Genomic DNA, 144,179 nt, shown 5'->3' on the forward strand with positions numbered 1-144,179 from the left:
TGTTTACATGTTGTTTCTGGGGATATGTTTAATTTATTCACTCTGGTACCACCTAGACTCCAAATTGCTTCATTTCTTTTTAGTAAGTATTTTTCTACCACTATAAAGTTTTAGAACATAAGGCAAAAATAAAACAACTTGCAGTTAGGATAAAAGAAAAAAAATAGGGGTCATTTGAGGGTGTTTCTGTTTTCTTGTTTTGATTTTTTTAAAAAGAGATAAGCAACCTTGCATGAAGTCCATTTTTCACAAAATAAATTAGTAGCAGTGGATTTGTATTATAACATGGAAGTTTGGGTTTATATACACACAAAAAACTTTTGTTGACAAAAAGTGATCAATCATACTTGAGACAGGCTGCTAATGAAGGCTATATTTCCTCTAATTGGGGTTAGAATGAGTCAGCTACTTTAGATATCCTAAGGAGATTTCATTCAAAAGTCAAATCCCACAAGAACTCATTATATGGCAGATTTAATGGAAAAAATAATTAACTATATGCTATCTTTTCTGTTATATCTTGACACAAATTAAAAACCTTAATTCTGGAAAGCAGTGCCATTAGAACATTGACTGGCTTGGTTTTAGCTCCCTTTCTACAATCAAAATATTAAACACAAAATAGCAAACAAGCTTCTCTATCCATCAAAGAGATCCAAGAAGTTTTTGAGAATGGGGCATGCATTCAAGTGTCTTGGCACCTGAAAGTTTGGAATAAGAATGTACACAATTAATACATTTTTATTTTCATGATTCTTCACCAACCAGAGACAGAATGAACTAGAACAGTTAAGTACCCTGAATACAACTGACTTCATTAACTGAAGATGTGCCCCTAGTCTAACAACGTATCTTAGGATACATTCTTCTCCAGATCTATGTGGCTGACTTCCGGCAGCAATACCTCTTTCTGGGCTCTGCAATGAACAGGGCCTTTTTTTGCCAAACAGAAGATGGCTCTTGGTGCTGTAGGGTACATCCACAAAACACTTTTACTCGCCTAGCATACATTAAGAGGCCCAAAGTGTGTCCAAGCCTGGGAGTTAGAAATGCCCCCAGCAATAGCCTCCTGGTGGAATCACCACAGGTACCAACCTGCTTGCAAAGATATCTAAAGGGAAAAGCCTTAAAATTTGTCCCAGTTTTGCGACTCCTTAGATACACAAATGAAAGTTACAGCTGTCGGTGTCGTTAATACCAAGAGTTCAGGATCAAAAGTGTTTCATGGCGGCCTGGAATCTGGAAACATAAGTGAATGCATTTACATAATAAATGGTTTATTAGTATTACGTTCTAGTAAATTATATAATCATAGCATAGCATGATATCTTCAATATGTTGTCTCTTTTTAGCATTCCATAGCTCAGTGTTTTGTGCAAAACTGCAATGAACCTGGTGCATTCACGCAGCATATTTATCAGTCCCAGCATGTGCATCTGGGATGCAATGCCTCAGTAATTTGTGTCCCTAACGCTCCCTCCCTGATTAAACTTGTGCCTTTTACTCCTGCTACCAAGGAGACAACTGCAACTCCCCAATGCCCCCAAAACATGCCTGGAAGCAGCTACCTTACCATGGGGCAGGTAAGATAAAGCCAGTAGGAGCCCACCAAGGGCTCAGGCTGCCAGTCTCATCCAGGCCAGCAGCAGTCATACGACCGTAGCAACTACGGCCCTTCGCAAGGCAAGCAGAAAGTCTACAGTCACCCCCAAGACAACTACCTCTCCCACTCCAACTCCTACAGCTCCCTCGGAGGGGGTGGCGGAGCTGACTACAGCTGCCAGAGCAAATTCAACTATAGTGGTAGTGGAGGGAACAGCAGTGTCTCAGGCTGGTCATCCTACAACCCAGGGTCCCATGAGGGCTACGGAGGAGGTCCTGGGGGTGGCTCCTCCTACTAAGGCAAACGGTCCAACTACAACTCCCCCCAGGTCCAACCAGCATTATAGCGGCCCCCCAGCACCTACCAGTCATCACAGGGAGGATACGGCAGGAACACAGACCACAGAACCACTATCAATATGGACAAGGCCCTGAGGGCAAATATTTGTCCCTTCTGCACTTACCCCTGCTCATTTAAGATTCAGTTTTATGCATCACAGTTAACATGTCTGTGGTCCCTCTGGGCCCCCTCGCCTCACTCGTCCACGTCGTTGTGTTGTGAGGTGCAGCTGGGCACTCTTGTGACCCAGCCTGTGACCCATATTTAGCTGTCCATGGGACTCCGCGTCTTCAATGGTTGTTAGTTGCCTTTACAACTTTGTCAGAGTAGAGTTTTCTGAGTTCTTGCAGTTCAATAGCCCTCTGTCCACTTACAATTGGCGTTAATGTTAACTCAGTTTGTCTTGATATAGTTACAGAAGGGAAACCTCATTTATGGATGCTTTTGTGAAGTGAGTTAAAGGAGTTTTGTGTAGCTAAAACCAACCAAACAAAAAAATACAAAACAACAAAAAAACCCCTGTGTCTTAACATACCCCAGAATAAGTAATCAAAGGGGTTCAGATCTAGTGAGCATGCAGCCTGCTTCACAGGAAGATATGGCCCCGTCCAGTTTTGGAAATCATGCTCCACCCAGTCTCTTACCACGCTGCCGGATGTGGATGGTGCAGCGTCTTAGTGGCACCACCCTGGAGAATGCACCTAGACTGTCAACCTAGAAGTTAGACATTTTCCTCTACTTTGCAAGAGTGGAAGTGACTATTTTCCCATACAGGAATTTTGTCTAACGAACCATGTGGTTATGTTTCCAAAACCAGAACATAACCTGTGTTTCTTCTTTAGATTCATTTATTCCACAAATATCCATTGAATATCTACAATAGGCTAGATGCCTGAGCTACACATGCAAACAAAATAAAATCCTGGCTTTTGCTAAGCTTACATTCTAGCAAGGTGATAAAGGCAATGCACAATGAGTGTGACAAACAAGTATATAACACAGTACATTAGAAGGTCACAAGCAATGGGAAGAAAAAGTAAAGTGGGGTAAGGGGGATTCATTGGTATTTAGATATAGCATATATTTCACACTTTTATCCTCAGAAGTACCATGAGGAAAAATATCAAAACGTAGATAAAGTTATTATTTCTGTTAATCCATAATACTATTTGTGTATGGTTGAATTTCAAGAGAAGCTGTAGTTTGAAAAATAAACTTCCATTGGGAAACTAGAGAAAACATCAATTTATATATATATATATATATATATGTATATATATATATATATATATATATATATATATATATATATGTCTCTGCTTTTATTACACAGAAAATTCACATGTGGAAAATTAAAGTAGATTTAGATCTCTCACTGCAGTTGGATTCCAGTCATCTGAGTAAACAAACAGCAATCTACTTAGCCAACTTTCACTTTTGACTTGAAATATTGGAACAATCAAGACACCTTAGATTTCCTGACACCTACTTGATGCTACAAGGTACCTAAGCCAACAGTTCTAGCAAGATTCAAGTGAAGGTTTAGAAGAATTCAGTTCAATGATTTGCCATTACTTGTACATTGATTCCCAGAAAGAGCTAGCAGGCTCTTGGCTGGCTGTTTGGTGAAGCATGCTTATGAAAAACAAGGACCCAATTCTAGCTTCTAATTATCTGAGGAAAGGCTGTTTGAATATAACATATTTCCTGGGATATCTCTGTGTATATCATCATCCATCTTCCCCAACCACAAACTGTCACACCCTGACACCCTCCATCCTCAAATCCATAATCCGTGACTCCTAGTGACCCAGGAACAATGGGGGTACTCCCTTGGAAGAAGGCATGGGATGTGGAGTGACCGTTGAGTATATTCTGATTTTTTAAAAAACTGTCATATGGTGAGATAGTAGTAGATTTCAATGCCGTCACCTATTCAGTCAGTCCAGATGAACTAGAATCACCATTTCAGTTATATCATAGCTCCAGGCAAGAACATGTCACCCTCTTTATTTCCAGCTTCCAACAAGCTGCTTAGGCAGATGCTAAATGTGGTCCTCCCTGCCACGTTCAGTAGAGTGGCCTTTGTGTGGGTTAATTGAGCCCCCACTCCATTTAATAGGCTGTTGAAGTCTTATTGAAACAGAGCTAGTGCCGCAGGTTAAATACATTGCAGTGCTCTTGCTAATCCTCTCATTAGCAGGGCTGGAAAGCTTGTTGGGAGCTGTGAGTTTGCATATATTAACAGGGAGCTCTTCACTCTAGTGCTATCAATAAAATGACAAAGCCAGTTTGCAAATAGTGAGATCAACAGTGACACGAAGCTAGATACCTTTCAAAAATAAACAGCTTAATAACTGATAAATCTTATAGTCACAGTTGAGAGAAGAAAAAGATAAGCTGGGAAAAGATGTCTTTTATTGGGTCAGACTTAAGACAGAGATGAGACTGAAGTCAAACCACCACTGAGACTAGCAGATGAAGCTGACCTGAGAAAAGATGTTAATGAGCCATAGAGGCTAGGCCCACATCTAGAAGTACCCAAGATGGCAAAATATGTTGTTGTCTTTTTTATAAGGGGATAAAAAAACAAAATAAAATCCTGGCAATGACTGAAATAGGTAAAATGGAAGAGTGTAGAGCTGCCGGTTCCCCTAGGAAAACATAACCATTTCACCTAATGCCAACATAACCATTTCAGAAAGCATGTAGCATCGGGCAGGGACTCCTGAAGCTGAGACTGCTCTGTGCCAGCAGGGGAAGTGGGGGCAAGAGGAATTGTGAACAAGGGGGAGGGTGGAAGTATATCCATCACCAGTCTGTATGTCATATGAGAAAATGGAAAGAGGATTTGGGGAGGAGGTTATCAATAGAAGGAGACAGTGTAAAAAGGGCTAAGAAGTATGGCACAAAGACAAGAATCTTTGTGAAATGATCTGATATGTTAGCCAATGTGATGCTCAATGAAAACAGAAAGCAATGCTCCATGATGGCAAACAACAAAGTGGGGCTCTTGGGGCTGAATGGATTCTGAGAATATTGGGTAAAATGGCGTCTACATTTTAGGGAAAAAAGATTTTCCCCATGCCAACTGGTCAAGAGTTTATATCCTCTACTAAAATTATTTTTAAAAAAGTAAATAAAAGCTGATGAGGGAAATATGATTAGTGATAATTTTCCTAGAACTGCTAAATCATAGGGTTGTTTTGCTGTTCCCCACTTTTACCCACCCACTTGCTCTGTTTGTATGGAAAGGAGAAACACCCAGGTTTCAAAGTAAATCAAGTATCATTGATCTGAGAGTTCCTAATCTTTAGGAAGTGTGCAACTTTAGAGTTATTTTGTTTTAAGAAATGTACTTTGGCCCAGGAATCCAAAATATCCAAAATTCTGCTAAAATGAGCCAAGTTTACAATGCTATGTTGGATAATTCTTTTTCAGTTACCAGCATCATTCTATCGTTAGCTATCCACATGATCCTAGGCAAATCATTTATGGTGTCAGGACCTAAATATCCTGGCATATAATATGGATGAATAACACTGGAGGAAGTCTAAGATCCTTCCTAATTTCCAAGTTTCATGACTGAAATAAATAACCATAAAGAAAATAGTAGGTAAATCCTTTTTCTGAAAAACAAATGGTCAACATAACTGACCATGTTAATGGAGAAAAAGTAAACAGTCTTTAGTAATTGTCTCATGTTTGATCTATTTAATTATCAATTCCTAGAGAAATGGGCTGGGCCTTATGTTTCCAAAAACCTGTATAGGGCCTCAGACAAATTGGGCTTCAAAAGTTTATTTGTCATTTCAGGACTATTTTTAATGATTTGTCATTTCAGGACTATTTTTAATCATTTTTAATGATTTTAATGCGTGCCAACATTTAAAATGGAAATTCCCATCCTCTCCAATTTCTAGCTTATCAGTTGATTTATGATTGTCTTATGTGTCTATATGAAATCAGTTGTCAATCTTTTCAAATTATACCAAAAAGGAATTTCAAATCACTCCTTGCTTTCTTTTCCTATTGCCACCGCCCTCCCTGTTATTCTCTCTCTTGGCCTCCTTCCCAATACATCTTCTATATAATAGCAAGGTTAATTTTCCTAATGCCAACATTCAAATATATTATTTATCTACTTGTAACCTTTTATGAACTGCCATCGTGTGGCAGATTAATTACACACCCTTCACTTGCCACCCAAAGCTTTTCACAACCTGGCTCTTGTTTACCATTGCACTCTTATTCTTCCTTACTAAACTCGAAAACATGTGCCTTATGCTGGCCAAAGAAGGCGAGCTGCTGAGCTTCCCTTTTCTTTCCCATTCTTGACCTTTCCCATCCCTAATGGCTTTTACCTTGGACTCCTGTTGAAATCTTCCTTCTTCTTTTGGGTCTATGTAAAACATCACCTTCTCCATGGAGTCTCAGATGGTTTTGCACCAAAACATAAACTCCATTGACAACTATAACAATTTGTTTTTCTTTTCTGGCATTTCTCTTTCTCTACCTTTATTTACCAGGTCGGATTTGTTGGCATTAGAGCTAAAAAAATTGCAGAAATGTAGTATAGTTCCCTTCTCTATAGATTCTTCCTAAGTAGGAAAGCAAGGAAGGACCCCCCAGGGCTTGTGTGTGTTGGTTAGCTTCCAGAGCTCTGCAGAAGACTGCCTGTTTTCCTGTCTATAATTGTTGACATGAGGAGACACTGCTGTATGAAAAAGCAACAATTCATAAGCATAGTCCTGAAATTTTTAGCATAGCTCACATAGGCTGGTATTTTACTTTTCTTTTGTTTGTAGACTGGCAAAAAAATAAAGAACAAGTTCCTAAGATTTGTCATAAAAACCTCACTTAGAATGTCACCCTCTTCATGGTAATTTTTTTATCCTTACATGAGATTTTCCTGAGATATTAGATAATGAATTTTATTCAATACTCCTAATACTTCCAAGTTTACAAATTTCAATAGATCAGGAACATCATTATTTTTGGTTGACCTGAGGATATCTTGCAAAAAGTCTTCTTCTAAAAGGGGATCAATAAAGATTTGTTGAATTAAATGAGATGATTTGCAAAAATACTCTTAAATATTCCCTTGTGAGTTGTAAGCTGCTATTTAAATAAATCTTTTTAAAATGAGGATAACTAGCTGGGATTCATCCTCCGATACCTTGGAATTCCCATATTAGATTTCGTTGTTGTTGTTGTGGTTGTTAAAAAGGGTCCACATAGGGCCAGCCCGGTGGCTCAGGCGGTTAGAGCTCCGTGCTCCTAACTCCGAAGGCTGCCAGTTCGATTCCCACATGGGCCACTGGGCTCAACCACAAGGTTGCCGGTTCAACTCCTCGAGTCCCACAAGGGATGGTGGGCTCTGCCCCCTGCAACTAAGATTGAACACGGCACCTTGAGCTGAGCTGCCGCTGAGCTCCCGCTGAGCTCCCGAATGGCTCAGTTGGTTGGAGTGTGTCCTCTCAACCACAAGGTTGCCGGTTCGACTCCCACAGGGATGGTGGGCCGCACCCCCTGCAACTAGCGACGGCAACTGGACCTGGAGCTGAGCTGCGCCCTCCACAACTAAGACTGAAAAGACAACAACTTGAAGCTGAACAGCACCCTCCACAACTAAGATTGAAAGGACAACTTGACTTAGAAAAAAGTCCTGGAAGTACACACTGTTCCCCAGTAAAATCCTGTACCCCTTCCCCAATAAAAAAAACTTTAAAAAAAATTAAATTAATTTCTTGTTAAAAAAAAAAAAAAGTGTAAGGTAAGCAATAACCTTACATTGAAAAACAGGAAATCCAGGTTCTCAAGATGATTGGTAATATATTCAAGATCACACACAGCTTCTTACTGACAGATCTAGGATGAGAAGGGTTGGGTTATCCTGATCTAGTTCAAGTGTGGTTCATGGGGCAGGATCACCTGGTATTTTATTAATAATGCAGAATCCCATGCCGAATCTCAGACCAATGGAGTCAGAATCTGCATTTTAATAAGATCCTCAGGTGAATGTTGTACACGTTAAAGTTTGAGAAACACTACTCATAGACTATCCTGTTAGAAAAGAGATAATGCATTGAAAGCTTTCAGGGATCAAAATGATTGTTTTAATCAAATCAGATAAGTATATTTTCATCAACCCATACTTGTCATAGAGGTTGTCTAGGACAAAACATACAAAGCAAAAGAATGGCATTGTTAGCATCCATTCTTATCTGTTCAGGACTAATAGTTACTTCTTGGGATCAAAAACAAAACCTCCTTCCACCATCTCACATTGGCAACATCACCAGTGAAGTCAAAGGAATAAATACAATTACGTGTTCTCACTACTCTGTCTAAACAGTTATTCTAGTTTAGCAAAGCAGTTTCAAGACTGCAATAAAAACCTTTGGGCCACTCTAAAACTGCAGTTATGAGAATCAAGCACTCCACATTTCCAATCCAGTTCTCTATCAGGTATAAAAATTATAAAGTCTCTTTAGGAAAGTCAGGGTTTATTTTGGTCTATAATCATATTGTCAGATTTATAAAACATTGTTTATACCAGTTGTGGTAGAAAATGAAATACATGGGGAATCTCATAGCCAAACAGTCAACATGACCAACTGAATGGAAGTAGAAGATTATGAATTTCAAGCTGTTCCCTCCTCTCTTCCCTTCTCCTCACCTCTCCTCTCCTTTTCTTTAGAAAACAAGATTTGTCAGGGAGTTTCCTTGGAGAAGCACCTTGTCATTTCACCACTTTTAAGACAACTGTGGAATCCAAGAGGGAAATTCTACCTTAAGAATTCCCCAGCATCATGTTGCCCCAAGTTGAAACTGATCACATTTATCAAACACTGTAGAAGTGCTAATTGTATGCATTGTTATCTACAGTTAATGCAATCAAGGGAACACCTTCTGTACTCTAGTGTGTGTGTGTGTGTGTGTGTGTGTGCAAGAGCTATTCTTTGTGTGAAGAGGGCAGAAGAAATTATAGACTAGGCTATTGTGAGCTTTTTTTCTTTTTAAAGAAGGATATCAGTAGTTCTGTGTCAATTTGATGGGATGTTAACAGTTCCTCATAAATTCTCTCAATGTTCAATGAGAATGTGTAGGAAAATGCAAGAGAGAGAAAGAGACTAAAACAGTTCCTGAGGTGGAAAATGACAAGGCTATGTGCTATAGTGAGGTGAGAATCTCTATTAACTATAGCTTTAACGGAGTTGTTCAGATAAATATAATCCTGAAATATACACATTGTATTTCTAAAGCAAAAGCAAAATATCATGTATGGGCTGGAGGAAGGGATGGTGGGGGTTAAATAAATCTGCCTGCCTTTATTTAGCTCAAGGGTGTAAATGCAACACTGAACTGAATCTTAGGCACAGTCCTCTTTCCTTCACCAATAACATGGCAGTTATTTTCTTCCTTTATCAAACCCTCCCTTCTCCCACAAACCATAGTCTTTATAAAAGATCTGGGCCCAGTTTTTCAGGAAAACTTTTATCTTAAAGTTTAAAATATAGAAAAATTCCCTTCATAATAATCTAGCCATGGTTTAAAAAAAATAAAAAAATAAAAAACCTCATTCCATTTTTTCTCATAAAGACAACATGTGTACAAAAACTGTATGATCGCCATCCCCAACTCCAACTCCCACCAAGAATAGTACCCCCAATTCATTCTCAGCGAGGTCCACAGGGAGCTCTAAAGCTAGACTAGCCCCACATTTGCATAAATTAGTCCAGCCTTTTTACTTCCACTTCAATCAGCCCTTGGATGTGGACTATCCTGCAAAGGGGCATGACCTTGCATGAGGCATAGCTTACCTTCAAGTCTGGGAAAGAAGTCTCCTTCTTTACTCTAGATTTTTTGGGTTTGGTCTGCTGGTAACCACGTGTTTTGGCACATGGAGAGGGCCTGTCTATCCTAGTACAAAATGTGACTGACATCCAGAGGAAGAGAGAGAGATACTGAGAGAAACCTCTGGGATCAACGGGTTACTACTTGTAATTCCTAAGGCTTGATTCCTACAGCTTTTCTTTCTGAGATGTTCCGGTATCTTTCTCAGCTATGTGCTAGTGTAAAGCTATGCCCAACTTTCACTTAAGCTAGTGTGAGGTGAGTTTATTACCTGACTCAGGCACAATGTGAGGTTAACTCAGTTACTAAACCTAAGTAAAGAAAATGCGCGCGCGCACACACACACACACACACACACACACACAAAACTACAGGCTAACATTAAGTATGAATGAACAATAAAACATTCTAAAAATATTATGGAAAAAAAAACATTAAAGCTATGTATAAAAAGACTAACCTACCATAACCAAATAAGATGTACCCCAGAAATGCAAAGACAGTCTAATATTAGAAAAAAAGTTGTCAACATAGGCTATATAATCACCTCATATTCAAATAAGAAAAACACATGATCATCTTACCAGAATGGTATAGTAGGCTAAATAATAAGCGCCCTAAAAATGTGTTTGTCCTAATCCCTGGAAACTATGATTATGTACTTTATATGATAAAAGGGACTTTGCAGTTGTGATTAAATTAAAGAGTTTAAGATGAGGAAATTATTCCACATTATTTAGGTGGGCTCATTATAAACACAAGCTTCCTTATAAGAGATGGTAGGAGAGTTAGAGATTTCAAAAGCTATGTGAAAATGAAGCAGAGATTACAGCGATGTCCTTTGAGGAGGAGAAAGAGGCCACAAACAGGAATGCAGACAGCCTCTGGAAGTGAGAGGTTAACTTCAGCTCAGTGAGACTGATTTTGGACTCTGTCCTCCATATAGTTAAAAATTTGTATTGTCTGATGCCACCAAATTTGTGGTAATTTGTTACAGCAGCCACCAGAAACTGACACAAAGGGGAAAAGACAATAAAATTTCGTATTTTGTAACAATTTAGGAAAGGACATATTTTCAGCTTGACAAAAGTCAGTAATCTACTTTAAGTAGCCCACAACAGTGTCATGATTATTTTTTAAATGTTGTTTTGCAAGTTTTAGCGTTTGGCATTCTCATTTCATAAATACAAGGTCACTTGGGTTTGGGAGCATTACAATAGAAATAGCTACATGGTAAGACACCAATGGGACTAAAAGGTGATCATTTTTGCCAGATGATCATCACCTTTTAATTAATGCCAAGAAATAACTTAAATTTATAAAAAGAGTCTTTATATGCTTTATTTTAGAGACAATCTTATGTAGTAGAAAGCCTAGTGATCAGGGATTTGGTTATTTTTTAACACTAACCAGCAAGTCACTTAAAAACTCTAGATATCACTTGGCTTTATCTGTTATTTGGTAATAATAATCCCTGGAGGCTTTGTGTTGATATGCTTATGTGATCCCTTCCATTTCTAAAACTTATGATATGGTCTTAAAGACCATCTCATCCAGAGACAACAGAGGGAAGGACATTATAAAATGATCATTCAGAAGAGTTTCCCAGAACTGAAATTCTCAAGAAGAGAACAAGAACTACTATGAAGAAAGGAGAGAAGGAAATAAGTGAGTTTCTAAATTGAAAGAGCCCATTAAGTGCCCAGCAAGAAAAAGGAAAATAAATCCACACCCAGGCATATCATTAGGGCATTTCACAATACTTGGGATAAAGAAAAGACTCATCAGGAGACTGTACAGGCTTCTAGAATTAAAAGAAATTGTACATACAAAAATCAGAAGTCACAGTGGCTTTAGAATATTTAACAGCAACACTAGAAGGTACAAGGCATTGGAGCAATGCCTTCAAAATTCTTAAGAAAAATGATCTCCAACACAGAACCCTATATTTAGCCAAACTATCCCTCAAATATAAAATACAGATACCTTCAAACATAATTTCTCAAAAACTTACCTCTAATTTGTTTTGTTTAAGGAAGCAATGGGATAATATGCTCTACCAAAATGAGGGTGTAAATCAAGAAACAGAAAGACATGGGATCCAGGAAAGTGAGGATTCAGTGTAGAAGAGAGGTGAAGGAAAACACCAAGTTGTTAGCTGTGCAGGAGTAGAGATCAGCAAGCCCCCTGAAGTGGATCAGAAGGTTCCTCAATTTCCATATTTCTACTGAATGAGAAACGGATAAGTACCTGATATATCTAAACATCTTCAAAGAAGATTTAAAATATTAATGAATTGAATAAAAATTTGATTAGTGGTTTTTTTCAATCAAATAACAACAATTACAGCACTCTTACTGTTAGTAACAGTTAGTAAATGTTTACAGTCACATAAACATTGACTATTATATAACCAAGAGTACAACATAATAATGTAAGGAGATGAGTTCGGGAGTAGGGAAGGGTGAGTGGAGGGTGAAAAAGCACTCAATCTTTTTCTTCCATAGGGAAAGTCAATAGAGAATGCCTAAAACGAAAACATCAAGATGTAGTAATATAAGCATATTATGTAGAGATATGGAGTTAAAATAAAATAAAAACATACTCAGCTAAGTTTGGTTTCAAACTTTGTGTTCTTTTCACTACTACACACACAATCCCTAAGCACAGAATGTCAGGGACCCATGTGCTTCCCTGGGCAATGACAATGAGTAACCCAACATTCAAACAGTCTATTAGAGATGAGCCATCAGGACACTGACAGGTGTAACAGGGTGCATTGATGTGAGGAAGAGGAGAAAAATATTTACAGGGAGCTGTATATCACATACTTGGTTTTCTCATGTAATCCTGTTTGTTTGGAAAAATAAATAAATAACACTTCTCTTTCTGAACATCTTTCTCTGAAGATTAGAAAGATATTAACCAATTCCTGGTTTGTGAGTTTCAAAGTGGCATTTATGCAAGTTGCCCATTACTGAAACTACTGCACAAATTTTATATTATAAATATCTAAATGGTGTGTATGATTTTACTGGGATACTGTAGATTCCAGAAGTGTTAGAGGCCAGTGTTCACATTGATTCTTTCTAAACACGACTTTATTTATAAAATATTTTTTGTTTTATATATTTCATTTTTAGTTTATTCCAGTGGCTAAATTGTAGGAGGAGTGTTGATTAATTTGCAACAGTGTACAAGTCATAAAAGAGAGGAACCGTTTGGTTAGCTCAAAATGTTCCAGCTTTTGGATCTTACTTAAGGATGTAATACATAGAGTTATAGGCTTACAGGGAAATAGAATCCTTAGTTATATTTTATCTACTCATCAAATATTAGCATGTTTTTTGATCACTGGGTTTTGTATGCCAATCTAGGTTTCATAATCTTTAAAGCAACACCTCTAAGCAGAGTTAATCATAAGAAACAAAGAATATCAGTCAAATTGAAAATCGTAAGACACTTAAGGGGTGTGGATTTTCCCAACTTTAATGGGGGATGTTTAAAAATCTAGTTTCAATCATTTCACTGCATTTCAGTCTTGCTTTGAAGCCCACATTACTCCAACTAGTTCCTGTCACTATCTGAGAATCATAAAACATAGATGGTAAAAATTACAAAGTTGGGCTTCCGCCTTCTCAATATCCAAGGGCAGAAAATGAAATGTACTTCAACAATACAAAAACATGGACTAACACATATATACACACTTATCAACTGTTTCAAAACAAATTTCAAAATAAAAACAGAAAACTTATCCACCAGGGCCTTTAAAAAGTATTTTCTGTTAATATTAGGCACACACAAATCTAGAAAACCAAGTTTCATTATTTTTGGAAAATAACATTTTTGTAAATTTACAAAGACTTTAAAATCTTCATGTACCTGAAATCCATGTAACTTTACTAACAATTGTCACCCCAATAAACGTTAATTGAAGGAAAAAAAAGCCTTAGTTTTGAGATAAGAAAACTGAGGCATTGAGAGGTTGTACAATTTTCCCAAGGTCACCTACTAAAGAAATTGACTTTCAAGTCAACAAACACATGGTTTAGTGTTTTGTTGGTTTAATTGTGTTTGTTCATTCTCAAAAATATTGTTTGAACATCCACTAGAGGCCCAACACTGCAATTTAGCAATGAAAAAAAAATAAAATAAAATCTCTGCATCAAGAAGCTAATAGACTGGTGGGGAGGACAGAAAATCAAACAAGAATCATAACATTTAGCCAGAGAAAAGAAAACGAAGGAAGATAAAAAGCTAGAAAACCATAGATGGGGTTGGGGAATTGTGGTAGGAAATGAAGTTGGACATGCAGCGAGGGGCCAGTCCTGTAGGACTTTGTGGGCCATAGTAGGACTTCATATTTTAAGTATCATGGGACATAAAGAGGATTTTGAGCATGACGTAATCAGTTCCATTACATCATGTTTATTTATAGCACTAAATGGTTTGGTTTACTTAATCCTATGGTTATATTTTCCTTTGTTTTGTTTCAAAAACTTGTGTCTATTTTTTATTTTTAAAGAAATGGTAAATCATATCGCCAGCAGACACCACCCTAACTTCCATGAAGTCGAATCTGTGCTAGCAAACCAGGCCCATTTACTGAGTCTGAGGGTCAGATGATTTGTCTGCAGATGATTTGTTCCTTCCTTGAGATTTCTCTCTCCCACTAACCCAAGTCCCGATACCTTTAACCCATCATTTGTAGTTATATCTAAACAGCAGTAGTGATTTTTCCCATAATAGTTTGAAATTCATTGCACTTTAAAGATTCAGTAATAACAGTGCTATAGAAACCAAACTTAAAAAAAAAACAACATTAAAAACTATAGCTTCTCTTTTCCAAGAGTATACATCCTGGACTTTGTAGACTGGTCCTGTATTTTGTTTTTATTTCTCTAAAAAATTTTTATATTCATTGCCCCGTTATTTCTAGTTCTCAATAGATAACTGTACTTATTTCACATTGTACAGCCAAGTGAACTTTGATTTGCTCAAAACAGTTTTCAATTGACCTAATATAACTACATAGTCATTTTGGAAATACATATCAGTATGCAGTTCTTTTCGTATCTTAAAGAGAAAATGTCATGAAAATGCAATTATTGAGATATGGGTCAGGATCTTTTCTTTCTTAATTCTAAATCTGCAGATAGTATCAACTTTGGAAAAATATGTTTATCTTCAGTCTTTGGGCAATTAATAAGTTATTTCAGCTAACAAGCATTTTTCTTGAATATTGCTCTAATCAAAATTTCCAAAGAGAAGAACAGCTGGTGTGTGTGTGTGTGTGTGTGTGTGTGTGTGTGTGTGTGTGTGAGAGAGAGAGAGAGAGAGAGAGAGAGAGAGAGAGAGAGAGAGAGAGAGAGAGAGAAGAAAGGAAGGGAAGAAAACATTCTTTTTCCCAAACCTCCTGGAAAACACTAGATTTATTTTGTCTCAATACATCATAATTAACTTATTTCTGTTCAATAAGCACTCCAAACTGCAACTTTTTCTGCTTTTCATTTAAATCCACTTAGAACGCTTGTCTTTAAATTTATTTTGAATGTAAGATCTCCTCATCTCTTTACAGTAAAGTTCATATGCTGTTACATAAATATTTACTCAGCAGAATATGCAATAATTTAACCAGACTTAAAAAAAAGTTTATGGAGAACAATTTTGGCACAGATCAAAAATGTCTCTTTAACTTAAATCCTGCTATAGTTTCAGAGTCAATCACGGCAGTAATAAGACTTGTTAAATGTTATTGTTCACAAGATAGACACTTATTCATAAATAAATGTATCTAGTGTACACTTATGCACAGATGAATGTACATTTTATTCTGAATCTAAAAGGGACAAAGCAGAATAAAAAAGGGACCAAGCTAGGGGACACTGGGGCTAGCCTTTATTAGACCTGTGAGCTTGAGTAAGTTAATCTCGTTAAGCCCCTGTTTTTCCATCTATAAGTGGAAAGGAAATATCACACGTAGAGTGTTTAGCACAGTATCTGACACATAGTAAGTTCTCATCAATGTGAGCTATTTGTTGTAATTAAGTTGGCCCTTGAATTCTCCCCACCACCCTACTATCCAAAAGCAGCTGTGTATCAACTGTCAGGAGACCACAGTAATTGTCAGTTGGAAAGTACCTCAGAGGTCTTCAAGTTCAACCTCCCACATTTCACAGACGTGGAGATTGAGACCCAGGTCAGAGAAATATGGCTCAAGGACACAGGGTTAGCTATTGACAGAGAGTAGCGTATAGGTTTCCTGTCTGCCAGACCCATTATTATATCCTGTAGTTCAAGATGAATCAAATCTCCTCTTATAAGATGTTACATGAAGCAGATTGATGCTTCGCACCATGTAACTACTGCCTTATCTGAGGAGTTCCTTTGTGTTAGGGCTGGGGCTCCAGTTAACCTGAGTTCAGTCCACAGGGTAGGCTGCTGGCCTGAAGGCTGGAGTATAGTTTGTGAGCCGGAGCCTGGAGCTGTTCTCTAATGCTTCGACAGGGCAGCCAGAACTATCCTTCTAAGGCACGTATCAGATCTTGTCTCTCCATCAACATTTTCCAGTAGCTTCTCACCTCATGAGAAATAAAATCTCAAATTCTAACTGCCGCATGCAGAGCCCTGTAAAAACTGGCCCCACTTACCTCTTTGATGTCCCCTTTTACTGCTGTCCCCCAACTTGCTCTGCTTCGGGTCCCACACTGGCTACCTTGCTGTACGTGGAACATACCAGATGCATTTCACCACTGGACCTTGACTTGGCTTTCCCTGTGTCTAGATCGCAATCTCCCAGACATCCACATGGCTCTGATGTCACTTCATTCAAGTCTCAGATCAACTTCATTCAAGTCTTACTCCAGAGGCCTTCTGTGCCCTTCCCTGCATAGAATGGCACTTCTGTCCTTGCTAGTCTCCTTTCTTCTCAGCCTGCTTTGTTGTTTTTCACAACACTGATCCTTAATTATATTTTGATGGATATTAGTTTATTTGCTTATTGTGTGCTTCCCCACTAGACAATCAGCTCTACAAGATCAGGGAGTTTGACACGTCTGCTGTTGTATCTTCAGAGTGTAGAAGAGTGCCTGGTATACTATAGGCTCACTGAGTCTATATGAAATGAGTGGAGGAAGGGAAGCAGGAATGAAAGCTTAGAGGAGGGATCTGTAAGTTTAGAAGACTCTACTGAAGAATTCTGAGCTGAGATGGAAGCATCAAGATGGAAACTTTAATGCGGACAGCAGACATCCTCTCTCTTCATAAGTCCTTAAGCCACCCACTTGTTTAAATGTATGTGCTTATTTTATCTGCCTCTTCTCACTCTTTTACAAACTACATGACAGCAAGAATTTTGTCTGGTTCTCTGCTATGTCCCTAACACTAGACCAGTGCCTGGTATGGGGTTGGTGCTCAATAAATTAAATGAATGAATCAATAAGTAAAGTTTTATAAAGGGAAAGGGAGAAGAAAAATAACATGGATACAAATGCCTAGTACAGGCCCTGCATATGAGCCAGACCACAAAACAGGTAATTTACACCACACTTTGTCTCAGGTAATGCTCAAAAACCCCCCCAAAAAACCCAAAAAAACAAAACAAAATCAACAACAAAAAAACACACCACATTAATTTTCAGAAACTGAATTTACATATTTCTTTCTTTTTTTTTTTGCTATCTATGTATCCCATTGCTATCAATGGATAATCAATTGTTGGGCTAACAATTCTCTAACATTCTTTCTCTATTTAACAAATATCATTGGAGGACCAACTGTGTGTTGAACATTGCGTTAGATGCCACAAATATAATGGTGAGGAAAAGAGATACAATCTTTGCTTTTATTGGACTCACAATCATGTAGAGGGAAGAGATATTAAACAAATAAACACACAAGTAACTTAATCACATTGCTGATTGTGTAAATGTTTGAAAGAAAAAGAACAAGATGCAAGAAGGGAAAAACTAGATTTTTGTGAAACACGTTCTGGGAAATACAACTCAGAGCTGTCCCTCTCTCAAGCTCAAAACCATCACCTGATGTATGTCTTGTGGATCTAAGAGGTAGTTCTAGTACCACTCACCTGAACAGGGTTTTTTACTGGAGAATCAGGCTCAAAAGTGTCACCATAGAGTTAATTTGATATGAGATATTTATTGGAAACCTCTAAGGGCTAGCTGAAACTGCACTCCCATATCAAAGGCCCTCAACTTACAAAAATAATAATAGTAATTACACCAGACCCTTCTCTATCCCACACTCTGCATCAGGCAATATTCTCAGCTTTTTACATATACGCATTAACTCGTTTTTAGTTATAAAGCAGCTACTATTATCTTCATTTCACAAGTGGGGATCAGGCACGAAGTGATTAAGTGACATGTTCAGGCTCATGCAGCTCTTTCGTAGTAGAACTGGGTTTATTCATTGTTCTCAGTTATTCACCTTTTGTAGACTAATGACCCTGATGGCTCTGGAGTGTGTAAGAGAAAGGCAGAAGCTCCATTTTGTAATTTTATTATAAACTCAAATTCCAAGCAAGTTGGCATTGCCCAATGGATACTAAAGGTCTTTCCATCTTGTATTTGACACAAGGATGAAGGCTCTTGCTACAAATATTAGTTTTCTAAATGCCATTTCTAGATTTGACATTGAAATATGTACACTGAAATATAATTTTGCTCCTCTCATTTTCCTGGGTGAAGCATTTGGAGAGCACACGAGGCTAACACATTTCCCACCCACTACACTGCCACTCTGAACACACTCATTGACCTCATCAAGCCCTCAGAGGTCCTACAAGCAAGGAAAGTGCGAAGAGATGCAATATTCCAATCACTGAGACAATTTTCAAAGAGAAAGTCCTTCTTACACATTATTTTTCCCCCAAAAGGCCATATTATTAGCAGAGAGAAAAGCAATAGTGTAGAAGGCAGTATATCTAGCAAGCTAGGGTTTTAGTCAGTACTTAAAAGACAAACAGACAAAAATAAAAAAAACAACCCAGTATCTACGAGAAAAATTGGATGTGTGTGTCTATAGGATGGGTCCTCAAGCTGGGGTGAGTATGCCCTCAAGGAGACAGTGGGAAATGTGTGTAGATGTTTTTGAATCATAACTTGGGAGAGACAGAGGCATCCAGTGGGTAAAGGCCAGGGACAGTGCAAGGTATCTTACAAAGCACCCAACAGTTTCTTCTTGGCCCCACAACAAAAATTTTCTGGATCAAAACATCAGTAATGATGAAGCTGAGAAACCCTGGTCTATAATAAAATATTTGTTTTCGGTGTTTCTAAAATGAAATCAAATAAAAATGTATTTACTGAACATCCTCCCTGTGCAGAGTCCTGTGATAGGACTTATGACAGGTCCTTGATTGAAAACATCAAAAGAAGAGAAAAGACATAAAGCACATGACAGACTTCTATTTCTGGGATGTAAAATAGATGTAGTTTTCCTTATTCCTTGCTCAAAGTACAAGTAAAACCCCTGGACATTATCTATGAAATAAACATAAGATGACTTGAAAAGTGGAAATAAGGCGGCAGACTGGCTAGGGACCTTGAGACCCAAGGTACAACATGGTGGTGACTTCCCTGGATTTTCTTTTTGTCTCATGTGTCCCAGATCTGGGGCAGAAAAACCTGGGAAAACAGAAAGGCCAATAGCCAAAGCCAAAAAAAAAAGAAGAAAAAAGAAGAAAGAAAGAAAGAAAGAGAGAGAGAGAGAGGAGAGGAGAGGAGAGGAGAGGAGAGGAGAGGAGAGGAGAGGAGAGGAGAGAAAAAAGAAAAAAAAGAAAAAAAGAAAAGAAAAGAAAAGAAAAGAAAAGAAAAGAAAAGAAAAGAAAAGAAAAGATAAGATAAGAAAAGAAAAGAATCAAAGGCCCAACAAAAACCAAAGGACCGGGAAAGGGAGAGCCTGTCAAGAAAGAAAATTTTAGACAGTAACTTTTTCACTTCATCCAAACACCACAGAAAAAAACTCTAGCCTTACTCCACTCCATGCCAGCAAAGACCGAATGGGGAGCTTATCATTATCACCAGGCTGAAATGAAGTGCGCCAACATTGCTGAAGGGTGGTGTCAGAGAAGGCCACATAGGGTCCCAGAACTTTCATCCCTGCAAATTACAATGCCCCCTATCTGCCAGAGTGTCAGAGGACATCACCTCAGGAGCCTGAACCTCCACTCCACCCTGTGGTAATAAGGCATCTGTCTCCTCCCTCCTCTCTGGAGTGATGTCAGAGGAGGCTGAGCGGAGAGTCAAGACTCTCACCATTACCCAGCATTAACGAGGCCACTTCCACTGTGGCAGTAGTGGAGACCACGTAGGGAGATAGAACTCCCACTCCTGTCCAGCAGCAACGAGGAACACGACCCTTCAGGAGTCTGAGGCCAAGTGGGGAATCTGGACTTCTACCTACACTTGGTAGTAACAAAGTACTGCCTCCCATTTCCCTGGAGAGTGGTATATTAGGAAAAGCCACATAAACAGAAGGTTTCAATACATAATCTCGTCCATAAAACGTTAGAGGAGGGAACACGTCCCAATTCACTTTACGAAGCTAGTTATTACCCTTATATCAACACCAGAAACAGACAACACAAAGAAGGAAAAGATGTTTTTAAACACTGGAAAATAGAATTCATCAATCGATTAAAAGAATCATATACCTTAGAAAGCGGAACTTATTCCATGAATCAAAAGCTGGTTTAATATAGTCATGCATTGCTCAAAGACGGGGATACTCGTACATTGTTAGGCAATTTTGTTGTTGCACGAATATCACAGAGCAGACTTACACAAACTTAGATGATATAGCCCACCACACACCTAGGCTAAATGGTAGATAGCCCCTAGGCTCCACACCTGTACAGCATGTTCTATACTGAATGCTATAGGCGATTGTAGCACCATGGCAAGTATTCTTGTACCTACACATAGAAAAGATACAGTAGAAATGTGATACGAAAGATAAAACATGGCCCACCTGTATAAAACATCGTCCACTTACCATGATTGGAGCCTGCAGGACTGGCAGCTGCTCCGGGTGAGTCAGTGAGTGAGAGGGGAGTGAGTGTGAAGGCCGAGGACATGACTGTGCCCTACTGTGGGCTTTATACACACTGTCCACTTAGGCTATGTTAAATTTATTTTTAAAAAATTTCTTTCTTCAATAATAAATTAAACTTAGCTTGTAACTCTTTCACTTTATAAACTTCTGATTTTTTAAAAAACTTTTTGACTGATGTAATAACATTAAGGCTTAAAACACAAATAGTATAGCTGTACAAAAACATTTTTTTATATCCTTATAAGATTTTTTTGTCTATTTAAATTTATGTATGTATGTACGTATGTATGTATGTATGTATTTATTTTTACTGTTTAAACTTTTTGATTAAAAACTAAGACACAAGCACACACATTAACCTAAGCCCACACAGGGTCAAGATTATCATCACTGCCTTCCACCCCCACATCCTGTCCTACGGGAAGGTCTTCAGGGGCAGTAACACACATGGAGCTGTCACCTCCTATGATAAAAATGCCTTCTTCAGTGGCTTCTTTGAGGAGGTGTCACTCTTTTCAGAAATATGTCCATGGTGCTTTGCTTGGTTTCTTTCTTTCTTTCACCATAGATTTGCTCATAAGTAAATAATACACCATGAACATTCCTCTCTATTAGTGAAAACCTTTCAGTGTTGGGGGTCCATGTTTTGAAACTTTTAAAGGAGCTTCTTTAGGTCTGCAAAAGCTTCTGCTAAACCCTCAGTGTGCATTTTCTTCATGTTTCTCCTTTTCTTCTGCAGTTTCCTTTCTCTTGCTTCTTCTTCAGCTATGTATTTCTGCTCCAGTTCTAACACCTCCCCATTAGTCAGTTCCTCAGGACCCCCTCTAGGAACTCCTCAGTATCATCCCATTCACATCCAGATTAAAGTTGTTTGCCATCTCAACCACAGCCTTGTTGATTTTTGCAACCTCCTTATCCTTTGAAGTCATGAACAAACCTCTTGACTGTATTCTTCCAGATGCCATTCATACACTCCTTGGTGACATCACACCAAGTCCCAGCAAGGTTCTTGATGCAGTCATAGATGTTGTGAACCTTCCAGAATTGCATCAGTGTCTCCCTCAATTGTAGTAATAGTCTGGGCACAGGACCTCCTCAGAGAGTAGGCCGTAAGAGCTGCTGTAACTCCTTGATCCATTGGTTGGATCAAAGATGTGGTGTTTGGAGAGAGAAACACCACTTTGATATTGGGATGGCAATCAGTAATAAAAGGAAGATGTTTTGGAACATTATCAACAATAAGCAAAATCTTTAAAAGGTGTGTTATTTTCCAAACAGCATTGTACTTCTCCATGTCTCTGGCACAGCAATTTAGGAGGGCATCTTGGAAGAGGAGCTGGGTCATCCAGGACTTCTCATTGTTCCTATAGTACACTGGCAGGGTGTGCTTCTTGATATACTCAAAGGTACAGGGGTTCTCCCTGTGCCAGATCAAGGAGGGTTTCAGTTTGTAGCCTGCAACATTGCCTTCATGCAAGACTGTTATCTTGGTCTTAAAAGCTTTGAAACCTTCCATTGATTTGGTCTTCTTATGGATGAAATTCCTTTCAGCCATGCATTTCCAGAATAGTTAGGTTTCATCCATATCAAATATATGCTATGGCAAGTAATTTTTCTCCACAAACAGCTATCTAGAGTTTCCAAAAATTCTTTAGCTGCCTTCACATCAGCACTCCCAGACTCACCACTGACTTCCACATTACATAATGAATAACGATTCTTGAATTGTTTAAACTACCCAGAACTAGCAGTAAATGTAGCATTGTAGCTGGGTCCAGTGTTTTCTTTCAACACTGCAAACAAATTCTGCTTTGGCTGTGATTGTCATGGTGCTAAGAGGGACACACTTCTGTGTCATTAGATGTTTCCGCATATCTGATATATGCCCTTGTTGAATTTTTGTTAGTCTCATTGCCTTCAATGAAGATGCTTTAAGAGCTTTTGTCCCTTTGTTCTTGTTCTTCAAGATGGTAGATGTGGTGAAATGGGACATTCTTGACTGGTGAGCAATAACCATCACTGATATTTCAACTTTGTAGTTCTTAATAATTTTTAATTATTTTCCAGGTCAATAACTTAATGTGATATCTCGCTGGCAACATTAGCAATGGATTTTGTACACTTATGGGCCATGATAAACAAAACAACATGAAATATAATCAAACATTAGAGAAATGATGCAATGAAGAGACTTGGTACACACGAGATGCATGAGGCTGCAGCTGGCGCAATTAAGAGACCTGGTAAACATGTGATGAGGCTGTAGCTGGCATACCACAATATATTGTTTCACAGCATTTTTTTTTATAAGTAGAAAGAGTACATTCTAAAATAACGATAAAAAGTGTAGTATGGTAAATATATAAACCAGTATCATGGTCATTTATTGTCATTCCAAGTATTATATACTGTACATAATTGTGTGTGCTATACTTTTATATGACTGGCAGTGCAGGAGGTTTGTTTACACCAGCATCATCACAAACACATGAGTAATGCATTGTGCTACAATATTACCACACCTATAATGTCACTAGGCAATAGGAATTTTTCAGCTCCATTATAATCTAATGGGACCACCATTGTATATATGGCCCGTCACGGAAAAAAATGTTGTTATGCAGCACATGATTTTATTTGAATCCACCATATTAACAAGCTAAAGAAGACAAATTACACAAACTTATCAATCAACATAGGAAAACGCTTTTGAAAAACCCAACAGCCATTAATAATAAAAATAAATAAACTCGGAAAAATATGAATAAAGAGAAACTTCTTCAACAAAGAGCATTTACCAAAACCCTGCAGCTAACATTAAACCTACTGATGAATGTTTTTCTCCTAAAATCTAGAATAAGGCAAGAATGGCTGCTCTCACCACTCTTATTCAAAATAGTGCTGGTAGTTCTACCAGTGCAACAAGGCAATAAAGAGAAACAAAGGGCATACAGATCTGAAAGGAAGAAATAAAACTGTCTCTATTGTGCATGACATGATTGTCTATGTAGAAAGTCCCAAAGACTACAAAACACCTCCAAATTATTGAGTTCATCAAAGTCATAGGATATAAGATAAACATGCAAAAATTAATTCTATTTCCATTTACTAGCAATAAACAGAGGGATACTGAAATTAAAAATACGATATTATTTACAATTGCTTAAAAATGAAATACTTAAGTGTAAATCTAACAAAACATCTACAGGACTTGTATGTTGAAACCATACAACACTAATGGAAGAAAGCAAACACACCTGAATGGAGATATACTGTGTTTGTGGATTGGAAGGCTCAACATAGTAAAGATATCAATTCTCCTCAAACTAAAATATAGGTTTAATGCAATTCTTATCAATATCTCAGCAAGATATTTTTGTAGATTATAGACAGAATTATTCTAAAATTTATGTGAAAAATGAACTAGGATAGGTAAAAAACAATTTTAGCAAAAAAAGAATAAAGTGGGAAGGACAAATTTCAAGCCTTAGTGTATTCAAGCCTACATTTGTCAAGATTGTATGGTACTGGTAGAGGGATAGACACATAGATCAGTAAAATAAAGAATCCAGAAATAAACCCACCTAAATATCCACAAATAAGTTTTGAACAAGGAGCAAATGCAATTAATTGGAAGAAGGATAACATCTTCAACAAATGATAACAGAGAAATTGAACATCTACAGAAATAAATACATTTTTAAAATAAATAAAAATAACCACATTGTAAACATCACACCTTATACAAAATTTAACTCAAAATGAAGTGATGCAAGATGGCAGAGTAGATAAACACTGTGCCCGCTTCCTTCCATGAACAAACTAAAATTACAACTAAATTATAAAACAATCAACCTGAGAACCATCTGAAGTCTGGCTTAACAGAAATTTTATAACTAAGGATATAAAGAAGAAGCCCCATCGAGACTGGTAGGAAGAGTGGAGATGCAAAACAGACTAACCCAAATGTCTGTGAGGTGGTTGAGAACTGGGAGAAATATCTTGGCCATGGAGGTCGCCCTACAAGAGGAGCAAGGGACCCCAGCTCCACACTAGCTTCCCCAGCCCAGAGTACTGGTTCTGGGAAAAGGAGCCCATGCAACATCTAGCTGTGAAAAACAGTGGGGATTCCAACCATCCAGGTGGGACAGAAGGCAGTGGGAAATCCAGGCGTCCTCTTACAGGGCCCTCGCACAGACTTTCTTACACCCAGGCACTCACCTTGGGCTCCAGTGGAGACACAATGACTTGGGGGCTGGGGTTTGGAGACATATAGGGAGCAAATGGAGTTGTGTTGTTTCAGGTTGAGGGCTGGAGGACAGTCGCCATTTCCTTGTGCAGAGGTCCTCCTCCCATGCAGCTGGCAAGCAGGCACCATCTTTCCTGTGTTGAGTTTGCCCCCACAGAGCCAAATCTGAATCTGATTGGTTTGGTGAGCTCTGCAGCTCCTCTCTGCTGACTCACTGGGATCCCACCCTACTCAACTCTCCCAACACTAGAGGCACTTTCTCCACGAGCAGCCCGCCCCACCAGCATTGCACACTTTCTGGGAAAACTATCAGAGTCTGACAAAACCTAGGTGGGCAGTGACTGGCCATAGTGTGCTCTGAGACTTTTGCTGAGTAGCTTCAGGCTCAGCACTAACACCAAACCAGAATTTACATTACCCTGGTGACCACAACACTCCCCACTCTAGTGACTGCCTGAGACCGTGCCTCATCCAACCTGTGTACCACATAAAGCTTTATCTCTGGCTGAAACTTAAGGGAGCTAGCAGGTGGCACCAGGCTGTATGGTGTTCTGGCATTTTGCAGAGCTACACTAGGCCTGTTACTTGTGGCAGATGTCCTTTGTTAAAAGCATGGCCACTCCCATGCACCTCCAGAGTTAGCACAGGCAGCAGACAATCACAGATTGCTTTGTAGCTCTTACCAGGTAGTCTCTGCCTGGTCACAGGCAGCGAGTGACCTGGGCCTGCACCAGAGACCCTCCCAAGAGGCACCAGAACCAACATACTTGGACGTTGGCTTCAGACCACAGCAGAACATTACCTAATTAGACATGCAAGTGATATACCCAAAGGGCAGTCTTCAACAGGCACCAAAGACCACTGAGGTGAACCCCACTCAGTGGGGTAAGCCCCTTGCACAGCAGCCTGTAAGCTGTGGCCAAACCCCACAGCCAATCAGCCTGAGGGTCAACCCCACCCACTGATGTGCCAATAGCAATGAAGGCTCAACTATAACAGGAGGGCACACACACAACCCACACAAGGGACACTCCTGTAGCACCTGGTAAAAGTGACTGGGGAGACTGTGCCACTGAGCCCCATGGGGCACCTACTACAGAAGGCCATCCAGCCACTACTAGGGGATATAGCAGATCTACCTTATATATAGAAACAAGCACAGAGAGGTAGCCAAAATGAGGAAACAAAGAAATACATCCAAAATGAAAGAACAGGAGAAAACTCCAGAAAAAGAACTAAACAAAATGGAGGCAAATAACATACCAGATACAGAGTTCAAAACAATGGTTACAAGGATGCTCAAGGAACTTAGTGAGAACCTCAACAAACGGTTAGCAAGTATAAAGAAGGACATAGAAACCACAAAAAACAACCAGTCAGAAATGAAGAATACAATAACTGAAGTGATGAAGGCACAAGAAGGAATCACCAGCAGCATAGATGAAACAGAGGACTGAATCAGTGATTTGGAAGGCAAGGTAGCAGAAAACACTCAATTGGAACTGCAAAATGAAAAAAAAGAATAAAACAAATGAGGATAGTTTAAGAGACCTTTAGGACAACATCAAGTGAAGTGTAACAGCATTTACCTCATAGGGGTACCAGAAGGAAAAGAGAGAAAGCAAGCGATTGAGATCCTATTTGAAGAAATAATAACTGAACACTTTCCTAAACTGGAAAGGAAATAGATATACAGGTATAGGAAAGTGCAGGGAGTCCCAAACAATATGAACCCAAACAGATCCACACCAAGACACATTATAATTAGAAGGGCAAAGGTTAAAGACAAAGAGAGAATTCTAAAAGCAGCAAGAAAAAGGCAACTGGGAACTTGCCTTTTAAGAAGATTGTCAGCTGATTTCTCAATAGAAACTTTGCAGACCAGAATAGATTGGCACAAAATATTCAATGCGATGGAAAGCAACGTCCTACAACCAAGGGGTACTCTACCCAGCAAAGCTATCATTTAGAACTGAAGGACAGATAAAGCGCTTCCCAGACAAGAAAAAGCTAAAGGAGTTCCTCACCACCAAACCAGTATTACAAGGAATCTTAGAGGGACTTCTTTAAAATGGAAAAAAAAAAAGGATCAAAATGATGAATAATAAAATGGCAGTAACTACATATCTACCAACAATTTATTTCAATGTAAATGGATTAAACGCTCCATTAGAAAGATATAGGAGAGCTGAATGGATAAGAAAACAAGACCCTTACATATACTTCTATAAAAGACTCACTTCAGATTGAAAGACACACACAGAAGGAAAGTAAAGGGATAGAGAAAGATATTTCATGAAAATGGAAATGAAAAAAAAACAACAACAAAAAGCCGGGTAGCAATACATATACCAGACAAAATAGACTTTAAAATAAAGTCTATAACAAGAGACAAAGAAGGATTTGGTAATCCCACTTCAGGGTGTTTATCTGAAGAAACCCAAACGTTACTTCGTGGGGACATGCTCACCCATACGTTCACTGCAGCATTGTTTACAATGGCCAAGATGTGGAGTCAGCCTGGGTGTCCAGCGATGGAAGAATGGATAAAGAGGAGATGGTATACAATGAAATATTGATTAACCCTGAAGGCAATAATTTCTTGCCATCTCTGGTGGCATGGAGGGACCTGGAGTGTATTATGCTGAATGGAGTGTCAGACAGAGAAAGACAAATGCAATGTAATTTCACTTGTATGTGGAATCTAAAGAACAAAATAAACAAAACAGAAACAAACTCAGAAATACAGAGAACAAAATGATGGTTGCCAGATGGGAGGGGGTATGAGGGTGAGTGAAAAAAGGGAAGGGATTAAGAAGTACAAATTGGTTGTTAAACAGTAATCATGGGGATGTAGGATATAGCGTAAGGAATATAGTCAATAATATTGTAATAACTATGTATGGTTTCAGATTTGTTGGGGTGATAGATAGGAGGAGGTTGGGGGGCAGGGTGAAAAAGGTGAAGGGATTAAGAAGTATAAACTATAGCTCCAATATACTTATGGGGATGTAAAGTAAAGCATAGGGAATATAGTCAGTGATATGCTAATAACTATGTGTAGTGCCAGGTGGGTATTAGACTAGTAAGGAGGATCATTTCTTAAATTATACAAATGTCTAACCACTATGTTGTATACCTAAAATTAATATAAAACAATATTGAATGTCAACTGTAATTGAAAAATTAAAAAGGGGGTAAAGGTGAAGGGGAATAAGAGGTCCAAATTTATAGATATAAAACAAACAAGTCATGAGGATATAATGTACAGCACAGGGAATATAGTCAATAATATTGTGATAGTATGGTACAGTGTCAGATGGTTGCTGGACTTATGGTGATCACTTCTTTAGGCATATAAATGTTGAATAACTATGATGTACACCTGAAATTAATATAATACTGCACATTAGCTATATTTTAATAAAAACATCAAAAAATAAAATAAATTGAAAAAAAGATGGAATAAATATGAAAACTTCCAAACCCCACACACAAAATATTTAACTCAAAATGGATAATTGACATAAATATAAACTATGAAAAAGAAATAGTAGAACATCTTTAGGATTAAGGGCTAAGCAAAGAGATTTTAGATTTGTCACCAAATCTAAAAGATTTCTCACCAAATTATTGAGTAATAAATGAAAAATTAACACATTGGACTTCATCAAAATGTAAAACCTTTAATGCATGCGTTTGGGGAAAATCCACACTTTATAGACCAATGACAGTAACTGAGAGGTAGAACTGAAAGCCATACCTAATCATTCAATCTTGTATTCCCAGTATTAACTTAAACCATGCAAATAAATAAGTGTGAACTAAGTACTGGTTGAATGAATATATGAATATGTGTAAAGTATTTTTAAAAACTTAATCTGCTATATGTGATGTAATTCAATTCCGTGTTCATTGAACATCTACTATTGGAAAACACTGGATTAGATCCTGAAGCATTGAATTTTAGAGAAGGAAATGTAGTGAGCAAATTACAGTCAGGAAAAGTAAGCACGACTTGCCTTTCAGATAATAAACATCACCCTGTGGAAAATGACTCAGAGCAATTTCCTTAGATCCTAGCACTCTAACACTTTGGCATTTTGGATGGGTAAGCTTATCTCAGTCATCTCCACCAGGCCTTGGTTCTATAAACTAACTATAACCTTGAAATTGGCACTGCACGTGCTCCGCATGGGTGTACCTTCTTTCCCTTATTACCTTGGTGACAGACATCACTAATGAAGCTCAGCCCTATGTCGATCTGTGCCTGGATGTGGTCTTGGAATCCATCTCAGCACAGAGCTCCAGTCAGTGCTTACCAAATGATCAGAGCAAATTCTAGCGAAAAACCTACTATCCCCTCGGAGTCTGAAAGGTGACCTCGCCAAAGTGAAATGTGTGAGCAGCACTACCTGCTGCTGTGGAGAGTGGCCTTTCAGAGTTCTGGAGTTTAGCAGGAAGAGGCGACTGCAGATGTAAGGCTTCAACTGGGTCATCCTCCTTCAGAGGACTGGCTTTCTAACGGAGTATTTTTCCTAGTCCTCAATAGACACGTCAGCACTCTCCCTACCTGCTGTCTCTGGCAGAGAGAAAGGGAGAGACGGGGACAAAAGGCTGCCACGGATTCCAGGTGTCCCTTAATGCAGTCCAGCGTGGCCACCACAGGACCTCTCTTTGCCCGCAGATATCCTTTTGAGCGTTCAATTAAAAGGGACATTTGCTGACGTTGGTAGGTGGTGTGCGCGGTGCTGGCAGTTGCAACATGCTGGCTTCCAGCATGAATGTTTATAAGATTTGGGAGATTCTTTTTGCTTTTGTTTAAATGCAGACATTAATGTTTATAAGACCGGGGCTGTATTGCGTGTTTTTTTTTTTTAAAACCTCAGAAATAACAGGACTACTTTCTTTAACGACATGGATAATATTTTACAAAAGTTTTCCCTGCAATGGCCACCAGTGTGTTAGTATTAAAATTTGAAATTCAGAGCCAAAAACAAAAATAATCTTCACAAATCTCCCAGCAAAAAGTTTGCAAAGTGACACTGAGGAGAGGAATTCATTTTTCTCACTCTTTGTATTATCTACTGAGAAACTTTAGGCATGAAGGAGGCCGAGATCGGAATCCTGGATTTCTCTTTCCTCATCCATAAACAAAGGCCAACAATGCCTACATAGAATTGTTGAAACAATGACAATAATGAGTAAATTCCTTTATAACTTCAGAGTGGGGTAAGGCCTTTTAACAAGTACACAAAATCCAGGGGCCATTAAAAGAAAAACTGATATATTCAAATACATTTTAAAAATAAGTAAATCAAATAACGAAAGAAAAACTAGAAACAGTATCTGTGTCTGGTATCACAAAGAACGCATCTCTTTAATATATAAAGAGCTCCTAGAAACTGAGAAGAAAATGACCAAAAGGTTCACAAATAGACTCTGTATAGAAAAAATATATACAAATAGCCCTTCTACATATGAAAAGAGGCTCAATTCCACTCGTAGTAAGAGATAAAATCAAGGGAAACTACTCTGAAATAACAGTTCTCACCTATCAGATTGGCAGAACCCCAAAAGTTTAACAACACACTCTTTTTGGCAAGGTGGTAGAAAAATGGGCACTATCATATGTTGCTGGTGGGAGTGCAAAATGGTGCAATCCCTGCAGAAAACAAGTTGGCAATCATTATCAAAATTTCATATGTATTTACCCTTTGATCCAGCAATTCCTCTTCTGGGAATTTATCCTACAGATAAACTTCATAAATATGAAACAATGACTATACATTACTATGCAGCATTAATTAATAGCAAAATGTAAGAAACAATCCAATGGTCCATAAAGAAGGAAACTATGAAATCAACTATGGTGTATGCACACTGTGAAATATCATGCAGCTATAAAATAAAGAATGAGGGTGTTCTCTATACACTGATATGGAAAGTTCTCTGGCACTTCTTAGTGGAAAAGGCAGGAGCAGATACTGCATGTAAGAAAGGTGAGGAGCTGGAGGAGAAAATACAGTTGTTTCAATTTTCAAAAAGGAGTATTTGTAGTATCCAAAAGAAATTAATAGAAATATCAGTACCTATGGGACACAGAGCTGGAAATAAAATTGATGGGAACAGTGGCAGGAACAATAATTTTTGACATTTTTAAATAATATTTTGACTTTTAACCATGTGAATTTGTTACCCTTTAAAAAATAAAAATTTAGAGAAAACAGAATTAAGTTCAGTAACGGAACATAAAATATTTCACCCGTGTTCCAGATCCATTTGGATATAAATGTTAATAATTGATATAATTTTAAAAGGTACTCTCGTGGTTTTTTGAATTGGGCTCTGCATGTTTCTAGAGCTCTTTCTCACACTGTGGCCTTCAGTACACTAATATCAGAATTTTCTAGGTATGTATTAAAAAGAGAGATTCCTAGGCCCAATTCAGTACTTGCAAACATAATCAGAATCTGTGGGGCTGAGGCCCAGGGGTAGAGATTTTTATAAGCTCTCCAGAGGATTCTTATGAACCATGAAGTCTGAACACCACTGCAATCAACCTGCGGTACAGGTGGTGATGGAAGTAGCAAGCATGTTAGAGACCATTCTGGCTGTAACTTCAATACCATAGATAGGCTGCCAAGTTCAAATTATGTATCTCTAGCCTCGAGCTCCCGACTTGCATATGCAAGTGCCTATTAGCATCATCACTTGACTGTGTAATAGGGATCTCAAATACATCACATCAAAAACGGGATTTGGATTGGACAGGAAATGGTCTCCAGCACCCATCTGTTCTTTTACATGTTCTTCCTGTAGTCTTCTCCATCTCTGTAAACAATATCATAAACCACGCTAAAACTAAGAATTTAGACATCTTTGATTCTTACTTTTGTATTCTTCCTATATCTAATCCAGCAGTGAGTCCCTTTCTCAGCAGGGATTGTACAATTTGGCACTCCCACCAGCAATGCATGAGAGTCTCTCTTTATCTACTGCTTTGCCAAGAGACGTTGTGATTAGGCATCTTTCATATGCATAAAAACTGTTTGTATGCCCCTTCATTTTTTTTTCCCTTATCAAGAGTCTTCTCATGAACTTTGCATTGTTGGTTGTTTTCTAGGTATTCTTTATGTTTGTAGTGGCTTCTGTTGCACGCAAGATAAAAAAACCCCGTTTTCCTTACTATGACCTACCAATGCCTATATGACCTGCCCCTTCCTACCTTTTCTTATTTCATCCTGTGCAGCTCTATCTTGCTTTCTGTGTTGTAGCCACACAGCCCTTTTTCCTTTCTTTGAAATGCCACACTCATCTCTGCCTCAGTGTCTTTGTGTTTGTTAGGTCTTCTGCCTGGAACATTCTTTCTGAGTCTCTCTCCCAAGGCTCATCCCTTTGTGTCACTGAGGACTCAGCTCCAATCTCACTTCCTTAGAAAAAACTTCTCTGATTACACCAATCCAAAGTAGCCCCCTACACTGCCCACCCCTTGGTAGTCACTCTATCACTTCTCCCCATTTTGTTTTCTTTATAACACTCATCATGATCTAATATATATTTGTATTTGTTTAGCTCTTTGTTGCCTGAATGTCTGCCATAGAATGTAAATTCCATGAAGCAGAGGCTCTGCCTACTTTGTTCATGCCAAGTCGCCAGGGCCTAGAACTGTGTGTGGCACACAGTAAGTGCTCAATAAATGTATTTGCTAAAGGAACCAATGACCCTCTGCTTTCCATGACTCTTCATGGCATCTCTTCTACTTTCTCTACTTCAGCCCCACTCAGTCTCATAGTCTTGGCTTTAACTACCATTGTTAATGCCTGTTTCTTTTCACCAGTTTTTAATGTAATTCGTAGGGTAACATCTGATGGATCCAGCTCATCTCTTCTCTCTTATCATAGTTGGCTGTCTTAATTCAAACTTCCGCCTCTGATACAATCAAATGTGGCTATAGGTGGATGGGTGGTGGTAGAACCAGAGTCATGTGGTTTGCATAGGAGTCCATGAAGGGGACTGCTTCACTTAGAATGATATCTCTAGAAAAGCATTACAGTATTGAGTACCTATAACAAGTGGAGAGGGAGGGCCCTATCAAGACAGAAAGAGGAAACTGGGAACACACTCTGCCTACTTCACAATATTCAACAGGCTAAGCCTTCTTCTGAAGCTTTGTCTCCACTTTGTCCTACTTGGGTCCAGGTCATGTACTAGAAAAGCACATGAGGGACAAATATGACTGGGACTGGAGTGGAATTCACATCTTTTGTGAGCCTGATCACAGACTTGGGCCAGCCAAACACAGTGAACATGATGTGATTATAATCTGTTGCTCTGTGCTATCCACAACAGCTCTTCACTATAATTAACAAAGAAATCTGGACTCTCACAGAAGAAGCAATTCCCTCCTTAGTGGGTCATGAAAACAACTTAAACTCTGCTTTATTCTGGCTTCTCCGACTTTGGAGCAAAGGAGGCATTGCATTCCATTTTAAATCAACATCTTCTTTCCCCTTTGCAGCTCATCCTTTTATAAACTCCTGTAAAATAAAACCACCAGATTCCCAGAAGATAAAAAAAAAAATCCATTCTCTCCCTTCCGTTCACATAAGTGCATCCTCACATGTTCACAGGCTTCTGCAGATTTTAATAAGATCCCCTGTGTGGGTTTCTTCAAATATGAGCAAAATACTAAGAGTGAGAAAATGTCACATCTAATCAAGGGTGCTATAACTGCAGCACCGTGGCAGGCAGACGGCTCACAAGTGGCTTGAACCAAATCACAATCTTTGCCTGTTGGTAACCAAAATTGAAGCATCTCATTTTGGGTCTTCACATTGGCAATTTCAATTAAATACTTAGCATTAAAACAAAACAACAACTATAGTCGAATTGGACAAACCAGATAATAACATCAATGAGAATCTAATTTTTAAAAATTTAAAATTGGATGGCAAGATCCTTTGATGAAGTTTGAAATGTACTCATATACAAACCAATTGAAACATGTGTGGGCCAGCCAAGGGGACCAGAATGTGAGGTAAGATGATATAGGTATACACGAAAGCCTAGGTACTAGAAAATCACCTATGAATACAACTTAGTATAAACTAGTGTTTTAAGATATGTACTAAGTGCAATGGAAACAGAGAAAGAGAGATGACCTACAATGGTACTTAGATACCTTCATAGACGAGGCTCATCTCATCTGGTGGGCTGGGAAGATCTAACATGGTTTAGAAGAACGCGCTGTAATTTCTGTAGATACAATTCTTGGTCAATATTTGTGATTGCTTGTTTATTGACTAAAAAACACCAGTCCAAAAGGAATGCTCTATATATAAAAAAAAGAAAAACTATCTGAGGAATACTACTAAAAGGCAGACGGAGAGAAAACAGCATTTTTTCATTTTACATTTCTGGCCAATCTGAATTTCTACAATGATTATGAATAGTTTAATAATACAGTTCTACAAAAGACAGCAGATGAGTATTTTAAAAGACATGTATCGATGTGTTCGTTTTAATTTATTTCTGCTCCTCTCGTATTGAACCAGTGATATCTGGATTGTGATGATGATGTCCCACAGATGTAGTTAACAACTGTCAGACAGTCTTCATGTGGGTACTGTAGGACATATCGTCCAATAGATTGTTTGTCATATTTGTTGTTGATTATCCAGTTAGACTCCAAGGAATTTGCTCACACATTTTAGAAAATAGGATTGAGTGTTTTAGGCTTATTATTTCTTCAGTTTTAACATTAACACCTTTAGAGGAAATATGCAAATCCACACTCATTTTATTTTTGAAAGGTAAAATATAATCAGTTAAAAATTGAAGGTCCCAGTTTTTCTTCCTTGCATTTAGAGATGTAAGCAGGGGTAAGGAAGGATCATAAGGTATACCAGCAGATCACTTCATTAAACACATTTCCAGCTATGAAGCTGGATACACAGTTCAGAACTCTGGGGAAGACTGATATAATCACATGTGTAAAGCAGCAGGCTTTTTTTTTTCTTCTTCTTCAAAAAGACTTGAAAAAGAAAAAAGATTTATTTTGAAATTAGCAAGAAGGAAGGTGGGCAGGGAATGGCAAAGGTTACCCTGCTTGAGGTGTGACTAATCTTCAAACTAACATCTCTCATAAGGTAACGACCTTACCCTGGGACATGGGGGTTGCCACTTCTTTTATGTGTCTTTGAGTCACATGTTGTGGGTGAACCCATACTTCAAAGACAAAGATCAACGAGAGTGTGTTTCTGGGTGTAAGATTTCCTGCAAATGGGACTTACAAACTTTCATAGTACAGGGCTCATGGAAGAAAGGCTGCCTCCTCAGGGAGATCTTGGAGTGGGCCCCTTGAAAGGGACAGTTGAATTTTTCAGTAGATTTTAAAGACAGAAGCATTTGATTCCCTGTGTAGCTTCCAGAGTCTCATCGCCTTTCCCGTCCTTCAGGAACAGCCCAAGTCCTGGCCAACCTCCATGGCTTGCAGGACTTCGTATGTCTCAAAAGCAAAGTTTCATGTCTATAAATTGATGGCCTTGAAATGCATAACTTTTTTCTGAATTCTATTTTGCCCAGAGAACAGCATTTAGAAATTGCTCTATCTCCACATCTCAGACTTCCTTCTCCCAGAGAAAGCCACAGTGTGATCTCTTACCCATTATCACAGCTTCCCTCTCCCCTTTTTATTCAAGCCAATAGCTGTAGCAAATTTTAGCTGATTATCTATTAGCTAGAAGTAGGAAGGGATGGATGAATGAATGAATGAATGAATGAGTGAATGAATGAATATTGGCTGGCAGAAGCCCACAGTAAAGCACAAAACGGCATTCTCACACCTCCATTCAATAGCTTCACCAGGCATTATACTGGTGAGTTTATTGCCACTATTGTTGTCTACTTCCAGGCACTGGGCCTCACAAAAATTAAAAAGATTTTCTATTCCTGAAATATTGGAATTCATCATCTTAAATAATGTAGAGGGCCCTGATAAATTCATTATAGCTTCCAACTGCGAGTTTTTGATAACTTCTTTGGCATTTACAGAAAGCTTTGTATACTATGTGTGGTAATGCATTTTTCCTATTTTTGGTTCTTTTGATTTATTATAAAATATGTCCATTTGAGGGATCTGTACGTTTATACTATAGGAAGTTTGCATGATAAGTTCTATGCATGTTAGCTAAAACTATTTATTACAGTCAATGGAAAAGGAGAAAAGATATTTTTGTTCCTACTATTGTTCCTACTATTTTGTTCCTAAAACCTACACATGGGTTTTCTACATGAGTATTTCTCTCCCCTTCTCAGCACCATAGAAAATTGTGACACACTGCCCACAAAAGCAAGATGTATGGCCGCTAAGAATCTCTCGTGTGCTGTCCTTATGGACAATGTTTAAACTAGAAGAGGAAGTTTACCAGGAGCAGGAGTTCGCTTCACCTGCTGGGAGCCAAGCTTGGGACATGGAGGGCAGATTCTTCCCACCGGGGTGGGTGCCCCTCCTAGCACTGTGCATGCCACCACAGCTCTCTGCACAAGGCAATTGTGTTGACCTCGCAAGCAGTGCTTACTTAACGTTGAAACTCAAAACTCAACTTGAATGAAACCACAGCCCATCCACAACTGAGAAAAAAAGAATGAAGGAAACAAGGGAGTTCACGTGGAAACTGTCAAGTTTCCCATTGCTTGTATTTGCCAGCATCATATCAGAAGTCCCCACCCACTTACCGTTCCTCCCTTCTTCCCGAAGTGATGCTGAGGGAAACACGTGCAGAAGCACTGGGAACATGTACAGGGGAGAGCACTGAGAGACTTTGCCAGAATGGTTTGGACCACAGCAGATCATTTACCCAGCATTGGTTAATACAGCTAGTTCCCATAACTTATTCTCCTTAGAGTTAAGTTTCAGTACCTGGCAAGTGACATTTAAGTTTGCCTTCTTTGAAAGGGCACTTAGAGGACATTACTACCCAGTCCCCAAGCTGCTTTCAGGACTTGAACTTGTGTGCGAACAAAGGGCAAGCCACATAGTACTTTACCTACCCTACTCCCACACATGGAAACAGAGCTCCCTCTGGGCTGGTCTTTTGAGAGCACCTTACCGGGGAGTCTCGCTGCCAATGGTATTCCCCAGGACTCCAAAACAATAAAAGCACAGCAAAAGTTCATTGTGAGCATACCTAACATTTATAGGGCATTTACAATGTTCCAGACAATGTCCTAAATACTGGACAAAGATGGGCCATTTAATCCTGATGACAACCCTGTGATATAGAGGAAACTGAGGCACAGAGAGGTTAAGTGAGTTGGCCAAGTTCACTCAGCTGCTAAATGGAGGAACCAGATAATCTCACTCCTTAGCTTATGCTCTTAAGTACATTACACAGGCTCCATATAAATATTTGTGTGAGCTGTGTGTGTGTGTGTCCAATATGTACACTAGTGAGTTTTGGAGTGTAGGTGCTAAAGGTGACACAAGAGCAAAAAGAAGCAGAAAGAGAAGCGAGACATCATGGAGCTTTAGAACAACTCTTAATGGACATTCCTTCCATGTATACTCTAAAAGGGCCCTTTAAAACACAGCATCATCAGCAGGATGCTGGCAGGATGTATAACAATTTCTCACTCCATCCCAGTGACAATTTGAGAAGGCCAATTCAATAAACATCATTCACCAATTACTGGGGTTTCTAAGGAATATCCTCTGGAAAGGTGTGAATTGCATGCAGTAAAAAAGTAAATCTTGGCCTTTTCAGATGCCAAAGCTTCCTTTCTCCAGCTTTTTTTCTGAGCAGGGGCAGGAATGACAGGTGGGAGTGATGAGAAAGAGGGGCGAACAGAAGGGTGAAAATAAAAGCAAAACCCAGAAAGAATCTTTCCATCTCACACTGTCTTATAAAAAGTAACTTAACCAACCTGCTTTGATTTTTCTCCCCACAGTTATCATTGATATTGTCATTGAGATTTCACAGATAACAAAGGCAGACATCTATCTCATTATTAAAACATGAACCCTTCTTCAGAAGGTAGCTCATTTTTGACACCTTAGTAGGGAATGTCAGATATACCATCCAATAGCAACCTAGTGGATTGTAAGACTATTACTTTATAGGTCCAATTGCCATCTTTCTCCCTTTCTCTGCCTCCATAGAACTCCCTCTAACCTCAAGGAGAGTCCTTGGTGGGTGAAAATAAAAGAGGTGAAAACAGAATTTGATGTATTATATGTTTATTAACACAGGTCCAGTAAAATCACTGCTAGAAGACCTTACACATCATTTAGTGTTATCTTTTTATCTTTTGGGTGAAGAGAATGAGGCCCAGATATGAACCCTAAATATCCCCAAAGCCACATGTTCTATTATGGTTTGATCCCACTCTGAATCTCACTTCATTTTCCACTTTTACTGCATATTGTACATGTTCCCATTTGATTAACACAGCAGTACACCATTCAACATGAGAAAGGTGGTTCAGAAGGCTTCACTGAATCAATATACTAATGGTAGATTAGCATTCTTCACTCCAGCATCTTTCTAAAGAGACCTAAAATGATCGTAATTTTAAAAATGTGACCCTTTTGCCCAAACTTCACTGTTGGGGAAGTCCTACTTTTCTTTCATAATATAGTACTAGAGATAGTTTCCAAGTCGCTTAACTGCATTGATTAGTAGGGTCTCTTGCTGAAGAGAACTGAAATAAAAGAAGCAAAAGTAATAGTTAGGTACTGATGGCCGGCGTGAAGACACAGTAGTGACTACAGGCTCTATGAGGACAGAAAGCTTGCCTATTTTATGTACTACAGTGAACCTAGTATTCACACAATATATGGTAACTGGTAGGCACTCAATAGATTTTAATTAAATAAATTAACAAAAGGGTAATGAGAGGAGGGGCTTATACATTTTGATATGCTCTCGCTACCATGTTTGCCCAGATGCCCAGAGATGTGTTTTTGACAGATCATGGCACATCTCACATAGCTAGATCAGATCAGGTAAATAGCATCTTTTTAAAGAAGGAGACTGAGAAGAGAGTACCACTTGGTGCTTTAAAAGTGTGAAGATGCTCACATGTACAGGGATGGGAGAGGTAGAGCTGGCTCCCAAGAATGGTTTTCCCCCTGCCCTACTTTATCAATACTGTAAGCTACATGTTATCCCTGGATGATATCTCCTAGTTCTCAAGGTTGCCTTCTCTAAGCCTCAGATTCCTTGTCTGTCAATTGTCAGTAATCCTGGTTAAAGGTGGGAAATCAGGAAAGGTGCCATTGCTGGATCAGAAATTTGGGGAATATTTGGAAGACAGGAGAAGAAATAATTTATCGATGGAAAAAAATCAAAGCATGGACTGGCAATTCCAAATTGTGCCATGAGTTAGAGATGCTGTCTAAGGCAGTCCAACGCTTCTCAATGAAAACTCAGCACGGGCTGAGCCAAGTGATGATCTCTAACATAATCAATGAAAGGACAGCTGAATAGCTAGCTATGCCAATTGGTCTTCACTTCCATTCATCTCTCCATATTTTCAGATTCAGCAGTTGGCTGTGAATCTTTGCCTATGTTAAAACTACAAGAATGGTCTCTCAATAAATTAGGGGCCCTGTTGTGAGGATCAAAAAGTGTGCATTGGGACAGGAGAGAAAAGTAGACTGCAACTCTGATTTTGGATAAAAAATAGAAAGGCAGCTCCTCCCTGAAGTGCAAAGTATCATAGCAACTTGCCTCCTAAATTTGGCAACCAAGAATGGAAGTACTATGACCTTGGCCCACATCCTTAGAGAAGCCTAAATTCTGTCATTCTCTGTCCATTGGAGAGAACTTTCTCTGTGAGAACAGAGTCCCATTGCAGACACAATACTTCATATATCTTGAGAACAATCCATAGCAGATGCCTATGTTAATCACCCAGACTTCAGTTTATAAAATTAAATGGATAGGGAAGCATCACTAAACAGTGAAGAGACATAAATCATAAAAAAATTAAAAATTTAAAATCTGGAACTAAACTACTTCTAGGGAGAAAGGAAGAAATAAAAGTATGTCAAATACATCTGTTTGAAAGTTGTGGGTTTCATAAATATTGATTTATTCTGAACAATAGGAAAACATGAATAAATACATTAAAAATATATGGCTAAACATGACATAATTAGTAATAAGATATAGATTTTCCAAGAAATAAGACACAGCAAAACACAACACAAAAACAGAAAAAGGAATGAAGAAAATTCAGTCAATCCAGTGACAGGAATGAGAAGAAGACCATAGCAAATAGAAAAAAAATAGCAGAAATAAGATGGAATATATATATATATATATATATATATATATATATATATATATATATATATATATATGTAAGCACAATAAAAACAAATGGCTTGAATTTACTCATCAGAAGACAAAAACTTTCAGATTAGTTTTTAAAAGAAAAAAATGAGCATATGTGATTTTTAAGGGAAATAGTTTAAATTCGATTTGAGAAGATTAAAAATATTGAGATTTGTAAATGCATTAAGCAGAGAACAAAGGCAATTTATAAGGAAGAAATATAAATGGTCTATAAATTTATGAGAAAATAACCTCTAATAAGAATAAAACGATGAATTGAAATGACCATGAGATACTATTTTTCACCTGTAGTAACATAGGGAAAATTTTTAACAATTGATGGTAGCTAGGGTTGGTGATGATGTGGGGAAATAGGCAATGCTGAAGGAACTATAAATTGGTTAGGATTCTCAAAATTATGGTGAGCTACTGGAAGAGTAGAATGGTATGGTCCCACTGAGTCATACCCAGGATGAAGACTGAAAGACTGGATCTTAGGTACCCAGGTGACGAGTTGTGTCAACAAGTCATGTGATCTTAAAGGTAGAGTTCCAGACCCAGCTCTGATCCTTATTTTGTTCCCTAGTGCAAGTCTCACACAAGAGTGTCCTTCAATTTCTACACCTGCCTTACTGCTGTCCTCAGAGGAGATGAATTAGTATATGTAAAATGCTTTGCAGAATATAAAAAGCAACACAATGTTTAATATCATTTTTTATAATAAGAATACACTGTATTGACATGAGCCCACAAGAAGCATAGGAAAAATGAAATGTGTATAAGATTGGACAAAATCTGGCTACTACAACCTGAATGTTTTTATTCTGCCTCAAAATTTAAAAAAAACTTTCAAAAAGTACATTCAGCATCATTGGATAGATCCAAATATATAGTCAACTTGTTGTTTTTTTTATTATAAAAATGCAACAAGAGGTTCTCCTGCTCCCCTACAGCTGTGCCTGTCTAAAAGGTTCTCAATCACTGGGCTTCTTAGGGAACCCACTTAGGAGAAACAAAAGAAAGGGCTTTTAGCAGCTGGGTCCCAAACCCAGGCCACAGGTCTCAGTGTAGCTTGTCAACCCTGAAGTGGGAGGCAGGGACTAAGGACTTTGGTTATACCTTCCATTGTCTGCCTTTTACTGTCACAGCTACTGTCATGTTAAGGGTGACATCTAAACAGGCTTCTGACGCTAGGCAGAGAGAGACTTCCACAATCCAGGAATGACAGGATTTCTCAAAGGGAATGAAACTTCTCTAAGACCTTTGGTATCATCTTCAAAAGTCAGCTCTTTTATAGAAAATGTCCATTAACCCAAGACATTGTATCAGACAGATATCAATATATGTTAATAGTTAAGACACTAAATTGGAATGCGGGATCTACTTATTAGATCTGCAGCATTTGTACATATACGTTACTTCAATTCTTTCTTCTTTAGATTGTTTTTCCCTCTTAGCATCTTTCAAATATGAAATACAGTGTAATTATCTACAGTCACATTACATACCATGACCTATTTTATAACTGGAAGTTTGTATAATGTCTTTCGACTCCTTAACCCATTTCTCCCTACCCCCACTCCTCATCCCAGGCAACAACAAATCTGTTCTGTTTCTCTGAGCTTGGTGGGGTTAATTTTCGAGGGGAGGAGTTTAGATTCCACATATAAAGGAGATCATATGGTTTGTGTCTTTCTCTGACTTATTTCACTTACCATAATGCCCTCAATTTCCATCTATGTTGTCACAAATGGCAGGATTTCATTGTTTTTTCATGACTGAATAGTATTCCATTTTGTATCTATCTATCTATCTATCTATCTATCTATCTATCTATCTATCTATCTATCTATCTATAGCTATATCTATATAGCTATATATATCACATCTTTTCTATTCATTCATTCATCCATCAATGGACACTAAGGGTGTTTCCGTAATTTTGCTATTGTAAATAATGCTGCAATGAACATGTAGGTGCACATATCTTTTTGAATTAGTGTTTTTATTTCCTTTGAATAAATACTTAAAAGTAAAATCATTGGATCCCATAGTGGTTTTATTTTTAATTTTTTGAGGAACCTCCATACTGTTCTACATTGGCTGTGCCGATTTACATTCCCATCAACAGTGCACAAAGGTTACCTTTCTCCACATTTTTGCCAATACTTGTTATTACTTATCTTTTTCATTATCATCATTCCAACAATCTAAGATGAGGTGATATCTCATTATGGTTTTGTTTTGCATTTCTCTGATGATTAGTGATGTTGAGTATTTTTCATATACCTGTTGGCAATCTGTATGTCTTCTTTGGGAAAATATTTATTCAGATCCCCTGCCCATTTTTTAATGGATTTTTTTAAACTGAGTTGTACAAGTTCTTTATATATTTTTGTTATTAACCCCTTATTGGATATATGATTTGTAAATATTTTCTTTTTTTCAGTAGGTTGTCTTTTTATTTTGTTGATGGTTTCCTTTACTGTGTAGAAGCTTTATAATTTCATGAAGTCTAACTTCCTTATTTTCGTTTTGCAGTAAGATATTAAAAAAAGACTGAGGTCAAGGAGCTTACTACCTATGTTTTCTTCTAGGAGTTTTATGGTTTCAGAGCTTACATTTAAGTCTATTGCATTTTGAATTATTTTTTTTGTGTACAGTGTAAAATAGTAGTTTAGTGCTTTTTGCATGTGGCTGTTCAATTTCCCCAATATCATTGATTGAATTCATCTATTGATTTTTTTTACAATGGGATAATAATAGCCTTGTTATGAGAAAAGAGATAATGCAGTAAAGCACTTGCCACATACATGGCACAGGTATGTGGCAAATGCTTAAGAAACAGTAGCATTGTTTTTTGTTATTGTTTCATTCATACTTTATTCTCCTTTTACTTCCATTCAGCCAGAGTCATCATTTCATGAGCACACAGTGTTAGCAAATGAAAGCAATAGGCAAGATAACATTTGGTCACCCAGGAGGAAAAGACCATATGGTCTCGGTTACATTTACAGACACACACCAGAAAAAGCTGGGCTACTGTGGATAAAATAGTTTGCAAATGCACTACAGTATCAGGAATGAAAGGACAGGCTTAGTATCTACCACCAGTTGTAGGGTTACTCAGCTATGCCCCCAGCTGAGGTGACATAGCTAGGAATCAGATCCAAACTGGATTCAATCTAGCTTCCTAAGGCTTTTTAAAACTAATCTGGAAGTAAGAGAAGAACCCCTCCATTTCTGGCAGGCCAATTCAAGTTCAGATCCACAGCTCAAAATTACACAATCTGCTAGAAACATGACTTTGAATGAAGTCTTCTCATTTCCTTCCTGACCCATTCCCTCTCCCTCTCCCTTCTTTTTAATGGTTCTGAGTTCTACTGTGGTTTAGGATGTAGAAAATTAGAATATCCCTGTTAACCTAACAACAAGAAAGAGTTGAAGAGATTATCATAACTTTTTTTGAAACCTTCAGATTGCTGAGGTTGCAGGGCACACATGTAGCCTGAAATCTAAGGAAAGAGAAGCTCCTCCAAGGAAAGATGGAATAAGAGCTTTGGCTCACTTGCAGCAGAAGATTAAATGAAGGTGGTCATAAAAATTATAAAACCCAGACTCACCTCAATTATAGACTGATTTACTCAATCCAAACATTAATGGCCTAGCACTAACAAAAAAAAAAGGTCTTAAACCTGGTTTTGGATGATGAGGTCCCAGGAAAGAAACAGTTGAACAAAACCAACTGAATCAAAATTTTGCCTATATTGGCTTTTCTGAGTATACTTTATAGAATCATAAAATGGTGCATTAAAGGAAATGGGTGATTTCATAGGGTATCCCCCAGCAATTTGTGTTGATGGAAAATTTTTCTCATAGTTAGCTTCTTTATAGCAATCAAGGCAGGAAATCCCTTGTGGCAAGAGTTCTAAGTTCATGTTAGGTCAGAAAGTTTGGTGACATATTCTCTGGAGAATTTCAGAGTTGAGTCTTCCTCATTATGTAATAAACAATAGCCCCTTGGATTTCTATAGTAAGCTTCTTTAAAAGTTGTAAGTATTTTATATTTATTTTTCTTGTTAGTCTCTAAAACATTTGCTTCAAATTAGAAAAGCAATGAATACATCACAATTTACCACATATAAAAGCTAAACCAATGATGGGTTTAGCTGTTATGAGGTAGGTTCTTAATTGTTTCTCAAACCTAGTTAAAGAAAATGACCACATTTAGAAGAAAATATGATGGAGGCTTGGATTTTGTTGAAAATCCTATAGTAAGGATCAGCATCATGTACATGGTAGGAGTCAACAGAATTCAACTTTTGTTTTTTCCAGAAAGCCATTTGTTTTTTAACAGCCTCATTAATTTTTTCTTCTGAAAAGAACTTGGCCATCAAATTTATATCAAATACCAGAAATATGTCTTTTGGTTTGAAAGGTGTCTGAGTCATTTAAGAATCACCAAGATCTGTGCTTGGGGAAGACCTTCTTCGGTGTTGAAAGATGTCTGAGTCACTTAGGATATGTAGAAGGATGGCTCCCTGCCAACTCAAGAGTTATCTAACATCTGAGCAACCCAAAGTTCATGTTGGCTGTTTGCATTAATCACTATAATTTGACTAACAAGCCTGAAGTGACAGCTTGACATCAGTATGGCACCAGGGCCACAAAATGAACAAAGACGAGAGAGAGAGAGAGAGAGAGAGAGAGAGAGAGAGAGAGAGAGAGAGAGAGAGAGAGAGAGAGAGAGGTGAGGCAGAAATCCCCTGTTTCCCTCCATGGTGGTTGAGAGTTTCCAGAGTGTCAGTAAAGTCATCAACAATTCCAGCTAAAAAAAAGCTGTAAAAGGAAGCCCAGGTGAGAAGAGGACAGTTTTCCAACTTCATGCTCTCCTAGCTAAGTTTTTACCATTTTCTATAAATCTTAGCCAGTGTATCACTGACTCTTGGCTATGGCGCTATGTATGGTATCCAACTGCCTGGATGCCGTGGTACCTTGGTTTCCTCTACCATGGTGATCAAGATTTCAAGCCGGGCATGTTGATTTAAAAAATCAGATATTGTTATTTTCTGTTAAAAAAAAATGTAATCCTTCTATTTCCAAGACCTAGGTAAGATTAGAATTTTTCTTTTTAGAATTTTGGCAAAATAGAAATAAACACTTTATTTACAAGAAAGTTGAGGGCAGAGCTATATCCCTCACCCCCCATACCACCACCACCACCACCACCACCACCACTACCACCACTACATTGCATACTTATTTGTTAAGTACCTAATGTCAAGTAATTGATCGCCTTGCTTTCTGGGCAGGACTCTTCTCTTGCCCATAGATTTTCTACTCAATCTTTTCTCTTCCAGTAGGTTTCAAGTACATTATCTGGCTCAGTATTATAGCTGTACTTTTAATGAAGCACACATCTTTGCTTCTTTTTAGTGGGAAACTCAACCTACTGGTCAAATGACCACACTCTTCTCCACAATCAAGTACTTTCCCCCAAATTCTTTCCCATTTCCTGAACTAAATTCACAGAGTACTGGTTTGTGAGAATCCTTTACCAGAAACTTTAACAAGAAACAGGGATCCTCAGAACTTCTTGTATGTTTGGGTGCCATGTGCATCTCCACAAAAAAATATGGCATACATAGTTTCCCAAACCTATTTGAAAATGAAGCCCTTTCATTTCTCTCACCAGTAATATCTATTGCTCCATATAACATAGCTTGGGAATTTCTGCAACCTCATAAGTTAATTCTCCCCTCCCCCCGCCAATGACAGGAAAGACTAGTTCTTGTTCTAAAAACCCAACATCGTATTGTATTTCATCCTCTAGCTCTGAGCTTATTTGCTAAACAGATATAATTGACACAGCCTGAGTCCAATTTCTCTTGCCTGAGTTTACCAACATCTGCATTTCCCCATGTGCTAAAAAGGATACCTCTCTTTACAGAAAAGTGGACTTTCAGAATTGGATTCCTTACAGTTATACTTTATGATTATTTCTTACATATGGTTAACACCAAAAAGAGTATGTTCTCACATTCCCTCATGTTATGCCCAGAGACATATTATGTTATCTTTTCACCAGTCAGCTTACTTCCTTCTGCTTTGACTTAAACTATAATTTTTAAATCTGTGCCTTAGAGTGTAGCAATAACACATGCTTCATGAAAGACCCTGGATATTTTTAATAAGATAGAAATAGACATGCCCATACTTTTCTTTTAAGCCACAGCCAGTCTTCTTGTTCAAAACTTAAAGCCTGATTTAAAATAAAAACAGGTTCTCTTTACAACTCTAAATCTGCCTGATTGTGTTCTAATTTTTGATTTGCGAAAACAAGGAAACACAGTGATATACTCCTTTTTCCAATCGCCGATTGAAACTTATTTCAGTTTCTTTTGTTGTTGTTGTTGTTGTTGTTGTTTTAGTAGAAATGGTTCAAGTTTGGAGAAATATTTATTTCGATTAAGTCAGAAGATTCTGACTTAATATTTTGCAGTAATTTTTTTCTTTTTTTGTAAGTGTGGGTTCTTAGCATTTGGAAGAAAACAAAGATTGCTGCCGGGTGAGAGAGGTGTCTCCAATTTTCACAGAGATTTCAAAGCTTGACTCATGCTTGTCATTTTCAAACTCAACTGCCCAAAGCTGAGTCACAGGGGTGGAGTGAAGTGGGCGTTAAACTGAGTTTTGAAATCAGTCCAACAATTTTAATAGGTGGTCACCTGTGACATCATCCATGAAGGCTACTTCATTCATTGCTACCTCATAAACCTTTTGTGCTTCCTTTCCGTGGCTTCCCAGAAAAGGATACATCAGACTCTGTTTATTTCCCCCAAATGTCTCTTCCTCTTAGAGAAATATTTGGACTTGTATAAGTTAATACCCATATATCCTCAAGTTCTCAGTATGGAACAGTAATTAGCTTATTAAAAGATTGACCATGTTTTATTCTTACATCTCTTAGAGTTATAGCGAGGAATAAATGAATTGGTACATGTACAACAATTTGAATAGGGCCTAGCACAGAGGGAGTACTCCTTACTTACCAAATATAAGTAACAAATGTCAGCTATGCATGTTACTATTATTGCTACTTCTACCACGACTGCTGCTATCAGTGTCTCATTCAGTCTCAGAGTATTTCCTTGAAATTCCACCTCAGCATAAGTGAGATGTATTTTTAAATCCTTGTGGTCCATGTGGTCTGCAGACCAGCAACATGAGCATCACCAGGAAGCTTGTTAGAAATGTAGATTCTCAGGCCCCACCTCAGCCCCATGGAATCAGAGCCTGCAGTTTAACAAGAAACACAGGTGATTCTTGTGCACATTAAGGTTGGAGAAGCACTCAGATAACAGAATGTTCTGGTTAATGGGATTTGCCACCTACACCACATATAGATAGATAATCAATTATCAAAGATTTCAAACTAGAATCCAACCAAAGAAATTTGCTCTTTTAGATTGTTAGCGACAAACCTGAGACCACACAGGTCCGCGTAATGTGCCGTATTCTCAGTACACTAAGAAGGGAGAACTGAAAGAAGGAAGGCATGACAATCACCAGTGCCTACTACCTACTGAACATTTCATCCCGTGTACTTCTTTGGCACCTCAGATATGATATGTTTAAAGTCGAACTTATGGACTCTGTCTTAAATTGGATTCCCCAGATGGAGGTTCTGAGATAAGGATTCCTGTGAAACTGATTTACTAGGAAGGGTTTCCGCCAAAATATAGTAGGAGAGAGGAGAAGTGGGACTGGGAAGAGAGGGAAGTTAAGCAAGGAAGAAACGCCAGGAAAGTTCCATGGGTAACATTGGTTCCATCCCTCAGGGGACTCTCCAGACAGTGGTAATTCCTTGCAACTCAAAGTGTGGTCCACGGACCAGCAGTCAACATCACCAGAAAATTTGTTTAGAATTACAGAATCTCAGACCCCACACTAGTCCTACTGAATCAGACTCTGCATTTTAACAAGATCCCTCAAGTGATTCATAAACATACTAAAATTTGAGAAAGATTGGTATAGGTCATACATCAAAGTTGTCCCAATTAAGAATAAGTGTGAAGTATATATGTCCCATTGCTGTATCAGTCTTTGGGTAAGGCTGCTCCTAGGCTCCTTAATAAATTCCAAGCCATTTCCCCAGCTCTGTGCATGCAAACAAAGGAGTTTCAACAGGCTGAGGTTGGCTCCTGACAGAGAGATCCAGGTTCTGGCGGTTCCCAAGTGTTGACTGAGACTGGTACACACCTGGAGCTGGTGTGAATGTAAATGGTAAAGAAATCTTGGGATTATAAACAGAGACCTAGCCAAGCCTGCTATAGTCTCCATTTACGTTCTTCTTCATTCTGCTTTTTCACTTGTCTTCTCTAGCACATAAATTGTCCACCATCCACAGAACTCCAAGGTCACTTTCCCTCATTTGCCAAGACCAATAGGTAACCAGTCTTTTCAGGTCTACCTCTAGTATTCTTATATCTGTTCTCCATTCTCCATCACCTTGACAATGTCAAAGTTCAGAATTGTACCATGCCACACTAATGTACGCTCCCCCACTGCTCTCAATCTAAACCCTGTCTGCCACATGTGTACTTTGGCCAAGGTGCAATAAGAAAGTCCCGTTCTTCCATGCCTTTCCTAGTCCTTCCAGGAAGAAATGGTCATCTGCCTTCTGTTCCCATAGCAACACTTCTGTACATTTGAGGAGTGAGCCTCTATGCTAGTGTTGGTCATTTACGGGATCCATCTATCCAGATAGACGCTGAGCCACTTGCAGATAAAGACTGGAGTTGTACTTCCTGTGCTGTGCATGTTAGGTGCTCAACAAATATTTATTAAGTAATGACATTATCGACTCTAATGTATTTTTCAAGTACTTTAGCCTCTGGACAGGTGCTGTGAATCTACACTTAAATTTAACAAACTCAAGGATGCAAACACTACACTAAGTGAATGGAGGAGAAGGGTGAGAGAAATTATACAGGAATCTTTCATGCTTTCCGTGGATGAAACCTCATTCATTCGCCACTTAGATTTTCTAATTTTGGAAGAATTTATTTGGAATCTTTAATGCAAACAATTTCCTCAAGAATTAGTCACACACATTGGATTAAGCACCTAACAGCTAAGGCCAATCACTATTTATTATTTTAGCTATTCATCACCAATTTTCAAATTCACTGCAGACTTGAAACCATGTTTCCAGATCTTCGCCTTGAGAATAGATGCTGTTTGCTTTTACTAATATCATCCCAGAATAAGTGCAACATTTGTAACTTGAGTAATTAGCATCCGGTCTGTTCTTTCTAAATTGTGAGTATCTCCCTCACTCTCACTAGTGCTCTCTCTTTCTCTCTATCTCTGGTTTAATTAATGCTAATGCACACTGCCCGACAAGAATTTGCAAGCTGTACTGAGAAATAATGCAGTGTTAGTTTTGCAATTTAGTGCACAGAGCACATTTGTGCAAAAGCTTTGTAAACTGGGCCCATGGTCAAAAGAAGCAATTAGCACTTTGTTAGTATGCAATGATGTACTAATCTGTGCAGTCTCCAAAAACAATTGTCTGTTCTATTTTGCCCTCATGTGCAATTTTTTCCAGTGTATATAGCACTGCTCCAAAAATAACAAATTGCATCCCTGGTGCTATAAACTGGGTTCATGATGATTAAGACATATCAATTAGAAAATATTTGTAGGGGGGAAATGCACATGAGTTTGGCCCTGCAATTTCCAGCAAAACAAGGAAGTTAGTGCACAGCCTTCAAGGAGAACTCTAGTTCTCTATTCCTCCCTCAGATTTCACGAGCAAAGTTGTCTTCATCTTCAGAGAAAGACTATGGGAAGGGCATTTGGAGGGAAAATAAGACCTCAAACCAGAATAGTTAACCTAAAATCACACTGACGTCGACTTCGTTAACACTGCACACTGATTTGCATTTAAACAGACACCATCCTGTTCCTTTATTTAAATAGCGCATCGGAACCATGTAACAATTTGTGTATTCTTCAGACTCCTCAAGTTCTTAGTAAAGCTCATGACTGCGTCAGGTTGATGATAAAAATAACAGTAATGTCTTATATTTTTACAGTGATTTGCAGTTCCCCACGATATTTCAGGTACATCGGCTCCTTTGAGTCTCACCACATGTCTGTGGGCAGGCATTACCATTGCCACTTTGCTGATGTGGAAATGTGGGTTCAGAGAGGTTGGGTGACTGGTTCAAAGTCACATAGGAGGCAGTACTTTGTAGTGCTTCAAAACATGGGCTCTGAAACTAGGCTGCCACAGGCAAATTTCCACTCGGCTTCTGTCTGACCATGTGAAATTGGCTTCACCATTCTGTGTTCCAGTTTCCTCATCTAAAAATGGGAATAATAATGATTATACCTACCTCAGGGGGTTATTGTGAGGACTAAATGTAAAGCACTTAGAATAGTGCCCCCATATAAACATGTGTTAAATAAGCATTAGCTATTGTTGTTGTTATTATTATTATTATTTAGCATAAGTAAGTGACAAAGCTAAGGTTGGTCTCAGATATGGTGAACTTTCAAAGGATTCAAAGCTATCTTTCATTCTCAGGGATTTATTTTTCAGGCTATCAAAGTATCAAACATATTTTTAAAGATAAAAGAAAGCTGAAGGGAAACTTAGTGCTATTAACTTGAGGAAAAGCTATTGTAGGAAATACAGAAAATATTGTTCTTCGTCATGATCAAAGAAGGATTTAATAAGCTGCAATAAGGTGAAGCATGATTTGAATTTTGAGAAAAGATTTCTTGAGGACTGTGGCAGGTTACACAAATGCCAACAATCCAGCATCTTTCCTTGTATCAGTCAGTGGCCCTTGTGGGGTAGCTCTGCAGCTCCTGCCATTAAGAGGTGGAGCCCGTTTTCCTACCTTGTGATCTAGGGTGTCCTTGTGGCTTGCTTTGGCAAATAGAAGTCATGGAAGTGATGGTGTGCCAGATCTGGTCTAGGCCTCAAGACACTTTACAACTTCTGCTCTTGTTCTTAGAAAGCCGACCAGTTAGCCTATGCTAATATGCTGGAGGATTAGAGAGAGTCCAGTCACCCATCTGCCCTAGAGGACAGTTAGCAAACTCGGGAGGCAGCCATGTAGCTCGCTGGCACCTGACTGCAGGTACAGAAGCGAGCCCGGCTGAGTCCAAAAGAATCACCCAGTTAAACTTAGGCCACACTGTTAACCCACAGAAATACAAACTCAATCAGTATTATTGTTTCAACCTGCCAGGCTTTGGGTGGTTTGCTATACACTGAAAATTCACTGACACTGGGACTGTGGCCCCTTTGACCTTAAAAATCCTTGAACACAGAATAGGTAGCAAATCCAGCTGTTGCCTGATTTTGTACAGCCCAGAAGCTAACATAAATCATAAGAAGACTATTTCATGACATAAGAAAAATATATGAAATTCAAAGTTAGTGTTCACAAATGCACTTTTCTTGGAACACACAACCATGCTTATTCATTCATTTAATTACCTATGGCTGATTTTGCTCTACACTTACAAAGGCAAAGTTGAGTAATTGTGATAGAAACCATATGGCCCACAAAGCCTAAAATATTTTCTATATTATTTTTTAAAAGAAAAAGTTTCTGACTTGTGCTTTAAATTAACCTCACAGCCTCTTTGGTCAAATTAATAATAGACTACCATGCTCCTGTGAAGCAAATCATTAACTTGTGATGCAAATAATTGTCCCATAATTTAGATATTTTATAAGCTTGACTTTTCACATGGAATTTTCAAGACATGCTTCTATCTCTATGTACTATGACTAACTTACTGTTATTCAGGTAAATCAGGAAAAGTACGGTTTCATAAAGGATCTGACATAATTATCAGTCATTGTATATTGCCTATACTTCTCTAGAAGTAATAAGAGAAAACCAGCATATGGCCTCTACTCCAATTCTAATTGATTTATTTGAAACAGAATTAATTACGTTTGGCTTGAAACTCACTCTGAGTTAATATTGTACATTTGAATGACAACATTTTATGAATATGCAAAATGATTTTGGAAACAGGAAAAATCAGATAATTCACACCAATGACAAGGATGCCCAGTACAGATTAGCACATTTCTTGGGAGGGAGACTTAATTGAAAAAAAAAGAGGTAATTTTACTGAATCACCCTGTAAACTGTTCCCAGAGAAACACACACTGTTAACAAGAATCGTTCAGTAAAGATACCATAACATATTTGGTAAACAATGGGAATTGCACCTGCAGGAGACCTCATTATAGCTCTTGGCGATGAAATCTTGGTGGAGAAGTGGAGTGAGACTGCTGGGTCTTCTGTGAGAAGTATTGAGTTTGTGGACTATTAAGGAGGTGAGAACCAGTAAATAAGTGGGGTTAGGCTGCACAGCACTTTTCAAAATTCATTCTGTCTTTGATGTTTAGACTGCTAGAGACATTCGATCCCAGATTCAACTAGAGCCCAGGAAATATCTTTTTAAAGATAATTATTTTGTTTGGTTTGATTTTAATTTTTTTTTTTTTACTAGATACTCCCCTTTATAACAGTAAAAATTTTTAAAGGAGAAAAATTGAACTCGGGAAAAAACTAAACAAAAACAGACTGCTGATAAATAACCTTTGGATGTCACCTTCCCTAGCTTCCCCAACTTCTAATAGGTCCAGGAGAGAGCAGAAAAAAATTTGAACTCAGTAGGAAAGGAAATTAAAATTATTTCCTCTGCCATGGACTAGGCCTGAGTAATCTAATACAGAATTCAAAATTTTTTTCTTTCACTCCTCAACCCATATCTTCCCCCTCCCCCACCTTAATCATCAATTCTATAAGTATTTACTGAGCACTTGAGAAGTACCAGTTTAAATCTCTGGCAGTTCTACAGAAACCTCTAAGAAGTAATGCCTGCTGTATTAGTCTGGGTAGGAGAGATGCTGTAAATAACAATCCCAATATCTCACTGAATTAACATAATAAAAGTTTATCTCTCACATAAGTTTTCAGTGTGGGAATTGGATTCCAGGCTTCTTCCATCTTGTAGCACTGTTATATCCTAGGCCTTCAGGGACTTCCATTGTATTCTCTTCATCAGACCAGCAGATGGGGGAAAAGAGAGCTAAGGATTTTGTGGGAAGTTTCGCATGAACCAAGCATGAAAGTGGTGTGTATCATTTATGCTCCTATTTCACTGGTCAAAGCTCAGTCACTTGGCCACAGACAACTCTAATAAGAAATGTGAACAATCTGGTCTACCTCTTCCCAGGAGAAGGAAATGGGTTTGGGAAAGAGCTAGCCAGTCTTGGCCACACTTGCCTTCTCCCACATGCCAGCCATGACACACTCAGTGCCACTTACTTTATCCCACATGCCAGCCATGACACATTCAGTGCCACCATCCTTGCATGGATAGATTGACATTTCTTTCCCACATTGTGCCACCCAAGGATCTGAAATCTTTTAATCTCTAAGGATCATTGGAGGCACAAAAAGGAAATCTTAACTTGAATGGAATAGGATATTAATTGATAAACTGCTCTATGCCATTAGTTTAATTTTATTAAAATAAACAATTTATTTTAATCTCATTCAATCTTTCCAACCACTCTGAAATGTAGGTTTTATCATCAACATAGTTCCAATGACAAACTGATTCAGAGAAGTTAAAATCCATTTAGACTGATTGGGATTCAATCTCAGACCCACTGGACCCCAATCCAGTGCACATTCACTACACCACTGGTTCCCAGCCTTGAGGCTTTGTGCCCCACTGTAATGCTATTTACCATACTAACATCCTTATAGCACTGTTAGGAGATCCACTCATTTAAACTTAGTCTCAACGAAAGCGATACTTTTCATAATATGAAAGGAGTGTACTATATTTTCCAGTGCCTATTTCATCAGTGGTCAACACCTCAAACCTTGGCATTCAGCTTACTGCCTTTATCCTCATTATTAGTCATTTGTGACAATAACCTGATAAATAATTCTGAGTAAGAACAAAAGACTGATAATTCTATAACCCTTTCCCTGGAATCTTGGCATTTTTATAAACCATGTGCCATGGTTTAACCCAGAGGAAAGGGTCTCTAAAATGACATCCCTTAAATTAAACCACAATGAGTTATTATTTCACAGCCACTTGAATGACTAAATTTTTAAAAGGCAAATTTAAAAGGCAAATTTGACAAACATGTGGAACAACTGAAACTCTCATAAGTAGCTAGAATGTAGAATCATATAACCACATCGAAAAACTGTGTGACAGTTTTTTAAAAAAAGTTTAACATACATCTATTCCTGATTCAGAAATTCCACTTGTAGGTATTAACCCAAGGGAAATAAAAACATATGTTCACATATACACAAAAACAGCTGTACAAAATGTATTATAAAGATTCCCAAACTTTCGGGTCTTGGGATCTCTTTATATTCTTTTTTTTTTTTTTTTAAGATTTTATTGGGGAAGGGGAACAGGACTTTATTGGGGAACAGTGTGTACTTCCAGAACTTTTTTTTTTTCTTCCAAGTCAAGTTGTTGTCCTTTCAATCTTAGTTGAGGAGGGCGCAGCTCAGGTCCAGGTCCAGTTGCCTGTTGCTAGTTGCAGGGGGCGCAGCCTACCATCCCTTGCGGGACTTGAGGAGTTGAACCGGCAACTTTGTGGTTGAGAGCCCACTGGCCCATGTGGGAATTGAACCGGCAGCCTTCGCAGTTAGGAGCTCTAACTGCCTGAGCCACCGGGCCGGCCCATCTTTTTTTTTTTTTTTTTTTAATTTGTTGGGGTGACAATTGTTAGTGAAATTACATAGATTTCAGGTGTACAATTCTGTATTACATCATCTATAAATCCCATTGTGTGTTCACCACCCAGAGTCAGTTCTCCTTCCATCACCATATATTTGATCCCCCTTATCCTGATCTGCCTCCCCCCACCCCTAGCCCATCTCTTTACATTCTTAATGCTCACTGAGAACCTCAAAGAGACTTGTTTGTGGCTTTTTTCTATTAATATTTTCTAAATTAGAAATTAAAAGTGAGAAATTTAAAAATAGCTATTCATTCATTCATTCATTGAAGCATAACAGTTATAAACCCATCACTTTTTAACCTAAATAGCACATTTTTATGAAAAACAACTATTTCTCCAAAATAAAAATAAAACAATCAGTGGGAAAGTAGCACTATTTTACATTTTTTTGCAAATTTCTTTACTGTCTGGTTTACTAGAAGACAGCTGGATTCTCATATCTGCTGCCACATTCAATCTGTTATGATATCACATATCACGTCGTGTCTGGAAAATTCCACTGTACATTTATGAGAGAATGAGAATGAAAAAGTCAAATAACGTCTTAGTATTGTTCTGAAAATAATTTTAATCCAGACCTCCTCAATGGGTCTCAGAAACCTGGCAGTATCCTGGCACCATGACTTAACTCCCCTAGAACACTTCCCCACATACCCACAGGTTTAAGAATGTTTAACATGTACAAGAATGCTTATGTCACTATTGCATGTAGTAGGAAAAAAGTTGGAAATAAAAATGGTTATTTAATAGGAGGATGGATAAATTTAGCATGTACAATACTAAATAGCAGTTTAGCTCAAGTTACAAGTCTCAAATAGATAAATCTCAGAAACATAATACTGTCTAAACAGGGCAGGTGGAAGAATGACACAGGATATGAGACTATTTTCATAAAGAAAGCATGAAGGAATGTTCTAAATGTTATTTTGTAGTAAATATGTATAAATTGCATGGGAATTATAAACTCCAAATTCTGAGTAATGACTGCCTCTGGATGAGAGAGGAAAGGAAGGAGGGAAATGAGATTGGAGAGGAGTACCCAGGGATACTTAAATTTTATTTAAAATGTTTGATTCTAAAACTCAAAGTAAACATGGCAAAAGGCCAAGATTTGACAAGGCTGGGTAGTTGGTACATGGGTGAAAATTATTTTATTTGTTATGCTTTCATGTATGATTGAAATATTTCAGAATAATGTTAGAAAATGTTATTATGTACAAGTAACTCTAGGATTGAGCTAAACAACTGTGTTGACAATCTGTCTTTCAAAGGTTTTGCTCTTTTGAAGGTTTTTCTAAAAGTTCTCAAACAATAAGAGTTTAGACTCAATTCTTGCACATAGTGTGGTTCTTAAAACTTTCCTGAATTTGGAATCTTTCTAAATTTTAAAGGAATAGTCCTTTAAAAAGGGGGTACCTATTTACACTCATCCAAGGAAAATTCATTGAACACCCTCATAAAAAAACAAAACTGAAGATACTGAAGAAGTACAATTATGAATTCCACATAAGCCAACAGTGCAACAAGAAACTTTTCCTTACCCCAGCTTAGTTGAGAGATAAGTGGGCAATCATCAAACACGGATAATGGGTGCCTGTCCCACAGGAATGTATGAACCAGTATATGCTACAAGGATCTTTACGGATTTTAGCGAATCATTAGCCATCATTAGAGGAATGGTTAAATAAATGATGGTGAGCCTGTATAATGGGATATTATCCAGTCCTAGTTTACAGTAGGTATTGACATCTGATAAGGTGACATCTCTTTGCATAATTATCTTGATTATTCTTGAACATTTAGTCTTTCTCAGAAACTTTAACATAATTTTATCTAAAACCAAGACAAATTCTATTTTTAATTAGAATTGTATTAAATTTAAATGATAATTTTGAGAGAGACAATCTTAACGTGTTTTTTTTTCATTTCTGTTGTTATTGAGTAAAATGTTTTCTATTCCCATTTTCAGGTACTTAAGGCTAGAATTTCTGAGGGCTACAGATTATTTAAAATATTTATCATGTATGTAACCACCTTGTCAACTTTTCTTACTAATTCTATCAATTTTTAAACTAAAGGTTTGCTACTTTTCTTCGGAGGTTTCTTTGTAGATCTGTTGGACAAATGGCAGCTCTCCCACCAAGAGGAAGTGAAGTAGTCCCATCCAGGGCCCTCCAGTTTAGCCGCACGTCCCTGCTGAGACAAACTGTTCACTTCAACACTCCTTCCTCCTTTTCAGCTCATCCTTGGCCTCTTGGGTACTAGAGAAATCCAGCATTCTCATGAAAGGTCAGTGACAACCTTCTCTCTGGAGTTCACCACACTCCACAAGGTAAATCGTGGCTTGGGGTTCCACAAAGGTGCTCAGCTAGCCACAAGGAAGAAAGTCCCACATCAGTTTTTGCCACAGGGTCTCACTGGCATACAGCTACCTGGGTGGATTAGGGGCAAACAGATTGTAACTGATGATGAAGTTGAAGGACTATATTTGGTCACTATGTTCCCAGAATCCCCCTGTTTCATATTTCTGGATTATTAGGCCTAATAAATTCAATGTTACTTTTTAAGGAAGATGTTGAAAACCTGTATCTATGGCTTCATCCTGGCTCAAGCACTTAGTGACTTGGCTGCCATATTCCCTACCCTTCATTTTTTATCCAACCACACATCTTAATTAACTGGAGTTTCAATGATCTCCAAATGAATTTTATACTCTAATGGGAAGTGTATTTCATAGAGAGCTAAGCCAAGAGGCTTAAAACTTGCATTCAGGTGAAAATTATAGAATCGTTGATGAAATTACCTATGCAAAAAGACATACCATGCAGGATTGATGACATCACTAGATTTTTGTTGGAGGTGGAAGACCAAAGTATGTAACATGATACATTAGCTGGTGTCCAAAGATGGCCCCCAATGAACTACCTCTTCCAGTCTCCCTTTCTTTGTGTAGTTCTCTCAAAGGCTGAATCTGGGCTGGACCTGTGGCTCCCTTCAACTGCAGAATAAAGGGGGAAAGGATGTTCAGACAGTTCCAAGCCCTAAGCTTATAAGAATGCCTAGCACCTTTGAGCCACAAAATAAGTAAGATGTTCAGCTACTTTGCTGGAGAGCCCATGTGGAGGAGAGACCAACTGAAGGAGAGAAAGAGAGACCCAGCTACCATACCCTCTGCCCCCACCAGCTGAAGCCCCAGGCTTAGGTGCCAGTCAGACTTGTAAAGAGTAAAGAATCTTGAGTAAAGAATCTTGGATGCTTGAGTCCCACCCACAACCTGATTGCAGAGAGACCCTAAGTAAGACCAGCAGAAGAAGCATCTAACGAAGCCTATTTAAAACTAATGAGAGAAATGTCATGCAAATGATCTCCGAGTTCAGTCCTTGTTGAGGCTTAGCGGGCTTAGTTTATTTGAATACCCACTCTCCAGAATGCCAATCCACAGAACATAAAGAATAATAAAATGGTTGTCTTTTTAAGTCACTAAACATTGGAGTGCTTTGTTCTGTAGCAATATATAACCAAAATACATTTTTAAGGCAGAAATTTGGAGTGAAGACAGGGACTCTTACACTCCATGCAATGATTTAGTATTTTCAGAGCTGGATTTTCCATTTTGTTCAACGGTTTCCTCTGCTGCGTTATTACCCTAAGATACAAATCTTAAATTATTTCACGTGTAAGATTCTTAGGACACTCTTGACTTCCAAAGGCTTAAGAATGCTTTTTATTTTCATTATTATTCTTGAATTTAAACAGCTACTTCCTTGAGATCCACTTGAAACCAGAGCAAAGAATGCAGACAAAAGCCGTCTGCTAAGGTGGACTCCCCAACATATATGCACCCATTGCTGAAAGCGTGGCAACTTGTTTCATTTCTCAAAAACATGAGGCTTTTTGAATCAGGCCTTCAATCCAGTAAAAGTGTCTAAAAGAATAAAATAACACACTCACACAGACTCATGAAATCATCATCATAATAAAACCCTCAGACTTCTTTTTTTTTTTTTTTTCAGCTGTGAAGCAGCACCTGCCATTAGCTGTGGTGGTTCCTATTTTCATATTGTCTGACAGTAGCAGTTGGATCAGGTTTGAGCCAGTGTGACTGAGAGGCAGGCTCCCTGCTTCCACAAAGCTGAATTTAATAAGATGAGAACAGCATGCCAAGATGGGGAGCTCCCTCCCTAACACTTATCCTGACACCAGCCCCTCAGCGGGGCCGTATTGCCTCGGTAATCTGGGTGAGAGGGACAGAGCGTCCTGCTTACAAGTTCAATATAATGGAACAGCAGGGGGCGAAGGGCTGGCAGAAAAGCTTAGCAAAGTTAAAGCCTATTACTCTATGCTTGAGGAAGAATGAGTCACAAAATATTACACCCAGAGCAAGACTTGAACCTGCCAAATGTAGCAGCAACACACACCAAGCCTTGTCCATAATGGTGCATTCATTATTCTGTGGTCCAGGGTAATGTGCATTTAAATGGCTTTAACCGGAATGGAAATGTATATGCAAATTTCCCTTAAGCCCATCCCTCCCTCGTTTTTTTTCCTGGTGCCCTGTCTGAATCTGATAGGCAAGGTGACTGGACTCTACATATGTCAGAGAAAATGATGCCTCTTTAATATGCCTTTCATGGCAAGAAGAAGGCAAGAAACTGGATAGAAATCTTTCAGCTGCATATTATGACCTGGGTAGTTCTTGTATGCCTCTTGAGGTGAATTTAAAACTAATGGGAGAAACAGCAAGCAAGAGGTCTCTGAGTTCAGTTCTGTTTGAGTTTTAGGCTGGCTTAGTGAATTTGCATGTCAACTCTTCAATATAAGTGAGTTCTAACAGAAACTCTTCAATACTAGTTAATCAAGTCAAACTCTTAGATTTGGAGGAGACTTGCCTCATCCTTTCAATCAATCAATGCTTGAGAACCAATCCAGGGCTCCATCTAACTAAAAGACCATTATTTAGAATCCTGGACATTAAGCTACTCTAGGACTGGGTGTTTTTTTTTGGTTTTTTTTTTTGAAAGAGTTAACAACAGAACTAAGGTGTGACTCCTTTTGCTACCCTCTAGACTAGCTACTACAAGTTCTCATTAGAGCAAAGTCCACTCAAATCATCAGGTAAGGTGTCAATGACAGCAGCCACCAATTACTGAGCTCTCCCCATGGGCCAGGTTCTTGGTTGGAGGCTTTATATCCATTATTTCTATATAGTGGGTTATAACTATTCTTACACTGCTTCTCAGATATACACAGAAAACTCAGATTTTTTATTTATAGCTGATCAAATCTTCATGATCCTCTAATGGAAAAACAATCTTAAATCTCAGACTTGCCAAATTGTCTCTCATTCGCTTCCAGTTTCCAGTCTGTTTGGATGTGTGGTGTCTGTCAGATGGGTGCTCAGCCTTAGTCTTCCTCTCCTTCCCTTGCTCCTTTTGAAGATGGGGTCTCTGTCTCATGGGCCAAGGGCCAGTGGAGAACAGGGCCTCCAGACTCAAGTGGTAACTTCCAGATTCCTGCAGGCCTCTGCCTTGGGATGGTTGGTCTGAGTTGGGACACATGGACTGAAGAGCAATTAGGTCTTAACAAGCCATTTGGAGCTGCTTGTTGGCTTACTCCTAGAAATGATGGTCCTTGCCTTGACTCTGTTCATGAATTCCTCATACGTGTAGACTCTGACCACCCCCAGATGTGTTCCAGTCCACTTCCTGTCTCTTAAGCTTTGTGCCCCCACATCAGGATGTGTAGGAACTTTTGGATACTCTTTATGCCTAGGACAAGCTAGGCAGAGCAAGCCCACATCCTGAGGCTTCTCTCTCCAGTTCCTCTGTCCGCCATTCCTGTATTGAAAATACACTCGGTGTATTTTCATTCCTGTTCCATGAGGACATGGTGCAGAGATGAATACATGATTCTTCCTAAGATACTAGGTATGTCCAGGGAAGTAAACCACTAACCTTGGTGTTGTGGGGGTTTCCTAGACCCATCTGACCATTTCCGTTATCCTCTCACTTACATGCAGGACCAAGAGTGAGGGAAATGAGAATTTTGACATCCGACCTCCTCTCTTTATCTTTCTCAACTTTCTTTTATCCCACATGTCCTGGGCCCCAAAGCAGGGTTTGTCTGAGCTTTGTCCTGCCTAGTCAAACTCCCTTACTTCATACCCTGAGTGCCTGTTGCACTATGACTATCATAATTTAAGTTCCTCAGAACTAAATAAGGATTCAAATGGATCCAGTTCATTTGAAACACCAAATGCAGAGTGGAGAAGGGAGAGAGGGAAGCAAAGGCAGTGAGTAAATGATGCATTGTAGGCTGGTTACCACTGTGGACAGCTTAATCCCATGGGAGAACTCTGAGTAACAGTATAAGATACACGTTCAGAGTTGTCCACCCCAGGGTGAGAAAGCTGTAACATTTATATACCAATTTCTGTCACTCCTTGGTCGAGGACCACTCCATCTGGGGTGATGAAACTGTTCTTATCCATGCGTTAAAACTCGTAGAAGGAAGATATACGGACGACAAGTAAGCATGTGAAAAGATACTCAACACCATACGTCATTAAGGAAATGCAAATGAAAACAATGAGATACCACTACACACCTATTAGAATGGCAAAAATCCAAAAACCCAACATGAGGGTGTGATGAGGGTGTGGAGCAACACATTCCCGTAGCTAGTCGGAATGCAAGATGGTACAGACACTTTGGAAGACAGTTTGGCAGTTTCTTACAAACGAACCATACTCTTACCATGTGATCCAGCAATAGCACTCCTTGGTGTTACTTAAACAATTTGAAAACTTATATCCACAAACACCTGATCACAGATGTTCATAGCAATTTTATTCATGATTGCCAAAGCCTGGAAGCAACCAAAAGTCCTTTGGTAGATGAAAGGATAAATAAACTGTGGTACATTCAGACAATGGAACATTATTCAGCAACAAACACAAATGTGTCATTACGCCATGAAAATACAGGGAGGAAACTTAAATGTTTATTACTAAGTGAAAGTAGCCAATCTGAAAAGTTTACAGACTGTATGAATCCAACTATTAATATACAACATTCTGCAAAAAGCAAAACTACGGAGATGGTATAAAGATCAGTGGTTGGAGGATTTGGAGGAGGGGAGATACGTAGGCAGAGCACAAAGGGTTCTTAGGGCAGTGAAACTATTATGTATGTTACTCTAATAGTGTACGCATGTCATTGTACATTAGTCAAATCCCACAGAATGTACAATGCCAAGAGTGAACCATAATGTAAACTATCACCTTTGAATGATAATGAGGTGTCAATGTAGGTTCATGGATTATAACAGATATATCATTCTGGTGGGGAAATTCTGATAGTGGGGGAGGCTGTGCCTGTGTGGAGGCAGGAAATCTCTGTACTTTCCCTTTAATTTTTCTCTGAACCTAAAACTGCTCTAAAAAATAAAATTTATTTGAAAAACTCATAGAACTGTACACAGAAATTCAATTTTACTATAAGTAAATTTTAAAAATGAACAGGAAGGAAGGAAGGGAGGAAGCAAGCAAGGCAGGGAGAAGGGAAAGGAGGGAAAATGGAAGTTATCTTTGAGATCAGAAGATTTGTGAACTATAATTGAAAAATTAAAAAATAAAATAAAATAAATAATAAGGATAAGTTGTTTGATCCAGACAGTACTGTTCTCTCCTCTGAGGTGATAAGACTCCTAAGACAGTCTTGAAAATCAAAGATTACAAAAGAGCATGTTTTAAAGGGAGATAATCATTGCTTGATTTAACAGTTTCAAATTATTACCTCTGCACATTTACAAATCCTGCGAGGTAGACATTATTGCCCTCATTTTATAGACAAGGAGCCCACGGAACAGAGAAGTCAAATAACTAAACCCTGTCGGTAAGTGCTGAGCCCGTGCATGGAATACAGGTTTTATGTGATCTCAAAGTCTCAGCTCCAGTCACAAAACACTAATACAAATTTCAGGGTCAGCTATTGCTAACTCAGGCAACTGAGTAATATTGTATCCAGAAAAAACCCTCCACGCTGCAAAGGGTAGGTGCGGAAAATGAGGAGGAAAAGGAGATAGGAACCAAGAACAGCCATCAAATTACCAGCTTCACTGAAGATACCACACTTAAATGAGAATGAACTGGGAGGGTTTGTTTGTTTGCTAAGATTTTTGGTTTTTCAGCTACTAGGAAAGGAGTGGTATGCTTATTCCAAAGACTGATGGCAGCACAGATTAAATTTCTTCAGGTTTCACTTTCATTTGTTTACTTAACCAAAGTATAACAGCATCACGTTTTTGTTGTTGCTTCAAGCAAAGCCACTGGATCCTACCAAAGGATCATCTAATTCCCAATGACGGTACCAGTTAAAGCCTGACATTTTGGAGACTTGTAATTTTTCTAAAAATTATTTCATGGATCTAGTGAGCTTTCTTCTTCTACCTGTTGGTCTGAAAAACACAACAGAAACCATTGTAATGTTCACTCTCGTTCAGTGAAAGTCATGTGTGAAAATGGAGAATAATTTGGTTGAGTGTTAATTTCACAGGAAGTGTATTATTTTGGTAAAATGAAATAGCTTTTAAATAAAAATTCAATTAATATGTTTGATCAAACCAAAGCAGTTACAAACCAAAGTAACTTTGATTTGTTATAAATCAAAGTAACATTCCAGCCAGCCTGGGGTGCCATACTTTCTTTCATTTCTGGGCTTTTGAATATATTAGCCTTCTCTTCTTCCTGCCACCTGACCTCCCAGAGCCCTATTCTTCAGAGTCATCCTTCAGGTTTCACTTTCATGATCTTAGCTCTGGGAATCTTTCTCCCCTTCTGCCACTCCACTTTTCAATTCCCAGGAGTTACTTTTACCCATAGCACAAAGTACTTTACCTATCATAGAATACATCCATCTATGTAGTAATGGCCAGTTTTCTTCTCTGAAGCCCACTAACTTGTGAGTTCATGAAGACACTTGACATCTAACATGTCTTATGTGCTCACAATGGTTGCAGAATGAGTGAACTACGCTTCTGTTTATTCCCCATGAAACCTAGCCTAGATTAGGAGATAGCACGTAGAATCAGGAAGGCCTGGGATGGAATCCTGATTTACCTGTTCTGTGACTTTTGGCAAATTGCCTAACCTCTTTAATCTTCTGTTTCCTCATTTGTGTTACAGAAACATTCATGTTTACCTGTAAAGGATGTTATGATAATGAGATAAGTCAACTGCTTGGCATTTTACCTACCAAATGGTAATCCCTCCATAGATGGTAAGTGGGTTCTGCTCTTACTTCTCAACAGAGGCTATTCGGAACCATGTTAATATTTATAATGTATTTATTCCCACCATCCCACTAGTCACAGAAGCTAAAGTAGTGGTTCTCAAATCTTAGTGTGCATTAGAATCACCTGCAAAACTAACCCAAGCACAGATAAGTAGGCCCAGCTCTAAAGTTTCTGGTTCAACAGGTCTAGGGCAGCATGAAAGAATGTGCATTTTTGACAATTTCCTGGGCTATGCTGATGCTAGTGGTCCTGGAACCACATTTTGAGAATTGATTCTTACTTTCCTCCCATTCCTTCTAAGCTCAGGAAGCTGCACACTGGAATCACTGAAGAAGCTTTCAAAATTACTGATGCCTGGGTCCCATACCATGGATTTCTGATTTAATAATAGGTCTCGGGTAAAGCCTGAGCACTAGGTTTTTTAAAAAGCTTTCCAGATGATTCTCATGAGAAGCCAAGGCTGAGAACCACGGCCACAGATACATGCCAACAGAGCATCACCTCCCGAAGTGCGGTCTTCCGGTCAGCAGCATTATTAGCATCAGCATGACAGAGCTTGTCAGAAATGCACACATTCAAACCCCACCCTGACCAAACTAATGATAATTTACATTTTTAATAAGATTCCCCAGAGGAGTCCAGCATACATTAAAGTTTAAGAAGCCCTGAAACAGAGAGTCCTCCCACCAAGCTCACATCAGAGGAAGCATTACCAGATCTCACCTTTGTTCCACTTGAGCTCCGCCTTCCTAAGATACCAGGATGTAGGACAAAATGAGGAACTCAGTAACTCTGCCTTTTCCCCAAAGGGAATAGGTCTTGCTTTCTGCATTGCAGGCATGAACCTGAGGAGTCCTAACTCTTTACTCCACTCTTTTCTCCTCCCCACCTTCCCAGACTCAGTTGCCCTCTTTGGACATAGCGTTCATCACTCCTATGTATTAATACCCATCCTTGGGTTCAAGTAAAGACATGAGCAGGATCGATGTCTCAGTGGGATTCAAAAACATGAAACTTCTTCCAAAAATATAAGTTAGCACCTGGTCTCTCCCTAAATTATCCTGACACAGAGATGTGCTGAGATGGTATTAAAATAGAATCTTACCCACTAAGGGTGGAAAGTGAAAAGTAACGTGGATGGGATGTCTAATGATTTGGAAAAAGAAAAAGATCCAACTGCATTAGTGAAGAAATTATGAGGTGTCTATGACCAGAGAAACCTGAAATGTGCTAATTGAGTGCCCTCAGATGCCATTATCAGTGCAGCCCCTCCAGAGTTAGCAGCACAAGCACATCTGAGCAGAAACCTGAGCTAAGAGCTAACAGAACCATCTTGACGGCCTAAGAAGGGTTCTGTGTGCATGAATCAGCAGGTGAGGGTCCCTGTGAGGGTGGGTGGCTTCATCAGGACTCCTCCACAAACAGGAGGGAAAATTTCCTCTGGTAGAGGATGCCATGCCATGTTCAAAACCCAGAGAAAAGACAAGTTTGGCTTTTACAGAGAATAGGAAGTAGCAGCCATCCCAGGACTATGTGCCTGTACGTCTGCACTCACATCCACACACACACTGCACCTCACAACTCTTGTTACTCAAAATGGGCTCCAGCAACCAGCAGCAGCAGCAGCACCTGGCCCGAGCCCCACACCTGCTATTTAAGATTGCACGTTAACAAGGATCCCAGGTTACCTGTACATACATTAAAGTTGGAGAAGAATTGCTCTACACCAGTGGCTCAAACTTTGGCTGCACACCAGAATCACTCAGGGATTTCAATATGCAGCCAATTTTGAGAACCACTGATCTAAAATAAAAGATATACATATGTCCTCTCTTTTCCCTTCAGATTAAGCCTTTTGACCAGTTTAAAAACAGGACACTGATGCATCAGAGAAACACTTCAAAACTGCTATTGCAAGACCTGGTTTAAACACTTTTAAGACTAATCTTATTCTGTTCTGGTAATTAATTATCTCTTATATGCTTTCTAAGATCAGGGGCCAGGACTTATTCTATTTCACATTAAACTTCAGGCCAACCAAAGGGCTTGGGCCACGGTAAGAGTTCAACTCATGTTTGTAAGTTAATGATAAATTAGTGATAATAAATGAAAGCTCAAATTCTGGCTTCTCTGTGCTATTTTTCTTGTTGTACATTGCAATTGCTGAAGACATTATTAGGATTATATCTTTCCATTAAGACTACAAGCTCGTTAAATACAGAGACACATTTAATGCTCTTTACTCGCCTTTCTATCCAAATATACATAACATATTAATAAACAATGAGTACATGTTCACTACTTGTAAATCTCATTGAATAGCTTCAAGATTTTTGTGCAACTGGGAGACATGATTTTACAGGAGGAACATATGAGTCTATGTAATCATAAAGTATGCTCTACTGGAAATTTACTGTTTTTGCATAAGGAATCTTGATTAATGGGAACTCAGAAAGCAAGTAAAGTAAAAGCTGACGTTAAGAATAAGTTTTCTTAAACCTAATTATTTCTAAGAATTTCCCAGATTCATAATATAGTCAACAAAACATGCCACACTTTATTATCTATAAATCTGTGTCAATAAATAAATAAAACATTGACTATCAGTGTTTATAATAATTACACTAGACAAGGGATTGGCAAACATTTTCTGTAAATGACCAAATAGTAAATTTTTGGCTTTATAGGCCATGAATTCTCTGTTGAAACTACCCAACTCTTACGTTGTAGTGTAAAAACAGCCATAGACAATAAGCAAGCAAATGGTTGTACTTGTGTTCTAAAAAAACTTTATTTGTAAAAACAGGTGGATTTGGCCCACAAGCTATAGTTTTCCAACCCCTGGAATAGGAGACTGGAAGAACTTTACTATTTAAAAGCAAAGTGGAATAAACTCGACTTCAAAGACAAAATAAATTTGTTTTGGGAAAAACTAGAATATAAACAACTGTAAAAAAATGCATACACCCATAGATAATATCTTCACACAGAAAACTGAACTATAACTCCTTACTACAATTTTTAGAGGCAATGCTGGTGAGAAGAGGCAGCAGAAAGATGCTCTGTTAACTTTGTAAATTAACAGAATGTATAAATAACCAGGGCCAGATTGTCCTCAAATAGTCAGGTTATTCATAATTACCTTCTAAAGACTGTATCACCTAGGATGATTTCTTTTTTCCCATTATGGAAAGAACCATGAGATGAGAACCTTGAGTATGTGAAATGGAACCATCATGCACTTTAGTTTCCCAGAGGAAGCAGAGCAATGAGAAAGCCATCCAGGAGCTGAGGGGAAAATATACTTTCAAAATGTCATCCATCCTGCTAGAAGGACTCTTAGCCTTTTGATCTGTGCAGTGACGGAAGATCATTTCAGGATTAAGACTGTTCACCTCTAAGTGTAGAGGTCAAGAGCTTTCCAATCCCTAGTACTTACAAGATTCCTTTGCTCAGAGGAACAAAAGCCATAACTAAGCCCAAGAGGAAACAGTCAAGCTTAGGAAGCTACTGTAGGTCCCGTTATGATGTCTAACGCACTGGCCTTCACTACTCATGAAACCAGAGGTGCCCACATGAAAATCCATTTCTCTAGCAAATAAAACATGTTTAAATATTACTTTGGTCTAAGGCAGATGGTCCTCCAAGTTTGATTTTGTTTGATAATTTTAGAAGACAGAGATTTTCGCTTGGTTAGAAGTGGTTATTAGAGTGTACTCTGGGTAAAATATTCAGTATTTGAAAAAGAAATTCAGTTTGAATCAGGATTCAGCAAGTTGGTGTCATGTTTTCTTTTTTGTTGTGGTGGTGGTGGGGGGCGGGGTGTGAGAGTCACTTTTCTTTGGGTTTGGTTTAAGACTCATTTATTAAGGTCTTTAGCAGCTCCTTCTTTCTCCCCCATTCTAGAAGTATCCCTCCTCCAAAGTAGATGTTTAAACAATACTTGCTAATTAACCACAAAGAAACATCTCAACTCAGTATTGCACAAACACATTTTTAGCTTGAGAATTTGACTTTGCTTTAGAACAGATGAAGTATCCCTAAGGAAATCTCTTAGATTTAAACTTCCCTTCAAACTTTGGGCTCCTGTGAGGAAGAGTTTCCCCGTCTGTGGCAGTCTGTGAAAAGTGTTAACCAGTGTGCTTTTGTCAAGGGCCATCTACAAACAGGAATTGGCAAAAATACATGTTCTGATTTGACTCGAATAATCTCACTTTTCGCCCACTATCCCAACAAAATTATTAGTAGACCCTTTTCAATCTCAAAAGTGTCCACACTGGACAACGAATTAAATGGTCACACTAATAAGAGCTGACATCTACTGACCTCTTACTTAGCTGACCGCTCTGCTAAGCATGTATATGCAAATTATTTCATCAAATCCTGACAGCATCTCTCAGAGATGATAATATCATTGTTTTCAATTTATAGATGAGGAAATTGAGAATAAGAGAGCTGAAGTTACATGAATAGCAAATAGCAAAACCTAGATCTTACCCCATTAGAATAATTGTAAAAGTCAGAATGCTTAACCACAATGTTCCATCTGTTAATTAGAAGTTGCAGGGAGGCAGCCGGATGGCTCAGTTGGTTAGAGTGTGAGCTCTTAACAACAAGGTTGCTGGCTCAGTTCGCGCATGGGATGGTGGGCTGCAGCCCCTGCCACTAAGACTGAAAATGGCAACTAGACTTGGAGCTGAGCTCGCCCTCCACAACTAGATTGAAGGGCAACTACTGATGGGTCCTGGAAAAACACACTATTCCCTAATAAAAAAATTTAAAATAAATAAATAAATAAGAAGTTGCAGTTACAGCAAAGTCCAGGAAATTCTCCTATCTGCTCAGGAAAAACTGTGTTTGGAAGAAGGTAAGAGACAGACAGATAGAAAGGTGGAAGCTACATAAAGATAACAATTTTATAAGCAATGTTAGTTCCCCATCTTTCTTTTCCTTAGTTGGTGTAGTCTAACATATTGAAGTCAAAGTGTATGTTTCTAGATGGGTGTGTACCTGTATATGTCCAGAGAGATAGATGGAGATGAAATCATAAAGAAACTTTAACAAGGATGAGGTCACATTTGCCACTAAGTCTGTAATGAAGGTTGTATGTTCCAGTTTACATTCATTATAGATCAAATACTGTCTTTTAATTATTTTAGCATCTCATCTCCCTTTCACCCTCAAACACCCCCAATTTGGGCAATAAATTGTATGGCAGCCCTATCCATAATAAAATATTTTTATATTTTCATAAATTCATTCATAAATTTATTTGTTTAGGCACTTTTAATACTTCATTATCTTAACAGATATTTAAAAATATGTCTTGGACTATGAAGATGGCAGCCTATAAACCAGAGACAATTAGGAGGCTATTCTAACAAAGTCTTATTATATAACAGAGGTATAGGTAAAGCTATTTTTGGAAAGAGGAGGCCTTATCAAAGATATAATTTTATCCTGGACATGAAATATATGAGTAAAAGTTTATTTGGTGGTCAGTGTAGCGGAGGGCTATTTCAGAAGGGGCCAGCTCTCTGTGCCTCCAGTGCGAAGTAGCAAAAGAATAGAGAGGGGGAAAAAAGGAATATGGGAATTTTCCTCATAGTTTCTCTGGTGAGAGGAGAACTCTCCTACTTTGGAGTTTTGGTGCCTGACTAGCCACCCTTGCTACTGCCACCACCACCACCTCAGGATTGCCTGGGAGATGAGGCTGTTAAAGAATGAACAAAATCCAGGTCTTTCCTTCTCTCTCTCTGACCCTAAGGGCACCCTGGTTCTACCTCTTCAGACCAAAAATCAAAGGGCTTCACTTGGAGCGCTTTCTGTCTGTACCTGGTGCATAATTCCAGGCTTCCATTTGTCTTTGCGTCTAGAGCAGGAGATACAATTGGAAGCAATTTGGTAAACTCACCACTGTCTCAGTGGTACTGTGAGTTCCAGTTTCTTTCCCCACTCTGCTGCTACCATCAACTTTTCAGTCTGCATGACTTGCACCCGGGGTTTTCAGCTGCATTCATTGAAAGAGGCAGGATGGAGTATACTGACTCCATCTTTGCTGGAACTGGGCCCAGAAAAAACATCTATTTACTGCGACTGACTTTGTGATGAAAAGTGTCTAGCAAACTTCTTACCTGAAATTTGAGAAAGTCACACCTGTCTCAGATGTCACCCAGGAACTGGAGGTGAAAATAATACAGTTGTTCTATACATGGTTTTTTAACCTAGTAGTTATATATGGTTAAATCTTCATATTTACAGGTATTTTATCTTCAGTAATCAATTCTACAGAGCTAGCATGAAAAAAAAAGTGAATCTGAAAACAATTGAAATGCTTCATTATTTTGCAGAGTAGAGAGTACAGAAGAAAAAGCTCAAGATCCTAACTCTGGCTCTCCGCTTCACTGAATCACCAAAATAAAGTGAAGTCTTCAGCCATGGCTTCAAGATGGGAACTTCATCATGCCCGGGTTATTATTGGAGGGTTGATTCAAAAATAAAAGACCTACTTTTCAGCTGGTCCCAAACTATGGAGAATTTTATTCACACAAAGCCCCCATTTACCAATGCAAATCTGGTAATTGGACACTTAATTACCCTATTTGCACACATAAATGAGGGGTGTGCCTGCGAGAAATCAGAGCCCACTCTTAAAACTTTGGCCCTAAGCAATGAAACCACATGCTTTTGTCAACAGCTAAATTGATTAGAATTGTGTTTATTTCTGCTCGTGTTCATCCACATGTATTTTCACTGAAGCCTGATGTCTACTGAGTTAAAAGCTTAGTTAAAAAACCTATGTTATACAGACAACCTAGATAGTAATTGCCAACTATGTGCCAAGACTCCTTTCATTTTATAGAGAATACAAGTTCTGAATAAAAAGAAATATTCTTTGCAACCTCATATGCTTGGGCAGACTCAGCAGCCTTATAGTCATAATAAAGACAGAAGGGCCTTTTAAAAGAATACTTTAAACAAAATTTCCAGCATGGATTATTCTGTTCAGTAAATGGTTCAGGCATTGAATTTTCCCATTTCCCTAGGGCAGGTAAAGTGGTGAATTTTCTCTGAATATCTTCTAGCTAGACAGTATCTTGACAGTGTCCTTAGGGGGAAAAATGTTCTTTGATTCGGAAGTGTGTACTGTGAGTCCATCTGGGTTTCCTTTGCATGAATAGAAACATCAAGATTTGGCTGTTTCTCCATCTCTGATTTTATATAGACTTGGGTTCTAGTTCTGGCTCTAACTCAAATTAGCCATGCACTATTGGGGACAGATTCAACTCCTTACAATTGTTGAATAATGGTGAAGAGAAAAGGGAAAGCTTGTCAGAAAGAGTCATGCAGTATATCTGTGAAGTGGAGGCAGGCCCCGGGAAACCACTAAGGAATCAGAGGTAAAGAAGGATGAACAGTAGAGGATGATTGCCAGATTTGATGATTTGAAGGCCAGTACTAACTTTATCATTGTTTTGGTCACCAGATACTCAATAAATACTTGTTGAACGCGTGATTGAATGATCAGTACCAGCTGGTCGGACACTTTCCAGGGAGCACTGCGTAAAGACTCAGGAGGAGCCAGAAAAAAGAAAATGGGACACTTGCCTACAAGATTATTGAAGAGTACGTCTTGCAGAGTAAAAACTCACTAAGGTGTGACAATATAGAACAAACAAAGTTGAAAGACTCCATGTGAGAATCAGGGGATAGAATGGCTTTTGAGTTCTTACACAGCAATAGGTATTCCTCTCAGCCTTGGTGTCCGGGGGCTCAAACTGTGGAATGACTAGAGCTGGCTTGCCTCTCTCACTGGGTGATCTCCTCAGGTTCTGCAGATGCCAACCAATGCAGAAGAACTCTGCACCAGAGGCTGCTCCACCTTAACAGGGAGAAGCAGAGGACCCTGAAATCAGGCCTGGATTTCGGCAGCCCAGAAATAGGATGCTTCGCTTCATCACTTTTTTGGTCGGCCTGGATTATGGGTCATCAGGGCACTTTTGCCTGGGCTCCATCTTCAGTTATTGCCCATGTGAGATACATACAGAGGGTGCCAAAAAAATGCACACACATTTAAGAAAGGAAAAAATTATTAAAATTGTAATACCCAATACGTACTAATAACAAAAGATGAATACGAGTCAAGTTTGACTTCTGCAATTACAAGAGGTGCTCAAAATGGTTACCATCAGTGTCTAGACACTTCTGATTATGGCGGATTACTGTTTGAGAAACGTTACCAAGGTGTCTGTTGTATACAGTTTTTGGCACCCCCGGTATATCTCAGAGAGATTATCTATCTATCTATCTATCTATCTATCTATCTATCTATCCATCCACCCATCTTCAGCTATAAGAGGGAATTCTCATTTATATTCTCCTTTCACATCTAAAACAGAAAACAAATAAATCAATGCTTAGAAAACTATGCTTCTGTGTATTGTTTTATCTTCAAGGCTAATTTTCAAAAATATTCTTCTGCTAATAGAAAGAGTTATGTGTGAAAATGGCTAGGTTGAGAGAAGCAGAAGTACAGGCTCTGCCTGTCATATTCATTAATATAACTAATCTCCTCACTACCCTCTGCCTCTCAATAAAAAGTGTTTTTTAACCTTCATCACAATTTTTTCTTCTTTTTTGAGAAGCTCCAGATGCTATTCTGATGGGTTTGATCAAAGTAGTTCAAAGTAAAGGACTGTATTCATTGAACACAGAAGACACACTATTTAAAGATGCATTATCAGTGGTTAATCAAAACTCTGACCAAACTTGCGAAGGCAAGGGATTAGGAAAAATATGTTTTCATTGCTAAAAATCTGTGAACTTCAGCTGGGTCTTGTTGGTTTAGAAGCTTAAGAGAGGACAAGAAAGTAACATTTATTGCCTATTTGAGTCCAGGCTTTTAAATTAACCGCATCATTTCTGCTAATTCTCTCTACTACCTTAAAGTAATATTAACATTTATTTTACAGACCAGGAGAGTGTTGTTTAGAGAAGTTTGGCTTCAGATCACCAAGTGAAGGGAAAGAATCAGATGGACTATCTTATGACCTCAAAACACATCTAAGATATTGGTGGTTTTCAAGTTGGGGATAAAGAAATCATGTCATGTGTCATGACTAGAGTTTTTAAAATTTAAATGAGATTAGATTTTTAAAAATCCAAGTATTTTTCCTGAAGCTTTTGCTTTATGGGGTGGGTGAGTGTACTGTGTCGTGATGAAAAATGTATTTCTCCCTATGCGTTTTTGTCAAAAATTTTGAAAACCATTGCAATTGCCCATGTTGATGCTTTGCAATAAGAATAATTTGTTTGGTTAATTATAATAGGACATCTATATAATTTATAATCCAAACCGGGGCACTTGGGGAAATGAAAGGAAGTTCTATTATTAATTACATAAGGTTAGCAGATATGAGTATAAACAGGGATTGATCTGGAGGAAATGGTTGGGCATTCATCACCCATTCTGCATCTCCAATTATCTCTTCCATTTAGCAACAAAATGACTGATAGTAAGCAGAAAATACATTTAGGAGAGTACGTAGCACATCTTGTGCGAGGTGAAACAACTAAATCAGGCTGCAAATATTTTAGGATTTTTTCCCCCTAGCACAGTATTGAGTTCTAAATCACTGTACATTTGCCCAGATAATATATCTCTTATTGGGAGATTGTAATACTTGTGAGCACAATCTGGCATTATTAATGTTTTATTAATAATTATTTAAATATGAAATAAAGAGTTGTAATATAAAAAGGCAGGTTTCTTGTGGCAGGAGCAGAGGGGATTATGACCGTTTTGTTCCAGAACTCATTTTATGCAACACCCATTGCATTCTCATAGATAATAGCAAGAACTTTTGCAAAGCTACCTTCACCACTTCATCTTCACTACACTTTACAAAATATGTGTGGTATCAGTACTAGAAGGCTGAAATTCTAAAGTAAATAACTAGATGAAAAGGAATGGAGGAAGCAAGGAGCAAAATATTATATGACATGTTCTGTCTAGAAACATGGATGTTCTGTGTGTGGACAGGTGCTTAGTGACTTCTGGAGCACATGTGGTCCTTCAGCACACCTGGCTCCTCTGTTCACTTTTGATACTGATGAAAAAAGTGGAAAATATCAGGATGCTGGGAGCATGACCTTTTTGATGCCACATCTCTTCTGGTATTTTCCTGCTATTTATTCATTTTGTAGATATATTTGTGATTTATATGCTAAACAATGTGCTGAAACACGAGGGATAGAAAGCTGAATGAGAAATGATCTCTGTCCTCAAAGTTTATACAGTCAGAGATAAAGACCGACAGATAGATGGTAGGTAGGTAGGTAGGTAGGTAGATAGATAGATAGATAGATAGATAGATAGATAGATAGATAGATAGATAGATAGATGATAGATAGAAAACCAGATAAAAGTACCTGACATAATACCAATATAATATGACAAAAGCTAGAGTGAATGAACAGAATTCTCTAAAAATTCAGAGTTCTGTAAAGATCATCTCTGCCTGGGAAAGTCAAGGAGGTAAAAGAGAGAAAGAGAGAATTTCAGGCAGATGAAAAAGTGTATACATGGCCTTGAATCCTAAGAGAACATGACATATTCTGAGCCTGGTAGAGATTTTACACAGAAGCACTGGAAAATATTTGGAATACAGATTGACACCAGATTGGGAAAGGTATTCAGTGTCATGATGCAAAACCTGAGTATAATTACTGAGGCAACAGTCAGACCATTGATAATGTCAAGTGTAGGAAGAAAATAATCAGGGCTTTATTTTTTTTTGTCAATAGAAAGATAACTTCATAAAAGCACTCTTGCTAAGTTGTGACTGGAAGTTTGTGGTACTATGTCAGGCAAGAAATGAGGACTACAACAGGTTAAAGATAGCTGCACAGGTAGGAGGATTTGTCCCTCTCCCCTGAATCTCTCTGACTGCTTTGACTTTTGGATTATTGCTCAAGTGACACTACACCTATTTCAAGCCTACCCATTAAGAGGACTGGCAAATTCTGCATTGGTCTCTTGGAGCCTTAAGTTGCCATGTAAGAAGTCCAGCTACTCTTAGTAGAGAAGGCACGTCTACAAGGCATGTGAGCAAAGCCATCCTGGGTCAGTGACTACCACTGAATGACCAAGCGGAGTGAAAGAATGAGCAGGTGGACTCTTGAGCAAATTCCTGGTTCATAACACAATGAGATGTAATAAAATGGTTGGTGCTTAAGCCTCTAAGATGGTACGGCTATCCAGCAGTATATTACCAGAACAAGGACTTAAATTAAAATATTTTGATTGACAAAAAGAGCTTAGATTCAAAATTTTTCCCAGACAGAATCAATAAAACTTGGAAACCATTGAAAGTGTGAAGTGGAGAAGTTAGATTTGAAAATAATTAACTAATATTTAATGGGTACGGATATGCGTCAAACACAGTACTAGCTAGCATAAGAGCTATAACCATAAACATTTCTTACACTCTAGAACTTGAAATCTACTGGTGGCTCTGACTTCCAAAGTCTAAAATTATTTACTCATCTTTACTAGAGAGTAACAGCATAACTCCTAAAAAGACATGTCTTCCCTTCAAGTAGTTTTGTTAACAAAGCTATATTTTTTTTAACCTAGAAGGAAAATCACTTGAATTCAGACCAACATAAATTTAGCAGGTTTACTCATAGAGTTGACTTGTAAGCTTGAGGTTGTGCCCATCTAAAAACACTGAACCTCTAGGACAGGATATCGGAAGTTCTGTTATGCTTCCTGAGAGAAATGACAAAGATTTTGAAACAGAATTACAATGCTTGAATCACGGCAGTTGGGGGGATTATATCAAAGAAGAATAAAATCCAGTCCAACCTCTGGAAGAAGTTTACCTCTGGGCAGGGAACTCAAAGAACTTAAGATGAGAAAGGGCTACCTGAACCTTTACAAATTATCCAACAGGTTACTCTCTGAGAACCCAGTCAAAACCCTGGAACACCACTGGGGGTGGGGATAAGGGGCTGACCTCAATTCTATGAGAGCAGAAACAGTGTCAGGGTGAATGCCAAAAGTAAGAATTGGAAGGTCAACAGCCAAGTCAAAATGCACAGTGGTTTGTGTGTGTGTGTGTGTGTGTGTGTGTGTGTGTGTGTGTACATACACACAAGTAGGGGTTCCAAAAAATGTATACAAGTGGACACTTTGGTCAACATTGCTCAAACAGTAGTTCGCCATAATCAGAAGTGTCCGGACACTGATGGTAACCACTTTGAGCACCTGTTGTAATTGCAGAAGTCAAACATGACTTGTATTCATCTTTTGTTACTGGTATATATTGAGTATTACAATTTTAATACAGTTTTCCTTTTTTAAAATGTGTATACACTTTTTTGGCACCCTCTGTATGTATGTATGTGTGTGTGTGTATAATGTACATATATATTACATTATATATATTAAATTACATATATTACATTATATATAGTGCATTTTCTATATTACATCTATATATGTTACAAACTCAACAATGCACTGTTATAATTATTAATTTATATAATTTTATATCTACCAAAGAAGCTGAGAAAAGAAAGGAGAGCAAATATATATTTATAGTTATACTTTCTCTTTAAATATTTCATGTTTTTTTTCCTTTTTCTGTGGATTCAAATTACCAACTGGTAACATTTATTGTTGTTTTTTCAATACAGCTTGCTGCCAACCTCTTCTTTTTTAATGTTATTGTCAAATGTAACATTTCTATTATATACACAGTTTTATTAAATTTACTTTTAAAATTAGTTCAGAGACTAAAAGAGGGAAACTATGCATTCATAATATCTTTTAAAATTATCTTTACTGTTTTGCTTTTTTTCTTTAATGGATGTGAATTACTGTCTGGAATCACTTGATTTCAGCCAGAAAAACTTTCTTTAGTATTTCTTGTAAGACAAATTGGCAAGCAATAAACTGTATTAGTTTTTGTGTGTCTGGCAATGTTTATATTTCATCTTCATTTTTGAAAGATAGTTTTGCTGAATGTAAGGATTTTGATTGACAAATTTTTCTTTCAGCACTTTGAATATACCATCCCACTGACTCCTGACTTCTATTGTTTGTTTTGTTTTTGATGATAAGTCAGATGTTTATTTTATTTAGGTTCCATTATATCTAATTATTTGATTTTCTCTTGTTACTTCCACGGTTTTTTATTTGATTTTATCTTTCAGCATTTTTACTATTATGTGTCCTGGTGTAAATCTCTTCACACCTACTTTGTTGTTTGTGGAGCTTCTTACGTGTATATATTAATCATTTGCAGCAAATTTGGGAAAGTTTCAGTTGTTATTTCTTCAAATATTTTTTTCTTCTTTTTTTTCCTCTCTTCTTTGGTACTGCTATTTTGACATGTCGATTCTCTTAATGATATTCCACATTTCTTGGAGGCACTGTTCATTTTTCTTCCTTCTTTTTTCTCTCAGTTCTTTAGATTTCATAACCTCTATTAATCTATCTTCACGTTCAGTAATTCTATTTTCCTCTGGTTCAAAACTACTGTTGAACCATTCTCGCGAATTTTTCATTTTGGTTATTATAATTTTTGACTCCAGAATTTCCACTTGGATTATTCCTTTTATAATTTCTATCTCTTTATTGATATTCTCTATTTGATAAGACATTTGTCATTATAGCTTCTTTTACTTCTTTAGGCATACTTTCTTGTAGTTCTTGGAAAACATTTACAATGGTTCTTTGAAGTGTCAAACCTGAAATCTGAGCCCTCTCAGAGTCAGTTTTTGTTGGTTGTTATTTTCCTGCAGAGGTTACACTATCTTGTTTCTTTTTATGTCTTGTGATTTTTTTTTATTATTGTTGTTGAACACTGAAATTTTATTGTAGCAATTCTGTATTGATTCTCCTTCCCATTCTCCAGGGCTTCTTTTGTTATTGCTTGCTGTTTTGCTTTTTAAATGACTTGGCTACACTATTTTGATAAGGTCTATTTCCCCATGCAATGTGTAATCTCTGTTGTCACTTCTCAGAGGGTGCAGTCTTGAAAATGTGCACAGTCAACCTGGAGTAACTAGTTTTGGCAGGGCTCACTTTGAATTTATCTTTTCCTGATCTTTCTGCTAAGCTGTCTGCCTGTGGTATCACACCCAGCAGTTAGGCAACATTAATTGCTGGCTGATTTGTTTATTGTTTTCAACAATGCTCTGCAGTATAAATTTATCCACAGTCTGATACAATTAAGTTCAAACAGTAATAGTTTTTGAGGCTAGTCTTTGAGGTTTGTTCTGATCCCAGTAGGGATACTCTTAGCTATCTCTTTCTCTGGTTCTCTCTAGTAAATTGGCTGGCCTATGGTTTAGCTTGTTCTCATAGAATTATCTGCCCCCTCTTAATTATTGATCAACCAAATCTCCAATGTTTTGAGAGCACTCTTAGGCTTAAACTTCTCCCAAACTCTGTTTCATATAGAGTGAGTTCCTTTTGAGAGCTTCAGAGGTCTCAATTCTAATAAATGCCTCTGCACCTGGGAAAAATATCTGGACCATTGCTCTCGGCACTGGGCAAGAGCTATAACCTCTGGTCTTCTCAGTTTGCCTTCCTGGTTTAAAAACCTCGATCAGACTGGCAACCTGGGGTGAGGGTAATCAGGGACCCAGAATTCCTGGCTTGCCACACCTGGGGTAGAATTGCTATCCTGTAGATAGGGATTGCGTAGAGGAAGTAAAACCCTGATTTATTGGCTACACTCACCAAGAATGTAACCTCTAAAATTTAGAGTTGTAAGAGATGAGAAAGGCTGGTAACTGTGCCTTCTTGATGAGACACTGTACCTTTTATTAAAAAGATGAGGGGAGAAGGTGCTCTGTTTTCTTGGTCACACCCAGAGTGGAACTTTCTTAAAACTGATCTTGGGTGAGAGAACTTAGAACAGAGTAGGTCATGGCTCAAGTTCCATAGACTCATGTTTTTCTTAGTTTTAGATTTTCTTGAATAAATATTTCTTCATTTATTATATGAACTCAGTAAAATCTCCACACACTTTAAATTGTTTTTTTTGCAAATACAATGTTCACCAGTTACGCTAAGTTTTCTGATGAGCAGCCCTACAGAAGTCCTCCCATTACAATTCTAGAAGTGAAACTCACAATGAGAATTTTTACCTATAGTTTTGTGGAGAAAAGAGAAAGGAGCTATAGCTCATAAAACACAACAAAATTTTCTTAAAATATCTTTCTTTACCTCAAAATTTCTCCCTTCCTAGATTTATCTGCTATAGTTCCCTTTTCTATTCTTTCTCTATGTCCTGCCTTTTGGTAGCCTTCTTTGCCATTTCCCCTTCATCTATATGGCCTGTTTCCACCATCACTGCCCCCAATCCCAACACCAATCATCCTCTCTGGATTCTCTTATCATTCTTGTCTTACATAAGTATGTGCAGCTTTCCCTATGCCTCTCCTTTCATGACACATCCAACATCCCACTCTGTAAAACAAAGACTTCTGCTTAGAATATAATTTCCTCCAGAAACTTATGAATAGGGAGAGGGTAAAGTCCATGGTAACATTCCTTCCTATCGTGCTACTTTATATTTTCACTTGAGATCTTTAAATTTTATAAATGCCATTTTTTGCTAGCTCTGGTTGGTACAATGTCATAACCAAGGAGAATGTTAATGTCTACAAAGTGCTGCTAAATGTTTTAGGCTTCCATTTTCCCCAATCTGTATAATAGACTCAAATTAATTAAAATGAATAGATATTTATTGAGTGCTTTAAATCAAAGAGTAGTCCTTGACCAGCAGCAGAAGCATTACCTAGAAACTTGTTAGAAATTCAAAATCATAGGTCTCATTCCAGAGCTAACATAGGCAAATTTTCATTATTAAAATCTGAACTTGAACATGCCCTTGTAGTGATTCTAAGGCATGCTCACATTTACGAAGCACTGCTCTAATCTGTGGGGAAAAAACAAACAAACAAAAAAAACATGCTGGAAGCTAAGGAATGCAATGTTGAGTGTGACTCAGTTCCTCCTCTAGAAACAGTCATGGTCTATCAGAGAAGCATGTATATAAATAATTAAAGTATAGTGTACAATATACAATATTAGAATTGTAGAGAGAACAAAAAGGTACCTTTGTAAGGAAATGGCTATGCCAATCTTATCACTGACTAGGTTATACTTAGGAGTTAGGCTAGTTGCTTGCCTTTCTGAGCCTTAATTTCCCGACCTGTAAGATGGAACTAATAATACCGATTCTGATGAGTTATGCTGATTAAATTAAATCACAGAAGTAAAAATGTCTTGCATAGAATCCTTGGCTCAAAGGAGTAGTAGGTCACCTTTAGCCCTTCTAATTCAAACTTTCTCAGTACATAGAAGGTTAAAGGATATATAATAAGATTTTGGAATGCTGAACCCCAAATTTTACAGAAATAATCATTTCCCCCCCAAATCTAGTTTTTGCCCATCTGTTTTATTGGCTGATGTCAAATATCATTAGAATTAAACTCCTCATTTCTGCTTTCTAGATTCATTGAGTATCAGGGAAGTTCCAGGATGGATTTTGTTCAACATTCACACATATCAGATTGCAATCAAATTTATCTGGCAAAACAAAACTTTATTTTAGTAATCATAACCATGCTCTACCTTAAGTATTACCAATATCAGATCTCATCTTAAAAGGAAAAAAATACAATACTAATCAACACTAAAATTATTGAGTACTTATGATGTTCCAGGGCAAGGAAGATGCTAGAGATAAGGGAATAGAAAAGACAAACATTGCTCTATTCTCATGAAGTTTATAATCCATCAGAGACTGAGGGTCAGGCTATTTTGGATGTACAAAATTGAACTGCTTATGAAACTAAAATTTTACGCAAGAGTAGAGATCAAACTAGTGTTTGTGTGGTAAAATCCTCATAGGTCTTAATTTACTTCTCGTTTTTTTCTAAGATTCAGAGGTGAATAACACCCTAATTTCATCCAGGAGACTTGAAGTTAGTGGGTAGACAGGTACATAACATACAAAACACACCAAGCAGTGCCTGGCACAAAGTAGGATGTTCAATAATGGAAATGAATGTTATTACTGCTTACTAAGTATAGAAAGGTGTTCAGCACTACAGTGGGACCTCTGGGACGGGAATAAAACCACCGGCTTCAAGGTGACAGTTATTGTAACCCAGCAGGAAAATTGCTGAGTCCCTTTTGTATCTATTAGGCCATCTCCCAATACCTAGGCTCTGTCTATTCACATGGAGGAACTGAGCATCAAATGTGCCTTTCCTTCTTCCCCTAGCTTTCTTTGCTGTCCCCAGCCAAGATCAATCCACCATTGATCATTTGGATGAAATAGAGTTATGGTGTTGTGCGTTTTCCCCATTTGGAAGCTTGAGTGTAGCTAATTTTGTATTCACCCCACAATTTTCAATTTTCACTCCCTCTATTCCCACCCACCAATTTAGTTTAATTCTTCTTGTGTTAAAGTCACACCCCACCAAACGATCTGTTCCCTAAAGGGTCTTTCTCTTGTTGCATTTTTTTAAATCTTTCAGAGTTCATAGCAGAGTGACTTATATAGAACTGGTGCTCAAAATTATGGTTAACAAAAGAGAACACCATTTTAGCTGATGATGTCTGGTAAAGTTATTTTCAGCATTGCTTGGTGCAAGCTTCTCGTGCTTTCTGATATTTCATAATTAGCATCCAACATTAGCCGGAGGGATAATTCATTAGTTCTAATAATATTTGTTGAGTTCAGACTACATGATAAGTGTTGGGGACACAAAAGTGAGCAAAAATATACTTGTCTGTTCTCATGGAGCTTAAGGTCTATTTGTTGTGCATTGTAAATGAGGACATTATAAATTGTAAACAGAGACAAAAAGGAGCCAGCTTGACATTCAGGGAGAAAACACAGGTACAGCTGTGTATATGGCCAGAATCCATTCCAATCAGTGCTTACACCATAATTTTTAGACATTCTTTTTTCTAATTTTTTTATCACTTCTAACCAAGTATAAACTTTTTAATTCAAAATAGCTACTGCAAAATAGACAGTAAAGCAAACAAACAAAAAAACCTAACACCACTGATGTGCTCACCTGTAAATAGAATGTTTTTGATGTTGTGCTTTATTTTATTAGATATGACTCCTCAGCTGAATGGTCGGTGCCAGCCTACTGAAGAACATAGGTTGTAATGTGAATACAGATTCTTGTCCATTGCAAATGTACCCACACAGATCATTTCCTTGAAAAGGACAGAGCCCCGTGTGTGCCTCTGCCTGTTCAGGTGAGCCTAAGTCTGTTTCCCAAGTAAGGTGAGTACTTTGTAAAGTAGCCCCAAGAAATGTTTTTCAAAAAGGGCTCCCTAACCAAGATTGAAGAGAAGCTTCATAAGTAAGAGAGCACATGAAGGCCCTGTGAAGTCCTACAATAAAAAATCTATTTGATGTGTAACCCAGGCCTCCCCACATTCATTTCACCATAGAACCATTTTTCCAAAACACACATATAAATATACTGGGGAAAAAAAACATGCTAGGGAAGATATTTTTGGAATATTCTGGTTTAACTAATTCAGCTCCTACTCTGGTAGGTGTTTTCTTTCATTGTCATCATAGGAATTTTATAAATGCACAGGGTAGTTAGAAGTCCATTTTGATCAGTTATGTCATCTGCTGAACTGACAATCAAAATTCTATTTTGTCTTTTCATAGAGAAAGCAATTAAGATGAGAGCCATAATAGTGGCTCTTTACCATCAGAAATAGCCAGTGAATGGTTCTAGCTGGATACACGCAGCAGCCTGCAGAGGATTCATCCCACAAGCCGACATACAATTCATTTTTATACCTTCATTTTATATTTATTTTCCTTGTGATTTTCTTTGCTTTGGCAATCTTAGATACATTTCTAATTTTCCAAGATTGCCTGCAGTGAAGCTCTGTCCCCAGAGATTGTTTTTTATTAGTCTCTTAAGCAAGTTATACAATTCAAATCACCTCTCCCTGTCCACCCATCTGCTTGTTTTTGCTTTTCTTCCTCTCTGCTGGACTCGGTGTAGAAATCCTCTCTGCCTCCTCTCTCCCCTCCCTGTCCACTGCCCTAAACTCTCCCCCACAGTTCTGTCTATCCTCTCTGTCAGAGTCCGGGGGCCCCTTCTGTTCAGATGGCTCTGGGCCCACCTGTACAGGCCCCATCTGTCAGCAAAGCAGCCCCAGCATCCCACAAACCTGGTGGAGGAAATTCTCCTCTAAAGAATTGACGTCACTAGGTGTTCTCCTGAGAGTTGTGCCCTGAAAAACTAGCTACACTGAGGAAGAAGAAAGGGCATTTCAGCATGGCACAGAGGCATTCATAAAATGCTTCTCCCACACAAGACCACCTTTCAGTCTTCTGTTTTGGACACGATTTAACATCCATGAAAAAGATAATATCCTCAGGCTAACTCAAAATGTAAAAATGCCGGTATTTTAATGCACAAGAAGATCAAGTGGGTAAAGTCTATTTTCGAAACCTGGCCTGACCAACATATTTGCCAAGATTATTTCCTCTCATTTTTCCCAATTCAAGTAATGCAGCAATCATTTTTTTTTTTTTGATAGAAATCATTCAGTTTTAGCTCTCTGGCACTATTTGTAAAGAAGTCAAGGAATCATATCTCTGAGGAAGCATTTCCTTGAAAGAGAAGTTTATTTCTAATATATAAAATCCCTGGTCTTCTATAGAGCACATACAGTGAAAAAAAGGAGAATTTCTACAGTTGAATAATACCGTCAGTCTTGGCTATATTTTCCAGTCTGAAATTTGATTTACATTTAACCCAGATTTGGGTGTTGATTTAGAAGCTAAAGTGCCAAGAGGGCAACAGAATGGTCACAGCCAGCCATTGTAGAGGGTATTGTGTGCCAGGACTGAATAAGCTCTAAAAAAGGGTGATGGCACCTGAAACTCATACATTAGAGCCCCTTGCTGTACAAGCCGGCCCCTTGCTTCTGAGGTTCCCTTGCCTGTTTCCTGTGTGTGAGTTAAGCACTGCAGCAGCCCTGTTTATCTGGCCCCTGCACAACATTGTCAAGACACATTTCCATTTTCCAAGTGACTGCTGCCACTGGGCCACAGTCTGTGCTCATTTCTCGAGTAGCTAAACCCTTTGACACTGTGGTTTTTAATTAAAATTACATTAAAGTTAATCAACCAGAAAGAGGCTGCTGTAGAAGGCAGGTTTGATTGCAACCTGCAAAGGGCACAGAGGCTGCCAACTTGCTAAAGATGTGCCCGCAGATGCCAATCTGCCTGCACAAGCCCCACGGTTACAGAGCTGCTGATGAGAGGTCAGTTCTGCTTACATTTTCCCTGGGACTGTCAAAAAACCCACAGCATTGCAATGGCAGGAGCATGGCATAACGTTAAAAAGCAGACAAGCTTCTCCATGGTGCACCATCCATCCCCGCATTTCTGCTGCTGCCCCAAACCACGGATGCGAAACTGTCACATCCCAACTGTTTCATCTTCAGACGCTGTTAGACTCAACCAGGAGTCATTAGGTTTGTCGTTTAGGGAGGCTACAGATACCCTTAGATGATCCTGTCTCCTTCTACAGGCTGGTTGCTGGCATATGGTGTTGTGTTTGGTTTTCCTTTGTTTTGAAGGAGACAGAGGAAATATTTGACTGCTTCAGGATTCCTTGTTCCTCTCTAGGTTCTTTCCAAAAGGGCTTCCTTGGAAAATGACTACCGACAGCTTAGCATTCTGAATCAGGAGGCTATCAAATAAAAACTGACAACTAAGATGCTTTAGCAGTTTCTCCTTTACTAAAGGTTGCAGTGGTGTGGAGTCTAAAACGTAAATTTTATTTCTGTTCCATTCTTACATGATTAATTTACTTAATATATTCAGGCCTAACAAAGTACCTGACACATGGTAAGAGACTGATTAGTTTTTGATAAATGAATGAATGAATGAAGTAAAAAGTGCATTGTCTATCACAACTAATTCTATGCTTTTTTCTAAAGCCACAAAACCATTATTAGCACAAAAAGCCAGGTGTCACCCTGAGTGCCAACTCTAATCTATTAGTAATTACTGCCTAAATCCTTGTGTTGAGAAGGATTCTGAAGGTGTACCCAAGTAACAGAGCCGAGAGTGTGACCTCGGTCAAGGGCTCTAAATGTTATCCTTATTCTGAGGTTTGGGAGAAATAGAAAGATTATGTCAGAATTCTGTGCTTGCTTGAAAGTAAGTTGACAAAGACCTCTCCCTTCATTTACGAGGGAAGAATGAACTATGAAGATGAAAAGTACCTAACTTTACTGAGCTCTAAACTCTTTAAAAACTGGAAAACATTTTCTTTTACATATCCTGGAGTGGCTTCCTGAGTCCTCTTGCTGATTGTAATCCAGTCACTGGTACTGTAATTGTTATACTTGTCTATCCATACCCATGTTATATACGGGGTCTGCCAGAGTGCTCTGCTCAGTAGCAAGTTCCTTGAGTCAGGTGAGTCCCAGGTGCCAATCACATCCTACCTGTGAACATTAGTTACTGGCAAAGTATCTCCCTATAAAACACTATTCACAAAACAGGATTTCTTTTTAAAAGTCAAATCTGTTTTCTACAATAAGATCTAAGGAGAAGGGGAGGGGATGGGTTCTTCAGATTTTTTTTTTTCTCTAATAAAAAGAGAAATATCCCTGCAATGGGTTCTTTTTTGCCTCTCTGACCAGCTTACTATATCCTTCCTGTGAATGTAGCCATGATGGCTGGAGCTATAGCAGCTGTCCTGTGACCATGAGGCATAAGTACCTACAAAACTAAACTAAACTAAATTCTGATGGTAAATAGAAGGACTTTAAAGACGTTTCTGAACTGCTGCTCCAAAACTGCAACCTCTAGTTTCCTTGTTATGTGAAATAACTACATGTTATATGGCTTAAGCCACTATTACTTGGGGGGATCTTTTACTTGCATTTAAAAGACTTTTAATTGATATAGTAGCCTTGTTTTCCAACATAGAAAAACAAACCTCCCAATCCCAAAGTTTATTTCATTTCTTTCACTTTAACATTTTAATTTTACTACATCTTTGTGGTCACAATACATTAAAAACTTGTCTATTCCTTGTAGGAATCCCTAATGGAGAAACATATCAAAAGTTAGCTTTTCTTGCCTGCACAGGTTTTTGGAGTAATATTTTTCTCTAAGCTTCTGGAAGACCTCCAAAAAATTTGCCCAGTCAATACTTAGGTGTTTTCTCTTCTAGCTTTAAACCAAATAAAAGTTCTATTGTCCACTAGAATGCAATTTTCTCATGAGAAGGTGAACACTTATTTGATGCCTCCATATAAGTGCACCAACCACACCATTCCCTGAATTTTGAGACAAGCCAATAAAGAGGGCAGACTGAGATTCATGAAGGAGAAAAGAAAGATGAGGTTGAGGCTGTCATCAGCAACCTCTGCCAGCCCAGCGACTGCTCCAGGAAAGGTCTTGAGTCCTGCTACTACTCATGCACGCTGGCGTAAAAATCATCTGGTAAACTGGCCAATTTTGAAACCTACACTGACAGATTGAATTTAAAAATATCCACCTATACACTTTTCACAAGAGGCATTCCAAGGAGATAAAAACACAGAATAAATGAAAATAAAAGAATGTAAAAAGATAGAGCAGACAAACACAAAGCATAAAAAGCTAAAATAGCTATGTAAGACCAGCTGTTAAATTAGGAATTCAATTGGAATACTCAGATATGATAAATATTCTATTCTTAGCATCTCGGAGATGACTGCACACCCTCCAATGGTTGGAACAGAGGGCAGTTTGCTTTGGAAATGGCCCTTTCTGTGCTTTGATCCTGGAGGAGGTTTGAAGCTCCAGTTAGCCAGTTGAAAAGGGGAAAAAGAAAAGAGAGGCAACTACTCTTTCTTCCCTCAAGGCAGTTGGCCTGTCTGCAACTGGTCCTAGCTGTTGGTAGAGGGATTGAGGAAATAGGATAAACTTTTGTTTTTGATGAAAATTGAAAGGAAGGTTAAAATATTGATTGACACTGTAAAATAAAAACAACACAAGACGAAAACCCACTATAACACTATAGATAGAATCTAAAAACATTCCACAGTGTAAAACATAGTCACATTACCGGAATATTAATTGTATAACTAGGGTGAGCCTGAACAGCTGACCCTTTGAAAGTACTGTGGATTTGTGAGCCACTTTCCAATTGTGCCACATCTGAATTTGTATTCTTGCATAGAATTTGTGGGGATTCTCTAGAAGTGCAGTTGTGAAGATAGAGTTGGGGGTAATGGATATTTATTAACGTCGTGATCAGTGAAAGAAACGGGGAGGAAACAGGATTGGACACAGAGAGAGAGAGAGAGAGAGAGATGTCCAACTGGGAAGCAGGTCTGACGCGGCCTCCCCAATCCGGTGTGGCACTCATGCTGTCAGCACTGTCCTGTGTTGAGCTGGAATGGTTGGGTCTGTGTATTGCCGCCATGATCAGTCACCAGATGCAGCATGTCCCAGCAAGAGTGTGACCTCAGTCATGTCAGCTCTCTTAAGCTGAGGCCTACCCTCAAGGAGCTGCCGGCTGGAGGCGAACTGTAAATGTATATACTGTTGACTGTCCTATATGACTGTGACTGTTTCTGATCTCCATTCTTTATCGGGATAGACCAGACAGCCAAAATCAATGCCCACATGTCCTGTGTCTGAGACCCTTTACATCTGCTAGAGCAAAGGTACCACATCCCACATGATGGCTGCAATCAGAGCTCATAGTTAATTGTGCTAATCAGCATATATAGAATCGTAAACCAAATTATAAAAAAAGCACACATTGCAGACAGAAAATTCACTACATGCAGAAAATTCATTGCATACATAAAACAACTCTCAGAATTTTTTTGATACCAGTTCCCATACAGATCACAATGCAAAAGAAATCAACAGAAAACATTTTTTAATCTGAAAAACCAACATATTTGCAAGATGGAAAATACATTTCTGAGTAACTCATGAATCAAAGAAATGCCATGGTGGAAATTTGATAAGCCATTATGGACCATTCTAAACCAATTCCTTCATATTAAAAACAAGGAGACCAAAACCCACAGTAGTTGAATGGCTTGGTCATGGTCACAATGCATATTGGTAGCAAACAAGGGAGTAGCAGAGTGTGGATGAGAGTACAAAGATTTAGGGCACAAGCTTTGGGAACAGACTAGCTTCCACTCCTCCACCAGTGCGACCAAGACAAGTGAAAATACCTCCCTGAACTTGTGTTTTCAGTTTAGATAATAACTCCTTTTTTGGAGAGCAGTTTTGAGGATAAATTGAGACAATGAATGTAAAGGAGGGAGGTAGAATGGGAGGTGTGTCAAAAGACCTGTCTTAGCAGAAATTAGCAGATCCCAGAAAGTATGGAACCATTGCCAGTGATCCCGACAGAGCCAGGGTTTAAACCCAGATCCAAATGAGAGGTGTGTTGGGGCAGAGACTGCAGTGCAGACACCACGAGGGGCTCCTGGAATGAAGAGGACCAAGACATGTACAGGCAAGGAAGGGCAGATGGTCACGAGACTGGAGGGGGCATGCACGCAGGACACTCATGGGAACCAAGGAGACCAACAAACAAGACAAAATAGAGCAGCCACAAGTCTGGGGGCACCAACATGAGCCCTGCCTGAAGCTCTGAGGACGTGGGAGTGGGGGCAATACTCTCCACTTTGGCCCTCCACGTAAGTTTAACACGAAGCCTTCCTGGGAGACTTGCAGGAAAAATTATTCCTAATGTTGAAGATTTGTAGAAATGTGAACTTCTTTAGCCAAAGAAATGACTCCTACATAACACCAAGCATGGTGTATTCAGTGTATTAATTTACCTCTTTGTACCTTCAGGACACAACTATTTCTGGAACCCCTATAATGGGCTAGAAATTATGTAAGGCACGTAGAATTCACTACCAGTGCCTTAATTCGCATCACCCTCCAAGAATCTTTGCAGCCAATCAAACAAAAGTAACAAATAACATTAAGGGTTCTATTAGTCACTTGTTGCCACAATAACAGTGTGCAACCACCAACCCTCAGTAGCATATATGAATAAACATTGATATTGCTCACCAGTCTATGGGTTGGCTGGATGGTTCTGGTGATGTGCTCCAGGTTCAGTGGCTCTCGAATGAGCTTGCTCATGCATCTGTGTTTAGATGGCAGGTGGGCAGGTCTAGGACGTCCGTGAGCGGGAGGACTCTGCTTGCTCCAAGTGGTCGTTCATCCTCCAGCAGGCTGCTGTTCACACCGTGAGCGTTCTGAAAGAAAACAGAAGTCCACAAGATTCAGTCTCAGAACTCACACATTATCAAATTTCCTGTGTTTTATTGACCAAAACAAGTCACAAGTTCAGCCCAGCTTCAAGGGATGGGGAAACAGGATCTACCTCTTGATGAAAGGAGCTGCAAAGTCACAGAGCAAAGAGCAAGGACAGAGGGTGGGGTGGAGAACGTGGAAACATTTTTTCAATCATTTACCACAAGGCTAAATTGACTTCTCGGCAGAAACTATGACTGGATACATTAGAAATTAATATGAATGTGTGTCTTATTAGAAGAGATAGTATTCCCTTAAAAAGCAGCATGTGTTTTTCTCTTTAAACAAGAATTGGGTACAAAACACCAAGTTGATAATTGATGAAACGATAATTCACCAATGGTAATTGATGAAAGAAATAGAAAACTCAATTGCTGAGGTTATATGAGTTCGAACAAATCTAACTTTAGACTTGAAGGTCTGAATCAAATCATTCAGCACAGGAAAACAATACTTCTGATACCCAATTTGTTTTGGTTTGGTATAGAAAAAATATTGACAGACACCTTAATCAACGTGAATGGTAACATATCTTAGGAAAATATTCTTATTTGGACTAGATGGCCTAGACATTTAAAAAGTAGGAAACCTTTAATTACTATTCCTTCCAATTCTGCTTTTTAAGCAGAATCTGAATTATCTGAATTTGGGTATCTGAATTATCTGAATCTGGGTATCTGAATTATATAATTAAGACTAGAATATTACATCTCATTCAGTCTTTACTGAATGTTATTTTCCGTATTATATGTTTGGCACAAAGACAAAGAGTATTTATTATATGTATTTATTATGTATTTATTATAGCATGAGAGAGAGGAAAAAAATCCTCACAAGTATTTTTTAAAAAGCATGAGAAATGTGATTTTAACTTCTGGCACACCGTAAGCTCTATTATAAACAAATTGTAAAAATACCATCAACCACCTATTCAAGAACCAGGATTCCAGATTTTCATTCTGTACATTTAAAAAAGCAATTTTAACTGATTCAATATTCTATTTAAAGTTTCCAATCACAAGACTTATGGTTTGAGGAAGAAATTAAAACATTTTTATTTTTACAGCAGTAAAACAATACATCACAAAATTTTGTTCAGATGCTTGCACATCTGTAGAAACTTTGCCCCACTCCACACCTGTAAGAAATAAAAGTTATGGAATGAAAGTAATAAAAAAATACATGCTTATACAACTCTTTTTAGAAGCAACAGTAAGCTGTATTATTGACAGAATCAGCAACTTACTGAAAAAGTCTGTTAATGCTAGTTGGTGTTAATAAACCTGGCATATTTTCACTTTAGATTGACACTATTCAAAGTGATACTTCTCTGTAATAAAATATGTCACAAAATCTGGATGAGAACATTAACTCTCCAAGTGAAGCTTTTATTGCTTGAAAATATTGGAGGCTATTACAGATGTTCTATGATCAAATTTTATATATATATTTCTTTTTCCCATAAGAATATTCTACTTAGAGAGCCAAGATGAAAAAAATGGGTTGTGTACTATCACCTTCTGGCTAGAGAAGAATCACCAACACATAATTATCCATTAAAGTTTTAAATAAACAAGCAAATTTACTTCTTTAAGGATAGGTAGGTATACTGTCTGGATTTTAAAACTGAATGATTGGTTTATTGTTATTTTCACTCCTTTAGCAAATGTTTATTGATTATGCATCAGGTATTTTTTAGGGGTTGGAAAGTATGCAACAAGACAGACCAAGATGCCACTCTCATGTAGTTTACACTCCCGTGGTTTTAGTATTATCAGAATTGCATGAGTCTTATTAAAGATGACTGGAACACCATAGTGACACAATAATTTCTTGAAAGCTCTGATGACCTAAAATAAAAATTTTGATAAAGGTTCAAATATTCCCAGAGAGTTATGTCAGAGGAAACCATATGTCAGTTAGCACCTCCTTGCCCCTCCACAATGAGACAAGAATGTCTCCAAGACCACCAATTCCTTTGTTTTCAGAAGTACAAAGTAGTACCTAACGTTTCTGAGAAGGGGTAAGGTAGACGATGGCTTATATGATGAGAGCCAGCACAACTTTCAGGCCCCTGAGTTCTAGAAATTTCTTCTGTTCCACTCATGTCACTACACAGAACTCAGCCCTGTCTTATTTTCCAGAACAATCATGCACATCATTTCTGAAAACTCTCTCTGTTTTTCACTCTTCTCCAGGCACTCTGACCAACTTTCTATTGAACACACCAAGACAACTTCTTCCTCAAAGGACCTTTATACCTGCTTTTCCCTCTACCTAGAACACTGTTCTTCCCGATACCTGTACAGATTTTGCCCTCACTTCATTCAGATCTCTGCTGACTTCCCTATCTAACATACCACACCCCTTCTCACTCCCTACCTCAATATCCTTCTTTATTGTTCTCCATAATATTTGAAAGTAGGCCATATGTTGCATACTTCTTAATCTGTTTATTGTCTCTCTCTCTCTCAAACTGGGCTCTGCCACGTGAGATCTTGGAGTCAGGCATATTCACTGCTGAAACTTCAAAGCATAGAATCTGTCATGAAGATAAAAAGTACTCAATTACGATTTGTTGAATAAGTGGATGGATAAGTGAATAGGTGAAAAATCAAATGAATGTGAGTTTACCAGTCTTGACTGAAGAATTGTGGACTAAGATGAGAGAAAGGGCTCATACTATAACAATGTGAATAATCTAAAGGGAATTACAAGCTTCCACACTCTCACAAATGTCCTGTGCCGTCCGCTTCCCTTTCCTTCTGAGATGTAACACAACAAGCTCCGGCCTTCGTCTCACACAGATAAGTCCTTCCCTTCTCAGAACTTCTGGCATCAAGTCACACTCATTCTCTGAGGATCACCTACTGCCCCTGGCACTTCTTGATGTGTTTTTCCAAAGATCTTTCCTTTAGAGGAAATTACTTAGTATCTACTCTTTAAAAAGTAAGAATCTCTACCTCGCTGCATTATTCACCAAAAGCAGTGTGAAATAAAATGTTTTGAGTTAAGTATTATCCCAGGTAGAAACGATGTGGTTAGCAAATATAAGTCAAAGACTATGCTAACTCCAACAAGTAGGAACTTTCAAGGCACATTTGCAACTTGAAGTTTTCTGGGGAAGAAAGACACTTAGCTCAGTCCAAGAAAGTGGGAACGGTAAATAAGACACCGTGATCACACCTGAGGATGGGACTGTCAGGGGAAGGGTAGCACAACGGTGCTGCTTAAAGGAACAGTTATGTGTCATGATTGTGGTGGTGGTTGCATGAATTAATACTCAGGATAAAAATATATACAAACTGGTAATAACAGGTCTTCCCAGGTGCTACACGAATCAGGCATCGCAATGCACTGTAGCATGAAACGAGTCCCCTGTGAAGAGGAACAAACTGCATCCTTTCTTTTTCTAGACAGTTCCCGAAGCTAACGACCTTTCTTCACTGAACCTGCTTTAGTGGAATCCTGGTACAGGACGCACAGCCGAGTGCTAGGGCTGGGTGGAGGTTGTTCCCATCAATCCACAGGACTGGGAAGCCAATATGTGGCTCTCAGTATCCTGCCCAGTGGACACTACAGTGCCTGGCCCCTGTGCTTTTGGAGGCAGAGTTGTCAAACTTTAGAGGATCATTATATTCAATTGCTGATGTAAATTCACAAGCTGTAGTGACGAACGCCCTGATGTAATAATGTTCTTCATCATGATTTTCCAAGACAAAATTCCTTTTCCCTATGTACCTTTAGGTGTGAGAGAGAATTGGAAAAAATGAGAAAAACAAATCAACTAGTGAAATCTGAATAAGGTCTGTAGTTAAGAGCTTCTTACAATCTCAATCTCATGGTTTAGACAATATACTATAGTTACATAAGATATTATCACTGGGTGAAAGATATAAGAGAACTAACTGCAAATTCGAGTGAGTCAAACTATTTCAAAATTATAATATATATATATATGTATGTGTATACATACATATATGTATATATACATATACATATATACACATATAAAATCAGAAAACAGAGAAATTGAAAATACAGGGGAGTTCCTCATACCAACAAATTAGTTTACTGAAAAGAGATTTACATACTACCCCTAGTTGCAGATATGTAGTAACTCTAAAGCATATTTTATAATAGTAATAGCCATTATCATTTACTGATCTCTTATTACGTGCCAAACACTATGCTAAATGCTTTATACATATCAACTTATTAATCCCCATAGCAACCTTCTCAAACGGTGATATAACCATTCACCAAGCTACTACTGTCATTTTTATTTTACCACTGAGGAAATCAAGATTCAGACAAGTTAATTTTCCAAAGCAATGTAGCCAGTAAGTGATGGGGTAGGAACTGCAGCCCATCTCCTGGACTTCAAACTTTATGCGCTTCATGGCACAAATGACAGTGTTTTCTTGATACCTATCCTATGCATAGATAAAGAAAGCACATTTTTTTTAATATGGGGGATATATAGATTTAGTCAGATGAGCACTAGTCAATCTTTATTTCCCGTATGTAATACTCCTGAGTGAGAGAAAAGGAAATATCTCCTTTGAAGAAGCTGACCATAGGTGGTTCCTTTCTCATAGGTTCCTTTTGCTTGTGTTCTATGAATATGATACACTGATCACAACTCATTGGACCATGAGTCATACTGTAATGTAGAATACCATCTCTGCTGTTGAGGCTGCCAAAAACCTTTAGTTTGGTTGATTCTAATATGTATCAAATTGGGATAGTGAGCTCAACATAAGGGAGTCCAGCTGCCTATGAGATCGACTGGTGAAAAAATTCTGCCCAATTGCAGTGCTCAATATTAGACAGTATCTAAATAACCCAATGAAACCCGCCTTTGAGAAACTTTGAATGCAAGACACACAAGGAGAAACAGATGTGATAGAGGGAATCAGAGACAGAGCAAAGCTAAGTCCCCCGAAGAGCAATAGCATAGTTTTCAGGCAAGAGATCAATGACCACAAGTTGCTAAGAGAAAGATAGTTGGAATTCTAGAGATGCTCTTGAATCATGAATTGTGATGATTGATGCTCCAGGTTCCCAAAGGCCTGATTGTGTCACTATTTATATTGTCCCTTACTTACTATACATCCTTACCGATTTTGTTATTATTAGTAGGGGTTTCTTTGCAATTGGAGAATACATATATAGAGAAGTTTTCTGCAGTTAAGCAATACAAACCAAAACAACAAACTTCTAGTACAGTATTTAAGAATGCTCTATTGTATTTCAAAATAGCAATAAGTATCCATAATCATATAATTTTTTTTATGCAGAACAATAGTTTAACTTCATTTTAATAATTTCAAACTTAAAAGAAAATGTGTAAGAGTAGTACAAAGAATTCCTGTGGATACTTTATCTAGATTCACCCATTGTTAACATTTTTGCCTACTTGTCTTATTCTTCCTTTAATTAAATATATGCATACTATTTTTTCTGAACCATTTAATAGGAAGTTGCCTACACCACCCCCTATTACTCCTTAATATTCATTATGCATTTCATAAGCAATGATATTCTCACATAACCACATGCAATATGCATATTAATGAAATTTAACACTGATAAAATATTATTATCTAATCTACAGTCACTATCCCAATTTCACCAATTGTCCTAGTGGTGTTCATTATAGCAAATTTTTTCTGGTTCAGTATCCAATCCAAAATTACACTGCATTTAATTGTCATGTCTTTTTGGACTCCTTTGATCTGTTATGGTTCCTCAGTCTTTTTTTTCTTTCATGACATTGATGTTTTTAAGATTACAAGCCATTTTTTATGTACAATAGCCTCAATTTTGGCTTGTCTGAATTTTTTTTCATGATTAGATTCAAGTTATGCATTTTTAGTAGGAACACGACATATGTGATGTTTTGTCCTTTTTAATGAATCACATAAGAGACATATGAAAATCATCACTTTTGCAAACATCCCAGTAATAATTGATCCAGAAAAGAATTATCAACAGATACTAAATTAGTGAGTAAAAGTTTGATGATGAACAGAATATTTATATAGTCTCAAAGTATCTCCCTATAAAACTTATTAATTACAAAGGAAAAATAGTAGCTTTGGAATAGAAAGCTAGTGAATACCACCTTAAGAAAGTGATCAGAATCATGTACTCTTAAAGATAATTAAGTACATACAGGATTCCTTGACTATGCTTCTTGTCTTCTTTTCTAGACCTACGTGGAAAACTACATATAAAAATGGAAATAAGAACAGGCAGTGAGATAAAATACAGCAGCAAAGAAATAGCACCTTCCTTTCACTTAAATCCTAAGTAAATGGATCTTATAAGGTGAGATATTTCTACATTGAGTTTCTGGGCTAACTCAAAAACCAGTACCTAAAAGCCTGCCTAACAGGAAAGGGCATGAATCTGACTCCTGCATTATTCATGTGAAATAAATAGCCACAGTGGTGGGGGAAGGGGAGCAGGAAGAATCCTAAAATGTGACAATCAGAAATTGTTGGGTTTCTGAACAAGCATCTTAAAGAGGAAAAGAATAACAAAGACGGACAGAAGAGACCTGTAAGTAATGGACATAGCTACAAAATCTAAAGACTTGGAAAGAGCATGGAAAGAGCTACTGGTCATGTTCCGTTTGTATCCATAAAAACAGAAACAGCATAACACTGTTCAACAAATATTTATTAATTCCTTTTTATGTGCCAGACAATGGGATGGCCTTAGGAATCCAAATATGGGTACAAACCCTGTCTCCTAGATTTTACTCGGTAGTAGAAATAGTAGACTGGAAGCACTGAGAATAAAAAACAAACCAAAAAACCCCCAATGATTTATTATAGGCTCTGTGATGAGAAAAAGTAGAGTTTTCCAGATTATAACGTATTCAAGAAGTCCTCCAAAAGCTGACAATGGTTAATCGGGCCTACTGGAAAAGTTCATAGTAGTTAAATATGGCTAGAGAATTATTATTCTTGTGACATTTCTTGAGCAATCATTAAAAGCCATTGTCTTAATCAATTAACATGTACTGACACATGTAATTTCTCACAGCAACCTAGGAAGTAGATATTATCTCTATTTTGCAGATGAAAGTGCTATGGGGGTAAGGTGGAGTAAAATGAGCTGTGTCTAAAATTTGATTCAGGAACCAAATTATGGAAAGATATATGTTCCATGCTAAGAAGTTTGAAATTTATTCTGTAATTTGTGAGGTATTATTGATTTCCCAATAACAGATATAGCATGTATTGATTTGCATTTCAGAAGTTTATTCTGGCAGGTGGGTGAGTGGTAGATTTGAGTTAGACAAGACTGGAAAGAGAAGAACCAACAAAAAGAGAGGGGAGCCAATGAGGAGACGATCACAATACATCTAGCAAGCTAAGAAAAGGACATGAACTACAGAAGAATAGGACTGGAGAAGATGGTTTAATCCAGGAGTTGTCTCAATGGAACCTGTGATTGACTAAATATGAGGACTGGGTCAGGCAATGGAGGAATTCACAGTGGCTCCCAGTGTCTGGCAGAATCTAATAGGTGGTTTTAGTTTAGCTAACTGAGACCAAAGTTAATGGTTCAATGCCCATATGTGGCTGTTAGCTTGGATTCATCTGTGATCACAGACCACATCACTAACCAGACTTTAGTTATATGGGACACTAAGTGAGAATTTAGATGCTTCTGGACAAATCACTACCTCTAATAGGGACAGACACCCAAAACACATGTTAAAAATGGGCGTGGATTTGCCAGGTCAACAGAATCATCTTATTATACAGAGTACAGTATATGTAAGATACTTCAAGAAAAGGTTAGGAGACAATTTTCCCTGGGTCACAGATTTCTGCATGTCATGTGAGCCAGGCACTCTATTCTCCCCCTTTTGTTTTTTCAGAATGTCCTTTCAAAGAAGTTTATATAGTGACAATCCTTGGAAGATAGAGATGTCTTCCTCCAGTGCAAAGGGTAGGTTTACCTACACCTTTGGAAGCTTGTGTCTTCCTCCAGAGTAAACAGCTGATGCATTTTTCAGCCATTATAAAAAATTGGGGTTCCCTAAGTTCAAGACTGCTCTCCTGTAATACAACCTACTGCATCCATCTAGGCCCATCTGTGTTGCTGCTGTGGGACCTGGGAACGAGGACAACTGATAAAAATATGCTCAGACACATGGTGCTTGCTGTGCCCTATTTAATAAAATCCTCTATCTCTGATCAGGAGTCTCATATCTTCTGTCAGCATCCATGAAAATTTGACAGGCTTATCAGCTTCTATAGGACAAAATCACGAACACTTTACAGATCTTGATAGAGAGTTACTTGAGATTCCTAATTGTGGTGTGCTCAATACAAAAGAATTATCAAACTGAGCTGTTTTTCAATTTAACTAATTGGAATTTTTTTTTTCAGTCTTCTCTAAGATCATGTCCCCCTTCCCAGCCCAGACAGAATTTTGCCTAAGATTTAAATACACTTACTTTCTTGGTGATTGAATTGAATTTTCGTAATTTTTGAATAGAAGTGTTAATGATGAGTAAGTTTGACCCGTCAGAAATCCTCACAGAAAAACAGGAAAGGATAGCAATGCTCAGATTTCAATTTCAGTATCCACTGGGGGAGACTTTTTTCTTTTCTAAAGGAACAGACCCCTGGGGGAGAGGGAAAGTCTGAGGATGACTGAAAAAGTACAAAAATAGCTTACTTTGAGATTAAATGAACCATTGCTATCTGAAACGAAATTCCTCTGAATTTTAGCTAATATAAATAGCTACTATCATGGAGGCCTCTTCTTGAATTTCTTAATGATATTATAGGTGTACCATGGTAGGGGAGACTGACACTGGAAGGAATGTTCGAAACTTTAATGAGTTGATTCTGTAATAACTGTCATTTTAAAAGCCTGTCTTTTATGAAACAAACTAAAATTTGTTTTTGAAACCAACTGAATTTGTTTGGGGAAAACTACCCCAAACAACTGGACTTTTAGTTGGACACATGAGAGAAAGGTTTCTGAAATCCAGGGGTGTGAGAAGGGCAGATCCATGGACCTACATTTTTTTGAGAAATAATGGTGAAAGCTTACCTTCCTAGAGGACAGAGTGCATCTCTCTAGATTGAATTTTTAAATTAAATTTATTTTTTAGAACAGTTTAGGTTTACAGAAAAATTGAGTAGAAAGCACAAAGTTTCCGTATACTCCCTCACCCCTCTACACACAGTTTCCCATGTTATTAAAATCGTGCGTTAGAATGGTATATTTGTTGCAACTGATGAGCCAACATCGATATGTTCTTATTACCCAAAGTCCACAGTTTACGTTAGGTTCAATCTTCTATGGGTTTTGACAAATGTATCATGACATATTTCTACCATCATAATATCATAGAGGAAAGTTTCATTGCCCCCCAAATCCCCTGTGCTCCACCTATATATTCCTCACTTCCTCTCCCCAAACTCTTGGCAACCACTGATCTTTTTACCATCTCCTTATTTTTACTTTTTCCAGAGTGTCGTATAGGTGATATCATACAATATGTAGCCTTTTCAGATTGGCTTCTTTCACTTAGCAATGTCCATTTAAGTTTCCTCTACATCTTTTAATTTTTTAGTAGCTAATTTTATCACTCAATAATTTTTCCATAGTCTAGATGTACCAGTTTATTTACCCATTCATCCACTGAAGGACATCTCAGTTGCTTCCAAGTTTTGGCAATTATGAATAAAGCTTAAAGTCTCTGTGTGGTCATAAGTTTTCAGCTCATTTGGGTAAATACCCAGGGGCCTGGTTGCTGGATCATATAGTAGTAAGAGTATGTTCAGTTTTGTAAGAAACTGCGACACTATCTTGTAAAGCAGGAGTGTCCAAACTGAGGTCCACAGGCCAACTGCAGCTCGCAATCCATTGTTAATTGGCCTGCAGCAAATTCCAAAAATATATTTAGTTTACTTAAATAAACCAGGTGAGGTAATACGTACTTCACCTCGAGTGAGTGGCCCGGCTGTTTGTGTATTTTACTGCATATGGCCCTTGGGGAAAACCGTTGAAAAAAGTTTGACACCCCTGTTCTAAAGTGACTACACTACTTTGCATTCCCACCAGGTAGATGTTATTCCGTTTAAGTATTGATTTAGACGATCTTGTCTCTGTATTTTATTGCTTTTCCTGTGTGTGTGTGTGTGTGTGTGTGTGTGTTCAAACAGTTGTTTCCAAAGGATTAGGAGCAGAGACTCCAGGACAGCTGAAAAACGGTATTGTGATTAGACAGAATAATTATCTCCCACAGGTGTCTGCACCAGAATCTGTAACTATGGTAGGTTACATGGTAAGGAGGAATTAAGGTTGCAGTTGGAATTAAGGTTGCTAATCAGCTGACCTTAAATTAAGGAGATTATCCAACATTAGCCAGGTGGGCTCAGGGTAACCATAGGAGTCCTCAAATGTGAAAGAATGAGGCAGAAGAGACAGAGTAACACTGACACAGTGTGAGAAAGACTGCTGGCTTTGAAGATGAAATAAGGCCAAAGCCAACGAATGCTGGCAGCTTATAGAAGCTGGAAAAGACAAAGGAAATGATTACCTCCTAGAACCTGCCAACACCTTGATTTTTAGCCCACGGAGATTCATTTTGGACATCTGACCTCTAGAACTAGAAGATAATTACTTTGTGCAGTTTTAAGCCCAAATTGTGGTAATTTTCTTTACAACAATTATAGGAAACTACTAGAGATATGTAGTCTCATTATCTCAAATGAAGGAAAGATTTTGAAAAGGGACTAGCCAGGACATTTCATAGTTCACATGTAATTCCAAGATGGAATGACTCAGAATTGAAAACATTTGTGTACACAAACGTTCATAGCAGCATTATTCTTAATAGCCAAAGGGGAGAAACCACCCAATTCCCATCCACTAATGAACAGATAAACAAATTGTGGTATTTCCATCCATACAATAGTATTCATCTATAAAAAGGAATGAAGTACTGATACATGCTACTACATGGATGAACATTGAATACATTATGCTAAAGTCTGCAGTCACAAAAGACCATAGCGTGATCTCATTTATATAAAAATGCCCAGAATAAGCAAATCCACAGAGATAGAAAGTAGATTAGTTGTTGCCAGATGCTGAGGACAGAGAGGCAAAAATGGGGAGTAATTGCTAATGGGTGCAGAATTTCTTTTGGGGGTGATAAAACATGGTCTAAAATTAGGCAATGGTTGCACAACTCTGTGAACATGGTAAAAACCACTACATTTATGTTAAAAGAGCAAATTTTATGATATGTAAAGTATATCCAATTATGTTTTAATAAAGCTGTTATTAATAAAAAGGTAGAATGAGCCATGATCAGTTATTGAGCTCTGATGCGAATTTTGGAGGGAAAAATGGACAGTGAGGTTTCCCACTTTTAATTATTTGGGAGGCAAGTTTTAGACTGTGGTGAAAGGAAAACTGTTTCTTTCTGTGGACTTCAGGTTGTTGAGAACTTAGATCCTGGGTGTCTCAATCAAGATAGATTAAGTTATGCCACAGAAAAACAAAATCTAAATTTTAAAAATCTAAATTTAGTGATTTTAACAGCAGAGATGTATTCCTTGCCCATCCCTTACATCATTGCAGGTCAACAAGGGGTACTGCTCCATGTATCCTTCCTCTGGAACCCAAATAGATGGTACACTTACCATAGTAAAACCTGCGGGGCTCACAGTAAAGGGAATTGAGCTCTCGAGGTCTTGCACTAACAATTAAATGCTCTAGCCTAGAAGTGACATAAGTTACAGTAGTCCCACCTTATCCATGGAAATATGTTCCAAGACCCCCAGTGGATGCCTGAAACTGCAGAGAGTAATGAACCCTACATATACTGTTTTTTCCTATATGTGCATACATATAATAACATTTAGTTTACAAATTAGGCACAGTAAGAGATTAACAGCAATAACTAATAACAAAGTAGAACAATTATAACAATATGCTGTAATAAAAGTTACGTGAATGTGGTTACTCTCTTTTTAAAAATATCTTATTGTACGTGTACTCACCTTTTCACTTAAAGGAAGAACTTCACGGCTTCTCTTTGGCATGTCCGAATTGCCGGCATCAGTACACTTGTACTTTGGGGCCATTTTCAAGTAAAATAAGGGTTACTTGGATACAAGCACTTCAATACTGTGGCAGTCGATCTGACTAACGGGCTGGAGCTTCTAGAACAGGGGTGTCCAAACTTTTTTCAACGGTTTTCACCAAGGGCCATATGCAGTAAAATACACAAACAGCCGAGCCACTCACTCGAGGTGAAGTACTATTGTCTCACCTAGTTTATTTAAGTAAACTAAACATATTTTTGGAATTTGCTGCGTGCCAATTAACAACGGATTGCGGACCGTAGTTGGCCCGCAGGCCGCAGTTTGGACACCCTGTTCTAGAGCATGGAGATTCACCTCTCGCGAGGGACCACACGAGATTTCCTCACACACCTGAGAACGGCGGGAGATTTCATCACAGCACTCAGAACAGCTGGAGATTTCATCATAGTACTCAGAATGGCTCTCAGTTCAGAACTCATGAATTGCTTATTTCTGGAATTTTTCATTTCATTATCTGTTCAGACTGCAGTGGACCTCAGGTAACTGAAACCACAGAAAGTGAACCCGCGGAAAACGGAGAACTGCATTTCCTCATTGGTCACATCCCTGTCCAGTCAAAGGAAGTCAGGTAATGCGATGCCACTGTTGTCCAGAAGATTATAAATTGGGAACATTTGGGGAATAGCACCAAAGACTAATGGAGTGGGCTGAATAATAATCCCCAGAAATAATTAGTTCCAGTTCCAATAGGTCTCTGGAACCTATACATGTTACCGGATTGGATAAGGGCCTCTGCACATGGGATTAAGTTAAGGATTTTGAGACTGGGAGATTATCCTGTATTATCCAGGTAGGCGTTAAATGACATAATATGAACCCATATAAGAGAAGCTGTGATATTGTGATTTATAATAAATATTTATTTGGTCTTTGTCCCTGTTCCTGGCAGAGCTCCTAAGACCCATGGAATTTCCTGTGAGAAGAGCAATCAACATGTCTTTTGTATATTACTGAGGTCTCTTTGGAAAGCTCCTAGGTAACTTAAGGATGGAGGCTGGTTACCAGAGGAACCAACCTTGTGATTACAGGAGTGGGGCTGACAGTTCCCAACTTCTCAGGAGGGGAGAGGGGCTATAAATTGAGTCACCAACAGTAAATGAGTTATATCAATCATGCCATTGTAATGAAGCTTCCAAAAAACCCCAAAAGGACAGGGTTTGGAGAACTTCTGGGTTGGTGACCATATGGAGGTGACAGGTGAGGGAGTAGAAGCTCATAACCTCTTCTAATGTACCTTATCCTACGTGTCTCTTCCATCTGGTTTTTCCTAAGCCATATTCTTTTATAGTACACGGGTGATCTAGTAAGTAAAATGTTTCTCTGAGTTCCGTGAGCCACTCTAGCAAGTTAATCAAACTCAAGGAGGAGTTGGTCAGAAGCATAGGTGGCAACCTGGACTTGCAGTTGGCATCTGAAGGAGGAGTGGGGAGGGCGGGGAGGGCAGTCTTACAGGACTGATTGAGCCCTTCGCCTGTGGGACCTGATGCTATCTCCAGATAGTGTCAGAATATAGTCAGAGGATTGCTTAGTGGTGTGGAGAAAGAAAAAAAAATGACACATTGGAATTGGTGTCAAAATTGTAGAGGCTGAAGGAGATTTGACACACAACAAGAGGAAGCAATGCGATCATAGAGACAGAGATTGGAGCGATGCAGCCACAAGTCAAGGAATGCAGATAGCCAACGGAAGCTGGGAGAGGCAAGAAGCAATTCTTCCCTAGAGCCTCCAGAGGGAGTGATGCCCTGCTGCCACCTTGCTGTCTGGCCAGGGATATTGATTTTGGACTTCTGTCCTCCAGAACTGTGAGGGAATACATTTCTGTAGTTTTAAACCACCAATTTGTAGTAATTTGTTACAGCAGCCGTGGGGAACTTAATATAATTCCTATATTGGGTGAGGTAAATGTGTTTCAGGTACTCTTTTGGGACCACTAAAGTTGCCCATTTTACATTTACTTGTAAATTTGTTCATTGTGTGTCTCTTTCTATTAGGATGGAGATAAAGACTTGGTTTTATGCACTGCTATATCCCTAGCACTTAGAATAAAGTCTAGCACAGATTGGGAGCTGAAGAAACATATGTTGAATGAATGAATCAATGAAAAGTAGTTTTAAAATAGGGGATTTGGTTGTATAATGTTAAAAGAAACTTAGAGGAAATTACCACAAGTCTGTCTTGGTAGCTCAAGGATGTCATCAAGTACCTTCCACTGTGTCATCTTCAAGGTGTTGGCTATTGTCATAAAGGTTGTTGCTTCAAGGTTACAAAACACCTGCTGTAGTTCTAAACATGACTTTCTCTCACAACTATTTGCATTCACTTACTCAATGTAAATATGATAAGAAATTACTAAGGACCAGGCATTGTTGTACAGATGGGAACATAACCATGAACAAAATAGATCAAATCACTATTTTCATGAAGCTTTGTTCTAAAGTTGAAAGATTCAAAGAAAAGAGAGAGGGGAAAGAAAGCTTTTCTTATCCCCTGTCTCTTTTAATCATGGAGAGAAAGCTTTCTCAGAAGCCACCAGAATTCTTCTTATGTCTCATGGGTCAGAATTATGTCACAGGACTAACTCTGCCTGCAAGGGAGACTAGGAAAGCAAGTCTCCAAAATGTGCAGCTTCTATCATGACGAGAGGGTTTTGCTCTGAGAAAGAAGAGGTATGGGGAATGGCTACTGGAAAGGCAACAAAGTGTTTACCACAAATAACGCTGAGCACAGGCAGTCCATCTGCTTTTTGGTAGAGTATTTATTGACTTTGGGAATTGTTACCCCCTAGCTAAAGTTTAATATTTATCTTTGAGATTTTTGTTCCATATGTTCCTATCACTTCTTCTAACAGCCTTAAACGTACAACAGCTCCAACATTCCCACAAACATGCTTTAGAAATTTACCAAGGAATACTGGATTGCTTTCAGGACATAGTGATGGCATTTAATTTGCTCACCTAGAAAGAACGACGACTCCAAATTAGACTGTTTCTTGTTGTATTACCAATTGGTCCACTGGCGATCTTTAGGCCAAAATTGTAAATATATATTTTCTGTCATCCTTCTTTGTGTGTACTTCAGGACCATGCCTGAGCCTGTAATTTCTTTTGTCCAGGAAAATTGTAAGACTAGCTCCAGACTCCTCTCTTGGCCTCTCCGTGGGCAATAAAGAGGCAGTTTTATCACTGTGTCCACACGGCAAATGAGAAGTGATGGTTCGAGTATAAGATCCTGTCTGGAAAAGAAAAGAAAGAGGCAGCGCTTCTGACAGAGCTGTTCACACTTTCCCTGCACAGCTGGGAGACATTAGCTGGATTCCCCAGACTGGTCTGCTTTCCGGCATGGTAAGTGAAAAACCCTAAGAGCCTCCAAGGTAAGCTGGATTTCTATCATACACATTTAGCAGTTAAATCACCACAAGTCACTTTCAAATATTCATGCAAAGCTGCATCTTCACCCAAGGTCAAGAGTTCAATAGACGTTAGCAAAAAGGGAATTATGGGCTGGAGGCAAGAAAAGAAAGAAAATACTGATAGATAATCTCTGTTCAAAATGTGCTTTCTTTATGAGGGAGTTTGTGCTCAGGAAAGTACATAAAAGAGAGTTCTGCAATAAATAGTGTGGAATATATAGCTGAAGGATAGACAATTAATATTTCTATGTGTGTTGATTTACACTCCTGCCATCCTAGTACATGAATGGGAAGGAGGTTAGGAAGGCCAGAGGAGCTATGGAAATTCTGTTAAGCATTTGAAATTTATTAAGCAAAAACACTCACATTTTAGGATGCTTTCTTCACTACACCTGTAGTCAGTAGTCTGGTCTGCTACTCTCAAAGGCTGTCAACTGATTTTATACAAGTTATATATAAAATCTGTTTCAAACAAAGTCTGTTTAACAGCAAAATATCTAGTCTCATTGTGGCTTTGGTCAAAGCTACCTTGAATCAGATGTCTGCATCATTTTTTTCAAATGAATGTTTTTAAAATCTTGTGTTATATGGATAGAGGAGGTAATGAAAAACCAAAACAGAACCTCAGAATAGAAAAGGCTGGATTCTAGACCCACCTCATGACTAGTTAACAGTGAGCTTTGAGCATGTCATTTAGCCATGAGGCTCAGAGTCCTGTTCCCTTCCTTCCAATGGGAACTTAGTTATAAAAGATTCTTTGTTTTTCTATATTAAGTGATCTATTAACAGCCTTTGATTCCATAAGCAGGAGCTATCGCTGGACATTTTATTTGTACTCTGTCTTATTCCAGAAGTAATCCCGGTTTATAGGATTGGGTCAGCCCATAGGATTTTGATGTCGATCTCAAATTTTAAATGTTTTCTCCGAATCTATATAACAATATCAGAATGGGTTTTGAAACTGTCGATACTACTTTAAGAATGGCTTAAAACAGGTTTGTGTCTAGACATTCTCGTTTAAAACCTCTACCTCGATAATTGAACCCCGCTCACTTAAATGATCTGTATATTCCTTCTTGTCCCAACATATATAAAAAATTTTAAAAGACAGGCATCCTTCCCTGTGTTGACAATATAATCTCACTATTATATTATAAGGGTAGCCTCAAGAAGTAATGAAATCTGCTGGCACATTGCCAATTTGAATAAAAAGAAAAAATTCCATCTCAAAGAGACCATACTTTTAGCATTTAGACCTGTGGTGTCTCTGTTCTCTAGAACTGAGGGATCACGAGAGCTGCACTTGAAAAGACTAGAAGGCAAGTGGATGTGGCTCCAGCCTTTCCCCACCACCCAAAGAGGAGAATGTTTGTTGGTGGTGGTTTTATTTATTGAACTTCTACATAAATTTCATTTAAAGAAAAGGATTTCTTGATAAAAAAAATAAGTTTGATCTATGTGAAAAGAGACAAACTAGAAGCCATTAGAGTCGATCTCGCCCATGGAAATTTTTGGCCTATAGTACATCATTAAAATTTTAAGTATATGCTGCCAATACTTAAAAACAAATCATTTTACATAATAATCTGGATTTCTGGGACTTTAGACAATTGAGGAGGATTGAAAACATTGGGATCACATTCCCACAGACCAAAGTCCACTGGAACTACATACTGGCTGCCCCCCTTTAGAAAGTCACACACTTTCCAATTCACTATGTCTCTACTACTTTATATTTCTTTTATCCACAGACACATAATCACACAAGTATTTCATTTGCCTCACATGTGAGGGCATTTTGGGTAGTGATCCCTGATCTACAAGCTTAAAATCCATGATATTGTGATATAATAAGAAACATATGTTTGGTTTTCATCTACATTTCCTGGCACTTAGTTTCTATAACCCTTGTAACTTTCTAAGTGGTACAAGTCATAGGGGCATCTTTTGTTATGTATTTAGTTTTGTTCCCAGTTCCTGAAATAGCTCCAGATGGACAAAGGAGAAATGGGTGTGGTATTCATAACAAACTCCTTTCAACCACACCTGAGTTCATGTTAATGGGGCAATTTTTGGAAAGACCCCATTTAACCACATGATGGGGGCTAGTTGCCAGGGGAAACAACCTTGTGAGTAGAGGGTTATAATTTTTGGCTGTACCTCCCCCTCACCTCTGGAAAGAGATAAGGGGCTGGAAGTTGAGTTAATCATAATGACCAATGATTTAATCAATCGTGTCTATGTAATAAAGTCTCCATAGAAATCACACAGGATGCTGTTTAGAGAGCTTCTGGGAGGGTGAAGATGTGGAGGTGCTGGGAGGGTGGTATACCCAGAGTGGGCATGGAAGCTCCATGTTGCTTCCCCCATAACTTGCCTTAATGTATCTCTTCCATCTGGCTGTTCCTCAGTTGTATCCTTTTATAATAGACCAGTAAGCTTGTAAGTAAACTGTTTTCCTGACTTCTGTAAGCTACTCTGGCAAATGTTCAAACTTGAGGAGGAGGTCATGGAAACCTCCAGTTTACAGCCGATCAGTCAGAAACACAGATGACAATCAGGACTTATGATTGGCATCTGAAGTACGGGCAGTGTTGTGAGACTGAATCCTTCGTCTCTGGGATCTGACACTATCTCCAGTAGTTGGATTGAGTTGAATTGTAGGACACCCAGTTGGCATCTAAGAATTAGTTAGTATGGAAAGAAAACCCACACATTTGTTGACCAGCAGTGTTCTGTGAGTAGAGTGTTCTGAGAGTATAGAGAAGGAAAACACAGAGAATTGTTTCCTTACAACACCAAACAACATACATCTCAAGACCATTACATTCTGCCATGTCACTGAGATGTGTTCCTACTCAAAGTTAAGCTTTCTAAGTTAGACACATTGAGTTTTTAAGGGACAGGACACAGCAAATTCAAACAAGGGCTTGTTTCAGCATTTGGACAGATCCTGGGAGTTTGGCCTGCCTTGTTTCCTTTGTGGCATTTTGTGGGGAGGAACTGGTTCTATCTGGGGATAACTAATAAAACATGTGTGGCTCTAGATTGTTGATTGCATGATTATGTATTACTTTTTCTATAGAAGCATAACAATGTGACGCTTAAGTATCTAGGACTTCTCTGACTTATTTAAGAAAACATATACATCTAGATGTGGATTTTAAACTGGGGGCTCACAGGCCAAATTTGGCCCTTAGCCAGGCTTGGCTTTTTATGGACAGCATTTTACAGTTTCTATCTTGAATACCTTTACATGGACACGTGCTGACTAGTGCACCACTCCCAGCTATCTTACACATAGCCCATCACATCCATTTTAGTTACCTACAAGACTCCTAATTGGTTTTAGAATTTACAAATCTTCTTAGAAAGTTAAAAGGTCCAGGCGAGGTGATCAAATGGGGTCCTTAATCATAAGCTATGTTGTCTCCCAAGTACTGGTTTTGCTTCTACTTGTCATACCCATTTGAGGTTGGATTCTAAAAGTGCCTGAAATTCCAGAGAGAAAAGAACTATCTTCCTACTCAGTATAAATAAATAAATAAATAAATAAATAAATAAATAAATAAATAAATAAATAAATAATCCTTATGTAAAGTATTGAGAATGACACCCTTGATTAGGTGGCATTTAAGTTGAGACTTGAAACATGAGGAGGAGTGAGATTCACAGCGCTACAGACAGAGAATGTTCAAAGAGAAGTAACAGAAAGTGCAAATGGTCTGAGGCAGGAAAGATCTTGGTGTGTTAGGCCAGTGTGACTGCAGCTTAGTAAAAAGGATTAAGGAGTTATGATGTAGGAAACATTAACAAAGTTTGGATCGTGACGCACCCCATAGACCATAATAAAGAGTATGGATTTTTATTTAACTTGCAATCAGAACACTTTGAGTTTTGTGTAGGAGAGTGATATGATTCTAGTTTTGACTGTTGTATGAAGAATGAATTGTAGGGGAGCTAATAAAGGAAGGTGGGAGAACTTTAGGGGGCTAATGCAGCATGCAAGATGAGAGATGATGGTGGCCTGGACCAAGTGTCAGTGGTGGAGTTGGAAAAAGTAAATGGACTTGACATATGTTTTGGAAAACAAATCATCAGGAATTTTTGATTGGCTGGATGAGAAGACACTCTAAATGGAATACTCAAGGATGACTCCAGGTTTCAGGTATTATTAACTGAAAGAATGATGGTACCACTTACCGTGGGAAGACTGTGGAAGAATAAGGTTGTGTGGTGGTGCGGGGAGAAGGGAGAGCCATGACTCATTCTGGGCAATTTCAGTTCGAAATCTATTAGCTATCCACATAAATGGGATTCAGAGAAGTTCTAGGCTGGAGACACAGATTCCATTGGCTAAAAATGGAATTTCAAGCCTTAAAGAGTGTAAACAGAAAAGAGAAGGAGGAATCCAAGCCAAGATCAGTGATATACCAACAATAGGAGTTGGAGTAAAGCAGAAAGAGCCAAGAGAAAAAAATCATAAACCAAAACAAAACAATAAACCTGAGGGATTGCAGCTGGAAAGGAAAAGGAAGAAAAATCACAAGGAGAATGTGATGTCACCAAAGCCATCTAGGTAGAAGAAGCTGTTAGCCTTGTTTAATGACAAGTAAGGTGCAAATAGAAAAACATAGGGTTTTGAAAACTGTAGGTCACTGGTGACCTGAAGAGAATAGTTTTGAAGAATGAAAGCCAAATGGAAAGAGATTGAAGAGAAAATGTGAGGAGAAAAAAAATGGTGATGGTGAGTGCAGGGATTAAATGAGCTTTTCAATAAACAGCTTCGCATATCTGCTTTGAACACCTTGGATTGTTTAAAGCGTTATAAAAATACAAACTTTGGGAATATGGTTTCACTGTTTATCTTACTGTTAGCGTCTCTTTCCATATGAAGAAGTCAGTCTTTCCCTTAGTTCAGTTACTACCAATGTTTTTCATCCAGTTATTTTTTGCAAAAAGCAGTTTTTACAACTTGGCTGTGATCGTTCTGCTTGTCTGTGTACTTCAGGGCCTGAGGTTATCTCAAGATGGTGTGTTGGAATCTGTACAAATTTCATTTATTTAAAACTTGGACCTGGTAAAAGAGTCTCTTGAGATATAACACCTCCTTCCCCTGCAGGCTTGGGGAGGGGAAACAAATCATACATGGCAAATATCATTTACACCATTCTAACACATTCATAACACTCTTACCAAATCCTAATGAGGAGAAAGCGAATGCACATGTAAAACAGAAGTTCAGAAAATGAGAAATATATAGTCATTTTAAGACTGTGTAATCCAGTAAGGAAGTTTTAGGGTAGCTACTGACCCAACGTTCATTTTTAACTTGACCTATCAGTATTTAGAATTTCAAGACCTAAAAATAAAATGAATTCTGTGTTGCTAAACAGGAATTTAAAAAAAGCTATTATTTTGTACCCTTCAGTACCTAAGTAACTATTTTCTGATAATAATGAATGAATCACATCTCTTTGCTATTGTAGAGTTGTAATGGTGAGACTTTTAATACCCTCATTTTAGAAATTCTGGATCCAGTCAGAACATTGCAATTTAGCCCAACCACCAATTAAGTCCATTTTCAGCTAAGAGAAGAATCTTGTATCTTGAGTCACTGATTGCTGTACTATAGAATTATGGAAGCTTCAACTAGAAGGATTCCTAGACTTACCTAATGCAAATTCCCACCTAAAGAACAAGGATATCCCAATTCTACTTGAAAATTGTGTTGATGGTGCACGCACTACCTCACAGAGCCAATATCAGTTTGAAGAAGATCTAATAGAAAGTTATTATAATTTCAATTCTGTTCTCATCACACACTTCACAACAGTCAAATATTTCAAAGAAACTATAAAGCTTCTCTATTAAAATGTTTTCTCTTCAAGGCAAATAACAGTAACAAATAATTGTTACCATTTTTTGAATATTTACATGTGCCTATGAAAATTATTTTGCATGTTTTATCCCATTTAATGCTTATAGTTATATTCTGAGATGGTTGTGGTTAACACTGTCAGCTCCATCTCTCTTGCCTGCCCTCCTGCCATAGAGGATAGGAAAGCAAATGCCTTCTTTCCTAACCTCTCTTGCGGATAGAAGTAGCCATAGAATTCAGTTTTGACCAAGGAGACGATAGAGAAAAGTCTGCTAAGGGGATTCTGGGAGAGAGGTTTTCTCCCTTTTAAAGGGAAGAGAGTATGTTTGGAGAACTTTTTTCTCTCTTTCTCTCATTTCTCTGCCTGATCATTGCTTTCCATTTTGGATTTGAAATGGAGAGAGAATGAGATGTCTAGAGCCACTGCTGCAGTTTTCAGCAACAGAGGGAAAAGAAAGAAATCATAGAGAACCTAGAGCCCTCATATCATGGAGTCACTGAACTGTCCTAGAACCACACACCTCTAGACTTGTTGATAAATAAACAGGTGATGTCATTATGGATTGAGCCAAGGTTAACTGGCTTTTCAGTTACCTGAAGCCACCGCCATCCTGGCTGTTATAAAGTAGGCAGGGTTATCCCCCTTTCATATATGAGGAAACAGACTTAGGAAAATTAAGTAAATATCCCAAGGTTGCACGGAGGTCAAAGGGCAGAACTATGACTGAAATTCGCATAGCCTCAGAACAAAAATGTAATATCCAGTATCTTGAATGAATTTTCACATTATGTTTTCAGATCATGCATTTTACTGAACAGCCTCATATTGTCATAATTTGTTTTCTCGGTATCTCTCCTTTGAGATTCTTAAAGCCAAGTGCTGTCACTCCATAATTTGATTAGTGCAGAGGGTGAAAGAACATTAACTGTCTTGTTCTGAACACTTAGAGGAACACAGGCTAGTATTCCATGAGCTTTCTACTCAGTTTCATCAACCTCATATTGATTCTGCTTAGATTTATTATAACCTCCCTCTGACTCCCCCCCTCTGGCCTTTAATGTCTAGACAATGAAAATAACTTTAGAGAATTGAAAGGAGTTTTTAACAACATCTCTTTTAGTCATTTGTCTTCATACACATATATGGGATAATGTATACTTCTTTTTTCACTAGCTTTACTGAGATATAATTGACATATAACATTGTATAAGTTTAAGGTGATGATTTGATGCATATATATTAAAAGAATGATTACCACAATAAAGTTAGTTAACAACTTCATCACTTCACATAATCACCATTTCTTTTTTGTGTTAAGAACCCTTAAGATACCCACTGTTAGCAACTGAGTATGTATAATATAGGATTAATTATAGTCACTATTCTGTAAGATCCCCAGAAATTATCTTACAACTGGAAGTGTATATCTTTGACCAACATCTCCCTATTTCTCCCACCCCTTAGCTCCCAGTAACCACTATTCTGCTATTTCTGAGCTCAGCTTTGTTAGATTCCACATGTAAGTAAGAACATAAAGCATTTGTCTTTCTCAGTCTGAATTTATCACTTAGTATAATGCCGTCAAGGTTCATCCAGTTTGTCACAAAAAGCAGGATTTCCTTCTTTTTTATGGCTAAATATCATTTCGGGTACATTGATATTGATATCAATATAGATAGTAATATAAGTAAGATGAAAGATATAGTAAGATATAAGATATAAGATATATATGTCCTATATATACATGATACATATATAGCCATCACATTTCTATTATCTATTCATCTTCCCAAGCAAATTAGAATTTCTCACATATTTAAAGACATTCAGGTATAAGGATTCCTAAGTTTCACTTCACTGTTTGTTTAAAATTATCATTAACTGTATCAATAAAATGTAAACTGCAAAATCGAAGGGTTTTTTGTTACTGTGCTGTATTCTCAGAATCTTAGTATAGTTCAGGCACAAGTTAGGCATTCAGTAAATATTGGTTGAATATGAATAAAAATAGTAAGGAATTCTTCCTTCTATTCAATTTAAGTTATTAAGTTTATTTCCCTATATTCTTTGCAGAGTTGGAGACCCCAAAAGGAATAACCTTAGGTACAGATGTCTTGCAAATCCCTAGTTAGGGAATGCATCTGTCCATACATTTAATTAACTCTCTTTTTAAATCAATTATCTGGGGAAGGTTTAATTCCACTGTGTATACAGCAGATGACACTATTCACCATGGCACTGTCTAGTGAGTTATTTCAGACCCTCTAACTGCTGATCTGCCCAGAACACATGGTTGTTCAATGAATATGTCACATGGGCTAAAACTAAGAGATACTTTGGAGCCCGTGACCACTTTGAATGAATGAACAAAGCCAGGATCTATTGCAGTTACAGATTCTCCTTAATTACTCAGTCTTATCTCCTTTCATAGGATTTGTTTCTAACCAAACCTTTGTGGTGTTTTCTCAGTTCTCTTCTATATGCTCTCCTGTTGACTCCCACTATTTTAATAGGTATCAAAATTAATCTCTAAGGTCTGGATTTTCCTTGTTTCCCTCATCTAACCTTAAACAATTTCACTAGCTCTTCATGAGTACCTAACTGCCCTGAGATTTGCCTAGTTAGTTCTTTACATCAGATTTCGGAAGAATTGTAAATGTATATCAATGTATTCATTATCATCACTTTAATCAACTCTCCCCACTTTTGTTTAATTATCCTACTTCTTCTCCTATGGGGAGCCTATTCCAGGTTTTAACTTATTTACTACAATGAGTTAAAACCTTTTAGCCAAAAATTCTAAATAAGGCTGAGATAAGCTCGTCTAAATTTCATCGAATTATCAAAAGAACTCATCAAAGCTAAAACCAGCAAGAGATTCAGGAAATAATGAATTTATAAAGAATGTTAGTATTATTTGAAGTGTGTGTCTTAGCTGGTAAAGATGATGTCAAATAAGAAAAGCCATGATAATAGTTTTCTTGAAAACATACTCAGAAATATTGTATTACTCTGAATTTAATCTAATTGAGCATTATAGCATTTGGGGGTCCTCTTCCTGAGTGATAGTTACAGATTGCTTTGCTTCCCAGTGGAAGGAAAAACATGTTACTATTGACCTAGTTAAAGAAGAACCCAGAGCTTGAAGCTACACATCTCAAGTCTTAAGCTAATAGAACACAAGTAACTATGGAAACAAAATGATACGCCATCATTGTTAGAATATTATTGACATCACTTATTTTTAACACATTTTATGAGTTAAACAACTAAGAAAAGACCACTATTACATGCTTTGAAGTTGGTGTTAAACTTCCAATGTGACATAGTTCAAGAAGTTTGTCACAAGACCTACCATACTCCTTCCCTCTGACAGGTAATCACTCTGATGAACCAATAGCCAAACATTGTTTATTAGAACACTGTCTAACATCTGACTGAGGCTGCCAGGGTTCTGAGGGAAAAGTCTATGCCATCCCCAACAATATAAAACCCAAATCAGGCATTGCCACAAAAATGAAAAAATTGCCAATAAGCCAGGAAAATAACAACATTCTATTAAATTTTAGCATGAGTTATTAAAAAAAATAAAGATGGGGAAAGTATTGGTAACACTACTGAATGAAAGATTTGAGACACCTCAAATATCTGTCAACAGAGGAGTGGTTAAATAAATTATAAGTACATTCACACAGTGGAATGCTTAAAAAGGATGAGTTGAAATGAAACAATCTCCAAAATGTATTAAGTGAACAAGTAAAACCTGTAACTTTCTCCCCGTCCTTTGTATGTGTATTGAATTTCTCTGGAAGGAGACATACACACAGATGATTGTAGCTGCTTCTAGAGAGGGAACTTGAAGGACTGGGGAACAGGGGTGGAAGAAAGAATTACATTTCTCTATGTAAGAGTTTAGATTTTTAACATGTTTGTGTATTGCTAATTTTAAAAATTAGTTTTAAATTGTACGTGTTGCTATATTCACAGTATCTGTGACTTATTTTCAATGGAAATCACATATTTCATATCATATTATAGTTGTTTCAGCTATCTGGATATTGAGAAGCTCAACACCTTTAGACATTATAGTCATTATTAAGTCAAACACTAATAAATAAGCATATATACAACTTAAGCACATATGTAACTATCACAAATAAGCATATATATATAAAACTGTCATAAATTGGATTTTAATATAAATATTTTCCTTTGTAATGTTATGCCTTTTATTTTATTCATTTAGAAGTATTTTCTGAGACAAGGTCAAAAAGAAACCCTAGGAGGATACAATGCAGAATTTCCTGAAAAAATGGGTAACTACCATAAGATTTCTCCCCTCGCCAGGAAGCTCTGGATAAGCTAAATACCTAAAGGAAACCTTAGAACTGAAAGAAAAGAAGGATGGGGAGCAGGGTAGTGGGTGGCATACAGTGTAGCCATGAGAAAAACATATTGCCTTCTGCATTGCAGACCCAATGGCCATTTTGAGATCAACATTCAGAAAAGAAGTTCAGGTGGTTGGTTTGGGCATCATATCAAGGCATCAAAAAACTGCTGGAGAGTGCACAGATTCGGAGCGAGGGTATCCATTCACGCATCTTCTCCTCCAAAGCACCAGAACTGGTGGTTACAATCCTAGACCCATCAGTAGTCATCTGGGATGCCTGGAGTGCTGTGACCTGGGGCTCAACCCTCCTCGCGGCCTAAACTCCCCAGGAGGGGCACTAACTATGAGCCGGCCTAGATCCCCGTACAATGTCAGTTGGTGTTGCCAGAAGCCACAGTGGAACGAGTCCTCACACTTAAAGGTGCAGTCATGATAGAAAGCAGACACACTGAGCTTGTAAAGCAGATTTATAGGACCAGTGGATCCATAATTTAATGTGAGCATGATATGTATAAAGAGATAAAGAAGGATTTTAATAATTCTACATACTCGTAAGATACTATAGAGTTAAAATCCCAGTGGGTAGCAGAAAGCATACCCACTGTCAAGAGAGACAAGTTGGTCAGTAATTTGCTGTAAGTCAAACTAAAATATTAATCAAGCTACTGATAGTTGTTCAGTAAGGGCCCAGAATAATAAACGCCAGTCAACAACACAAACAATAACAACAACAAAAGAGTCACAGTTAATATCAGTCATGAAGGGCCTCCTGAAATAGATCTTTGAACCAAAGCTTTAAGTTGGAGAAAAATAAGGTCTGGTACAGGGGGAAATGAAGACATGCAAGGCAGACAGATAATATGGATGAAAGCACAAAGGAGAGACTGAACAAAATCCCAGACTTGGGAAAAGCAAGTAGGTTCATCCCCTGATTTTAATCAACAAAGTATTAAGAAACGTGAGGAAAGAAGAGAAAATTGATGTAGCTTATTCAATAAAAGAGTAAGTATTAGGTTAGTGCAAAAGCAATTGTGATCTTTGCAATTATTTTTAATCTTTTAAACTGCAATTACTTTTGCACCAACCTAATAGTTCAAATTTTACATGTTAGGCAAAAGCAAGCCACCAGAGCTTCTTGAGGAGGTAATTGACAGATTTCCATTGTACTACTTTGATATGGAAGAGGAATACTTAAAATCACACTCACAGACTTCCTTTTTAAACCCGTCCTTATTAATAACGTCTTCCACACTATTAAAGTCTTGAAGTGGTAACAATTCTCTGATGGAAGACCTCGTAGGAAACACAGGCATTTCAAGATTTCCATGATAATTTATTTGGATATTTTTTACCCTTCTTTGTAAATCTCAGTGTCCAGAAAAGTCATCCTGAAAAAGAGTGTTCTTAAAAGTTTTACATAATCACTGACATACTAAAATGTCATGGTCAAGATGTTAGGCTTAACTAGTATTGACACCATTTTCTCACAAACTAAACATGAAAAACTATTCTTTGTCAGTCAGTTAGGATATTTTCTCTGCTTGCTGAATGATTTCAGGAGTCCTTATTGTGAACTCTGAGGGTCAGATCAGAAGTGTTACAGTTGTTTGTAAAAAGGCACAGTTGCATTGCATCGATGGTAGCTGCGTATTTTATTTCTTCAAATCCTCACATGAAAAAGAGTCCATACACTTATTCATTACATACTTCATTTACTCCATACTGTGACACCTTCTATGTGGATATTACCTAGATTTGGGTCCACAAGTTTCAATTACTTGGTTGTTTATTCTCTCAATTGGGAGTTTGATAAGAATTGGATAGTAAATCATTTGAGATAATTTTCTTGGAACCAGATTTGCTTTGTGTTTAATTTGTATCACCTCATACATAAAAATAATTTTAGATGTCAAAGAAAGCTAAATGCCTTCTAACAAAAACACAGCAGTCTCTTGATGCCTCTCTCCCCAGTTCCTTACTCCTGTGTCCAGGATAAATCATTTTCAGCTTTTTAGTTGTCTCCTCTGGCATTTACATCAATATTTTAAAATAATATACACAACTTTTTTTCTCCCAGTTCTGTCTAGAAAGCAGATAGAGTCACTCTTGACAAAAATCAGTGTCATTTAGTTGTTCTTTTTAAAGTGACCCTTCCGCCTTAGGATCTTTTTTTGTCCCTAATGTTCTGATGTTTCACAATCACATGCCATACTGTGGGTTCCTTTTCATACACTGCGCTGGTGCTCATATTTTTCAGTTTGGGGATATATTCTTATATTTCTTCTTCACCATTTTCTGTATTCTTCCCCCCCACCCTCCCCCAGAACTTCTATTCATCAGATATTGGGCCTCAAATTTTCTTTTCTCCTATATCATCTTTATCTTTGTGTTCCACTTTTGGGGAGATATCCTCACTTTTATCTTCCAAAGCTTCCACTGAGTTTATCATATCTACTCAATGTCCCTTTTAAGTTTCCTTTTCCTGTTTCCCTTAATGGTCTCCTGTTCTTGTTTAATTTGTGCAATATTTCTCTTACCTTTCTAATCTTTGCTTTGAGGTTTTCACCTTCTTACATTTTTTTTTCCTTTTTTTCCTGATTTCTAGTTGGCCCTCTTTGTTTATGTAAGTCTCTTTCTTTCTTGTCAGAGATTTTCCTTGAATGCCTGGTTATCATTCACTGTTCTTGTATGTTTAAGAGTGAGGCACTAAGAAATTGCGTATAGATGTCAGATGTCTGTGCAAGAATGGGGATGAGTGCAGATGGCTGTACTGCAGGGCAATAGAGACCCACTTGCTTTTTACCTGTGGGGTATCTATGTCAGTATCAGTATATCTTTCCTCTAGAGTTGTTTGTTTTCTCCACAGAAGGAGATTCTACTCTCCTGTTCCAGAGATAAGGTGATGACAGGGGAGAATAAGTAACCTGGCTGCTGATGTTCTGGAAATAGATGAGGAAAGAAGCCAAGAGGTTCTTCCCATTCTGGATGTTGATAACACTGTTTCCAGTATGCCACCCTTTTCGACTCTCTGTCCTCGGTGCCTTGTGTCCCTAGGCCAGAACATCTACTTTGATTAACCTAGAATAAACATCCAGTTTTCTACTAGACTAAAATATAGAAAGCACTCTGACTATGCGGAATAGAAGTGAAGAGTAGAGGTCCCTTGTTTTTAGAAGCGAAATCCAATTCCTAAGCCTTTCTCAGGTTCTATAAAGCACATCTGCTTGCTTCCAGATGTCACCCTTCACGTGTATGCACACACACTCAATCACTTCTGCAGAGCCTTCCTTTTTTTATTCACTTATGATTTCTTCCTCTTTTTCAGTATTCATATTTTATTTGAATTAAACATCTCCTAGTTTAATTGGCAATGGAATTTGTTTCTTTTTGGTTCCTGTTCCTCGTATTATTTAAGGATGACCTTTGAAGGTAAGAGGTCAAATCTATATCTTTATTAGGCAACCCTGAAGTAAAAATCTCCTGGGAAGTGATGGAAGAATAGATCATTTTTGTGACTGAGGAGGATTGCGTATGTTTTAGATCAGCACTGTCCAATAAAAATGTTTGAGATGACGAGCGTATTCTGGGCTATTCATTATGGTAACTGTTAGCCACATGTGGATATTGAACACTGAAATGTGGCTGAGGAACTGAATTTTTTATTTTATTTAGTTTTAATTAATTTAAACTTTTAATACCTACATGGGGCTAATGGCTACTGTATCAAATGGTGCAATTTTAGGTAGTAAATAAGTTGAGAAGCAAACCAAGTCTCAGGGCTCATCGATGGCCATTTCTAATCTGGCTACAGATTTAGTCTTTTCTTACTCATAAATAATAAATGCAATTCCCAAAATACTATCCTGTACTAGAGTATTATGGAGACTGGTTTATGCTGGAAGTCCTATAATGTCATCTATTATATGTATATGGGGTACTGCAAAGGATGTCCAATTATTTTAAGGAAATTTCAGGGAAAAAACTACCAGAATTGATTGACTGTAAATGGCCCCCACCCCACCAAAGTATGTGTGAACACTTCCACTGTATGAGTGTATTCACTATACACAAATTAAAATTTAGATGCAATTTGTTAAAATAAATTTTTAGTGTGAGAATAATTAAGATTGAGTCCTTTTATTGCAATTATTCAAGAATCCTTTGTCCTCTCAGGCCCCTCCATATTTACTATCATAAGAACATATAATTTTCATACAAAAGATAATTGTTTGTTTTATTTGTTATAGCCAAGAGGCATATATCTAGATCATCCTGGTTGTTAAGGTACTAAATCATTGAGATATAGTATTAAGAAAAGGAAAAACAATCAGAGTGATCACTTCCTAAGTTATATAAATGTCTAATCACTATGTTGTACACTTGAAACTAATATAATATTGTGTCAACCATAATTGAAAATTTTTTTTAATTTTTTAAAAAAGAAAAAAAAACACAGCTCCATTTTAACCTCAACACGTTACTTCTATAGATTCTAATTCTCAAATTAGTGAGTAGGTTTCAGAGTAATTAGAGTCTGTAGCCAATATGCTGAATAACTTATTATACTAATTCCTCTATCTGAAGCTAAACTCCAAGGAAACACAGGTAAAACTTGAAAAGCACATTATATTCTTTCTATCAGATTTCTCCATGGAATGATAAAGACTGAAAGAGTGATTGGTGGTGAGAAAGTCATTCCAGAGGCTTGCTTCTCCTCTGTAAATTATTGGCCTGAAAAACCCAGTCTTGCTGTTTGTTGAGGATTAAATTCATTTAAATAATGTTAAGCTGGGATTTCCATCAAATTGATAGTTCAACACCTAAAGGGGCATGAAAAATTGCTGTTTTATTTGTAACAGGAAAAACTCATCCTCTATTAAGATCACATCCATGGAATATTAGCTACCTACATTGTTCTTCAGTAAAAATTTCTAATCAGTTTTGTTTACAGTGACCATTTTGATACAAAGGTAAACAAAAATACCAAAAATCCTTTTTGTATCATCAGTTTGTGGTAGTGAGTGTTTTGATATGAATCTATGTAATGTTTGTGTGAAAGTTGGAAGGCTGAATACTTGTTAGTTTCTGCAATTGAGAAATATTACCAAATACTTGAACTTTTTAACGACCATTCTATTGTGGAGAAGAATAATTGGTTGGTCTAAATAAATGCTTATGTCTCGGTCCCAGCAAAATATGGCCTAAGCCTGGGTCACTGTGCAGTATGTGTGATGTGTAAATCTAACACATTTGTGAAACTAGTGTTCTCCGTATACTGAAGGGTACTAATGACTTTAATAAAAGTGAAACGTTGTGCTTAAAGCAAACTGATTAACCTTGACAACAAAAGTGTAAACAAGAGTTTAATGAATATTAATTTTTCTTCTTTTCTGCATTAGCTGTAGCTGTCGACTGATTAACTCTGACACCTACATGGTCAAATCAACAAGCACATTTGTAAGACATTTTTCATTGTTTATAATATCAAAAATATTTCTGAACTTTGGTAGGTTGTTAATAGTGAGTTTTCATCATTTCTTAGAACTTTACAAGATTACCTTTAAAACAATCATGTATATGGTACTCCCATACTGTAGAATATGGATATTTTGGAATGGATGGATTACTGATCAGCAGCACTGATGCAAGAATGGGCTTGATGTATCCAGGGCTCCTACATTGAACTGAGTGCCACTTTCCATTGTGCCCTTGCCATCTGTATAATGACATCAAAGAGGACAAGGCAGGAGCAGATGGCACCAATGGCATACAAGAGCAAAAGTCACACCCACAGCATGCTGCTGAGTAATGAAAGTGAGGCCATGTACAGGCAGCGAGCAGAAGGAAAGTAAGAAAGGGCTGTGGTGGTGCCTCTGATTGCTTAGCTCCTACCATCATGACAAGAGCAGCACACCCCACCCACTCCTACCTCCTTTTTAGGGAAATGCTCTTCCCCCATTCCACCAGCATGTGCTTCTAGCAGCGCCTGTCATGTTTTCACAGGATCCTGATTTCCCTGGCTATAGTGGATTATTTCAGTAGGTCAGCACCTTACCCAATCTGGACCCATTTACCCCAGAATTTAAACTAAGTAAAAGAGATATTCCTTTCCCAATGCTGGTGAGAAATACCAGATGAAACCTATGAGCTGTCAATAGTGGTATTTCCAACCATGAGGTGAACACTAGTCTACAGCGAGACAGAATCACAACACCAACTTGAAGTGAAAAGCAAAGATAGACGGTATTTGAGGTTGGGATTCGGAAGATAAAAATCTCTAAATGAAAGAGAAATGGAATTCAGACTTAACTGGCTCTATTACTCACCATTTATGCAAGTAAAGTTATAAACTTTTCCTGGCCTGGTAGAAATGTGTAAAAAAACCTAGTACCCAACCTTGGCAGCAGCAGTCAAGACTGGCCAGAGCAGCGCCTAGATCGTTTGCTTCCCTCTATCTAAACCTTAAAGAAGCTGGCTATTTTACAGTTAGCCACTTTTTCTACAATGAGGGAAATCATTTAGCTTGTGCCCCACACTTCCTGCCAGAGTTTCATTCCATTCAGAAAGTTATTCAAGATACCTGAATTGTTTCCTTTTCTTAATCCTCTTAAACCTAGCAGCAGTAAAACAACCATTGTTTATCCTTAGAGATCCCACCACTAGGACAGTTTGGTTCTTTGTTGTATGCATAATGTGGGTTACCTCTGCAGAGGGAATTGGAGTTTGGGAGAGAGGTAGCAGGCAAGAGAAACATTCACTGAATTTATATTGATTAAATTATTTTATAGTGATGATATTGTAATAATAATCTTTTCTAAAAATTTTACATGTATTAATTTACTTAATTGTGGCAAGAACCCTAGGAGGTAAGCACTAAAATGATCACTATTTTATAGATGAAGAATTTAAAGCATGGGTAGTTAATTTACTCAGTGTCAGGGACCTGAAAACTGGCAGATTTTAGAGGCTAACCAGGTCTGTCCTCTTAACCAATATATCCTACTATGTCTAATAGGAAGAAAATGTCATTCATGTGTTGTGTTATTAAAACTAAGCTAATAGAGACAATTTTTTTTTAATAAATTTGGAAAAGTATACAGCAAACATTAACCATGAAAGTCCATTTTTAAATTTGGGGATTATTTATTTTTATTGTTATTATTAATTTTTTCCAAACGCACATGCTTTCTTTTGCAATAAAAAATGTCACTAGTTTTAAGGTTATGTAGTTCAAACTTTCCTGTAGGACTCTCCACGCTACCACAAGGGACTGTTCTGTAAAGCATGCAGCAGCTTTCCTTCCAGCTGGTAATTGGGTGGCTCTTTTCTATGGTGACTGGCAACAGCAGTTAGATTTTTGGAGAAATATTGCACATGTGGTCCCCTGCAACCTTCTCCAGCCCCCCTCCTTCCCCGGCCCCGGCACAGCATGCTGTTTGAGAAGGTGTATGACATGGGTGTAATAAGCTTGATTCGCAACTGATGGAAGAAAGATACTACAAAGTGTAGGCCATTAGAATTTTCTCATGATACAGTAAGTACACTATAATTTATGTCTAGGAACAGTCATAACTAATGCAAATATGAAATGGCAGCATGATACTGCAAAAAGAACATGAGATTTGGTCAGCAGGCTGAGATTTGGGAAGAAGAGGTAGTTTACTCCATTAGAAAATGTTTTTATCCAAGTGTCCCTCAAATGGTATGACTTTGTACAAACCATTTAGTCACTTTGGCCTTTAGTTTTCTTGTAAATAGAGGCCAATTTTAAAATTATACTATTCCATGATTCTATGCTAATATAGTTAGTAATGTGTATAGAACTCACTTTTATACTTTTGATTAAAAGTGAAATTTCCTAATCATTCAAAACTGAAATTTCCCATCTTTTGGACAGATGTATAACACTCCCTCAGGGAAACAGGCTGCTCTCGCTATTTAAATGTGTTCCTTTATCTAAATGAATGTCAAGTATACATATCCAAAAAGGCAGGGCTGTCCGATGGGAGTAACCCATGAGACATGAGAATTTCAGGCTTGATGTCAGCAACACAATGGATGTCAGCTTTTACCTCACATAGCCAAAGTAGCATTTAATACTGATAACTTCAAGTCAATGCATTCTGACTTGGATTCTAGCAGAAAAGAAAGTAGATAAGTATAAAAATTAATTTCCGCCTGAAGATAGTTCATTTGGGAATAAGATGGCCTATATCTTAAAAAGTTTGCTTATCCCTCTCAACAGAACATTAGCAGTAAAAGAAATCAGTTCTCAAAACTTACACGAAGTGAAAATGGGAACATGGGAAATTTGGGAGGCACTAGAAATGCTCTATTTCTTGATCATGGTAGTGGTCACATGGGTGTATGCATTTGTCAAAACATTGAAACAAACAATTAAATTGGATACATTTTATTATATGCAAATCATACCTCAATAGAGTTGAGTTTTAAAAAGTTTATGGGAACACATAGTCAGTATACTCAAAAGAATTCCTCCTCACTTTTTTGAGTGAAAGATAATAAAAAATTCCAAAATGTTTAATTTAGAATATACAAGATTTATCTTCCAACTCAGAAATCCCATCAAGGTTAATTATCATTGTATTGATGAAATTGATGAAAACTAAAATTTATATTCAAGGATGTTGCTTATAATAGCAAACAAAAGAATATGAGGTTTATGTTTGACCTTGTGGGATGGCAGCATGGTGAACCAATTAAGAGCCTGGATTATGAAGCCAAGGTGTTCAGTTCAAATCCTAGCTCTGTTGTTTAATAGCTGGAGATCTCAGGCCAGTTTGTTAACTTCTCTTGCCTTAGTTTCTCCATTTCTAAAATAAGGTTAATAATAGTACTTTCCTCATGGGGTTGTTATAAGGATTAAACAAGTTAGCAGTTGGAAAGTGCTTAAGAATAGTGCCTGGCACATAGTAAGTGCTGAGTATGGAATCATTAGGTAAACAAAGTGTTCCTTCATACGAGGTCTGACAATTATGTTCTAGAACTTATTGCAATGATGTTGCTCACCTTTTTTGATATCGGAGGGATTATCATTATGAATTTGTACTACCTGCATAGTTAACCAAGTTTACTGTTTGGAAGTGCTGGAAAGGCTGTGTGAAAAAGTCAGATGAAAATGACCTGTACTTTTTGCCAACAATTCATGGCTTTTGCATCATGACAATGCACCAGCTCACACGGCACTGTCTGTGAGGGAGTTTTTAGCCAGTAAACAAATAACTGTATTGAAAGACCCTCCCCACTCACCTGATCTGGCCCCCAGTGACTTCTTTCTTTACAAGAAGATAAAGAAAATATTGAAAGGAAGACATTTTGATGACGTTCAGGACACCAAGGATAATACAACAACTCTGATGGCCATTCCAGAAAAAGAGTTCCAAAATTACTTTGAAGTGTGGACTAGCCACTGGCATCAGTGCATAGTTTCCTAAGGGAAGTACTTGGAAGGTGACCATAGTGATATTCAGTAATGAGCTATGGAGCACTTTTTCTAGGATGAGTTTGCAAACTTAATTGCCAGATCTCATATATTACTAGAGTTCTAGCCTAATATATCTTTATTATGTATATATATATATATATATATATATATATATATATATATATATATATATAAATTGTATATTATGTATTTAGTTATACAGCATTAATGGGATATGTCCTAAAGACAAAAAGAACTACAAAGAAATCAAACTATATTTAATAATCTTATTGTTAGTACTAATATTTGTATGATTATTTTGAAATTATATATTGTTAGGATCAAGCAAAGAAATAATTATATTAATTGTCATTAGAAACTAAGATTTTCAGCATATGAGAAACGTGATATAACTATACAATAAAACAAGTTAAATCAAAATTATAAATTTATTAGTATAAGTTCACGATGTATTTTTTTCTTGAAAAAATTTCCTCCTTCAGTCTTTTGAAAAGACCTGGAAACAATGACCAACACTGTGGCAATAAGCACCATTAGTGCCCAGATTGCGGTTTCTAAAAACCACTTCCCACTGAAAAGAAACAGGACTTGTTAAAGTGGCTAATTCCAGACAGTACGAAATGAGCCTCTGATCGTTTGAGCCTCAAAAAGCAATGAAGCGATCAATGATTCTGAAGGAGAGTCTAAAGGATGGAGAAGCCAACTTGAAGAGGCTCCCTTTGGGCAAAGATGGAATAACTTGTGTGTTTAAAAAAATTATTATTTTTAAATTAATATATTTAAAAATATATTAAAACACATTTTTAAAAAAATCCACGATTTCCTAATTATAGGCAAGATTTTTCACAAACTTCACCTAGCATTTCTCTTTTTCTTTTATAAACTATTGCTTTAAGGTACTAATAATGGAGAACTTTATAATAGTTGGATCCGGTTGACAACACATGAACCCATTCATTTCTCTAACATTGCCAGTAAAAGAGACAACTTCACATTAAATGACTTCTGATATGCTGCAATAGAACTCAGGACCACCCATAAAATACTGCAAAAAAATAAAACCAAATCTGATCAAGCCTCTAGTGCAATTATCAGTTTATTGGAAACCCAGGAATGAGAGTAACATGTTATACACAAATAATAACTAAATCCAGAAAGTGGGAAATTCTACATGATAAATAATCTGATTTCTTTAATAAATAAATAGCAAACAAAAATAAAAAGTAAGAGAATTAAATGAGATTTAGAGATAGCTCACACTATGCCATGTGTGTCTCTTGCTACATGTTCATTTGAACAACAACAAAGCAAAACAACTATCAAATACAAATATAAGACAACTGGGAAAATATAAACCATGACTAGATATTTAATGATATCGACAAACTATTGTTATTTTTATTTTAGGCATTATCATGATAATATGTCTGTGTTTAAAAAGTTCTCTTTTAAAGATTCATTTTGAAGTATCTATAGGTAAGATAACAGTATGCTAGAGATTTACTTTAAAATAATTCAAGTTGAGGATCAAGGGCAAGCAGGTAGGGTTGTAAATGAAGTAAGTTAAGCTATGTGATGATAATTATAGATACTGAGTGATGCATTCATGGGGTTATTATACTAGTCTCTCTACGTTAGCCTATGTTTGAAAAATCTCCATAATAAAAACGTACAACCTTCTCTTGATTCCTAATCTAGTTTTGGATCCTTTGTTATTTGTACACTGTTCCTGGTTTAGGGTGGATGTTTATAATTAAATTGTTGTGGGATGAGGCTTCTTACAATCGAATCAAAGCAAGATACGAGAGTAGGGTGGTAGGTAGGAAACCACAGGTATATTAAACCTAAAAACACCTCACTTCCAAGTAATAACATATTATTATATAATTATGTGTCCTCACTTTTGTGTGACTTCAAATGAAGCTGCATTTCTTCAATTCATTGCCACCGGATAATAGTTTGCAATGAATGTCAAACATAATTAAAACATAGCAGAGCACAAGGAAAGACATTGTCAGCAGCCGGTGAATACAGCGCTGTTCTTCATCCAGTAAAAAACTGTGCCACAGGCAGCTGAACAGATGCTGCGCTTAACTCAAAAGGACTTTATAGAGAAAGGAAGCAATTTCACAATACAATATAACCCCGTTCATTTCATCTCCTGGCCCTTTATGACTTGGACTATTCACAGAGTCTCTCTTACCTGTTTTCCCTGACTCCAGTCTTTCCCTCTCTAATTCATATTTTCCTAAAACTTGCCCAGCTCAAACCCTGCTCTTGGCTACTCAGGTCCCCTGCAGTCTGTTCAAGTCAATCCTGTTCCTTATCCTGGAATTCAAAGCCTTCCACCATCTGGCTCTCTAACCTTTGTTTCTGGCCCTAGCTCCAGCTCCTCTCTCCTGAATCCCATGCTCCAGGCAAATTGGCTATTTATTGTTTCCTGAACACAACCAAACTCCTCATTTAGAATTGCCACCTAGTTACATCTACTACTTCCACCCTTTATTCCCCCACCCCCAGCCTACTCCTAGTTAATCTGAAAGATCACTAAAAATTAAAACAAAAAATTTTAAACCTCCCAATCCTTAAATTGTCACTCCCTATCTCAATGTCTCCATGAGCCTTTCAAAGTCATATATAGATACATATTCAACATTCTTCCTCAAATTCCAAAACCATGTGTCAGTTTCCTCCCACTTACACCACTTTCCTTATATCCTTTTACTCCTTCCAGTTCCTTCTTTTTAGGTAAACTCCTATTTCACCCTGTGCTTGCTGGATCCATATATTCTACACACTCTGTTATAATTACTTGTTAAATGTGTATCTCTCCAACTAAACCATAAATTCTGGATGGCAGAGACATTTGTTTTTTTCACATTGTAATCTCAGGGTCTAGAGCAAAGAGACAAAACTAATATTTTTCAGTGAAATGTAGCAAATCTCTCAGACCTTCATTTTTATGTAATATTAATTATCCAATATTAGTTATCCAATATTAATTTTGTTTTCTTCTTATGTCAGTGCATCCTCCGTTCCAGGTCAGAAACCACCTTTTTCTCTCCTCATTAAAAAATATTTCTTAAATCCAAATTTCCCTTATACAAATTATTCTCAGAGTATGCATGAACTCTCACAATCCTAAAATACTCCTAGAGTATCAAAGCTCCAAAATAGGAAAATTGTAAAATAAATAAATGTTTTGGGGAAAGTTAATCTAATCATAGAAAATTTTTTATATATGTAAAATAGGTACTGACAAAACAAACAGCAGCCTGCAGGCCAAATCTAGCCTGCAGACTATTTTTGTAAAGTTTGATCGGAACACAGCCACTCTCATTCATTTACATATTGTTTTTGGCAGCTTTCGCCCTACGAGGACAAAGTTGAGCAATTGTCACAGCAATCACGTGGCCCACAAAGCCTAAAATATTTACTATCTGTCCCTTTACAGGAAAAGTTTGCTTGTCCCTGGAATAAGATTGTTTGTTAGAGAATGATGCAGGAAGGATGTGTGATTTGTAATCCCGCCACACGCCCCGCTCCCAGGAAGAAAGACATCTGTAGTGAACATTTTGTAATGTCAGGTAACCCTCCAGAGAAGAAGGAAAAGAAAATTAAGGTGTAGTGTCACAAGATAAAGATGCATGCCTAAAGGGAAGTACAGCAGTAATAACAGAGATGCTCTGATGGCAGTTGAGTGAACTTGGGAAATAAGTATCCAAAGGAAATGATTCCAAACCCAGATCATAGCTAGGTGTGTGCTGCACCTGAGTTATCTGAGAATTTGTTTTTGATGTTAAACAGTGGGGTTTTGGTGATATGGTGATGGATGGCTGAGAGCCGCAATTGAAGTATGAGACCCAGAGATATTAGGAAGGAATGAGCAGAGAATAAAAGTGTGGAGAGGGTACACATTTAGGTGTCCTTGGGCAACGTAGTTCCCCAACTAATTTGGGCCTCCATTAACCCAACCTGTGAGATGGGATATACTAATATGTAAAAAGCTTAAATAAGAAACTGTATGTGAAAGAGTTTGGCATAATCCAATAAACATCCACTTGGCTAGGCTGGATGGAACACTATAATCTATCATGAAGGGTTTTGTCATAATCGTGGATATTGGCAGAGTAAGCTCTCCATTATTAACAGAGAAAATTCTTACAATAAAAGTACATGTAAGTGGTCATATGGAGTTACTTTTCTTTAACTAGTCATAAGATCAAAAGCATTGTGTTTTTTTTTTTCTTATATGTTGCAGGTGGTTACTGAAAGTTATCTCACAGGGATGACAAGTTGACTTTTTTTTTTTGGCACTAATTTCCATGATAGCTTTTCTGTGAAACTTTACTAGTTTTTCTGATGTACCATTATTTTTATGGCTGCTCAATGACCTGGAATTACTATCAGATTCTCTTCTGATCCCTGAAGTTTCATAAGAAAAGACTTGCCCTGTGGAATTAGAAAAGCAGGTGGCATTACCTGCTCTGCTGTCTTTCCTACTCTTCCTTTGAGATAATTTCTGATCTGGTCTGTTTGACAGTGACTTCTCTAGAAGACCAAGGACTTGTGCTTCTATGGCATTTTTCTTTGCCCTTCTATAGGGAGCATGTCTTCATTTGTTCATTAAAGGCTTACTATGTGCCAGATATTCTTCTAGAGTTCGAATGCACAATAGTGAACGTTAGTACTTCTTACGGTAATAGTCTGAGCTGCTGTAATGACTAAACTCCACATCTCATTGGTTTAACCAATGACTGTATGTTGGTTTACAGAAGGCTTCTGTAAAGTCCAATATACAGAGGAGGGAGTGAGTACTCTGTTCCACACAGTACTTCAGAAACCAGAATGGTGGAGGCTTCTATGCATGACTCTCAAAGAGGTCCTAAATTAATAGATGAACGATAAAAGAACATGGAGGATTTTATGGGCCAGGGCTGGAAGGGCTATCCCTCACTTCCATCACATTCCATGGGCCAGAATTCAGTTCTGTGGTCCCACCTTGGGGCAGGGATGCTGAGTGATGGTGTTTATGGCTAGAAACCTCTTTCTTATAATAATTCTATGCTATTAAAGGAAAAACATAAACTTTTGCCAAACAGTTGACCATTCTGCCACACCCCCCTGTCAAGGTGAGACACTACATAAACCGTTACATGCATAACTATTTGAGTCAGATCTGAGTTCTGAAAAAGCAAACTTGTCAAAGGGGACATAGAAGTTCACATTTTCTGTCACAAAAGGGCTCACTGGAAAATTTTAGTAAGCTGTATCAAACCCTTTGAATGTAACCCATAGTTGCTTTCACACCCAAAGCAGAAAAGTACGGATAGGCACAAAATGAAGTTTAACGCAGGTATATTTCTTCTTTTATATGTTACCACTTTTATTAGATTATTTAATTGTCTTCTGTAAAAAATTTCCCTTCTTCAAGTTGCTACTATAGTCTCAGAGGAGGATAAATAAATAAATAACCTGTTGGAAACTTGCTCGATGAACATCTGTGATGGTGTTTAATTCTACGTTAATAGCAACCATAAAAACATGCATTAATGACTTTTTCAATCTTGAATGGTTTATCATGAAATTGTGTGGATCTGTGGTATTATAAAGTTTTTGCCAAGGAGAAAAATAGAAGTTTCCAACTCCCACAGGAACTCTGGGTCCTAATTAAGCGATCAGATTTGACAAAGTACTAATGTAAGATCACATACCTCGGGGGCATTGAGAAGCTGAAGTCTGTTCTCTGAAAGTCAATTACAATTTGTCAGGTCACAGTATCACTGCAAAATGTCCTAAATTGTATCTGAAAGTATCTCCAGAGTTAAATTGAGAGACAAAGTTTTAACCTATCTACTATGGGTCACTCAGTCTGAAAGGCATTTACTTCTGGGTCTACGCATAACTTTATTGTGTAAGAAGTCTGGCTGTTTTTAACTAAACTTACAAGTGTGTAACTATTTCTTGGATGTCCCCTCTTATGTTGCATTACACCAGGTTGTGTTACTGGTCAGCAAAAATGATAAAAGTCAAAAAGATATGATATTTAGACAAGAACATCATTTATTGAAAGACAGTGTGTGTCAACAAGAACAATAGACCCTCCCTCTTCCTTGAGGGTCTTTTAGAAATTTTTGGCATATTTGTCTGGCCCAATTATTGGAAGTCTTTACTGTCACTTAGTGGGCAGGGGCCAGGGATATTCCGTATCCTATGATGTACAGAAGAGTCCCATGTAATGAAGAAGAATCCAGCAATGAACATAGCTTTAGCATGATGCCAACATTCGTGGAGGTGAGATACCTTCATTATCCGAGCCCAGAATCTAACTCTGTTTTGTGTGTTAACACAAAATAAAAATTTTGTGTAATTTTTAGATTCACTGATGTTTCCAGAAATGTCACTACCATGTAAACCCATGGAAGATTGTCCTTTGTTTTGTACAGAATTTTCCAAAGACATGATCACCATTTCAAAAAATCATGTTCCTAACTACCATGCTGGTCATGGTCTTTGAACCACCAGTACCAGACCCTCAGCCCTGTAACTCTCCCATTTGTGTGGATTCTAACTTTAAATAAACATGTGTCTACGTTTTATATTTTTCTCACATAGTCATGCCTGAAATTTCATAATTGTTTCATTGTATACTGCTTTCTTTTCATTTCTCTTTTATTTCTAGGTAATGGGTTTTGTTTGTTTATTTATTTGTTTTGTATTCTTTTTTAAAAAATCTATGAGTATCAGGCGACTCACAAATCTTTGTGGCATTGAGTTGAAAGGATTGAGAACAACTTTTTAGCACAGTAAAAGTTTTCAGCATTGCAGTGAGATCATAATTGTAATGAAATCTATCATTTATCGACGGCTTATTATGCACTAAGCAGCATGCTCATCACTTTACAAATATCTTCTCAATTGAGTCTCACTATACACCTTTCAGATAGGTACTATGTTAGTCTATTTTACAAGTGAGCATAGAGAGGTTCATTGATTTAGGCAATACAGTTAGAAAATAATAGAGCATCATTTGAACCCAAGTCTGCCTGAGCTCATAGGTAGGGTGCTTGTTTACCCAGTTAAACCACTGATCTAGAAACGATTGCTACATTGGCTGAGGGAACAACCCAAAGCAGGTAATAACTGTATGTTTGAATTATCATTGCTTCCAATACAGCAAAGTCAGTCTCTTAATTTCAGGAGAGGAGAGAGGCTACCTAAACAGTGTTTCTCAAACTTTAATGTGCATACTCATCTGGGGATCTTATTAAAATGCAGATTCTGATTCAGTAGGTTGCTGCTGGTCTACAGACCACTTTTTACAAGGCAAACACCTGAAAATAAGTTTCAAATATTAATGTGTCCTAGGTGTAGAAAACTGTTAATTTCCATACAATTGAAGCCATAGAAAAAATGCAAATAGAAATAATTTTTCAACTTTCCATAAATGAAAATCTGCATTGTTATGATGTAACAGAAAAACACAAGGAAATACTAGAACAAATAAGAGAAGTTAGTGAATATAACATAGAGCTTGGTATGTACAATTAGAAACCTCACCAAAACTCCAAAAAATATAATAAGCTCCAGAAATGAGTAGATATTTTACATGAAAAATATAAATAATCAAATATTAAACTTAGACATAATATAATTGCATATATAATAAAATTATAAAATTGATCAACTGATTAAATATAAAGATATTGAACAATATTTGAAAAATTATATTAAAACAAGTAATTAGCCATAATTTTGCTCCTAGCATACTAGCTAACATATTTACATTTTCATCTAAAGCTGGTTAGATTGTGGAAAAAATATGTATATTGATATATTTCTGGGTACAATATAAATAAAAGTGGTCATTTTGGAGGCTAATACAGTTAACTTTTATTAAAAACCATGAAAATGTTCATACTTTATAAACAAAAATCCCTCCTATGCTAGGCTATTTGTAGTACCAAAGAGAAAACAATTCACAAAAGAAAAAGTTTTAAGAGCTTTTGTTGTATAGAGCTTAAGTTTAACAAATGTTTATGGAATGGTCTACATAAGAGGTATCACTGTAGGCGCCTGGTGTAGGTACACTAGGGAGTGAAAAAGGTGACGGTCTCTGCCTAGCAAGGGCACCAGACAATAATAAATGCCTTAAGGGTATTTTATAGTATGTTAGCATGGGATCAGTGCTATAGAGAAAAGAAAAGTTGGAGGAGGAGGGCAAGGAAGAGCAGCGAATAGAGTAGGAAGAGGTCGGCAGGGATCATTCTGGGTTTTTCTACTGAGTGCCAGGCAGAGGCATTGTAGGGCATGGGGGCAGCAAAAAATAGTTATAATACTGAGGAAATAAAGGCAACCTATAATGCTCAAGAGCAGAAGAGTTTTAAGTCTTTGAAGTTAATAAACTCCGTGGAAGAATATAAAGTCTTTGTTTATAATAAAATATAGAATAAAAGATAGAATATCATTTCTCTGTTAAAATCATGGGGCATGAAAATGTCAAACTAAATTGATTATAATCTTTGAGTAACACCATATTAAAGTGAGAGATGATTACTGAGAAGAAATAGAAAGTAAACTTTCACATGCATATAGTGTACATATATTTACCTGACCAAGTGGCAAAACAAGAAAGAAAAGAAAGAAGACATCTTTAGACCAACCAATGAAGTCCTCAAATTAGTACAGCACTATATATATGGGAGCATACTATCAAGGTTACCATGACATACATTCCTATATTCTTCATATAAAAGAAAGGTTAGATGCATTCAAATCAGATATACAACAAAATTAAATCTTCCTTAAGGTCATAAAAGTTCCTTTCTCTGGACCTTTTTTTTTTGTTCACCCTTGTATTTTATAATGTCAGGTAATGTCAGGTGTCTTCTAACTCTAAAAATGTATGATTCTTTAATATTTTTGTAATTGATGGAGGCCCAAACCTCTGACCTCTATTGTTCTGGCGGCTACAGCAAGGCTCAAATGTATCAAGAAAGACAGAAGGAAAAGCTATGTAGAATTCAAATATATTGGGCTGCTTCTCCCATTTTAAAAGTAAAAATGTAACAGAAGTCTACAAGGTCAATATCTTCTCTGTTCAGCTTTTCTCCATGAACAACTTCATATACTCATGAAAAACCTTTGACCCCCCCACCCCCAAGAAGCCAGGAGCATTGATAATTATATCTCAAAAACAACTCTTTATATGGTATCCACTCTATAATGGATTCAGCGACATGAATAAAACATCTTAATTTTCAAGTATTTCTTTTTAAATTAATTTTGAAAGAAAAATATCTTGTAAAGAAAGGAGACTTATTTTTTTTAAAGCGTGTAGCTGTGTAGCTCTTGCATAGAAGGATATAGTTTCCATGGCCTGTCTTGTTAAAAATGTTCTAGTACCCATCTGATGCACACTTATTTATGGATTTTAGACTAAAAGCTCTTTTTTTGCCAGTTTTCTTCACAAGCACTTATCTCGACATCCTCATTAGGTGATTTTTCTCTTTTCTTTTTTGTTGAGGCCTAGCCATGCCCTTGGTACTCTCTTTTGTTCCATGCTGCAAAAGGAATGGTTTTAAAGGCTCCCTCTCCACCAGTACCACCTTTTTTTCCCCCTTTGTAATTAGCCTTATTTGAGGACCAGAAAAGCAAAAGACTGGAAAGAAATACAAAAACTGTTGAACAAAAGATATGATGTTCTTTACCCCAACCATATGCTGTATAGCTCATGTACAAGCTGGGTCAGATGACTCGCATATATGCCTTCAAAATGAAAAGAAAAAGAAGGAAAAGCACTGCCTTACACAGCAGCTGCATTGGTATAAACAGACTGGCAGTAAATGTCACAGTGAAAGAAGAATAATACATTTTACCTTCATTGAAAAAGTAATTTAAATTTCTTTAAAAATCAAAGAATATCATGAAACTCCGTAGCTGAGAACAATGCTTACAGACAGCCACTTGAAATATCTTAATATTAATTTGTTTTAATTGGAATGAGAGAAACACTTTTCTTTTTTCAAACTCTAACCATGCCTTGTCATTCAAGCCACATGCCAAGTAGAATTGTTCATCCATTTTCTTTAAAATGGGTTCATTAGAAAGATTTTAATACAGGGATAATTAATGAAATACTTTTCTGCCCTTTCTTTCCTTAGCTCCTTAATTAAAACATATATCCAAGTAAAGGACCAATGGATTTATGTTATTCTTATCTCTAGAAGCAAAACTATAGCTTTCAAAATATTAAAATTCGTAAATACCAACCGTCTATTGTGCCTGGAATAGTGCTACTCCTCAAAAAAATAAGTTTTTTTGTATCAATAAAATTATATGAGAATGACAATTGGATAGATTTAATGGGGACAAATGTTACAAACTATGAAGACTGAGGGTTTCAAAGATATACTTTTTAAGAAACCATCCTTAGGGGCCAGCCTGGTGGCTCAGGCGGTTAGAGCTCCATGCTCCTAACTCCGGAGGTTGCCAGTTTGATTCCCACATGGGCCAGTGGGCTCTCAACCACAAGATTGCCAGTTCAATTCCTCGAGTCCCGCAAGGGATGGTGGGCTGCACCCCCTGCAACTAGCAACGGTAACTGGACCTGGAGCTGAGCTGCACCCTCCACAACTAAGACTGAAAGGACAACAACTTGAAGCTGAACGGCACTCTCTACAACTAAGATTGAAAGGACAGCAACTTTTCTTGGAAAAAAGTCCTGGAAGTACACACTGTTCCCCAATAAAGTGCTGTTCCCCTTCCCCAATAAAATCTTAAAAAAAAAAAAAAAAAGAAGCCATCCTTAGTCTTCCTTCACACTCCACCCCAGAAAGTATACATTTTAAGTTTATCAGAATATGGGTTTTTTGTTGTTGTTGTTGTTGGTCTTCCATTTTGTTTGGGTAAATATCAGTGATCCAGCAGGAAACAGAGCATACTCCAACTGGATAATTTAAGAAGACTTCATGAATTCACAAATGAACTGCATAGGAAGGTGTGAAAGACAACAAAGTCTACACCTTGTTGTAGGATCTTGTTGGTAGTCACTGCCATCCCTAGGCGTGAAGTGGAGAAATGAAAGAACCATTATTAAAATCTAGAGAGGCAGCTACTTGAAACCAACTATGGCTTTTTGAAGAGATTTGTAGCCAAACCACAGTGACCAGGCAGAGCAGAAGTTAGAGGAAAAACTTCTCTCTTCCTGTCCTCTGATTTTCTGCAGATGCCTCCATTAGTTAAACCCAGCTGGAAACCAAAGGGCACGGGAAGCTGTTGATGCCATCCTACAGATCAGCCTCCCAAGGCATAGAGCAGGTGCACAGGAAATCCAGAGAGGCAAATGGAAGCTCTCCATTTTTTTTAAAGTCCCACGTAAGAATCTCTTGCTCTCCCCGCTTTTTACTACAGATACAGCCATCTAGTCCCCTTAAGTTTTCTTTTTCTTTTGCATAAGTCAACTTAATGGAACTCTTTTAGGAAAAATTCTAAACAACAATCTGGGTCCTCTTAATTATGTTAACAGATCTCAAAGAGCTGGAACTACCTGAAAAAAATATTGATTACATATTCTTCACCTCCTACTGGGTGGAAAGTAATTAATGGACATTGTCGTTTCATTCAACAAATGTTTATCGAGTACTTACCATATGAAAGGCATCATCTAAAAACCATGAAGTGCCCAAAGGTAAATCAAATAAGGATCCCATCATTAGCATATATCTCCGGATTTCCTGCAGCCCATTCTGCTTTCTTCTATTGCTCATCCTCAGTCAGAAGATGGGGCATATAACCCAGGCCTGCCAAACAACCATGTTACTTTCATGGTGGTAGGTTTGGGACAGATAAATTATCTAAAATAGACCAATAAGAGACTTCTCTGCCATATTTGGGACTTCTCTGCCATATTTTATCAAGAAAGAGGTGCTCTTTCAGAAAGAATTGTTCGGTGAAAAGAATGAGGCAAAAAAGCCTATTTTCAGAAGGATGAAGCCAACTTGAGGTAAACAGAGCTGGGAAAGAGAAAAAGAGACTGCGCTTCTAGACCCAGCCATTCCTGACGCCCATTAGACTTGTCAGTATTCTAAGGAAATTGATTACCTGTTTTGATTAACAGGTAAGTGATTTACCTGTTTTGATTAAGCAGTGATTACCTGATTTGATTAAGAGTCGTGACTAATCCACTATCCTCAAGAAGTTCGTAAGGAACAGGGAAGATATGGGTATGAGTAAAACATGAAATACATATAAAGTTAGAAAAGGTATTTAAAAAAAATAAATCTAAAGAGTTGAGATATACTTACAGAAGTAATTATCTGAACAATCAAGGAAATTAAGATGCCATTTGAACTGGGCTCCACGTCATAGATAAAATGTGGACATGTTGATCTATGGGGGTGGGGTCAAAAACAGAGATGGCAAACGTGTTATTTTCGTATTGGTATTTCACAAAGAAAGAGAAGTGAATAATACAGTGGAGAACATGTTATAATTTATTATTAGCGAGGATACAAACATTTAAAAATATATCTGACTCCAAGACCATATGTAAATTATTTAACAGTGCTTAGCTTTTCGTAGTAAGACTATGACTCATTTGTCTTTTTTGTACCTTTTCTACTTTCCAAACCACAGTTTGGTAATAAGGAGAAAATATTATTTTTAAACAATAGAGAGAAAATGCCAAAATCTATCAAAAAAGGGAAAGAGGGTTACCATGAATGTCAAGTTTTGAAAGTGGTAATACTGAAGTTTATTTAGTTTTGAAGAATTTGAAGACTAAAGATACATTTATTGGTCAACACAGTTTTTGAAAGCATGCCCTCAAGTCCAAGGGTAGAATTAGCTCAGGCCATTGCAGTTCTAGGCTGGTTTCATGCCACCAACATGTTTTTGCAGGTTGACCAAGATCAATGTACAGATCAATGTCAGAGAACTTGTTATAACACTTCTCTGTAGCTCTAGGAAACTAGATTTTAGTACACTGTTGTATCAAAGAGAGTCCAAAACTCAAGCAATATAATTACATGGACCTAACAAAACCATCAGTATCTGAAAAATTCAGGTAGATTATATAAGCGACGATGCTGATTCAAACACTAGGAGGAGTTCCAGAGTTTCCTATATGTGAGGGTGAAATTGATTCTATTTGTGTAAAACTGAACACTGCTAAATGTGAAATACCAGCCTTTGTCCATTTTAACTAACAAAGTAAAATCAAAATGTTTTACAAAATGAATTAAGGTATTATAAAGACTATCCCTGGTTTAGACTCAGGCGAAGTTGACAATCTTCTCTCTTCTGTCACTCCTGGACGATATAGAAAAGGACTCCACTATCACTCAGATGTTTTAGGAACTGTTATTTTACAATTATCCAGGTTATAATCAGAAGTTGGATAACAAATTTGTGGCATCCTTCCTCCCCAACTAGCTTTAATCTTCTTAACACATTTCTTTATAAACAAAATTTCTTTTTCCTCTAGTTAGATGTGGTATTAATTAGCTTTTATATAGCTGGAGGGTATGGAAAAAAGGGAGAGAGGGAATTGGAGTCCTCAGAATATAAAAATCTAAGATTACTTTTTGTGGCATGACAAAAGCGCTTTCTCAAGTTAACCCTTACATTTACTGTTGATTTCCAATATTGTTTTGCTATTAGTGCATCGCCTTGCAGTGGTCCCAAAATGAAATATAATTTTCTTAGAGTCCTTTTTACAAAATTTCTAAGCATGCATAGGTAAATTAGATAGGTACATATGAATCTAATCTTTTTTTTTGAAAAAAAGACTTATTTTTGTTAGTTACAGTTGACATTCAGTATTATTTTATATTGGTTTCAGGTGTATAGCAGAGTGGTTAGACATTAATATAATTTATACAGTGATCCCCCTGATTAGTCTGTTACTCACCTGGCAACATAGTTGTTGCAATATTATTGACTACATTCTCTATGCTGTACTTTACATCCCCATGACTATTCCGTAACTACCAATTTGCATTTCTTCACTTTTTTCATCTAGTCCCCTCATCCCCCTCCCCTCTGGCAACCATCAGTTCGTTCTCTTTGTCTATGAGTCTGTTTCTGTTTTGTTTGTTTATTTTGTTCTTTAGACTCCATATATAGGTGAAATTATACGGTATTTGTCTTTCTCAGTCTTATTTATTTTACTTAGCATAATACCTTCTAGGTACAACCTTGAGGTTGTGACAACAACAACCACTTGTTGTCACAAGTGGTAAGAGTTCATTCTTTTTTATGGCTGAGTAATATTCCATTGTATATCTGTACCACCTTTTCTATATTCAGTCATCTATTGATGGACACTTAGGTTGCTTCCATATCTTGGCTATTGTAATTAGTGCTACAGTGAACATGGGAATACATATATCTTTTTGAATTAGTTTTTTTGGATTTCTTCAGATAAATACCCAGTAGTGGAATTACTGGGTCATAAGGTAGTTCTATTTTTAATTTTTTGAGAAAACTCCAAACTGTTTTTCATAGCACCTGCAATTCCACCAACAGTGTATGAGAAATAAACCTAATCTTTAATGACTAGAATTTACTCATTTTAAATATTAGAGTGGGCTGAAGAGTTAATTAACTTCATTATACTATTAAGAAAAACTCATGTTTTAAGAATCATGCTACTGTATAAGTAGAAAAAAAATCAATGGAAAACATAGTGTTCGGAAACAAACGCATATCACATTCAGGAAATTAATGGCATTTTAAATCAGCAGGCAAAGGGCAAATTATTCAATAACTACTTTTGGGACAATTGGCTATCTACTTGAAGAAAAAAAATAATATGATATTCTCACTTCACACCATCCATAAAAACGAACTCCAGGTAAATAAATACTTAAACTATTTTTCAAAAAAGCTGTAAATGTTATAGAAGACAATATAGTAAGTTAGTTTTATAATCTTACTATGGGGGAGATTATTATAAAGTTTGCCAAGAAGTGTAGACCATAATGGAAAATTTGTAAGACCTGACTACATACAATTTCATTACTTTTGTAAACTTAAAGATACCATAAATAAAAGTATATAGTTTGAAGGAAAATATTTCGAATCCTTAGCTAAGACAAAGAACTAATATCCTTAATACATAAATGATTCCTAGAAATCAGTAATGAAAAAAGCAAACAATCCAATTAAAAATGACCCCAGAAGAGATAAAAGTAGGTGTTAAACTCATATAAAGATGTTTAATCACACTAATAAAGACATGCTCAATAGAATAACAATGAAATCTAGTGGCAGGCAGAGTATTTGCAAGGATGTAGAGAAATAGGCAATGTCATTCACTGTTGGTGAAAGTGTAAATGGACATAGCCTTTAGAAAAGGATATCTTGATGGTATCAATATGTTAAATCTACCTGTTCTATGACCCAGCAGGAGGAATCTATCCTATAGAAATACTGGCATGAGTGTGCAAACATATCTATAAAAGAATGATTATTTAATCTTGTTTAAAATGGCAAAAAAAATCAGTATGGACCTGTGTATTTACTAAAAGGATACTAGAAAAATAAATTATAGTGTATCTATGTGTTTCAGTCATCCATTACTGTATAACAAACCATGCCAAACCTTATTGCTTGACACAGCATAATTTGTTATTTCTTACAATTCTGTGGGGTGGGACGATAGACAGTTCTTCTGATCTATGTGATATTGACTGTAGTCAATCCCATGTTACAGCAGCTGGTGGCTGGTCCAGGCTGGAAGTTTCAAAAGTCTTCACTCATGTTTGGTGCTCAGTCAGTGTTCCTCACATGGCCTGTCTCTCTTCCCGTGGCTAGCTTGGGCCTCCACTCAGCATGATGGTCTCATGGTAGTCAGACTTCTTACATGGCAGATGGTTTTCAAGAGATAGCATTCCAAGACGGTAAGCCCCATTGTGGAGGACCTGTCGAGCTTCTGCTCTCCCATTGGTGAAAGCATGTCACATGGCCAAGGTCACTGTCGGTGTGAGAAGGAACTGCACAAAGGCGTGGATACCAGACGAAGCGGTGCTTTAGGGACCACCAATGTAACAGTCTCCTGAATATGCAACAGGAAAGGACACAGCCGTTTTAAAAAAGGGATGGGTCATTTTTATATTTCTTGAGAGACAGAAAACTGTCCAGGATGTATTTTTAAAAGAAAAAAAAACAAGTTAACAGTATTCTTTGTCTGATCACATTTGTTTTTATAAAAAAAAAGAATAAAATTAAAAAACATGTATATATTATATGCTATAGTATATGTATATATGTGTACATATATGTGTATATGGATATAGACACATGTGTACACACATAGATAAGAAGAGTGACAGAGACAGCAACCTAAAAGGACTCTACTCTAATATTCTCCAAACTGTTATCAGTTGTAATTACTATGAATTTGTATTGGAATGGAAAAGTTTTTTTATTGTTGTGTGGTTTGCACCACAATTTTTATTTCCTCTTTTGTATTCCTTAAATTTGTTACCACTAGTGTGTGTTACTTCTGTGGTTCTTTTTTCTAAAGGAAAAGTATTCAGAAATCTCCTTCAGTTCATTTTACAGACTTATAGACAGTTTCAATAAACCACATATTGACTGTGGTTTGCTACAACAGTGTGCTGAGAAAGGGTGACAGATAAGACAAATAGTACAGGACATGAATTATGGCAGCACAATTTATTGTGATGACTTTTTAACTAGCCTTTAAAGCATGAAGAGTTACTTTTATCATTTCTTTCACCTCTGAATATGACTTGTCCTAGGCAAAATGCAAGTATGATTTCAGTAGGAATTGAAATGTTCTGCCACAAAAAGACAATCACCAGATGAATTTTTAATTTCTCTGATTTTGTTGACTGGGTAGTAACCAGCATGGAATAATAATAACTGTGATGACGGTAATGACGATATAGTGCATAGTACATGTCAAGCCCTGTATTGAGCGTATCACATGTAAAACAACCCTGTAAATTGTCTACTGTTATAATCTGCACTTGCAATCGAGGAAACTGACACTTACCCTATGTCACATAACGACTATTGTGGAAACTGAAATTTGACCTCATGCAGTCCAGGTCCCGAGATCCCCTCATACTGCTTCTCCACAGAAATAATGAGAGTTGGTCTGTGTGTATACACAAACCTCCTTAAAGAATTAGAAGCCCAATTCTTAGTACAAATTAGAAAGAGTGTTAGCTAAAAGTTTTCACTGTTTAAAACCCACTTCTCATTCTCATTAGCTGAGGTTAAACATACCTTTATGGCCAGGGTACTGATTTTGGCATCACACTAATTCAGTCAAGGCATCTATCTTGCTTCTTGAAGCACATATCAGTCTCTCTGTGCCATAAGCATTCTCTGTGCCAGGCAGAATGTGATCTCCCAATATTCTAATGCCGAAATTAAAGAGCTCAAACAACAGCTGACTGCACACCATGAGATCTACTAAAATCTGACAGCAGGTGTATTCACCAGTTTTGACCATAATGACGGCAATAAGGAGACTTTCTGTTAAAGGGACAAGAGAGCAGATATCTGGCATCAGGCACTGGAAAAAAGCAAGACAATTTAAACAAGTACCACATGTGGTGACTCATTAGATGTTGAGAGCTAATAAGAGGCTGAAGATTTTTAGCTTAGCACTGATGCTGTGGACAGCAGGATATCCTAACATCTAGAAAATGAGAATGAATCAGAAGCTGGTGATAAATCCTGTGCTGATGCCTGGTGTGTGGAACTGTTATATTTTTAGGATAAAGGCAAAGATGTAAAAATCCAAGAGAGTGCCAGAGTGAGGCAAATATGTTGAGAGATCTGCACATTTGTACATTCGCTTATTCACTAAGCAAGTGCGATGTGAGTGGTAGCATCCTGAATTTCAGAACACACAAGTCAACAAGAAAGACACAGCTCTTTCCTACTCTAACAGGAAAGAAGCAGCTAACCAGATAAAGATTATAAAGTGTGATGGGTGTTGGGGTACTAGACGTATAGGATACTATGAGGGCCATTATCTAGAGAAGTGAAGAAATGTCAAGGAGGTGCAGGTCCAGGACAAGGAGTCATACAAAGAGGGAGAGAAGTCTCCTCAGGAGGGACATGAACATGCATGAGAGGTAAGAGGGTCAGGAGCTGGGGCTGACTAGTGAGGATGGAGAGGTCGATGGGGGCCAATGTTTATGCTCTATCCAAAAGTGTCTCTATTCTTACTGACATGAAAGTTATTTTAATAGCCACCCTTTCTTTAAAAGCAGCCAGCTAACAAACATTTATGTTTTGAGAAATTGCTATGTGCTGTGGAGTGAACAAGATAAAGTTCCTGCCCTCAGAGAGCCTATCTATTAGTGGAGGGATTCAGACAAGAAACCTGTAAGAGGATAAATACAAATAAATACTTACCAGCTGCTAGGAAGAAGATGAAGTAAGGTGCTACAGGAGAGAATGAGCGAAAGGGCAAGGGACACTTTAACTATGGTTGTCAAATATTTCCTCCACAAGAGGAGATTTTGTTTTAATTAGTTTCAGGTGTACACAACAATGTAATAGTTAGACATTTACACCCCTCACAATCTCTACCCCTCTGACTTCGTATATATTTGTTACAGTTCCACTGACTCTATTCCCTATGCTATACTCCACATCCTGTGACTGTATATATATATATATATATATATATATATATATATATATATATATATTAAATTATAGTTGACATTCAATAGCATTCAGCTTCAGGTGTATAGCACAGTGGTCAGGCATCTACACCAACCATGAAGTGGTCTCCCTGATAAGACAAGTGTTCATTGGATACCCTATCAAATCTTTTCATTATTGATTGTTTCCCCAAACTGTCTTTGGTATCCCCATGGCAATCTTGTA

The sequence above is a fragment of the Rhinolophus hipposideros genome (assembly GCF_964194185.1).
Source record: "Rhinolophus hipposideros genome assembly, chromosome: 14".
Taxonomy (NCBI): Eukaryota; Metazoa; Chordata; class Mammalia; order Chiroptera; family Rhinolophidae; genus Rhinolophus; species Rhinolophus hipposideros.